At 44.8% G+C, this 141,226-nt stretch overlaps 5 protein-coding genes across 24 annotated transcripts; 4 read left to right on the forward strand and 1 right to left on the reverse strand.

Annotated features, from left to right (window-relative positions):
* Window positions 1-4,411: 4,411 nt before the first annotated feature.
* CDC25C (cell division cycle 25C) lies at window positions 4,412-35,043 on the reverse strand. 14 transcript variants are annotated; one of them, XM_045550896.1, is made up of 15 exons: window positions 34,675-35,043; window positions 28,267-28,858; window positions 27,458-27,552; window positions 26,699-26,744; window positions 25,492-25,525; window positions 25,287-25,376; window positions 24,185-24,283; window positions 19,562-19,717; window positions 10,711-10,863; window positions 9,363-9,464; window positions 8,419-8,502; window positions 6,429-6,527; window positions 5,751-5,884; window positions 5,265-5,376; window positions 4,412-5,070 (listed from the first exon to the last, which is right to left on the reverse strand). In XM_045550896.1, the coding sequence occupies exons 2-15, from the start codon at window positions 28,458-28,460 to the stop codon at window positions 4,921-4,923; spliced, it is 1,548 nt and encodes a 515-aa protein (XP_045406852.1). In that variant the 5' UTR covers window positions 28,461-28,858; window positions 34,675-35,043; the 3' UTR covers window positions 4,412-4,920. The 14 variants fall into 14 exon arrangements, with proteins under 14 accessions (XP_045406852.1, XP_045406845.1, XP_045406847.1 ...); XM_045550889.1 differs by having other exon boundaries at window positions 28,267-29,723; XM_045550891.1 differs by lacking the exon at window positions 34,675-35,043 and adding an exon at window positions 34,306-34,449 and having other exon boundaries at window positions 28,267-29,723.
* FAM53C (family with sequence similarity 53 member C) lies at window positions 34,249-45,562 on the forward strand. 4 transcript variants are annotated; one of them, XM_045550903.1, is made up of 5 exons: window positions 34,249-34,571; window positions 37,916-38,145; window positions 38,544-38,601; window positions 40,864-41,648; window positions 42,547-45,562. In XM_045550903.1, the coding sequence occupies exons 2-5, from the start codon at window positions 38,068-38,070 to the stop codon at window positions 42,802-42,804; spliced, it is 1,179 nt and encodes a 392-aa protein (XP_045406859.1). In that variant the 5' UTR covers window positions 34,249-34,571; window positions 37,916-38,067; the 3' UTR covers window positions 42,805-45,562. The 4 variants fall into 4 exon arrangements, with proteins under 4 accessions (XP_045406859.1, XP_045406858.1, XP_045406861.1 ...); XM_045550902.1 differs by lacking the exon at window positions 34,249-34,571 and adding an exon at window positions 34,629-35,025; XM_045550905.1 differs by lacking the exon at window positions 34,249-34,571 and adding an exon at window positions 34,629-35,025 and having other exon boundaries at window positions 40,867-41,648.
* A 2,881-nt stretch (window positions 45,563-48,443) lies between these two features.
* On the forward strand, window positions 48,444-111,320 carry KDM3B (lysine demethylase 3B). 2 transcript variants are annotated; one of them, XM_045550906.1, is made up of 24 exons: window positions 48,444-48,827; window positions 61,372-61,539; window positions 64,019-64,132; window positions 65,834-65,939; window positions 67,481-67,605; window positions 70,092-70,166; window positions 74,293-74,892; window positions 78,212-79,460; window positions 80,335-80,536; window positions 83,570-83,784; window positions 84,642-84,794; window positions 94,651-94,758; window positions 96,178-96,305; window positions 97,306-97,585; window positions 98,314-98,570; window positions 101,339-101,605; window positions 102,691-102,862; window positions 103,608-103,698; window positions 103,841-103,971; window positions 104,643-104,762; window positions 105,760-105,899; window positions 106,170-106,346; window positions 107,185-107,319; window positions 109,912-111,320. In XM_045550906.1, exons 1-24 carry the CDS (start codon window positions 48,633-48,635, stop codon window positions 109,990-109,992), a joined length of 5,289 nt encoding a protein of 1,762 aa, XP_045406862.1. In that variant the 5' UTR covers window positions 48,444-48,632; the 3' UTR covers window positions 109,993-111,320. The 2 variants fall into 2 exon arrangements, with proteins under 2 accessions (XP_045406862.1, XP_045406863.1); XM_045550907.1 differs by lacking the exon at window positions 94,651-94,758 and having other exon boundaries at window positions 48,538-48,827.
* A 1,777-nt stretch (window positions 111,321-113,097) lies between these two features.
* REEP2 (receptor accessory protein 2) lies at window positions 113,098-119,124 on the forward strand. Of its 3 annotated transcripts, none has more exons than XM_045550908.1 (8): window positions 113,098-113,326; window positions 115,111-115,183; window positions 115,410-115,486; window positions 116,611-116,731; window positions 116,967-117,080; window positions 117,412-117,559; window positions 117,652-117,779; window positions 117,862-119,124. In XM_045550908.1, exons 1-8 carry the CDS (start codon window positions 113,295-113,297, stop codon window positions 117,928-117,930), a joined length of 762 nt encoding a protein of 253 aa, XP_045406864.1. In that variant the 5' UTR covers window positions 113,098-113,294; the 3' UTR covers window positions 117,931-119,124. The 3 variants fall into 3 exon arrangements, with proteins under 3 accessions (XP_045406864.1, XP_045406865.1, XP_045406866.1); XM_045550909.1 differs by having other exon boundaries at window positions 113,146-113,326; window positions 117,418-117,559; XM_045550910.1 differs by lacking the exon at window positions 116,967-117,080 and having other exon boundaries at window positions 113,229-113,326.
* Window positions 119,125-131,849: 12,725 nt separating this feature from the next.
* On the forward strand, window positions 131,850-135,630 carry EGR1 (early growth response 1). The gene is made up of 2 exons (XM_045550912.1): window positions 131,850-132,419; window positions 133,103-135,630. Exons 1-2 carry the CDS (start codon window positions 132,125-132,127, stop codon window positions 134,401-134,403), a joined length of 1,596 nt encoding a protein of 531 aa, XP_045406868.1. The 5' UTR covers window positions 131,850-132,124; the 3' UTR covers window positions 134,404-135,630.
* Window positions 135,631-141,226: the final 5,596 nt, after the last annotated feature.

Genomic DNA, 141,226 nt, shown 5'->3' on the forward strand with positions numbered 1-141,226 from the left:
AAGGTATCATCTCTGCCCTCTCCCTCTTCCAGCAACCAAGCTAAATCAAGTCTGGAGTAAAAGGGGTGTTGGGAAAGGGCATTTGCTTAGAGCGCTTATTCACAGTGTCTGTGCAGTGCTCTCCCCATGGAATGGACCAAGAATGCAAGAACAGGCTCAAGCTGCTGGGCTGGGAGCAATGCCCAATTCCACCTGTAAGAGGCCAGCCTTTTTGTGAGAGAAAAATGAAGTGCCTGGAGCATATTTCTGTCTGGGCACTGGGCTGGAAAGCCTGACATCACTGGGCCTTTAATGAGGATTGGTAACCAAGGCTAGGGGAGGGTTGAGGAAGCCTCTGCAAATAAATATGACTCCAAGACTAATATTGACAGCCCTCTAGCACACCCTCTCCCCACCAACCATGTTCTCTGAGACTGCCAACACCTGCTAGATAAGCAGCATTGCCGTTGGGAACCTTGTGGATAATGACAAATGAGCCAGTCCTTTCTACAGAGATGATGTACTCAGCCATCATTCAATTCAATAATGTCTTTTGAGACTGATTATAGGCCCAGCTTTGCGCTAGGTGCAAAACGATTAAGACACAAACTCTGCCTTGTGGGGGGCCTTAACATCCACTAATTGGGGCACAAAGGTCCAAAGTCTCTGTACCTTACTCCACTTCCATTTGTAATCTTGATTTTTCCTCTTATGGTCAGGCTATATGGAATCTGCCTTCTCTCAAGTCCTCTCCCCCTGTTGAGCTTTAACTCCTGTTGCTCTCCTAATCCAGATGTTAGCAGTATAATGAATAGTTAAGACCACAAGCTACACAGACTGCTTGGGTACAGATGCCATTTCCAAGATTTGCTGGGTGACCTTGGGCAAGTCACTTAATTTTTCTGTGCTTCCATTTCTTCATCTGTAAAATTAAGGATAATAGTATCTACTTCATATAACAGTTGTGAGGATAAAGCAGGTATACATGGGGTAAAAGGTTTAACGTTATGCCTGGCACATAGCAAGCACTGAATAATATTACCCCCAGTGGCATACAGGTGTTATTCTGTGAACTTGGCCAGCCCTCCCCACCAACCTGCTGATTTGGGACTGGAAGCTGAGTATTTCTTCCTTTTGGTGGATATACTAGTAGGCCAGAGTGCTTGTAGGGATGGGAGCAAAGAGAACCATTTTCTGCCCTATCAGTTTCTTTTCTTTAGAAACACAGTCTTGCTCTGTTGCCCATGCTGGAGTACAGTGGTGTGATCATAGCTCGCTATAGCCTCGAACTCCTAAGCTCAAGGGATCCTCCCACCTCAGCCTCCTGAGTAGCTGCGACGACCAACATGCACCACCACGCCTGGCTGCTGTCAGTTTCTTGAAGGCAGGGATTGTGTCATATCTGAATACCTGTTGTACTTAGAATTAATAACTCCAGATGTATATGTCTAAAGGAATTCATGTTTCCTGAACATACGCCCACACTGAATGGGAGAGAATCCCCCATGCCTCCCACTTTATACTCCTGATAAGGAAAGGGAAATACTCCTCCCTTCTCTACAGCAGAGGTCAGCCAGGTCCTGGGCCAAGATTAACAACCAGAAGCAGTTTTTAGATCAAAGGATTCCCATTTGTTATTACTTGGTTTCAAGAGGAACAAAGCCAGTCAGTGCAAGGGCACCAGTGCAGAGTGAACCCCCTACCCAGCCTCACGGTGAGGACTCTGGGCTGGGATGTGTCTGCCTGTAGCCTCATCTCCCAAGCCCAAGCAACCCTCAAGGCCCCAAATTCTCAAGAACCTGCAATTGAGGCTCTTACAGATTTAATACCCAATACAGTGGCAACCCTAGAAAAGCACCCTGTTCTTTGATGATTTGGTGATCGCAAAATCCATCAAGAGAGTCTGGAGCCATACTGTCTTGGTTCAAATCCCAGTTCCACCATTTATTAGCTGTGTGATCTTAAACAAGTTACTTAATCCCTCTGTTCTTTATTTATCTGCATAAAGAAATGCACATAATAATGAGAGCTTGTCTCATAGGGTTGTTGCAAAAATTAAATTAGTTTACATAGATGAGTTTAGGAAAATGTTGTATGCATTAAGCACCTGAAAAGTGTTAGCTATTATTATTATTCCTGAAAATTTTATGAATTAAATCACACGGTCCCTATACAGTGGAGGATATTACAAGAAATCATATGGGAAACTGTTGCCTTTTGGGCAAATACAATTTTTCACAAAGTAGATAACTAATTAAGCCTAGTTTGTCCTGCAACTCAGAATTTCCACTTAATTAAGATTGCTGACGTGGACATAGGCACATCAGTCTCTTCTCAGGTTGGGGCTTGGTTCTACTTTTTTGGGGAAAACTATCAGGAAATGATCCATTAGGGTAGGCAGTGAGTCAGGGACCCCTCCTCACACTTGGGAAGAGGAGATGCTTCAAGCAGTTTCCTCCTCAGGTTACTAGGCATTCCTGGGTAGAGGGGGACAAGGAGGTTGGGGGCACATGTGTGGGTGGGACGGAGGAACAGCATCCTTCCCTCAGTCATCTCCACCTAATGTAGCAGCACCTTTTCTCTCCATATTCCCCCAAGCGCTTCTGAGCTCTGAGCTCAAGGACGTAGGGAGAAGGCCAGGGAGTTAGCGTCCCTCTAGACAGACAGGCAGGAACGGAGACAGACTAGGAACGGAGGCTGCAGGCTTCAGCTGGCTGGCTGGGAGAATACAGCAGTGCCCTCTGCTGTGAGGCACGCACGCGGCACTCCAGGGCAAGAGCACGTGCGAACCCTGCAGGAAAAAAAAATCCGTCCAGCCACTCAGGCACACGCGTGGGCTGCCCTATGGCTACAACCCTCCTCTCCCACTCGCTTTAAAAAAGCCTCCCTGCTCCAGAATCTGGGAAGATGTTATTTTTCTCTCTATTCTATCTCAGCCTAGGTTTCAGAGGACTTCGTCCTTTTCTAGTCCTGGGCCATCAGTAAGTACTACTCGGTTAATGCCAGAGAATGACAATATTCCGTCAATTCCACTGCCACCCAAGGCCAAGTAGGGCTGTACTCATCGCAGAAAAAAGCCTACTCATGTAAAAGAGCTCTAAGAAAGAAAAGCCTGGGATATTGCTAAAGAATGCAGTTTAAAAGGTCTTCCTGGGTGGGGTGGTGGCTCACACCTGTAATCCTAGCTCTCTGGGAAGTCAAGGAAGGAGGATAGCTTGAGGTCAGGACTTGGAGACTAGCCTGAGCAAGAGCGAGACCCCCATCTCTACTAAAACTAGAAAAAAAAAAAAATTACCTAGAAAAAATTAGCCAGGCTTGGTGGCATGCGCCTGTAGTCCCAGCTACTCAGGAGGCTGAGGCAGGAGGATCCCTTGAACTCAGGAGTTTGAGGTTGCTGTGAGCTAGGCTGACACTCTGACTCAAAAAATAAATAAATAAATACATAAAATAAAAGGTCTTCCTGAAGTCTATCAGATCTTGCTTTGTACTTTTTTCTTTTATTCCTATCTTCCTATATCACAAACCTCTACTTCCAACCATCCTGAATCCTGAACTTGCCTTTGTGAGATGTGAAATGGAGGGGAGAAAAGAGTTCGGGAAATGGAGACATCAAAACCCCACTGAGGCTATAGACAAGGAACATTTAGAGCCCAACTCAGATCTGCCACCTGCCTTAAAGAATGCCAATCATCTTGGTTTTCTTTTCTTTTCTTTTCTTTTTTTTTTTTTGAGACAGAGTCTTGCTTTACTGCCCTGGCTAGAGTGCCGTGGCTTCAGCCTAGCTCACAGCAACCTCAAACTCCTGGGCTTAAGTGATCCTACTGCCTCAGCCTCCCAAGTAGCTGAGATTACAGGCATGCACCACCATGCCCAGCTAATTTTTTTTCTCTCTCTATATATTTTAGTTGGCCAGATAATTTCTTTCTATTTTTAGTAGAGACAGGGTCTCACTCTTGCTCAGGCTACTCTCGAACTCCTGACCTCGAGCGATCCACCCGCTTCGGCCTCCCAGAGTGCTAGGATTACAGGCGTGAGCCACCGCGCCCGGCCCATCTTGGTTTTCTGAGCCTAGATACCACATGGTGCTGAGTCTGGGGTGTACTTATGGATAACTCATACCAGGGAATGGTCTAGAAGAGTAAAGCCTAGGATATTGCTGAAGAATACTGTTTGGAAGGTTTTCCTTAATTCTAGAGTAGTGGTTCTCAGCCCTAGCTAGCATGCATCAGAATCGACTGAAAACGTCTTTCAAAAACCCAGATTTCTGAGCCCTAACCTCAGAGGTTCTAATTTAGTAGGTCTGGTGTAGGGCCTGGAAATTTGCATTTCAAACAAGTTCAGATGATGCTGATGGTCCAGGGTCCAGACTTTGAGAACTACTGGTTTAGAGGAAAGCTCCTTGGCCTCAGCCATGAATAAAGACAGCTAGACCTTTATGTCTGAAGGAGTTTAATTTGGTGATCACCTGCTTATACAGATCTAGGAGCAGGTTGGGCTCACAATCACACCTCTCATTTTGCAGTGTTTATTTTCCCATTTTAAAAAAGGGAGAAGGAGAAGCAAAGGAAAATATAAAGCAAGAAGTGGGCAACTCTCTTGCATAGCCAGAAGCCCAGGGACAGAAGCAGCTGGCTGGCTTGTGAGAAGACGTGAGTAGTTGGGAAGAGGAACACAAGAGCTCCCTGAAGCAACACAAATCTCCATGCAAATCCAGGCTACAGCCTTACAAAGCCAGCTCCAGGACTCAGCCACCACCCAAGGTTCAGCTCTCCTGAAACCTAACCAATCCCCAGGAATGAGATTTCAATAGTTCGGTAGCCTGTTGTTTTACAGGTATCTTTTTAACAATCTTGGGTTTAGCCATCCAGTAGAGGGCCTGTTTCTGCTCAGAATTTCCGTAGTGTCTTTTGGTGACTCCTTAGCAGCCAGCGGCTGCTGTCATCACTGGCTCTCGTCCTTCACCAGGAGGGCAATTTGCTCCCGCAGCTGCCGCTCCCCTTCCCGCACTTTGTTCTGGCTTCGCCACCTCAGCAGCTCAGCCTTGTGGTCCTGGTGATGCATAGGGCAGTAACTCTGTGGTTCACATAGCACCTGAAAGGCAGGGGACAGAGTAAGGGATTCTCTAGACCTTGAACTCTGCCCAGTGAGTATAACAGAGACACTGCTGCTGGCAGTGGCTAAAAAGGAGCAGGGTTTCCTCTCGGAGCGTTCGCAGGCTCTGCGAGGTGCCCGCTAAGTTGGCTCCCCCACCACGAGTCTAGGCTCCCCCCGTCGCCCCCCTTTACCATATATTCTGGAAAGAAGTGTCTGTAGCCTCCTTTAAGGATATACAGCTCTGGGTAGTGCAGTGCAGGATACTTGTTCAGCGCCCTGTCCTCTTCTCGCAGAGAGCGGCACCTTTAGAGAAAACCCAGAGACCAGCGGGGTGGAACATGGAACAAAGAAAGCTGGGATCCCAGGGGCCATTCGCTGGGGAGGAGGAGGAAGAGACTATTGCTAACCCCAAACGAGACCTTCTGATCTCACTGTGTTTGCACAATAAGGTCCAAGTAGCACCACTTTTCCTCTTTTCCTCCACTGGGGCCTCATTCCCAATCCCTTTTCCTTTATTGCTCCAAACTTGTGAATTATAGAAACACCTTCCTTCAGCCTCCCCAACAATCTTCAGACTTAGTGGAGAGCACTCAGTCAGTCTCCGTCTGAACTGGTCTGGGGAGTCCAGCTCGAGATCCATTTCCATCACCCGCCCTACCCAGCCCTGGTAGACTCACATGCGGGGGCCCCTCTCTGAGGAGAATTCACAGTGGAACACGATGATTATTCTCTTCTGGGCGTCCGCAGGGACAATGGGCTTCTTCAGAAAGAAGTTATACAGTTCTTCCTGACCATACAGGTTTAAGGCTCCCTGCAGAAGAAGATTTTCAACAAACATTTCCTCAGAGCTTGTAGATAGTGCCAATACTTAGAAATGACTGGAATACCAACCTGGTACATTTGGGCCAGAAAAGCTAGACTATAAACACTTGTGGGCAGGGACCTAAGTTCATCTCTATATCTACCCCTAGGACCGGGTATAGAGCAAGGTGTGTAGTACTATTCTATGAACAATGAATGTTCATAGAACTGAACCACCAGAAGTATAGGGCTCGTTCATGAGCGGTAAGTGTTTCAAAGTGCTTTTAGTCTTTGGATTAATATTTTTATTTCTAGGTAGGAGCCCTTGGCTCCTACAGAAAAGAGGCAGATTGGTCTAGGAGGGAAAGGGGAAGTAAGCTGCTCAATGCACACAGAATTAAAACAGGAATGAGGACTTCAGCTTTGATGTGCTCCAAACGTATAATCTCTGCCTTGGTTCTAGCGTTCCTAGGACCCTTTGTTCATAGACTTTTCTAAATAAAAAGCTATCTCCAGCCCCTTCCCCTCTACGAATGTCTACAATGCAATCTCACCTGGATATGTCCACCCAGGTACTCATATGGATAGCGGCAATCGATGATATAAAACTTCTCAATCAGATCCTGGAACTTCCCCAACAGTAAGGCAGCCACCTGCACGGAAGCAATGATTGAACAGCTTGCGCACTGCCACTCTGAGAGAGAGAAGAGTCAATGATACAGTTCCTCATGTGCACATTCCCATTAGTCACCCCGGATTCTGCTCTGTGCCAGCCTCCAAAGTCATCCTATATTTGAAATGTGGCAATGGTTTAGCCCCACCCCACAAAAGAGGATGAAATAGGAAGTGGCCTTTTTAGAGAACAAAAATAGCTGGTATTGCTGGGACACCAAGGAAGACCATATTCAGGCTACACATCTCGGGGCAGGCATCGCTGGAATCAGCCTCTCAGGAGACATCCTAGGACTTCGGCAGTGGCAGAGATAGTAGCTAGAGATCTCAATTTTGTAGGAAGAGATGGGAAACAGTTCCCCACTTGCCATTATAAAGGAAGAAAGCAAGTTTTTCAGAAAAGGATATGGAAGGAAAAGGTTGGCCGGGCGTGGTGGCTCACACCTATAATCCTAGCACTCTGGGAGGCCGAGGCGGGAGGATTGCTTGAGGTCAGGAGTTCAAGACCAACCTGAGCAAGAGTGAGATCCCGTCTCTACTAAAAAAAATACAAAGAAATTAGCCGGACAACTAAAAAATATAGAGAAAAAATTAGCCGGGCATGGTGGTGCATGCCTGTAGTCCCAGCTACTCGGGAGGCTAAGGAAGAAGGATTGCTTAAGCCCAGGAGTTTGAGGTTGTTGTAAGCTAGGCTGACGCCATGGCACTCTAGCTTGGGCAACAGAGCAACACTGTCTCAAAAAAAAAAAAAAAAAAAAAAAGAAAAGAAAAGGTTGATACCTGAAAGGGGAAACTTAAACTAAGTGTAGGAGTGTAAGTTGGTTCAGTCTTTCTGGAGGGAACTTTGTATATACGCATAAAAACAAATGTAATTATACTTCGACTCAGCAATTTCTTTTCTAACATCTTAAGTAAACAGAAAAGTACACAAAGATGTAGGCACAATGCTATTCATCTTAGCATTGTTTTAGGTTATAAAAATATCAGAAGCTGGGTGCAGTGGCTCACACCTATAATTCTAGCACTTTGGGAGGCTGAGATGGGAGGATCACCTGAGGCCAGGAGTTCGAGAACAGCCTGAGCAAAGTGGCAAGAACCGTCTCTACAAAAAATAGAAAAATCAGCCAAGCTGGTGGCGTGTGCCTGTAGTCCCATCTACTCAGAAGGCTGCTTGAGCCCAGGAGTGTGAGGTTGCAGTGAGCTATGATGATGCCACTGCACTCTAGCCCAGGCAACAGAGTAAGACCCTGTCTCAAAAAAAAAAAAGAAATAATTTAAATATTCACTAATAGGGTTTGGGGAAATAAATTATACATGTCAGTAGAATAGAATATCATATAGCCAGTAAAATGATAATATAGATATCTAGATATCTTATTATTGGTATAAAAAGATGTTTATACTGTCTTACTAAGCTAATCACAACACTACATGTTCATCATGAACTCACATTTTTGAGACAGGGCATCACTCTATCATCTGGGCTAGAGTACAGTGGTGTCATCATAACTCACTGCAACCTCAAACTCCTGGGCTCAAGCGATCCTCCTGTCTCAGCATCCAGAGTAGCTGGGACTATAGGCGCATGCCACCATGCCCACTTAATTTTTCTGAGTTTTTGTAGAGATGGGGTCTTACTATGTTGCTCAGGCTGGACTTGAACTCCTTGGCTCAAGCAACCCTTCTGCCTTGGCCTCCCAAAGTGCTGGGATTATAGGCATGAGCCACCATGCCCAGCCGAAAGAGAGTCTTTTAATACAGCTTTAATTGAATAAGGAAACCTATGTGAGTGAACACAGTGAAAGAAATCCAAATGGAAGTGAGGATTTTAGGGACAGAACAGACCAGATGGCAGCTTATGTAACTAGTTACCATCTCCAGAAATCTGCTTACTGTTTCTGGGTTGACATACTTCAGATCTTGGTGTCTCCCTGACACGGTTGGCAGTGCACATACCTAGAAATACACAAAAGCTGAAATAGCAGGAAGTATTCCACACCCAAGTTTGAGATCAAGACTCATACATTGTCCTTCTTTCCAAATGACTCTTAAAGCCCCAGAAGCCTTCAAAAATCAATGGTCTCTATAATGTGCTTATGCAGCAATTCCATTTCTAAGAATCGATCCTAAGGAACTAATCAAGGACATGCATGAAGTTTTACATTTCCCTACAAGATGTTCATCTCAGTATTGTTCACAAGGAAAAACTGTAAAACTAAATATCCTATAAGAAGGGATTTACCTAGAAATTATGAGCAGCCCTGAAATGAAATAATGTACAGCTATTAAAAACAATGAAATGATGAAGTATAACTGCTTATTGACATTAAAAGATGCTCCTGATATAGTATTAAATTGGGGGAAAAACTCCAACAGATCACAAAATAGTATAAACATTTTTGTGGAAAAACAAAAAATGCACTTGTATGTGTATATGTGTTTGTGAACACACATAGAAAAAAGTCTTTAAGAATATATACCAAGCAATAATTATTTTCGTTGATAAGGTTTGGGATAAATTTCTTCATTTTCTACCTTTTTTGTAATGACCAAGTATTATTTATACAATTTAAAAAAATATTTTTAAAAGAAAAAAAGGTAAAATGTCTAATACTTTCCTCACTGTCTGGATTTTCCCACAATGAATGAAGAATACTTTCTCAATGGAAAGGCTTAGGGCCTCGAGCACTTTCAGGTTATCAAAGAGTACCTGGTAAGGATACATAATTATACCTAGTGTCCTCTGCAAACAGAGAAGAAAAGAATCAGATCCAAAATGACTCACTGAAATATAGGATGGTTATAACGAAACTCACCTTGGAGAAATCACCGGTCAGATCCCCCTGCTTAGAATCTTCCTCCAGCATCTGAGGGATATTAATGTCACAAACAGAGGCTGTCTTCCTTAGACCTAAACCCTGCAAACGACGAGATTCCTACCCATTCCCAGTTCTCATGTTAAAGGTTTAAAAACTGGGGGTTGGGGGTTCATTAACAATATACAGACCCTTTAATCTAATAATACCACTTGTTCCCCTAAGGAAATAAAGATATGCACAAAGATTTTTCTGTAAGGATGGATATCCCAGCATGTTTATAAGAGCATTATTACTAGTAAATGTTGGATAATAGGGTCTTAGTTAAACAAATCATATCTCACACATTATAGATTATTATTATACAACATAAAGTACATTGTTGATTAATTATACTGATATAGAAATAAGTTCATGATATCACTAAGTAGGTTAAAAAAGAACTTTGCAATACTACTTTAATAAAAGAAAAAATATATATTTGCATAGAAAAATGTCTGGAAGAATATGAATTGTTAATAGTAATTATTCAGTCCTGTGGGATTATGGGTGTTTTACATTGGCTTCTCTTTGCTTATTTGCATTTTCTATTCTTCTATAATATCGTACATTGATTTCATAAAATAGCCAAAGATATTTAGAATTTTTTTAAAGGAAGGGTACAGGATGAGAGCTAAGTTTTTCAGAAGTCACTTTCCATCAAACCAATCTGTTATAAGATGCTGTTTCTGTCAGACTGCATGGAAAACAGCACTAACTATCCATACCAATCCAAGTTCTTTTGTATTCTCTCAGATCTTTAAAAAGAGGATTGAAGCTGGGCATGGTGGCTCACTCCTGTAATCCTAGCACTCTGGGAGGCTGAGAAGGGAGGATTGCTTGAGGCCAGGAGTTCAAGACCAGCCTCAAGACCCCATCTCTACTAAAAATAGTAAAAATGAGCTGGGCGTGGTGGCGAATGCCTGTAGTGCCAGCTACTTGGGAGGCTGAGGCAGGAGGATTGCTTGAGCCTACGAGTTTGAGGTTGCTGTGAGTGAGGCTGACGCCACAGCACTCTAGCCCAGGTGACAAGAGTGAGACCCTGTTTCAAAAAAATAAAAAATAAAAAAAAAAGATTGTGAAGAGAGTATGATGACATTATTTCTGGAAGTATAACACAGATATTTATTGTTAAATATTTTCTATATTGATGCAGATACAGAAAAGACAAAAAAATGGAAAGAACAAAGAGATAAAAGTAAAAATAAAGAGGAAGAAGACAAAAAAGGCATACTAAAGCAATCCTCATACCAGAAAAGCAGAGAAGACATGAGATAGAAGATAAACACTCATCTTAAACATTTCTTACCTTCCTGAGCTCTCTGTGGCCAGAAGAATATTTCTTTTTTACTTTATCTGGTATTGGGTTGTCCTTGAATTTTACCACCTGTTTTAGTCTTGGCCTGTTCAAATTCTCTGGCATCGAAGGGGAGCGATAGAGGCAGCTTCCGTTCACCGATGCCTGTTTGGGAATATCAAACCTCTCATTTCTTACTCCCCAAAGTGTCTGCAAACCAGCAGCATCAACGTCGCCTGGGAGGCTTGTTTGAAACACAGAATTCCAGATATTAGGCCACACCTCAGACCTACTGTATTAAAATCTGCATTTTAACAAGATAGGTAATTTCTCAAGTTTGAGAAGACCTAGATAAGCAACCCATCCTCTGGTTCTCATTAACATCTTTCTACTTGGACTGGATGACATTCCATCTCCCTCAGCTATTTTAACTATAAAAGCCAAATTCTGCAGCGATTGTCTTAGGTGCAACTATTCTTGTGGAAGAAATCAAATACAAGTGCAGTTCCTCCAGTCATGTGATAAAAACCAAACCCAAGTCTAGTTTCTCTTTGGGATCTTATGACATTGACAATCAGGATTTAAGGACCCAAACAAACCTAAAGATGAAAAGCCAAAAAAGTTAGCCAGGTAAAAAAAATACCAAGCAGCATATATATGTGTCACTTTTTTGGTACCAGTTTCTTTGAGGGAAGGAGAAAAATATCATTCAGCCTTCTTATAAAAGAGTTATAGGCCGGGCACGGTGGCTCACTCCTGTAATCCTAGCACTCTGGGAGGCCGAGGCGGGTGGATTGCTCGAAGTCAGGAGTTTGAGACTAGCCTGAGCAAGAGCGAGACCCCATCTCTACTAAAAATAGAAAGAAATTATATGGCCAACTAAAAATCTATACAGAAAAACTTGGCCGGGCATAGTGGCTCATGCCTGTAGTCCCAGCTACTTGGGAGGCTGAGGCAGTAGGATCGCTTAAGCCCAGGAGTCTGAGGTTGCTGTGAGCTAGGCTGATGCCACAGCACTCACTCTAGCCTGGGCAACAAAGCGAGACTCTGTCTCAAAAAAAAAAAAAAAGAGTTATTAATGGGAAGGAAAAAGGCATGATTGGGGTGTTATATCCAGAGACAGGGGGATCTATTAAAAGACTTCTGATAACAACTTCCAGGTAATCCAAGAGTCTATCCTCTGTTCCCAGATACCTTGGGACTTCTACCTGTGGCCTAGATAATATGCAAGAGCTCCTTTTCTAAACACTCACCTCACTACCTGTTATGGATTGATTTAGGAGGGGGCTAGACAATAAGAGCTGTAACTGGAAGACAGGTTGCTGATAAATGGTCCCTGGGAGAAGAAAATAAGAACATTGATATTTTAAAATCTTTAAAATAACTATGTCTATTATGCTGTTACACCCATGGTCCTGTCTAAGGAAAACTCTCTTGCTCGTGATACCAGCTGATGGTATGGTCCATATTTTACATACCAGTATTCTCAACTTTTCCCCTTGGACTCCTGCCAACCATCCCTATGTCCCCCGTCATCCCCCCTACCCCCAGCCACTGATGACTGGAACATACTGCTGATTGAACACACCTATTTAAGTGGTCTAGAGTAAGGAAAATAATCTGGGCCAATCAGGTTCCCTCTCCTGGTAGACTAACTTGGAAAATGGAGAAATAATCAGGCAGCAGCAGGAGCCAAAGCTTAAAAGGAAGAAGTGAAGAGATATGGTCAAGGCCATGAGGCCAATGATGGATGGATGGAAAAACCAAAGGTAGAGCAGGAGAAAAGATGTGATGAGCTGGGGAGCAGGTGGCCCAGTCTCCCTGACAGAGTTGCCTTCACACTACTTCAATTTTTCCTTGAGAAGAAGGCAGGGGAAACCCAGATCAGAATTTCAAAAAGAGCCTCTCTAGAATACACCATAATTATTAAGCTAAGGATTCATTTTAATAAGAGTTTGGAATTAATTAGCTAATGAAATATATCTACTTTTTTTTAGCATTGTATCTAAGAAATCCTTGCCTAAACCAAGGTCACAAAATTTTTCTCCTGTTTTCTTCAGGTATTTTATAGTTTAGCTTAAAGTTTTAGGCCAGGTATGGTGGCTCATGCCTGTAATCCCAGCACTTTGGGAGGCTGAGGCAAGAGGATCTCTTGAGGTCAGGAGTTCGAGACCCGCCTGGGCAACATAGTGAGACTCCCCCATCTCTAAAAAATATTAAAAATTAGCCAAGCAAGGTGGTGCATGCCTGTGTTCCTAGCTACTTGGGAGGCTGAGGCAGGAGGATAGCTTGAGCCCAGGAGTTTGAAGTTATAGTGAGCTATGATCGGGCCACTGCACTCCAGCTTAGGCAACAGAGCAAGACCCTGTCTCTAAAAAATAAATAAATAAAGTTTTACATTTAGAGCTATGATCCTTTTGTGCTAACTTTTGTATATGATGTGAGGTAAGGGTTGAGGTATTTTAATTTTTTAACATATGGATTTCAAATTGCACTAGCACAATATGTTGAAGACTGTATGTCCTCCATTTAATTGCCTTTGTATCTTGGTTGAATTATCAATTGACCCTACGTGCATGGGTCTTTTTATCGAATCTCTTCTGTTGCACTGATGCTTTAGGTTCTTGGTAGCTATTATTATGGTGAAAATTAAGGTGATAAATATCTTTTTGGGTTTCATATAGTTCATGGACATGATGCCAAAAACAAATAATAGCAGAAAACTACTTTCATAAACAGAAACAGCTACTACTGTTCTGACAGAGTCTTTCCGATACAGTTCATATGAAAAGAAATGGAAACTTATTGCAAAGAATATAAGTGCTAAGTCATGGAAGGATGATGATGATGGTGCCTTAGCTTTATCTAGCTAGTTAGAAGTTTCCCAGCTCCCAGAAGCTGGTATGGGAAGATTCCAGGACCAGTTGGTTTAGTTTGCATTCAACATCTACCCATTAATAATTTTCTTTCTTTAAGAAATCACTGGATACTTTCTAAATCTGAGAGTTTTAAGCACTGAAAAAGCCAAAAAGAAGAGAGGGAAACTTAGTAAGCTGAATTCTATCTGCATATTTTATAAAAAGGCTTAATTGAAAAATAATTATTCTTTTAAGTGAGGTGGCATCACCATTTTCTCATGGCTTATATGCTCTTCAGCACACATAAGCCTGGCTTCTGTCTGCACCACTCTACTGCTCTTGTCAAGGTTATCAATCTTGATTTCTTCATGCTGCTGTATCTGACAGTCACTTCTCTAGCCATGTATCTTTTTGTTTCCACTGAGTTGGCTACTCCATCTCTGTTGGCTTCAATGGCGCTTCCTACTCTTTAAGTTCTTTAGTTCTAACATAGGCAACGCTTATACCAAAAGAACCATGATGTTGCTACCTCTCTGCTCCTTCTCAGTCTTCTTTGTGGAACCTTCTTACCTATCAAACCTATAAAAGATGTTGGGTTCATCGGGGCTAGGTCCTGGCCCTTTTCTCTTTTATCTCCTATCGATACATAGGTAATTTCTTTTAGCCATGAATTTGAATTTTCCTGTAGGCTGATGACTTACAAATTTCTGCTCTGACTTCCATATTCACATAGCTGCCCGATATTTTTTGAGTACCTAACTAGGTGATGTAGCAATGAATAAAAGAGTGGAAGAGACAAACAAATGAATAAATATACTCTGTACTTTCACATAGTGCTAAGTGCCATAAAGAAGGATAAAAAGGTAGAAAAAATATAGGGGTGGAAACCTTGTCAGGAAAGGTCCTTATAAGACATATGTGCAGAGATGAGACTGAAATAAGAGAGAAAATTGTCCATTGCCTAGGGGAAGAGTGTTTCAGGCTGAAGGAACAACAAATGCAAAGGCCCCATGTAAGAATAGCAAGATGGCCAGTAATGGTCACGTTTACTATGGTACCATTTTTAGAAAGCTCAGAAACTAATTTATTTATTTGTTTGTTTGTTTGTTTGTTTGTTTTTTGAGACAGAGTCTCGCTTTGTTGCCCAGGCTAGAATGACTGCCGTGGCGTCAGCCTAGCTCACAGCAACCTCAAACTCCTGGGCTTAAGCGATCCTACTGCCTCAGCCTCCCGAGTAGCTGGGACTACAGGCATGCGCCACTATGCCCGGCTAATTTTTTCTATATAGATTTTTAGTTGGCCAGATAATTTCTTTCTATTTTTAGTAGAGACGGGGTCTCACTCTTGCTCAGGCTGGTCTCGAACTCCTGAGCTCAAGCAATCCACCCGCCTCGGCCTCCCAGAGTGCTAGGATTACAGGCGTGAGCCATCGCGCCCGGCCTTCAGAAACTAATTTAAACAATACTATAAACCAACTACATCTAACAGGTATCTATAGAACACTCTACCCAATAACAGTAGAATACACATTCTTCTCAAGTATTCATGGCACATTCCCTAGGATAGAGCATATGCTTGCACATGAAACCAGCCTCAATAAACTTAAAAAGATTGAAATCACACAAAATATGTTCCCTAATTACAATGAAATAAAATTAGAAATCAATAACAAAAAAATCTGGAAAATTTACGAATATGTGAAAATTAAACAATACATTCCTGAATAACCAGTATGTCAAAGAAGAAATCACAAGGGAAGTTAGAATATACTTTGAGATGAATGAAAATGAAGACACAACATACCAAAACTTATGGGATGTAGCTAAAATAATGCTTAGAGAGAAATTTAGAGCTGCAAATGTCTAAAATAAAAAAAGATCTCAAATCAATTGCCTAACTTTCTACCCAAGAGGAAATTAAATCCAAAGCAAGCAAAAGGAAGGAAATAAAAAAGATTATAGCAGAACTTAATAAAGCAGAGAACAGAAAAACAATAGAGAAAAACAACAGAACCAAAAGCTGGTTCTTTGAAAAGATCAACAAAATTGACAAACCTTTAGTTAGCATGACCAAGAAAAAAAGAGAGAAGGCTCAAACTGCTAAAATCAGGAATGAAAAAGAGGACATTACTACCAAGCTTACAGAAATAAAAAAGACTAAAACAGAATACTATGAATAACGGTATGCCAACAAATGAGAACACTTTAGACAAAATGGACAAATTCCTAAAGAGACAAAAACTACTGAAACTGACTCAAGAAGAAATAGAAAATCTGACTAGACCTATAAAAGTAAAGAGATTGAACTAATAATTTAAAAACTTTTCACAAAGAACAGCCCAGGCCTAGAAGGCTTCTCTAATGAATTCTATCAAACATTGCAAGAATTAATATCAATTCTTCATAAATGCTTCCAAAAAATGGGAGGGAATACTTTCCAACTCATTTCACAAGAAAACTAAAGATCATTCTGTCCTAGATCTCTCTTTTCTGATTCTTGACTGATACTATTCCTGTGTGTCTCTACTTCATTAGCAGCCTCCTCAGTGGCTATCACTTTCTTTACAATCTCTTTTTGGTTTTTTTTTTTTTGAGACAGAGTCTCGCTTTGTTCCCTGGGCTAGAGTGCCATGGCGTCAGCCTAGCTCACAGCAACCTCAAACTCCTGGGCTCAAGCGATCCTCCTGCCTCAGCCTCCCAAGTAGCTGGGACTACAGGCATGCGCCACCATGCCCGGCTAATTTTTTCTATATATATTTTTAGATGGCCAGATAATTTCTTTCTAATTTTTAGTAGAGATGAGGTCTCGCTCTTACTCAGGCTGGTCTCGAACTCCTGACTTCGAGCAATCCACCCGCCTTGGCCTCCCAGAGTGCTAGGATTACAGGCGTGAGCCACCACACCCAGCCTCTTTTTGCTTTAAACCTAGTCATTAGCCTTCATTTTCTCCTCTATGCAGCTGGCCCTGAAATGTACATTTCTAGTCCTGATGGTTTAAAATCCTCATTTAGTATTTCCATTTAAATTTCCTGATCTCTAACTCAAATGTCCAAAAGAGAACATATCTATTCCCTTTGAATCCACTCTTCCTTTCAAATTCATTACAGTGTCACCATTTCTCCAGTTACTCAGGGTGAAACCAAAAGCAGCACCCTCCCAAACACCTACGTCCTTTTTTCACATCACCCTGTCATTCACAGCACTTTTGACAAAATGTCGCATCTTTTTATTTACTGGTTGAATTGCTTACTTTGTCAATCTTTTTGACTAGAAAAAAAACAGATAAAAATTCATGAAAATTAGGAATCTTAATAGTCTTAATAAGGCACATATTAGTAAATGTTATGATCACTTAGTTTTTATTAATAATAAAGTATGCGAAGTTGGGCATGGTGGCTCATGCCTGTAATGCTAGCACTTTGGGAGGCCGAAGCAGGAGGATTGTTTGAGACCAGGAGTTCCAGACCAGCCTGAGCAAGAGCGAGAACCCATCTCTACAAAAAAAGAAAACTTAGCCAGGCGCGGTGGCTCACACCTATAATCCTAGCACTCTGGGAGGCCAAGGTGGGTGGATCGCTCGAGGACAGGAGTTCAAGACCAGCCTGAGGAAGAGTGAGACCCTGTCTCTACTCAAAACTAGAAAGAAATGATCTGGACAGCTAAAAATATACAGAAAAAATTAGCCAGGCATGGTGGTGCATGCCTGTAGTCCCAGCTGCTCGGGAGGCTAAGGCAGGAGAATTGCTTAAGCCCAGGAGTTTGAGGTTGCTGTGAGCTAGGCTGACGCTACGGCACTCTACCCTGGGCAACAGAGCGAGACTCTGTCTCAAAAAAAAAAAAAAAAAAAAAACAGAAAACTTAGGCAGGTGTGGTGGCACTCGCCTATAGTCCTAGCTACTCCAGAGGCTGAGGCAGGAGGATCACTTGAGCTCAGGAGTTTGAGGTTGCTGTGAGCTATGATGATGCCACTGCACTCTGGCCAGGGCAACAGAGTGAGAAATTGTCTGAAATAAATAAATAAATAAATAAAAATAATAAAGCATGTGGAGTACAGTAGTCCCCACTTATCCATGGCTTCAATTTCCATGGTCTCAGTTAGCTGTGTTCAACGGTGGCCTGAAAATATTATAGTATTTTGAGAGAAAGACCACATTCACATAACTTTTATTACAGTGTATTGTTAGAATGGTTCTATTTTATTATTAGTTATTATTGTTAATCTCTTACTCTGCCTAATTAAAAACTAAACTTTATCACAAGTATGTATGTACAGGAAAACATAGCATTTATAGGGTTCAGTACTATCCACAGTTTCAAGCATCCACTGAGGGTCTTGGAACATATCTAACATGGATAAGGGGACAGTACTGTACTACAAACTGCTTTTTAAATAATAATTTTTTTAGGAGACAGAGTCTTGCTCTGTCACCCTGGCTAGATTGCAGTGGCGTCATCATAGCTCACTGCAACCTCAAACTCCTTGGCTCAAGTGATCCTCCTGCCTCAGCCTCCCAAGTAGCTGGGACTACAGGTGCACACCACCAAGCCCGGCTAATTTTCCTATTTTTTGTAGAGACAAGATCTGGCTCTTGCTCAGGCTGGTCTCTAACTCCTGACCTCAAGTGATCCTCCTACCTCGGCCTCCCAGAGTGCTAGGATTACAGGTATAAGCCACTGCACTCAGCCTAAAAAAATTTTTATTCCCCAAAAAACAAACAAAACGAGAAAGAAAAATTTTTTTTCCAGTTTTATTGAGGCATAACTGACAAAACCTATATATATTCAAGGTGTATGTGATGATTTATGTATACATTGTGTAATGGTTATCACAATCAAATAAATTAACACATCCTTCACCACATATAGTTACAATTTGTGTGTGTGTCTGTGTGTGTGTATGGTTTTTCATATTTACAATAATCCTATTGGAGGTTTTTAAAAAATTATTATGTTCTCTATTTTATAAATTAAAAACTGAGGCCTAAAGTGGTTAATTGTCTTACAAATGGTCATATCACTAGTAAATAAGACAATGAGGACTAGAATCTAGGTGGCCTAACTCCACTATACCATGTTTGCCTTGTAAAATGAATAAGTTAAAAAATAAACACATACCCACAATCCTAGTTGTTTTACAGAAATGAAGTTGATTCAGAAATGCTAAATGTCTCAGAAACTGTCTTTGGCATATCAGTATATAGCCTATAAGCCACAGGCTTCAGATATGGAGGATAAAAGGAAACAAAAGAATATATTATAAAATATCTGAGAAATCATCTTAGGTATATTCTAAACATTACTGTTATTCTGGAGGCATCACTTATACCAGATTACTTTGATGGTGATCTATTCAAACTACTCACTGGAACCTGCTCACCCAACAGTAAGAAGATTCCCACGGTGACCTGACAGCCTGTCAATCAGGTAGCTCTTAGAGTCTAAAGACCACACCTTCTTGATCTCTGCAGTCCTAGCTTTATGTACAGTGGCTGTAGCATATTAGACATACAATATAGTTTATTCAAGAATGAATTGTTAAATTAAACTAAATTTGTCCTGAGGATGCCTCTGTACTTGAGCCCTCACATAACAAATTGCAATCTAACTTAGTGCATAAACTAACTGAATGCCTAAGTTAAGAGTATACTTTTGTAACAAATAGCTGAGTCCCAGACAATAACAGCAGCTGAGCTTCAGTCAATTGCAAACGACCTACTGTTCAAACCAGGTTCACATGTGGCAAACAATGGACTGTATCCAACCATGCTGTCTATATACCTCACTTCCATTTTCTGTACTTCACTTCCGTTTTCAGTCCACGTGATGCTACCTGACCATGCGGTAGATTAGAGTTTCACGGAATCTGTTCTGGTTCTGAGGGATGCCCACTTCACTAATCATTCTTTGGTCAAATAAATTCTGCTAAATTTAATTCGTCTAAAGTTTTTCTTTTAACAGAATGAAGGAACATGAAGAATGCAAAGATAGCATCAGAGAATACTTTACCTTGGCCTCTTGATCTTCCAGGGACAACCTCATCAATTCATCTGAAATCTCTTCTGCCTGGTCTTCTCCTAGGTCTGGACTTTTATTCACTTTTGGGACAGTAGCAATGGGACTGCCCAGATATTTCATTTCACTTTCCACCAAGTTTCCATTGTCCTATCAAGTATATTGACAACGTTAAAAACTATTCAAAATATATCAAAGACCTAAATGTAAGAGCTAAAACTATAAAACTCTTAGAAGAAAACATAAGAGAAAAGCTTCATGACACTGGATTTGGATAATGATACCAAAAACATAGATAAAAGAAAAAAATGGATAAATTGGTCTTCACCAAAATGAAAACCTTTTATGTGTCATAAGATACTATTAAAAAAGTGAATAGGGGAGGCAGGACAATCACTTGAGGCCAGGAGTTCTAGACCAGCCTGGGCAACATAGTGAGACCCTGCCTCTACACACACACACACACACACACACACACACACACACACACACACACAAATTAGCTGGGCATGGTGGTGCATGCCTATAGTCCTAGCAAGAGAGTCGCTTGAGCCCAGGAGTTTGATGGCACCACTACACTCCAGCCTGGCAACACAGTGAGACTTTGTCTCTAAAAAGAAAAAAATGAAAGTGAAAAGGCAACCCACAGAAAAGGAGAAAATATTTGCAAATCATATATCTGACAAGGGCTTAATATCAGAATATATAAAGAACTCCTGGCCAGGCACAGTGGCTGATGCCTGTAATCCTAGCACTCTGGGAGGCTAAGGCAGGAGGATCACTTGAGTTCAGGAGCTCGCAACCAGCCTCAGCAAGAGCCCCTGTCTCTACTAAAAATAGAAAAAATTAGCCGGGCATGGTGGTGCTCACCTGGAGTGCCAGCTACTTGGGAGGCTGAGGCAAGAGGATTCCTTGAACCCAGGAGGTTGAGGTTGCTGTAAGCTAGGCTGACGCCATGGCACTCTAGCCCAGGCAACAGAGCAAGACGCTGTCTCAAAAAAAAAAAAAAAAAAAAGACCTCCTACAACTCAATAATAACAAAACAACAAAAACCAAACAAGTCTTGAACAGACATTTCTCCAAAGAAGATATGCAAACGGCCTATAAGCACATCAAAAGATACTCATCATAAGTAATCATTAGGAAATGCAAATCAAAATCACAATAAGATACCACTTTATACCCATTAGGATAGCTATTATAAAAACAAGAAGTACTTGTAGATTGCTAGTGGCAATGTAAAAGGGTGTACCCTCTATGGATTACAGTGTGATGGTTCTTCAAAAAATTAAACACAGAATTATCAAATGATCCAGCAATTCCACTTCTGGGTGTATATCCTGAAGAACTGAAAGCACGGATTCAAACAGGTATTTGTATACCTATATTCATAGCTGTGTTATTCACAATAGCCAAAAAACCAAAATATGATATACACCTACAATGGAGTATTATTCAGCCATATAAAGGAATGAAATTCTGACACATGCTACAACATGAACTTTGAAGATGTTATGCTAAATGAAATAAGCCAGACATAAAGGACAAAATATTGTATGATTCCACTTATATGAGGTACCTAGGGTTGCCAGATTCATACAGACAGAAAATAGAATGAGGTTATCAAGGGCTGAGCAGAGAGAAGGATGGGGAGTTATCATTCGATGGATATAGAGCTTCTGTTTTGAATAATGAAAAAATTCTGGAAATGGATTGTGGTGATGTCTCACAATATTATGAATGTACTTAATGTCACTAGATTGTACACTCAAAAATGGTTAAAATGGTAAAATATTATATATAACACAATTTAAAAAATCACATACACATATAAGACTATTTAGAAATTAACCATGCTCCAAGTCTTCCCTCTATCCCAGAAATAAAAAAATCTAAAACATCAACTTTATCTACTTTGGATAGGCCATACCAAAATGGCTTTCCCCTAGGGTTGAGATTAGCACCAAGAATCCAAATCTCTGGTGTCCACAGTATATGGAAAGCAAATGAGTGTCTGGGTAAGTTAAGAACCCACTAGCTAAATGGACAAGGGACACAATCATTCATTAGAGAAAATATACATGGGTAATAGCCACATCAAATCACTACTAATTATTTATAATATAAAATAACGTATTTCATCTAAATAGTAATTTTATAAAAAAATGATGACAAATCCTATGAAATAGAAATTGCTCATAGAAATGTAAATTCTTGGCCAGGTACAGTGGCTCATGCCTGTAATCCTAGCACTCTGGGAGGCCGAGGCTGGAGGATTTCCTGAGGTTGGGAGTTTGAGACCAGCCTCTACCAAAAACAGAAAAAATTAGCCAGGTATGGTGGCACTGCACTTGTAGTCCCAGCTATTTGGGAGGCTGAGGCAGGAAGATTGCTTGAGCCCAGGAGTCTGAGGTTGCAGTGAGCTATGATGACACCACTGCACTCTACCCAGGGCAACAGAGCAATACCCTGTCTCAAAAAAAAAAAAAAAAAAAAGAAGAAGAAGAAGAAAATGTAAATACCTTTGTATAGAAGAATCTGGAATATATATTAAAACCTTAAAAATATTTATATCTTTGAGCCAGTAATTATAATTCTTGGTACTAATCATAAAGGGAAAACTCTGAACTGTAGGCAAACATTTATGCTCAAGAACTTAAACCATAGCATTATCTGTAAAAAACAAAACTTGGATACCACTAAGCATCCAACAATAGGGAAGTATTTATATAAATTTGGATCCATTTATTAGAAAAAGCATCCAGCCGGGTGCAGTGGCTCATGCCTGTAACCCAAGCACTTTGGGAGGCCGAGGCAGGAGGATCGTTTGAGCCCAGGAGTTTGAGACCAGCCTGAGCAACATAGCGAGACTCCATCTCTACAAAAAACAGAAAGATTAGCCAGGTGTAGTGGTATGCACCCATAGTCTCAGCTACTCAGGAGGCTGAGGCAGGAAGATCGCTTGAGCCTAGGAAGTTGAGGTTGCAGTGAGCTATGATGACGCACTATACTCTAGACCCAGCAAGAGTGAGACCCTGTCTCAAAACAAAACAAAACAAAATGTCCAGAGATGGGCATGGTGGCATGTGTTTGTAGTCCCAGCTACTTGGGAGGCTGAGGCAGGAGGATTGCTTAAGCTCAAGAGTTCAAGGCTGTAGTGTGCAATGATCACATCTGTGAATACCCACTGCACTCCAGGCTGGGCAACACAGTGAGATCCTGTCTCTTAAAAAAAAAAAATAGTATCCAATATCCATTAAAAAATAATGCTTACTAAGAGCTTTAATATTAACTTAAATAAACCAGAATATAAAATTTTATATATGTATGTGTGTTCTGACCTCAACTTTGTAAAACTGCATACAGGGCCGGGCGCGGTGGCTCACGCCTGTAATCCTAGCTCTGGGAGGCCGAGGCGGGTGGATCGCTCGAGGTCAGGAGTTCGAGACCAGCCTGAGCAAGAGTGAGACCCCGTCTCTACTAAAAATAGAAAGAAATTATCTGGCCAACTAAAAATATATATACAAAAAAAAATTAGCCGGGCATGGTGGCTCATGCCTGTAGTCCCAGCTACTCGGGAGGCTGAGGCAGTAGGATCGCTTAAGCCCAGGAGTCTGAGGTTGCTGTGAGCTAGGCTGACGCCACGGCACTCACTCTAGCCCGGGCAACAAAGTGAGACTCTGTCTCAAAAATAAAAAAAAAATAAAAAAAAAAATAAAACTGCATACATAGTTAAAAGATTGAAAAGAAATGAGATAAAATGTTAACAGTGTTTTTTTCTCCAAGTGGTAGCAATCTTTTTTATACTTTCCTGTATTTTTTTAACCATTTTCACAATGGGCACATAATACTTTTAAAATCAGAGGGAAAGCCAGGAGCAGTGGCTCACACCTGTAATCCTAGCTTCTGGAAGGTCGAGGTGGGAGGATTGCTTGAGCTCAGGAGTTTGAGACCAGCCTGAGCAAGAATGAGACTCCATCTCTACTAAAAATAGAAAAGATTAGCTGGGCAACTAAAAATAGAAAAAAAATTAGCCAGGCATGGTGGCAGGAGTCCCAGCTACTGGGGAGGCTGAGGCAGGAGGATCACTTGAGCCCAGGAGTTTGAGGTTGCTGTGAGCTAGGCTGATGCCACGGCACTCTAGCCTGGGTGACAGAGCAAGACTCTGTCTCAACAACAACAAGAACAAAAAAATTAAAATCAGAGGGGAAAGAATAAGGAAGAAAAAGTATTCTTTAATTCGGGTGCAATGGTGTGCACCTTTAGTCCCAGCTGAGGCAGGAGGATCTCTTGAGCCCAGGAGCTTGAGTCTACCCTGGGCAACATAGAGAGACTCCATCTCTAAAAAAAAATAAAAAAAAAAAAATAAAGTATTCTTTATGCTTAAAGAGTAAAGCAGAAGGAAAAAAAAAGGCCTAAGAAAATTTTCTCCTTAAATTTAAACAAAAAGATCAGAGGATATATGGCTCTTCCCTTTCCCTGCTCAAACTTTCTTCTCCAACCCCTTTTCTCATCCAGTCCAGCTTAGAAAAATTCAAAGGGTCACAAATCCAGAGCTGATATCCTATAGCAGATACTACCTCAAATGGCCCCTGATGATGATGTTCAGTGACTCACCAGCAGAGAAATGGGAGACACATAAGGCCCCCCTGATCTCTTTTGAAACCTCAGGTTCATGGGTGTCTGCAACTTCAAGGGCTTCAAAGTGTTGTTTTCCTGCATAAGAAAATCTGCATTAGCTGAAGGAAGAGAATTGTTAGCTGGCTCAGCCAACAACATTTCATCTTATGAAGCCATGAATAACTTTCACAAAACACATTAAATGTAATGAAGGTTAACCCTATATTCTGAAGATGCAAATTACGGTTGAGATTTGATGTATGGCATGTAGATTTGCTTTGGAGGATAATAACTTTATGGTCACAAGTAAAAGGGATGGGGGTGGGGACGGAGTCTGCCTAGGAAGGGGATGGTGAGATCTGTAAAAGTGAATATAAAAGGAGATTAGAAGGATAGTATTAAATCAAGAAAAAGCTGATCAGAACAGCCAAAAACATAGGCATATCTTAGTCAATGTAAGTAAAGAACAGCAGCTATCTTTTATGCACACTGACCTGGGGAAAGGAATGGGAGGCAGGGAAGAAAGAAAGATGCCTAGAAAAGGGGATTAGTTGAAGAGGTTAGATAGAGAATTATCTTAAGTGATTAGGTACCTTTGGAGAGGCCAGTTTCAACGTGGAACAGAAGGATGGCCTAAGGCTTAGATAAAAAGAACTATGGCTTCCTCAGAATAGGGGCTAAAAAGCTAGACTAAGTGGGAAATAAGAAGAAACTAAGAAATCTACTCTTGAATGTTAAGCCATGAAAAGAATCTGTGAACAAGTTGTGCAAGTTATCCATATCTGTTAAAAATAAAAAAAGAACTCCTAAATTCCTTACTCTGTAGCAATACTAATTTTTGTCCTCAAACTGATCAACTGAACATAAGTAATAATTATGACCTGCTGTGCAGAACTTGGAAGTAGATTTCAGTCCTAGGGTCAAACCCTAATGAGAAAAAACAAAACAAAACAAAGACTTCTTTTCCCTACAGCAATGTAGTTTGCTTGTCCAGCATACTTCAGTATAAACAGCTCTAGATCTCATAATGATATCAATGAGTTGCTTCACTCAAACGAATAAAATCACTAATATATCTAGGTTTCCATTAAACACTCACATTTTCTTTATTTGCAGAGGATCTACACATTGCATCTTTCTTTCTGTGGCCATGGTCCAAACCATTTGGAGTGCTACAAAGAAGCTGTGCCTAAAAGAGAGTGTTTGTTGAGAATATCCAGCATCCTCAAGCCACAGGTGAGTTGGAAAACCTCTGCCTCCCACCTGAGAAACAAATACAAACCCAAACAAGAAGGGCTACTCACTGGGCTGCATTTCATAAGGTGTTGATGATGATTCCTACAGATTAAAACAAACTGCCAGTCAGATAAGCCCCAAATACTATTTTATTATTTTTCAGTGGGTTGGGGCATCCCAACTCTTCCTTTCTTTCATTCTAGGAGCCCTATTCCTAGTTGATATATCTCTTCCAATAACAATACATAGGGTATTCTCTGTGGTAAATATCAAGACTCGAGTGACATTCTGGAATAAAATACTCATCTCACTTGTATAACCGTATATGTAGATATACACCAAAGATGAATAAGTTCGTCCTACGTGTTAGTAGGCACAATTTACAATTTACTAACTTTCCAACATTGACTATTGGGGTCTAATTTTTTTTAAGAATTTCTATCCTCTCTCCCCGGATTTTACCAAATTGATATGGGTTAGAACATTTAAAGCAATTCAAAGAAAATACAAGCAATTCAAATGAAATGTTCACATGTATTGGTGAAAACAGTCATGGAAAGCCTTCCCTAGTGTGCTAAAGTAGCACCTAATTTACCTAAACATAAAAGGATAAAGTTCTAAAAAGATTAAAACAGTCAAGTAGAAAATTTGCAATAAGTTTAAGAAGGTTTGAATTAAAATTAGTTTTTATTCCTTATTTCCTGACTAAACGTTTGAGGATCTCCAACATAATAGTAATAATAACAAACATTATAAAATGTTTGGTATGTGCTAGATATACATTTTCATTTAATCCTTACAATAGCTATTTATGAAAAGTGGTATTATTTCCATATTATGAATAAAGAAACTGAGGTCCAATGAAGTTAAGAAACTTGTCAGAGTCACAGCTGGTAAAGTAGAAAGCTGCTGGAATCCAGAAACTCTGATTCCAGAGCCTGCACTCTGCACTTTTAATCACTAAGATATAGCACCTCTCACCTGCAAATTAAAGCCTACACACAACTGCAGTATACATTTTTCTTCATTTTTGAAGATACTTCTGATTGTGTGTGATGATTAAAATGAGTAGCCTTCATTTTCACAACACTTCATTTTCACAACACTATTTAGATCTGGGAAATTTAAAAGCTGTGCAAGGTAAGGATCTAGGCCTCAAAACCCACTTATACCCAAAGTGAAAGGTTTTATACTCTGCAGAGTCCGCATAGGATAAAATCCCCGTGACCAGTGCTGAAAGGCTTTAGCATGGGGTTCATTTAGCACACAACTTACATCTCAGCTAACTGTATTTCTTGAGATCCTGAAGAATCCAAGTGACCTGCAATCAGATATGAAGAATCAGTAGAGGAGTTGTTCTTGTCTATGCATCCTGTTTTTCCTTTAGATTTTCTTCATTACCAACAAGCTATATTAATTTCAAAGGCTGAGCTTTTGAACACAAAGCCCCTTGATTAGTACCCATTTTGTGGTATAAGGTATAAGGTACAATTTCATGGAGACTTAAGAATTTACATGTGTCACTGAAAGAAAAAATGATGGGAAACAGTGCACTATGCTAACTTACGGAGATTTTTTCATGAGTAGAAAAGAAAGCTTATCAATCAGGAAATTTGAAATTAGAATACTAGAATGGTTGAAAACAAGACATTCCTTTTGGGCACAGACCTATAAAAACACATAAGAATTAGTTGACAACATTTGTCTTTATGCTGGTTTCTTTGCCCCTGCTGAGATTAGACTAGGGCACAAAACATCTCATATCCTAACTACTGTACTTTCATTCCCACCATTAATCAGTCAACAAAATATATTCCTTCTTGTTTAACTTGTTCAAATGCAAATTGACTCCTATTAGTGTTACTATTTTTCCATTCCCATTGGTTTAATCATTTTTCTAGTTACCCACAAAATTCCATCTCTCTAGATAGGCCCTCTACCTACTTTCACCACCTTCCATCTGTATCCAACTACCCTGTCTTCTCCCTTAAAAGTTATTCTTCCCTTTCAGGCCTTTACCTCCCTTTTTCCTACCAGTTTCATCAGGGTCTGCAGAAGTGGTAAACTGAGTGGCAGAAGTCTCCGCACTGCTAAGATTCGAAAGATCAAGACAACGTTTTGGGGTTCCTCTGTTGAGACATAATAATACATCAAGATTCCCATTAGATTGTAATAGCCTTAAAAGGCAAAGATTATGTTATCCTCTTCATTTGAAACATCCCTCAATAACTATCAAATAATCTGAACAGTTCCAAATAAATCTAATTGTCTTTTGGAAATAGACTGGGCTGAGAAAACTCTCCGAGTACAATAATCTGTACCTTAGTTTCTCCTTACCAAGATTTTGAGACAGGATAATTTTTTTTTAAATGAGGTTCAGAGTTTATTGGCCAGTGGTAGTGGGGTGTCTTGACCCTACACCCTCTGCCCTGTGCACCATGAACACATGGATTTGATTTCTCCCTGAAGTCTCTAGTACTTCTCAGGTACTTCTCTGTGTTTGCTAGCTGAGGCATCAGGACATGGCATGACCAGAATTTAAAGTACAAGTACAATAACACTAATATTAATACTATTAGAGTGACCAACTCATATAATGCAATATAGTTTTCAAAGACTTTTCTCATACATCATATCCTTTGATTCTCACAAGATCCTAGTAAAATAGGAAAATATTATTTCTATGTCACAAAAAAGAAGCCAGAGACTCAAAAAGGTCACACAAAGTGAGAGCTGAAACTTAAATCCTGACCTTTGAGCCAAGATAATTTAAAAAACAAACAAAAACGCCCAACTGTTTAGAAAAGCAAAGGAGATAGGTGTAAAAATAAAAGTGGATTTACCCAGACAAAATGCTTAGGTTTGCAGAATCACCAAGGAGTTTGTCCACTGGAGTTCTAGGGAGATCTGGACAGACGGTAAAGGAAGTGTCTCTCTCCAGGAGCAGGTTTAACATCTTCCTGTGATTGGACCTAAAACTGAGCCCTGAGCCAGAGCTTTCCTCTTCTCTTGTGGATGAGATGAATTCTGTAGACATGGTCTCCTAGTTCTTACCCAGAAAAAACAAAAGCTAGCTAGGAGAAGGAGAACATCGTCTACACAGGTACATCATAGTTCATTCAGCTTTCCAAATTCCTTCACCCTTTCCAGCCAGGAGGATCCGTACTGGAGAAGGGGCATCCCTGAAGGGTGACTCACAACCTGGCCTGAAGGTTAAATCATAAATCACACTTGCTGGAAGCAGCTTGATCTTTTCTTTGGAACCTGAACTTACCGACGAGAGGCAACCTCAGGACTTGTAAAGGTGGAATGAAGAGAGGACTTTGACTTGTTCCGGGCCACACAGCTCGAGACTTCTCAAGGGAAGGTACCCAGGCCCCCTAACTTGCGATCATGCCCATTCGGCCCTTCCGTTTGCGGGCTCCCGACCGGACCCTAAGGGGGCAAAGGAGTCTCCGTGAAGGCGCGGGGAGACGGACAGCTGCGGGCTTACCTCAAGTTTGGCGTCTGAGACTTGCCTGCGGGAGAAAGGAAAGTGGACAGGGATCGACACAGGCGAAGACTCGAGCAGAATAAAAGGAAATCTAGGCAAAGGATTCAGTTACCCAGACTATAATTCTGCTTCTCGACTGCGTAGGTCAGAGTCTGGCTTAGCCGCTACACTGGACAGAAGGCCGCAGTAATGGCCTCTGTGCATGGATACCAACAGCCACGGGCGTTGACCGTTCAAACCTTCCGCCCTCTCAATGACCTATCCCCGCTCTCCTCTCAGCGCCGTCAGCCAATCTCCGCGCGCGCGCCCAGACCCCGGGCAGTGAGCTTGCTCAGGAAGGGGCAAGATTTGTCCCGCCCCGGAGCCAGAGCAGGACGACCATTGGTTCACCCGCGTTAGGCGGGCCGATGGGTAAGCTCCACCCCCCCATGGAGCCTGGCGCACCATTGGCTCTCCCTCTGGCCAATCGCCACACCCGTTCTGTGCTCTTCGTTTCCTCTTCCTCACGAACCCCGGGAGATTTAAATTGCGCCTCGCTGGCGGTGACCATTAGCTGGGACAGTAAGAAAAGAGATTATTTTGAGTGGAAGGATGTTTTAAGCATTTCATTTTCTTGCTTCTTTCGCGTGTCGTTACACAGACCTTTCCTTCTTAGTTTCTCTATCCTTCCGCTGGAGATGGAGCATTTGCCGCCCGTGTGGCAGGTGTTGGGGCGAGACAGGTGTGTGTTTATGCTGAGCGGGATCGGCCCCTTCCAAGAGCTTCCTTTGTTCGCTGTCCCTGTTAGTGCGCAGCGTCTGAGAGACACTAGGTTATGTGGGTAAACAGAAATTACTTTTCAGGGAAACTAGGGGAGGTGAATCATCTTTTGACATAATCCTTACAATGGCCCCAAAGATCTTAAACCTTGGTTGTTTATGGAAATTTGAACACCGACTACGTGACATTTACAAATTCTTAATGTTAGGCATTTGCTTTTAAATAATCCCGTGGGAGTGGGTATTAATGAGACAAAATTGTCCATGAGTGTTGGGTGATAGGGAACAGAGGGGTCCCTTATATTAAATATTTGTGGTTCTCAAAAGTTTAATGTGCATACTAAACACCTGGGGATCTTGTTAAAATGCAGATTATAATTCAGTAGGTCAGGTTGCAGCCCAAGATTCTGCACTTCTAACAACTTCGCAGTTGATGTAGATGGTCCTGGGACCATATTTTGAGTAGTAAGGCATTATGCTACACTGTACTTCAATGTATATTTGAAATTTTCCATGATAAAAAAGTGTTTAAAATAACCTCAGAAGCTCTTTAAAATGCAGGCTCCCAAAATGATGATTCAATAGGTCTGGAGTGGGGTCTAGAAATTATCAAGGTCCCCAGGTGCTACCTATGCAGATGGCTTGCAGACCACACTTTGAGAAACAAAAGTCAAAAATAAAAACGCAATCTTTGATAAACAAGTCAGAAATACAACTTTTGTCTGATGTCAGGATCTTAGTGGTGGTAGTGGCTAAGAGGCACGGTGTAATCAGCTGGTTTTTATCCTAATAAGAGGCACGGTGTAATCAGCTGGTTTTTATCCTAATACCCTTTTTATCTATAGAACCGACTTCCCCAGAAAGAAGCTGTGTGAAAAGTCATTGTCCTCTATGATAAAGACAGTGAGTGTGGGAGTCAGCACAGAGCCTTGCCATGCCAGGTGAGTTTGAAAATCAGGCTGGAGATTAAGGGAGTGAGGGATGAGTTGATCTCTGCTTTGATGACTATAGTATAATCACACTTTGTGTGACACTGTTACTTCCCTGCAGGTGGGAAATAGAGACAGATGAAGTTGTTCTGCAGCGGCAGCAAAAGCAGATAGATTATGGCAAGTGCACACCTGGTTACCAGTGTTTTCTGCAGCAGGTCCCCAAGTGAGTGCTGTTGTGGGTGGTCACAACAAGGGGGTCAACCAAGTGGCTTTGGCTCATTGTCAGGTGATGGAAAGATATTAGAATCCAAGTGCTCTGACAAAGTTGCAGCATTACTAAAACTAATCCAGCCCAAAAAAATAAGTTTCTGAGATTTTCTCAAATGGAACAAGCATTCAGTGGCACATGTCTGTAGTCCCAGCTACTCGGGAGACTACTTGAGACTATTGCTTGAGCCTAGGAGTTTGGGGCCAGCCTGGGCAACATAGCAAGACCCTGTCTCTGAAAAAAAAAAAAGACTTTTTAAAGCTCTCTCCATGTTTCCCAATGAGGCGGGTTTTCCTCCCATTTTTACCATCTGCTCATGACTCCAGCTGACTTAGCTAATTCCAACATACTTGACTAATTACATGCAAGTTTACATGCATATATACAAACTGATGTGTGAAAGGCTAGAATTATTTTGAAGTTAAGTAATTAAAATATTATATTTTATATCTTGATTTCTGAAGTACTTGGAATATATCTCATTTACCCTTCCCTCAAGAATAATATCAGGGAGTGGGTAGCTGAGTGTTGTGGCTCACACCTATAATCCTAGCACTCTGGGAGGCCAAGGCAGGAGGAGGATTGCTTGAGGCCAGGAGTTCAAGACCAACCTGAGCAAAAGTGAGACACTATCTCTACTAAAACTAGAAAAAGTTAGCCAGGTGTGGTGGCCTGTGCCTGTAGTCCCAGCTACCTGGGAGGCTGAGGCAGGAAGATCGCTTGAGCCCAGGAGTTTGAGGTTCCAATGAGCTACGATAATGCCACTGCATTCTAGCCAGGGCAGACAGAGTGAGACTCTGTCTCCAGAAAAAAGAAAACTTAGCCAGACATGGTGGTGTACACTTGTAGTTCCAGCTACTTGGGAGGCTGAGGTGGGAGGATCACTTGAGCTCAGGAGTTTGAGGTTGCAATGAGCTATGATGATGCCACTGCACTCTAGCCTAGGCAAAAAAGAGAGACCTTACCTCAAAAAAGAAAAAGAATATTAGTGAGTGGGAAGTCTGGTATTTAATCTGATTTGAAGATTTACTTTTTCTCTTAGATTGAGGAAATTGATCCTATGTCATTCTCGGAGAATCCCTACGTAGGCTCCTGATTCACTGTGATAAGCAGTGAGCTGTGTCCTTTCACCTTGACCTCAGTCTGAACTATATTTGTTGTTGCCAGGGCACAGGGACAGCCAGGGCTTCACCCTCAAACACAAAACAAGAACAGGAAATATAGCCGTTGCTCCTGAGATGCCCAGATCACGCAGTGGAAAAGAGCCCTACATTCCTGGGACCCTCCCCAGCCAGCCTCTGCAGGGCAGGGGCAAAAAGGTATGTTCTCTATTCCTGGTTCCTTTCATGAGTGGTGAGCTGAGCCCCACCTCTTCCCACTTTGCAAAAGTTTAGCTTTCACTGGGTGAAAAGGGAGGATCTGAATGAGTGCACATTCCTCTTACTCTGCTACCTTCCTGGGCAGGGAATGGAGAGTGTCTTAAAGCTAATGGATTCCATCCCTTTGGATGACCTCCTGGATGACTGGCTCCAAGCCCTAGATGCCTCAGAGAATATGAATGAAGACCAAAAGGGGGGCCAAGTAGTATCCTCTGCTGAAACCCATTGGAGCAGGACAAGAGATGGGGTTTGGCCCATGAGGGCACAATGAAGATGGGGTTCAAAGTAGTGGCCCAAGAACAAAAAGGGGCAGCAGAGAAACATAGCAGAAATGAGTAAAAAACCCCAAATTAAAAGTGGCATAATGCCTGGGCGCGGTGGCTCATGCCTGTAATCCTAGCACTCTGGGAGGCCGAGGCAGGAGGATTGCTCAAGGTCAGGAGTTCGAGACCAGCCTGAGCAAGAGCGAAACCCCTGTCTCTACTAAAAATAGAAAGAAACTATCTGGACAACTAAAAATATATAGAAAAAATTAGCCGGGCATGGTGGTGCATGCCTGTAGTCCCAGCTACTTGGGAGGCTGAGGCAGAAGGATTGCTTGAGCCTGGGAGTTTGAGGTTGCTGTGAGCTAGGCTGACACCACGGCACTCTAGCCTGGGCAACAGAGTGAGACTCTGTCTCAAAAAAAAAAAAAAAAAAGTGGCATAAGGAGATTTAATTATGGGCAGGAGTGTTGGGCTGCACTGGGGGGTGAGGGGGGAGCTATTTTATACTTGATGTAAGGGGATATACCCTTCCTTTGATATGAGGCCTGAAACTTGATTTGCAGGTTTGCTTTTTTTAAAGTGTCTCAGCTTTTCAATGTTTTGCAAATGAGCCAATGCTTACTTCTTTTACTCAACCTTTTAACTTTAGTAAGCACAGTTAATAATAAAAAGGGGAACAGCCTAATGTTGAAAAACAAGGGCTTTTAGAGTCTGAGACTGCTTTTTGATGCTGTTTGCCTACCACATGGGCAGTCACTTAACCTTTTGGGCTGTTTCATCTGTCAAATAAGATTTTGTTTCATTTTATTATAAACAAAAATGAGAATACATATTTACTTAAAGTATGTAGCATGGGGTCTGACACATAGTGCAATTATTGGACACCATGTCTCTTATACTTCATGGCCCTTGCCTCTGCTCCTTCTCTTTCGCCAAGGGGAAATGTGCAGTGCAAGGTAAATCTCTCAACCTCCACTTTCTCTTTTTTCCCTTTCTTTTTTTTTTTCATGTATATCACTCATCTAGTAGCCCCCGTTTTCATGATTAGTACTGTACTTCACTTTTCCTCTACTCTTCTTTTTCAGTTTGCAGACTTGGCAGTTCCTGCCTCCTCCCTTCCCTTGCTCAGTGAGGAAGATCCCCACCACTGGCTCTACTTTTTAGCTTATCACAGCTACTTACCTGTTCCAGTCTTGAGTAGGGCACAAAATATTTAGAGAAAGCAAATGTCTTTCAGAGGATTTGCTAAGTGTAATAGTGAAGATTATTTGCATTACTACTATTTTCCAGTCAATTAAAAAGGAAATCTAAAACCGTGCCCTACAAGGAGATCACAACAAAGGGATTGTTTAAAACCTCTTCTTTTCCCTTTTTTTTTTTTTTTTGCTTTTCTCTCTGAACCATCTTTGATGCTAGCTAAGACTCCAATTTATACAAGAGCCAGAAGCCATCTATCCTACCTCTTCAGCTACTATCATCTACATTCAATCTTTTTAAAAGGGACTTAAACTTTGGTTCAGGGGTGGGAGGTGGTGGTAGTGATGGAGACTTAATAAAAGGTGTTTCCTCTTCCTGAAGAGGAAATAGAGCGCCGTCTACATCTTTTCCCATCTGCCTGTTTCCTCCCTCCCTTTCTGTCTTAAGCAAAGTGGTCCAGCTGTAACGGCCGTACTTCTCCCTCCACCTCCCCTCCCCACGCAAGCAACTGAACCGCCTATGATGTCATCATCACAATCCCATTACCTCATCCTGCTGGGGGGGGAGGGAGGAGAGGGAGTGAACAGACCTGGGCCATCCTGCGCTTTACAAAGTGCTCTGCGTGAGGACAAATTACAGAACCAAGTGGAAACGGCGCGGCAACCAATATAAATCCTGCATTTTTGAGGTTCCAGGCGACCCGACAGCTGGAAGAGGGATCCCTGGGACCCAAGCAGGCCCTGATGGGCGCTCGGACCACACTTCCCGGCAGCCTTCGCGCCGCGGACGGGCCCTTGGCCGGGGGAAGGGGGCGCCGTCGGCGAGGCGGCCATCGCGGGCGGGGCCGGAGAGCAGGTGAGCGGCGCCGAGGCTCCTTCCCTTGCGCGGCCCGAGTCGGGCGGGCGGCTGCGTTTGGGCCGATGTAGGAATGGAGGGCCGGGCTGAGGGCTTTGTTTACCTGCTTCCGACATGGCCTCCCCCGCGGGCTTCCAGCTATGCCTCCAACTGGGCCCGTCCACTCTCGGCGATATTTTGGAGGGGGTGACTCCTTAGTGAGGAAACCACTCCCATTCCTAAATCAAAGCGCCGGGCTCGTTCCCGACTCCGCTATCGAAGAAAGACGTGGAGAGAGAAACGGCACGGGGCTCGGGCCCCCGCGGGCGGCTCCGGGGGACTCTGCCGGCCGGAGTATCCCCCCGCTCTCCTCAGGGACTCGTTGGTTCGCGCCAGCGCCTTTTAAGGGCACCGTGGGGCGAAAGGAGCGCTCAGAGCTGCTCCGGCCGCGGCCCTGGGAGCTGGAGGAGCCGCGGTAGGTGGCGGAGGGCAGGTGGCGCTGGGGCCTCGGGGCGGGCACCTCGACCGTCCCTCCCTCCTTCCCTTTTTCCCTTCCCCCAGTCCGGCCGCCCGCGCGGCCCGGCCTCGCAGGCCGCCTCCGCGGGGACAGCACGGGACCCAGTGGGGGAGGGGGTGGCGGAGTGCTAAGTCCCAGACCCTCCCCATCCCCTTGCGTCCTGAGTTCGCTTCTTACGGCCAGATGATGGAACCTGCGTGGGAAGGGGCAAGCGACAGCCCCCGTGAGCGAGCCCTGGCGCTACCCCCCCCCACCGGGACCAGCGGACGCCCCATGCCCCACCCCACGGGGACAGGCAGGGCAACAGAGGGAGAGGTTGAAGATTGGAGGGGCCTAGCCTTTTGCTTCTTCCTTGGGGTGGGGGGAGGGGTGCTTCCCACTTGTCACCCCATCCCCACCAGAACCATATGGGAGAGGAGCAGTTGGGTCTCCACTTACCTGTTCGTGCACCACCCTGCCTCCCTCATGTTTTCCTTCAGCCTCCCCCAGAGGTGTGGGGCTGGGATCTGGGGGGAGGGTCCCCAGGGGGTTTGTGACTCTCCTCCCCCTTGGCCTGACCTGATCCCAGGTTGTCCAGGATTCAGCACAATCTCGGCATCCCTGAAACACGAGTGTCAGGGGTTTCTGCCACCCAATAAAAGATGGGGTGGAGGTCTGGTCTTTATTTTAGGGGGCTGGTGGTGGAGGGAAATCTTGGACTGAGAGTTAGGCCTGGTGGGGTTGCTGGGAGGGCCTAGCGGCCTGCTGTTTAGAAGGGCTAAGCCCCGTGCCAGTTGTTAAGCTGAGAAGTTTTAACTTGTTTAGTGAACGTTCAGGGCTGTCTCAACCCCTCAGATATACAAAATGGAAGGGGAAGGAAGGCGGCTAGAGAGGGCTTCTTAGACTTTTTTCAATGCCTGCTTGAGAAAGAAGAGGCCCCTCGCGGAGCTGGTTTGCCTTCTTTTGTGTCCTCGTTTGATTCCTTATGGCTTCCGTTCTGTTCCCCCTCTCAGCCTGGCCTGTTTTAGGACACTCAGGCTGAGAGTATCAGTTGCCTGGTGGTAGTTGCATTGTTCCAATTACCGCTGTGTGTGGCCACATACCAACAATTAAAATGCAGAAAAACACAAAATCACTCTCTTCACTTGATCCTAGAGAGGACTGGGAGTTTGCTGTTTGTCCAACTGCCTCTTGAAAAGCTTGAAAGTTTGCTTCACTCCCTGCTCCTCATGGCTGATGAGCCTGAGGCCTGGGATCTCTACGTTAAAAGCCTGCAGTTAGGTTCCCTCTCTGGTTGATTTTTGAGGGCAAAGTTAAACCAAGAGCAGAACTGATATAAGCTTTAGCTTCTCCCACAAGAATATAGGGGAAGCAGCTGAAGGGGGCTCTCAGGAAGCTAGAACTTTGTTCAGGGTGGTAATAATTATGCATGAAAATGATAGTTAACTATAATGATCATTGACTTCTGCACCTTTTTTCCAAAGAACTCCAAGTACATCCAACTGTATTTCTTTGCTCTTCTTTGTGGCTGGCCTCCCTCTAAAGTAGTAATGGGGTAGAGATGAGTCCCTCTTTTTTGTAGAGAGTGATCTGCCCCCAAGGTCACAGAAGGAAGAGCCCTCTTGGGCTTCTTTTAATGTGCAGGTGAGGGAAGATGGCATTCAGCCAGTGAGAGAGAAACCCTATTGCCGCCTTTATCTTAATGATATCATTACTTTTGGCATTCTGAGGCTTTGAAGAGCCACAAACAGGAGGAATGAAAAATGGTAGTGGATGTGGACTCTTGCTTTTTATAGGCCAGATGGTGGTATGCTTTTGTACATTTTGATATTTCGGGTTATATTGTTCCTGTGACAGATTAAGATTATTCTGCCCACTTTACATATGAATAAACTGAAGCCAAGGAATGTTAAATGATTTGCTAAAACTATCACAACAACTCAGATTAAGATTAAATTTCTTGATCATTCTCTCAACTGCTAATGCTACGTACACTCTCTGGTGAGCTGTCTGCCTGCCGGTCATTTCTGGGAATAGGCAGAACAAAATCAAGACACTAGGTTAACCTCCCCTTTTCCCTTGAGCAGGGCACCTCGGGCAGTTGTGTGGGTTTGAAGCCTGTTCTCTGATAGAGTTAGTTTGCTTCTATTGGAAATTGACCATGAGAAAGAATCTTAATTAATTGTGTCCATGATCTTTGAGTCAGATCAGGCTAAAAACTTAGTTGCATGAAGTCATGGAGTTGTTGTTTATAACATCTGTAGAGTTGAAATTGGAATTACCCTGACCATTTCCTTATCCTCTTCCCATTTTATAAGCTAATATACAGGATATCTATTGGAAAACAATAATATATCAGCTGTTCAGGTTATGGGAAGACATGAAATCCTATTACTCTGGTCTGAAGTAGAAAGTCATGCCTATAACCACTGCTACTTATCCATTGTTCTCTATTACTATTTCTGTAGTTTAGGAGAGGGGTACCTCTCTTCGATTCTGACTGGACAATAAAATATTGGGATGATCTGGATGGAAATAACCATTCGGGCATCTCTTTCTCTCACTTGAGCTGTTTTCTAAGTGGTGCTGATATTCTAGTTAGAAACAACAGAGCCTAAACCAGCTTAGGAGTGGCAAATGAGTTTCAAGTTGATTCCGAACTCCAGTTTATTTTACTGGATATCTGGAACGCCAAGTTTGGAATGTTCCTGAGGTGGTATTTTGGCTTAGCAGGAAAGAGCTGTGATCAATTTATGATGTCTGCCAGAGCCCTGGCATAGGGGTGCTGTGGTATGTGTGCCATGCATTTTCCATCTCTGGACCAGATACATTTCTAATATCACCTGGGGCTGGTCCCTCTAATTGGCAGACTCAGCAGGCATGACTGGAGAGGGAAGTCCCAATGGTGCTAGAATGGTGCTGCAGTGGCAGAAGACGGCTCACGAGTGAGGTCTGGAAGAACAACAGGGAAGACATCCATCATTTGCTCCAAAGTGTGCAAGTCAAATCCTGGGGAGAATCATGATAACCCTGATCACTGAGCAGCTACAGAAGCAGACTCTGGATGAGCTGAAATGCACACGCTTCAGCATCAGTTTGGTAAAAGACTAGTCTTCCTGCTTCTCCACCACCCCCTCCCCCTTTTTTCTGAGGCTGTTTGTTGCTACTACTATACCCTTGTCCTGTGCTGTATGAATCATGGTACTTGTACTGGAAGAGCCCACTAAAGGCTCAAAACCCAGCCCAAAAGGAAGGGGGCAGGGATTTTTCCACTGATAGAGAAGGGACACCAAAACTTGGGTGGAGAAGGGTTTGAGATGTTAGAAGATACAGATTGTTTTACTCACTAACTTTGGGAAGACAAGAGGAAGAGAACACTTTGGAGTCTCTAACATCCCTATAACTCATGAATTGCAGGGTAGAACTGAAGAGGGCTTCCTAGAAATCTGTCAGTGTGTCCTGAACCCGAATCATGATGGATATTCTCTCTTTCTTAGCCTTTGCCAGATCATGCAGATATCTCCAACTGTGGGAACCCTTTCCAGCTTGTGTCTGGTAAGGCATTTTGTGTGTTTGTATATGTGTGTATGCCCATGCCTCTACCCACACATTTTTTTCTCTGGTTTCCAGTGACCACAACTAGTCTACTTCTAGAACTTTCTTGCCAGAGTCACCTTCTGAGATTGACACTTGTCTCCATTTTACTGCCCCAGCATGAAAGTTATTTAGTTTGCTCTTACTCTAGCCTTGTGGAGACATTTGTATTCTAATTTTTTGAATAGGTAATACATTTGCATGGTTCAAAAATTTTAAAATAACAAAAAGGTTTTACTGAGAAAAGTCTCCCTTACTCTCCTGTCCCCTATCCACCCAGCTCCTACCACCTCCCTAAAAGTAACTCCTGTTACTAGTTTTCTTGTACATTATATCTGACTGGAATTTCTTTATACAAATAGAAGCAAATATACATGTATGTATTTATTCCCACCTTTTTTAACACAAAAGGTTGCATACTGTATATTATTCTGTACCTTTTTTTAACTTAACTATAATATAGCTAGGATATCTTTCCCTATTAGTATTCTGAGCATTTTCTTGTTTTATATAGCTGCATATTATCACATTATATGGATGTACCATAATTTATTTAACTAATCTCCTATTGTACATTTAGATTATTTCCAATCTTTTGTTATGACACTTAAAACTGTAGTGAATAACTTTATACATATGTTATTTTTCGCATGTGCAAATGTATCTGGGGGATAAATTCCTAGATTATGAATTAATCAGAGGGCCTGTCGTTATTTAAATGGAGGGATCACTAAACAACCAGAACTATTCTGCCTCTGATTTTCTATTCTGGGATACCTGGCAAGGGAAATAAGTTGGCATAAGCATATTCATTCAGTCTTTCCCTCCTATTTATTAAATACTTGCTGAGAGCCAGGTATTGTGCCATAAGTACAGAATAGGACCCATGGTCCCTGCCTTCATGGAGGTTAGTAGGGGGAAAAACTGTTGAACAAATAGAGTCAGATGTGAGTTTTGCCGTCATCATCTGATTTCATATACTTGTCATTTACTGCAAATATCTAGCCTCTGCAGAATTCTAGTCAGCTAGCCAGAGGAGTTTGGAGTTGGCCCTTTGTCCCTTAGTTATCTCCAAAAAGTCACAATTTTTGTTGGAGTACAGTGAGTCAGGATCATTCCTTTTAGTCCATTTCTACTTCTTCCCCTTGGTCCTTCCACCTGTTTGGATTTAAGAAAGGCCTAGGGTAAGGGAATTGGAGTATGTGGGTGGCCAGACACAGGAACATGAGTAGCCCAAAGTCTTAGGGTTTCCCAAACACAGGTTCCACCGTCAGAGGCCTTCCCCACCCTGTTTGCCCTCCCTAGGAATAACAGTGATCTCTTATCTGCTTGATTACCTCTTCTCAGTAGCCCTAACTCTTGTCTTGGTGCTGTTGACATCTGAGAAGAGGAAAGGCCAAGGAAGGAGAGGATAGGCCTGCTTTTCAGCACCTGGGGTGGGGGCAGGGGAAGGGGAGGTGTTTGGCAAAGTAAGGCTAGGTGGGGTAGAGTGAGGAATGAGCAGGGCACACACATAGACATGTTTGTTTCTCTTGATTTGTTTTACCTTTGAGAGGGAGTGGCAGGTAGTATATGAAATATGTTACTGATTCTAGGTAGTTTCTCACAGTGGAGGCAGTATAGCATAGTGTTTAAGAAACCTAGGCCGGGTGCGGTGGCTCACGCCTGTAATCCTAGCCCTCTGGGAGGCCGAGGCGGGTGGATTGCTCGAGGTCAGGAGTTCGAGACCAGCCTGAGCGAGACCCCGTCTCTACCAAAAATAGAAATAAATTATCTGGACAACTAAAAAAAATATATATATATAGAAAAAATTAGCCGGGCATGGTGGCACATGCCTGTAGTCCCAGCTACTCGGGAGGCTGAGGCAGGAGGATCGCTTAAGCCCAGGAGTTTGAGGTTGCTGTGAGCTAGGCTGATGCCACGGCACTCACTCTAGCCCGGGCAACAGAGTGAGACTCTGTCTCAAAAAAAAAAAAGAAAGAAAGAAACCTAGCCTTGGCATCAACAGACCTGGGTTTGAATCCTGTTTTGGTCATTTGATTGCTATGTGATTTGGGGAGCTTACTGGACCCTCATCTGTCAAATGGGGACAGTAATAGTACTGACCTCATGAGGTTTTTGGGAAATCTCACATAAAGTGGTCAATATATTTGTAGCATGTGGTAAGCTCTTAAAAAAATGTTAGCTATCGTTAATATTATTTTTGTTATAAATGCCTTCCAGAAGGTGCTTCCTGGAGGGGCCTGCCCCACTGTTCCTGTGCTGAGTTCCAGGACAGCCTCAACTTCAGCTACCATCCCTCAGGCTTGAGCCTGCACCTCAGACCACCCAGTCGGGGAAGCTCCCCGCAGGAGCAGCCCCTCTCCCAAGTCCTAAGCCCTGAGCCCCCAGACCCAGAGAAGCTTCCTGTGCCCCCTGCTCCTCCATCCAAGAGGCACTGCCGCTCACTCTCAGTGCCCGTGGACCTGTCTCGCTGGCAGCCGGTGTGGCGGCCCGCCCCCTCCAAGCTGTGGACTCCCATCAAGCACCGGGGCAGTGGTGGAGGGGGTGGGCCGCAGGTGCCTCACCAGAGCCCCCCAAAGCGGGTCTCCAGCCTCAGGTTCCTCCAAGCTCCCAGTGCCTCTTCTCAATGTGCCCCAGCCCACAGACCCTACAGCCCTCCATTCTTCAGCCTGGCCCTGGCCCAAGATTCCTCTCGACCCTGTGCTGCCTCCCCTCAAAGTGGCTCCTGGGAGAGTGATGCTGAGTCCCTGTCACCTTGCCCACCTCAGCGCCGCTTCTCCCTGTCACCCAGCCTGGGCCCACAGGCAAGCCGCTTCTTGCCCTCTGCCCGGAGCTCCCCTGCATCCTCCCCAGAGCTGCCCTGGCGACCTCGAGGTCTCCGCAGCCTTCCCCGAAGCCGTTCACAGCCTTGTGATCTGGATGCCCGCAAAACTGGGGTCAAGCGGCGCCATGAGGAGGACTCCCGGCATCTGCGGCCTTCCTTAGACTTTGACAAGATGAATCAGGTGGGACTGGCAAGACTAGGGAAGCTTGGTTGGGAGTGGGGGTACTCTGTTCCCACTTTTGAGCTATCCCTTAGCTTCATGCCCTCTTGATAGGGCCTCCCTGTCTGAACTTTTGCTAGGGTGACTTATCATCCCTGTTTGCATGGGACTGTCTTGGTTTTAGCACTGAAAGTCCCCCGTCCTAGGAAACTTCTCAGGCCTGGGAATTTCACAGAAACTGGGTGAGACGCATGTTAAACCTTCTAGCAGGGATCCCAGATTGTCCTGCTAGAATCACTTTCCCTCCTCTCTAAGAATGCATAAGCCACAAAGTCCCATTATCAGTGCCCCACTCTTTCTTGTGCTCAAGGCTGGTTTTGCCACTTCCCTTCACTGCTTAAGCCCTGTGAGGCCTTAAGCAAGATGGGCTGCTACAGCATTCATCTGTTCAACAAATGCGTTTTGATTTCTTAGCATGAGTGTAGTTATTGTATGCACTTACACTGTTTTCAAATTCTTTTTAGAGCACTAGGTCACAAACCTCCTTGAGAATTTATTATTCATGCAGTCATCCAACCAGTCAGCAAACATTTATGGAATATCTACCATGTACTTGACTCTGACTGGGCGCTGGCAGTACAGAATAGTGAGATAAGCAGATGATGTTCCTGCCTGCATGGAGTTTATAAATGAGCTTCTATTCTTGAATCTGTTGGAAACTATGGGCTCTTTCCTCAGAGAAATGTGCATGTACACTAAATTTGCCAAATTTTGTCAGAGAGTCTACAAACTTCACCCTAAAGCCTAGGATTCTTGCCATCAAGTGTAACTAAGAGGTACCCTTTGAAATACATCTTAGGATGCTCTAGGAAGTTAAGTATCATTTCTTGTCTTCTTAACTTTGTTGTTTATTTGACAGAAACCATACTCAGGAGGTCTCTGTCTCCAAGAAACAGCCCGGGAAGGCAGCAGCATCTCTCCACCGTGGTTCATGGCCTGTAGCCCTCCACCCCTCTCTGCTTCCTGCAGCCCCGTTGGGGGTTCCTCCCAGGTGCTGAGTGAAAGCGAAGAGGAGGAGGAGGGGGCTGTGCGGTGGGGGCGGCAGGCGCTGAGCAAGCGGACACTGTGCCAGCAGGACTTTGGGGACCTGGACTTGAATCTGATTGAGGAGAACTAAAACTGGGAGGCTACTTCCTGGGGCCACACAGAATGACTCTCTTATGGCTACTAACAAGTGTCGAGGCCCCAAGGCTGGGGGCCCAGCCTGGGAATGGGGGTGAGTGGAGGGCTCCGACTCAGGGCAGCCGGAAATCATCTCACTCCAGCAAGCTCGACCATGCCGAGAGACTGGCCGGGACAAGATAAATGGAGCTGGTGGCGGGAGGGACAGCCCCAGAGCAGACCCTTACCATGGCGGCCCTGAGTGTGAGTATCCCTGCCATGGAGAGAGCAATGGGCAGGGAAGGAAGGGGTCTGCTGACCCCAGCTCGGGGAATTTCACTAGCCCCTTTGCTTCAAAGGGCACTTGTGTCTTAGAATTTGGCCAGGGTGGGGGGTTCAGTCAGCCTCCTCAGAGAAACTGTGTGAGAGTGTGTGTGTGCATGGGAGTGTACTTGAGGAAAGGTGTGTTTGTGTAGCCTTAGGGAAGGAAGGCAATTGCTCCTTAATAGCAGAGCATCATGATACCCCCAGGATCTTGAGTTTTTACAGGACAGAAGGCTTGTTCAAGGAGTCATGAGGGGGCACAAAGTTTTCCTTTTTTCTAAATAGCTCTGGAACCAGGCTTATAATCCATAGCATCACTGGCTCTGCAAAGGATTTTGTTTGGGGGTACAGCAAGGTCTTTTAAATGCTGTGACCTCAGCTAATGGTTATTTCCTCAGCCCCACCCACTCCTTACTAGATGTATCTGGTGTTGCGTGGGGTGGGGGGGCTCTCGCCACATTTATTCTGAGCTGGCCTTTTTTTCTCATCAGATTGTCTAGGCTCTGTAACACCTGCCTCTTTCACTCTCTTTAGTAGATGCAAGCACACCTGGGCAACTGAGGCAGAGTTGAAAGGTTCCATGTCTTTCTTTTCTTTGCTACTGGGGGCACCCTTTTCCCCTCACTCTCTGTCCTTAAGGTCAGAGACAAGGTAGGAAGGGCTTGTACAGGTCCCTAGCATCTATTGAGGCACACCTGGAGCAGGAGAAGTGGCATTCAGTCCCCAGCAGACATGGGTGAGCTCACCCCAGCACTGCCCTTTGGAAGCAGACTGTAGGAAACCTTTTCTTACAAGATCTAGGCCCTGCCTCTTTTCTGACCTGCTTAAGAAAGAGGAAGGGGTTTTAGCATTTAATAGTTTGCTTGTCTTCCAGTCCTGCCAGGAAATGTTTATTTGTGTCTAATTGGCCCTGAGGGACCATAGGGAGATTGGGGCTCACTGAGGGATTGTCTGAGGATGTGTAAAGCAAGCCTGTGAGAAGCAGTTAGGAGTTTGTTGTTGTTGAATTAAATTTACTTTTTTGTTTCTCACTTACAACTTGAGCCAGGGCAGCAGTTCCCGGTAGCCACAGTGATGGGTTTAAGTACCTTGATAGGGCTGGCGCCAGTGGAAATGCATACTGAAGCTGCTGCCACAATAGCTTGTGGGTCTTTGTCCAGCTTTGAACAAATGACCAAATTGGACCTGCCCTTGTTTATTACAAGAAGGGCATTTTTCTCTTCAATTTCCAGGGTGTCTTAGGACCCAATTCCTCATGTTAGGGAAGCCCATGTCTTCTTGTGAAATTGAACCTGATATTTTCTAGGTCTCCCATGTGTCAGATAGGAGCATCAGTGAGGCTTCAGCCTCCTTATCTCCACTCCACAGGAGGTGGCCATGTCTTCATAAGCCTCTGGCCCACAGAGGCTCTTCCCTTCCAGGGCTCCTCCCCATCTCCTGGCCAGTTACCACTGGTCTTCCAGGTCTCTGTGGGGCCTGAGAGGCTCTCTGGAGAATCCGGGGAAACTGTGGGCCCAGGAGTTGCCCATCCTTGGTTTCATCCCTTCCCTGGCTTTCTCCCTCTTTAGGCCATAATTTCCCTGGTGCCAGCATCTTTTCCTCTTGGGGCATCCTCATCCTGGTCTCTCTGCTGCAGATTGGCTGTGCCAGCTTCCAAAAGGCTACTGGCAATGCCAATGGAGTCTCTGCAGGCTCTAAACTGAAGAAGTGAGGGCAGTAATTCTGCCTCCGTCCTGGCTTCCCCAAAGCCCTAGGGCACCATCCTTAGGGGAGAAAGTCTATAGTTATTATTTTAATTACATTACTTTAAGTCTGGAAAGTTAAACTATCAGAACTATCATCTTGCTTCCCAATCTAAGAATCCATGGCCCTGGAACAAGCCTTTTCAAGAAGTGGTTCATTTTGCTTTACACAGTAGATCTGTTCCAACATTTCTGTGTAAACCAAATGCTATTTTTTGATGCATTTGGACTGCTAACCATTTAAAAGCAGCCTATGATTGCTTCTTTTGTAAAGCAGGCAACTTCCCTCTACTTTAGCTGTTTTGACTATGTGGATTTTCACATATTGGGCTTACCCAGAGTGGAGCACACCTCCAGGGCTTGTGGCTGATGCTGGGTCGATGTCTGCATCTGTGCTGTGTGTGTGGTGTGGCTGGCCAGTAGGTGAGTATTCCTGCGTGTGTGAGTGACGCCCACTCCCAGGCTGGTGCTCTCCTCCTGTGCCCGGTGACTGCCCACTGGCAGCCCCAGCTGCCCTTCACTCCCACCTGCTGCCAAAGTCCCTGTGCTAATGGGATTACAAGTACAAAAAGTGGAAAAAAAATTTCGTAAACTTTGTTTTATATTAAAAAAATCCATAAGTCTGTGTGTGTTAAACATGAGGTTCTGCCTCTGTGGCTGTGTTTGAAAAAATAAAGTTTTATTAGAATAATCCATTTTCCCAAGCAACCTTGTGTACTACAGTGTCTTCTTCCCTTCCCCACAAAGAAAGGCAAGGAGAAAACAAGGAGAAGGCCACCTAACTTTTCCAGCCCCTTTCTCTAAGAAATGGGTAGGCCTTTCAAAAAGGGCAATATCTAGTCCCTAGGCCCTTTCCTGGCCACAGCAGGTCATACAGGCCTCTGTTAAGTCCTTGGTTATTTATGGCAGTCTGGTTTGGTCTTTGTTTCCCTGGCACTTAACCTGTCTCCTCTTCCCTGCTGTCACTCTCACTTCCAGCAGGCTGAAGTCAAGTATTAATGCATTCTATCTCCCTGAGAAATGCTTGATGGTGCAGTCAGGAACTTGTCTAGATTGGTTTGTAGGCTTTGAGAGATGAGGAGAAGGCAGTGGGGAAGATGGCCAGGAATCTCTTAAGAGTTTTCACGTGTTATGTCCTGGAAAAATGGAGATTTAGTCATCAGAATTCAGATTCCAGAGACCTAGGCAGTTTCCCCATCCTAAAAATACTGCTTTTGGAAAATTATACTAGCAGCAAAGCATCTCTTTTGTCCTAGAAGAGGGTATTTTCCTTAATGCTTCGATTTGGAGTGTTCATTTGCTGAAAGAAGCTGTGTGGCTCACTCTCTATAGAGCTTTCCATTCCACCCTTTCTTCCCCCTGTGTTAACATTCTTCCAATGTGTGTGGGTGAAGTGTAGTTGCTTAGAGATCCAGGCAAGAGCCTCTGTCCCTAAGGCTTAGCCTTTCTTTACCAGTTGTGATGCTAACTTGCCAGGCGGCAAGAAGAGTCAAGTTGCTTAGCCTACGTCCCAGTTTTCTGCTTCAAATTGGTGGCACTCATTGTTGAATACCAATGAAGTGTGCAGGAGGACAGGATTGGCTTGACTACCTGGAACAGGAACCTTTGTTGGGGTGCAAATACACCCTAGAAACAGTGGGAGTTGTCACCTGCCCTGGAAACAAAGGGAGGGGCTTTGGGAGGTGGGATAGTGCAGTGGCATGTGGTTAAAGAAGCTTAGGATTACAGTTTTTTCTTCCTTTAAAATTGTTGTTTCATTTCACCTACTTTTTGAGCAGGGGTAAAGTTTAAAAGTCTGAAATGACTTTGTCCCCCTTTTTCCTTTCTTTTGAATTTTTCTGTTGAGTTTTTCTATTGTGTATTTTCTTTGAGGCTAAGTGTGATTTCAGTTTTCACTCCAGAAGGCTCATTAGTATAGGAAAGAATGTAAACTCCACAAGGGCAAGGATTTTATTTTATTCAGTGTGTGTGCCCAACACTTTGGAAAGTTCCTGGCACATGAAACGTGCCTGCCATATTTGTTGAATGCATTTCCCCTTTGCCCTTCCCATCCCTGACCTTAGGTACATTTCTGTCTCTGGTGCTGTGAGAAACCAGCCTTAGACACTGGGATAATGATTAAAACTCTATATGAGGGAAAATCCCAGCAGTAAATTTTGATAGAAAAGCTGCAAGACAGATAGGTCCTGTATGGATTCACCCTTGTTCCCTCCTACTAACTACAGCTCATGGGCCATGTGCTTTAAGAGGTGGCTCTCAGCCCAGAAAAACATTGAGTCAGGCCTCAGGTTGGCTGTGGGAGATGGAAGTTACAAGGAATAGGGAGGACATGTTTCCTTGGTGCTCCACAGAATTTGTTCTAGAATGACTTCCCTAGGTGTTTTGTACTTTTACTAAAGTCAATAGTTGGTATCCATCCCCTCCCAGCCTTTGCTACAAGAAAAATAGGTCAAGGGTGTAGACAAGGTTATGGACAGGAGATAACTAGGTAGTAGGCACAGAAGACTTGGAGAAAGAACCAGCTACTGCCTCTTTCCTATCTGGAGGGCAGATCAATGCAAAAAATAGCCACTTTTAGAGCAACAATCATTGGTTATTACTAGACTCTCTTTCTGGTTTGTATTTGGTTTGTATATACTCAGTCTCTGTATCCATGAGACCATAGAACATGCTAGTCTCTGACATTACCGATGTTAAATGATAGAGATTTCCTGCTGTCTACTATGAATAATAATCTAGCCAAAAAAATCAGCATCTTCCCTTCTCTACAGCCTCCTTTTGTAATCGGGAGCTATTGGTCTCTCACACGTGTACTAAATGCATTCAGATAGGAGTTAGGGAATTTTCTTTGCCCCCAGCCCCACTACTTCCATGGTAAGATTCAGTATGTGCTACTGAATCAGGGAAGAGAATCCCTTTACTGCTGGTCTCTTTCCAATTCCCCTAAACATTGTGGAGAAACACCTAGACTTAATAACATTGGCAGATTAGGAAGGGGAAGAATTTCCTTGGGTTTAAGGCAAAACACCAAGATGTTGGAGGCACACTGGCCTTCAGCCGATGGAAAGAGTGGCATTATCACATCCAGTGGATGGAATACATTGGCCAATTGGAAAGGAACCTATGAACTACTTGCAGTATAGAATGGGATACTATGTTATGGGCCAATGAGAAGGAAGATTGTCTCATGGACCAATGGGAAGAACATTTCCTAAAAGATGACAGGAAGGGTAGCCCATACTTTCAGGATAGGAAATCAATAGGGTATTGGAGACACTAACTTCCTAGCTCAAAACGTCTACTTTCTAAGATACCTTGCCCCTCAGTCCCCCCGCCCTGTAAAAGTCTTTGGCGTTCAAGGAGAGTAGGCTAAAACCCTCTCAGATTCGGGACTCCCTGAAGGAAGATTGGGACCAGGGATGGTGCCACGGGGGACTGAAGGACCCGCCCACTTCCCCAACCCCGGCCGAACCTGTAATTCCCCTCCCGGCCACAGGGGGCACTGCAGGCCCCGGGGAGGTTGGGGCGGAGCGCTGCGAGGGGCCCGGAGCTGCCGCCCCGCTCCAGAGCGCGGGGGGCGCTGTGCGGGGCCCCGGCTGCGGCTCCGCTCCCGGCCACGGGGGGCGCTGCGCGGTGCCGGTGGTTGGTGGTGGCTGTTGGGGGGGGTGGGGGGGAGCGGCGGCCGCGGGTGGTGCGGAGGGAGGCCTTGCGGGCGGATCGGGCGCTTGGCGGTGGAGGGAGGCGGCGGGCGGGAGTGCGGGTCGGGCCGGCCCTGGCGATGGCGGACGCGGCGGCCTCCCCGGTGGGCAAGCGGCTGCTGCTTCTGTTCGCGGACACTGCGGCCTCGGCCTCGGCGTCGGCCCCCGCGGTGGCGGCGGCGGCGAGCGGAGATCCTGGGCCTTCGCTGCGCACTCGAGCCTGGCGGGCCGGCACGGTGCGGGCCATGAGCGGGGCGGTGCCCCAGGACCTGGCGGTAAGTGGCGGCCGAGGCGGGCACTCGAGGCCGGGGCTGCGGGGCCTGCGGGCGGCCTCCCCGGGGGCCTTTGTGAGGGGGCGGTGGGGTGGGGGTGACCCAGTTCCGCACCCCCGAGTCTCCTTAGCGCCCCCCGCCGGCACCTCGGCACCCCGAGCTCTGGCCGGCATGGCTTCCGCGTCGGGGTGTGCGCCCCGGTTTCCCCCGGGGGGCGGCCAGGGCGCCCGGAGCGGCCGCTTCCAGCCCGGAGGCCCCGCCTCCTGAGCGACCCTTTTCTCGGCGTCCCCCCCGAAACACGCCTTCCGAGCAGGCTCTCGAACCCCGGCCTCCCGGGCCCCTCAGAGTTCGGCCCGTGCTGCCGCTGCCCCTTCGAAGACGTGGACCTGTGGTCCCCAGTCTCTCCCGGGAGACCTGCGCCCTGATCTCTTGCTCCCAGAGCCCCGAGTGGGGCGAGAACGTGGGCAGTTGTGGGAGGCACGGAGGCTGCAGTTGAAGCTGCTCGGGGCTTTTTTATCTGGCAGTTACTTCCTCCTTGTCTGAGCCGGGCTCGGCCTGGCAGTCTCCAAAAAGGCCAGCTCTCGGGACTCCCTCAGGCTCCCCTCTCTTTGCGCTTCTGGGTGACAGGAGCTGCAGTTGTGGCTGTTTTTGATAAGTTTGAGATCTGTCTTAGTAGCCGAATGGAGCTGCTGGCTGGTGATTTTTTGATCCCAGTTTGGCTATTCCCCCAACCTTGGGGAGGGGTTTTGTTTTGAAACTTTGTGACGGGGCTTGGCTGCTTTTGAATGTGTTTTGGTGTGTTTTGTGATTAAAGTTGTACAGTAATAGAACTTAACTAGTATTTCGGATCGTGATGTGTTATTTTTGTTAATGTGGCGGCAAGATAATGTCTGAGTTTTGGCAAGCCTCTTTAGTTCCTCATTCTGATAGCGGCCCTACCTTCTCTGGTGAGATAAATCTATGAAAAATGAGGGGAGGAGGATGTAATTCTTTTGGAATGTAATAGATTAGCAGGCAGAGGTAAGTTTTCGTGATGAACTTACTTCTGTTACTTCTGCAGATATTCATTATAAATGGGAACGCATTTTGTGAGATTTGGAGGTAATGTGGGTTTCTGATGTTCATTTTTCTACCAATTGATCAACAGTGTTAGGATTTCTTTTTTTCCTGATATGCGAGCTTTATAGGTTGTTTGGCTTGTGGCTGGCTTAGGCTTTACTTCTGCTACTTGAGCGCACTTGCTTTGATCTTTCTTCATGCTCTGTAAGAAAGGCTGCTGGGACATTTATGAGGCTTCAGTGGGGTGAATTTGTAAAGAGATACCAGGAATCTAAGGGAGCGGAGATGGTGATTAAGACGGGAATTTGGATCTAAATTTCTCTGCGCTTTCTTCAGAAGATGGCTGGGATGGGGGAAAAGGTGTCCCTCTCAGTACCAGAAATTCATTCTGCCCCTTGGAGGCAAAATGTACTTAAAATCAACCATTCTGTGCATACTTTGACCTCAGATCTAATCTGCCCTCGCTATTATTGTTGAGGTTTTATTTTCTGGTTCTTCCAATGGTTGTTTCCTCCCTCAGATGAATTGCTAATGAGCTCTGCACCTGAAATGCCTAGCCATTCATTTTATTGTTTGCTGGGCTCCCTGAGGGCAGAAGTTTTTGAAGCTCACTGCCATGCTGGACACTTAACTAAGCTAAATACTGAATAATTTTACTACTGGACAGTTGGAACTGGGTTCTCAAACCAAGTAAAAAGTTGCGGTGATTCTTGGAAATTAAAGCAAGGTATACATTACAGCTGTGTTGAGGTCTTGCATGGGGCTTTGTGAATATAGAAGCAGAAGCAGGTTTTGGTTTTAAGAGTACATTTATGCTTGTCTTGTGTATATATCGATGGATGTAGATGAGAAAACAGCCACAACAAAATTCAGAGCCTTTAGATTTTTTCATCAGCTTGCAAAATTGCTCAAGAACTGCTGTTAGGTTGAAGTTCTATTTAATGGCAATGACTAGTGTAGGATCAGAACTGGACGTTTTGTTTTCTTTTTTCATTGAAGAGATTTCCTTTGGACCCTTGGCATGTGGACCTTTCCAATTTACACCACACACTGTAGTAAACACAACTGTCTTCCAATCAAAAGTGTTCTTCCTGTACTCAAGGGTGGAGTTTGTAAGCAGCTGGCCTGTGATTGGGCAGATTTTCATTCAGTTATGTTTAAGATGTTTTCAGGCATGCTTGGTTTTGAGTAATGCATAGCAGGGCGCCCCCTGTTAAGGATGAGTAATTGAGGGTTGGATGAATGAGTTTCTGAAGTGATTGAAAACACACTTCTCAATTTTAGGCTCCGTTAATATCCTCTCTCTAAATACTTTTTGATCCAGAAATCCTTCAGAATATAGTACTGATCCATTTAATGAAACCTGTTTTGTAAAACAATACCAAAGCCATGTGCTACCTTAAGATGAGATGTGAAAAGACGGAAGTCAGGATCCTATTAATTGGGAGTTTTGTTGATAAGGGTCTGATAAGTAGGCATCTTCACCAGCAAAACTATGCTGCCAAATAACTACTGAGATTTTTAGCCAAAGTAGGAAAAGAGCTCCCCCCCCTTCTCATGGAATAGTAGCTTTATTTGTGTTTCAAATAGGCCTTTTATGTAAAAAAGAAAAAAAGATTAGTTTGATGGATTTTTATTTATTTCTTTCTAGCTCTCCTTTGCTAACCTGGTGTCCTCTTTGTGTTCCTAAATCATTGGTCCATGTAAGTTGCAGAGAACTAGGGACCTTCACATATGCAGTATGTAGATAAAACAAACACATAGACCAAAAAGGAATATGTTATAAAAGGAAAGAAAACCTGTAATTGCAAAATGTCAAACAAAGGTATATACAGAAAAAGTGCTTAATCTCCATCCTCCTCCAGCTCCCATTTACCAAAGAAGGGTGAGTTATCTTTGCTCATCATTCTTAATACTAGTATAAAAAATATGAAAACATTCTATCATATCCAAAGGATTGCTTTTTTTAAGCAAATGGTGACATGCTGCACAATATCTGCAGCCTGCTTTTTTTCCTTTCATTTAACAGTATAACATGGACATCAATACCTATAGATCTTATTCATCATTTCTGATAACTACCTTATAATCCATACGATGGATATACCATAATTTATTCAATCATTCTTCCTGTTGATGGACATTCAAGTTATTTAAAGGTTTTTTAACAGTAAAGACAGTGCTGTCATTAATATACTTGTACATATATTTTCATGTAATCTAGGTTTAATTTCTGTAATTTAGCCATCCAGGGATCAGGTTAAGGAGTATGTGTGTATTTTTATCTTACTAGGTAATGGCAGGTTATTTTCCAGTAAGATTATAGCATTTCATACTACCACCAACTACTTAACAGTACTTATTTCTCTTTACCCTTGCCATCACTGGTGTCATCAGTCTTTTTTTCATTTTTGCTAATCTGATGGATTAAAAATAGTATCTAGCATTTTCATGACTACTAGTCTTTTTTTTTTCCCCTCCGAGACAGGGTCTCGCTCTGTTGCCCTGGCTAAAGTACAATAGTGTCATCATAGTTCACTGAAACCTCAAACTCCTGAGCTGAATCAATCCTCCTGCCTCAGCCTCCTGAGGAGCTGGGAGTACAGGCTGTGCCACCACACCCAGCTAATTTTTCTATTTTTTGTAGAGATGGGATCTTGCTCTTGCTCGGGATGGTCTCCAACTCCTGGCCTCAAGCTGTCCTCGTGCCTTGGCCTCCCAAACTGCTAGGATTACAGGTGTGAGCTAAACTTTTCCAGCCTAAACTTTTCTTAATAGTTTCTAGGTTTACTTGGCTGGAAAGAGATCCTCCATCTTGAGCTGACATAAATATTCTTCAAATTTTGTTTCTAACATTTTCATTTATTTATACCTTTTATATAAATTTATTTTTATAACATTTATTTATTTATACCTTTAGATCTTTGGTCCATCTGGAATATTTTTGTAATTGGCATGTGAGATGGGGGAATCTTAACTTTTTTCCTACTGAGTAACCAATTGTGGCAGAACCAATTTTATTAAGAAAACCTATCTCTGCAAAAAACTATTTTTTAAAAATTAGCCAGGCATGGTGGCATGAGCTTGTAGTTCTAGCTACTTAGGGGCCTCTAGCAGGAAGATTGTTTGAGCTGAGGAGTTCGAGTCTGCAGTGAGCTATAATCAGACCACTGTACTCCGTCCTGGGCCACAGAGCGAGACTCCATCTCAAAAAAAAAAAAAAAGTAGACCATCCTCTTCATGCTGTATGGTAGAATGAAGTGATGCTGTAATGTAGGATCAGTTTGTTTCAAATGTGTATCATAGCTCTCTCAGCTATCCAGAACCTGCAAGAGGAGTAAAAGCACATCTGACTTATTTTTTTATCCCTTAATCTTTCATCTCTGGGAAAGATGGACTCTAAAATACTCCTTTCCTTTGATTTGAGATAATGTAATAATTGTATCAGTGTCCAGGCTAATACCATGTTTTTTCTATGTGGGAGTCTTCCAAGAGGAATGAAAGTGTACCTGCCTTTTTTTTTTAACACCCTCCCCCGAACCTTTCCTCTTTGTCTCAGGATAGGGTAGGTGGACTCTAAAATACATCTCTCCTTTGTTTCTAGATAATGTAATAATTATAGTCAGGTCCAGGATAGTGCCATCTTTCCTATGTATGATCCATTATTATTTATTCTCTACATGTGTTCAAACAGAATTTCAGCCCTAATTGAAATGGGAGTTTGTGGCTTTTAAAACGTTTATCCTTAAGTGTCTTTTTCTTATAATTCCAAAGTTAAATAAAACTCTGAGTGATATCTTGTTATCTTATGCTGCCTTTATTAAAGTAAATAGAATATGTTTTTGTGAATCAGTGTATGGTTTAGATAACTTTAAAAATGAGATTGTACTTTTTGACATTAAGAATCTATGCTGTTTAATTGTGAGCTCTTCTAAGCACACTTATCATTGTAACACTCCCCTTACAGTGGCAGCTCTGTTTTTGAAACACTGAGCCATGGTTGAGTTTTCCAGGCACTCAAGTACTTTGTATACTTTATTTTTTAAAAAAGTTTGTCTTATTTTGTGTGTGTGTGATTTTTTTTTTCTTTTTTTGCCACACATTCTGTGGATGGTGATTGTGTGTGATTTTTAATAGCTCTATCTTTGTCTCTGCATTTTATTTATTTCAGGGCTATACTTTATGTCCACCAGTTATCACATTATACACCGTTCATTTTATCCAGCATCCTCTTCTTTACTACACAATCAGATCTTTCCTCTTTTTTATTTTTTGAGACAGGGCCTCACTCTGTCACCCAAATTGACTGCAGTGCAACGGCATGATCACAGCTCACTGTAACTTCCAACTCCTGGGCTGCAGTGATCCTCCTGTCCCAGCCTCCCAAGTAGCTGGGACTATAGGCGTGCACCACCATGCCTGGCTTATTTTATTAAAAAATTTTTGTAGAGACAGGCTCTCACTATATTGCCCAGGCTGATCTCAAACTCCTGGCTTCAAGGGATCCTCCTGCCTTGGCCACCCAAAATGCTGGGATTACAGGTGTGAGCCGTCAGCCTGGCCCAGATCTTTCATCTTAATTACCCATTTGTTTCTAAGGGACTTGCTTCACTAATTCCCCACCTGCCAAGGGCTCATTTCCTCCTTTAGTACTCACTTGCCTGGATCTCATCTCCAGCTGTTCCTGGTTGATTTGGTTCCCCCTCCACCAACAGACTCAAAATGGTGGGTAAGAAACATGGCATTTTCTGTTGTTGGTGATTTTCTCAACAGCTGGAGTGGGTTCCTGTAGGCTTTCCTTCCACAAGGCCTGGGGGACACAACACCTGTTGTTCCTTCTCAGTTTTCCACTGCCTTTGACAGGATGGTGGTTTTTAAGCCCTCTCTACCTGGCTATCCCTACTGCTAAAGTGTCTTTTACACTTGTTCTGTAGGTGTATAAAACCTGCCTGATTGTTGAGTAGTGACTCAAATAGTGTGACCTCTCTCAGTTTTGCAAGGGCAGTAACTCCATTTTTTTTTTTTTTTTTTTTTAGTGACTTCAGGGATAATCAGGCTCTAGGGGACTGATTCTCACTAACCAAACTATCTGGAGACTGATTTGTAAATCTACATGTAAGGTTATTAATTTACAGTGGGTGATACACTTATCCAGAGATCTGTGTAGAGCCCCCTTCTGGCCTACTCAAGAGACCAAATTACAAATAAGAAGGATCTTTGGTGTGCAAAGAATCAGACAAGGAAAATTGGGTATTGCCAAAAGAATATTTGCTTTATTTTATTTTATTTTTTTAAACCAGAACCAAAGCTTATAACCAAAAGAATATTTAAAGAAAGCAGCCCTGACTTTGGTGATCCTCCACTTTCCTTGTGTTTACTGGCTTCCGTTGCTTTTCAGTAAATTTGTGCAGTTTTTCCCCTGTTAGTTTGCCTACTGTCAGTTTATTTCATAGACTCAATCATTGAACCCACAGAGGGTGGAAGGAAAATCTTCTCTACACATGCTTATTTCCTCTATTAGATTGTAAGTTCATGGAGGACAGGGAACGCATACATTTTGCTATTACTGTTTTTAAAAAGCCTCTGACCACCCTGTCTAAAAAGTAGAATATTTAGAAGCCCATATTAGGTTAATGTTCCTTTCTGATTTATTATGGAGTTTCTACTCTATGGCCCGCTGTTAATAAGATATTTATAATTGATCTTTAAGTTTTTTCTTTTGTATATTTTTATTGTTGTGGACTCACTACCAATTTTTTTTCCCCAAATTCCTGAACATAAGCAGAAGACTACTAATTTTTTTGTCTTGATGTTATTGGAATCATATTTGGGACTCAATCCAAGGTTCACTGTCCCCTGGTTATTTACGTCTGGGTTGTTTTCTTAGATGAGAAGCATTTGATGTTTTCTGATTTTGAAGTAATGCATGCCTTTTATACAAATTGTAGAAATTATTTTAATAATATATGTATATATATTTGAGACAGAGTCTTGCTCTGTCACCTGGGCTAGCATGCCTAGGTGTCAGTCTAGCTCACAGCAACCTCAAACCCCTGGGCTTAAGCAATCCTACCTCAGCTTCCTAAGTAGCTGGGATACAGGTGTGTGCCACCATGCCTGGCTAATTTTTGCTATTTTTAGTAGAGACGGGGTCTCACTCTTGTTCAGCCTGGTCTTGAACTCCTGAGCTCAAGTGATCCTGATCCTCCCACTGCCTCGGCCTCCCAGATTGCTAGGATTACAGGCGTGAGCCACCTCACCCAGCCATATTTTAATAATATTAAGAAGAGAAAAGGTTAGACCCTGTAGTCTTACAACCCATTAGAAACTACAGATTTAGGATTTTAAAAAGCATAATTGAATTCATACTGTGTTTTCAATTTTGAGTTTTGTTTTTTCCTTTAACGTGGAAATTATTTTTCTTTAGTACTAAAAACTCTTCATTTTAGGGTTATTTTAATTTTCTTGGTACTTTTCTGTATTTTCCCCAGGTAACGTGTATTGCTTTCATAACTGAAAGGAAAACAATACATACTCTGCAAGAATATTTTATGAATATAATTTTTTTGGCTGAGTAATTTAACTGTTCCCCTTTTCGTGGGATATTGAAGTTGTTTCAGATTTTAGACTTTATCAATAAGGCCATAATGAGCATTTCTGTGAATAAACCCTTTTCTGTGTAGAGGGTTATTTCCTAGGATTATTGTCAGGAGTGGTATCATAGAACAGAGTATGCACATGTTGAAGAATCTTGATATATAGTGAATTTCTTTCTCTTTTTTTTTTAAGTCATAACAATTTATACCTTGACTAGCAGTGTGAGCTTGCTTAAGGAAGGAGTGTCAGGAGCCCATGCCCTGCTAGGCATTTTAAGTCTTTATTTCACGTAATCCTACTGGCAATCCTTTGAGGTAATTATTATTCCTATTTATAGGCAAAGGAAGTGAAGCTCAAAGAGGCTAAAGTAACTTGCTCCAGGCTACATAGTTAAGAAATGGGAACGTTGGGATGTAAATCTAGATCTTTGTGATTCCACAGCCCCTGAAAGCACTATGTATGCTTGAGTTTTTATTCAGGTTATCCCTATTGTACTCGAGTACTTCACTTTAAATTTTTTCCGGATGTCAGAAAGTAGAAAAAAGGAGGGGGGTGCGGATAATTGATAGAAAGCTATCTCTCGAAAATCAAAGGAACTATAAAGAGAAAATTATTTTTTATTTGAGAACCACAGTATTCTAGACGTGCATCATTCCCCCACCTTGTCTGTCAGGGTATCCCGCGGTTTTGTGAAATCGTTTGTAATAGGGTTCACATTTTGTTTAGAGTGTAGGTAGGAAAATTGGAAAAGAAAAGTTTGGAACCTTGAAAATCTTTGATTTCCTTTACTCTATCACAATCATCACCATAGTTTTATCTCTAATTTCTCAAATATATATTCCATTCATATAGTCTTTTTATTGGATTAGGCCTTTTTATCTTTTAGTTGAGCTATTATTGCTTTGTAATTGATCTCCTTGCCTCCAGTTTCTTCCCTCCATAATTTATCTTCCTTTTTTTTTAAAAAAAATGTTCATTGTATAAAAAATATAGGTATACATTCTTTAAAGAAAAGAAAAAGAAACATCTGATGAGACAAAAATACTATTAACCTTCCCGTCCAATCCTCCTCCCCCCAAATAATTTGCAACTTGCTTTTTCCCCCTGCACATAATATATCACAAAGATCTTTCCACATTAGTCTTGATAGACCTCATTTTAAAAAACTCCTCTCTATTATTTATTCCATAGTATAAATTGTGTTTGTTTAATTGTAAGTATAAAATGCTTTATAGTTTCTATTTTGATTTCTGATTTCAGCTGAGTGTTGAGAAGTTTTTTCTCCCAGGCATTTTCTTTCTAAAACGTATTTTGCCATGTCCCCCACCCAGCCACCCACCCACCATCCCTTTAAATTATCAGTGGTTCCTCCAAGTTTTATAACAGGCAACATAAACTTAGATGGGTCCAGGGACTAGACTTGTGAGAAATAGCTGGGTGATAGACCAAAGGGTGTAGTAGGGATTGGTAGCTCCTGGAGAGTGCAGATGCTGCCTAAAGATGTTTAATGCACGTTAAAAACAAGCAAACAAAAACACACTCCTGGCCAAACAAGATAACTTTTGCCAACAGGTTTCAATTTATCATCCATTAACATGCCAGGCAGAGAGCCCTTTATAGCTTACATAGCCACCTCCTCCTCCAAGAAAACTCGATCTGCTTTTATTTTTCTCTGCCTTTGCACCTGCTGGAAAGTCTGTCAGAAGAATGCAGCTTGTCCTGTAAGATTCGGCTTGAATGCTACTACCTCCTCTGTGAAACCATTCTAGTTTCCCAGGGCAGGTGGCTTGTGTAACCTACATAGCATATTCAAATCTGTATTATTACCCTTATTACATAGCTCTGTAATAATCTCTGTACCACTCTGTTGGCTCCTCTAGGGTGTGAGTCCCTCCTGCCAAGTGCTACCTTATTTACCTTGATATTCTTGGCCCTGCCAAGTGCTACACGTATAAGAGGCATTTTATTTTTGTTGAATGAATGAATAAATGGATAATTTTATTAATTATAGAAAGAGTGGCCTTGGGGAGAGCCAGAATCCAAAGCGATGATTATATGATTACATGACAAACATGAAGCCCTATATTACTCAGATTGCTACCATCTGATTTAGTCAAGCATAAGGTCATTTATTTGATTTTTTAAAGAACTTATTTGGTTTTAATGCCACTAAAATGAATGTAAATAACATGTAGATCATAAAGAGAATTTTGAGATGAAAGCAAGTTTTAACACTAATTCTCCTTAATTAATGAAATACTTTACATCTAATCCTTGGGTTCTAACTATAGTATGTATTGTACTATTAGCTACTTTAGTAGTAGAAATTTAGTCAGCCTTTTAAGAAATCATGTCAGATGGTTTTTGTCCTGTCCTATTGAGATTATCAACCCTCCCCTGGTCATTTCTGGCTCAATCCAACCACTGCCATTGATTTTTGTTAGTTTATATCCCTTCTTCCTTTCCTGTGGCCTGGTCACTACCATTTTAAGAGTATGCATTCTGGCCAGGCACAGTGGCTCATGCCTGTAATCCTAGCACTCTAGGAGGCCAAGGTGGAAGGATCGTTTGAGCTCAGGAGTTTGAGAGCAGCCTGAGCAAGAGCGAGACCCCGTCTCTACTAAAAATAGAAAGAAATTATATGGACAACTAAAAGTATATATAGAAAAAATTAGCTGGGCATGGTGGCGCATGCCTGTAGTCCCAGCTACTCGGGAGGCTGAAGCAGGAGGATTGCTTGAGCCCAGGAGTCTGAGGTTGCTGTGAGCTAGGCTGACGCCACGGCACTCACTCTAGCCCGGGCAACAGAGCGAAACTCTGTCTCAAAAAAAAAAAAAAAGAGTATGCATTCTGTGTACATTGATTTTAAATGCTTTTTTACCTTGTATGTTCTAACTCCCTTCATTTCTCTAGCTGGGAAGTACAATGCTAGGGCCAGAAATAAGCTTTACTGTTGGGAGGACGTGTGTACATATATCCACATTCCATATTGCTCTCATAACTAATTCATGTCATTAGCCTGGAGCTGTTGCTTGATCCCACAATGTATAGTGTGGGAATGTTGTCAAGTTTAACACTTTATTCCGTATCTCTTGTCCAGGCCGGTGAAGAGATAATTGCCCTTAAATTAGGTGAAATCTGCCTCCTAAATACTTCAGCTTTTCCTCGTGTTTTTAGATATGGGATGATAGGATTCTTGAGTGTTAACTTTTTAAATGTTCAACTTCCGATGTACAAAGAATAAAAATCATTACAGCTTTAGCACAGTGATTGATTTTAGTTTTGTTCTTGTGTTTATGTGTTGGTGTGACCTAGAATATTAAGACTCCTATGTTGATTTTTAAAGTGGTTGGCATATAAGAACTACAGCATGGCACCTAGCCATTAGTCACCGTGGAGCCAGCCTCGGCCTCTGGTTTTCTGAGTGATGCTTGGTGTAAAGTACTGTGTCACTCGGGGTCAGATACAGCCTGGGCATTGAACACTCCATACAGCTTTTCATGATTTGCAAGGTCTTGTCTGTACTCCAGACATTGTCTCTTCCTAACATTAGTTTGCCCTTCCCAATAACTCCCCAGTTGCCAGTTGGGAGTCACATCTGTGGGGATTCTGATATTGTCCTACATCACTCAGTGTTGCCTTAGGAAGATTCATGTGAGAAATTTACAGAACCAAGTGGTTGGAAAAGCTTTGCTTTCCTTGAGTAATTGCTGCATGCTTTACTTGTGGACAGTGAGAACTATGCAGCTGACTTTGTCTCCATTTTTACACTGGCATTTGGGAAGCTCAGACACAAAAGTGTCATTCAATTATAGCAGCTGTATAGATTCTTATTGCCTGCCTAAGTTTTCCCTTTTTTCACTTTGCTAGTGACTTCTTGTTGTAGTTTGCTTGGCTCTCATTTTAATTTATATTTTATTGTTTTATTGCATGTGTTTCCCAAAAGCCAGCTAAAATTCTTTGAAGATGAAATGGGATATAAATAAATACCCTAGCCCTGCTTTTCTGACTAGCTATATGTTAAATACTGGACATACACCTATTCTAAGCAGTGATACCTGTATGCATATGTCTTGCTCTTTATGTTGTGTTGAATCGTGTTCAGAAGTCCGAATTTACATAGAAAGCCAAATCTAAGCATAACATTTATTAGAAAAATATAGTTTCATTTAATATGAATGGCTTTCAAAAACTCTTTATGTACGGTATCTACTTAAGGGTATCAAGAAGTGGAGTACCTCTTCAGGGAGGAAGCAAAGCATTGTTGTGGCTACAGCATGCTTCAGCTAGCAGATGTGAGATCATTGCTGGCAGTGGCACTTAAATAATCCACATGCAGGAATAGGAGGGCAACTATATTTTTTCATTGTTTACCCTTTTGAATTTTGTACCATGCACATTTGTTATCTATTCAGAAAAATTAATAAAAGAAGTTCACAGTCATTTTCAGTAAAAGTATAAAAAATTTCCTAATAGACTGTGAGCTCTTTGAGACCAAAAAGTGTGCCAGATTCTTCTCTGTATTCCTGATCCTAGCATACTTCCTTGTATACAGCAAGGCCCCAGCTAGTATGTGTAGGTATGAATTGGAAACTGGGTTGCAAATTTCAGTAGGGACATGACTAAGAATTACAGAATGACTGTGGATAACTCATGCCCCCTTAACTCTCTTTCCTCTTTCCAGAGTGGGGCTGAGACCAGCTTCCTGGTTCTGAAGTAAGATCAGTTTTTATTGACATCCATTTAAAGAACTTAAAAACAAGTTACTAGAATTATTCCTAGTTAGTGAATATAAACAAACATGAAATAGGGGGTTCATGTTTGTTTATATGTTGTAGTGTAGGATTGTTCCAAATGTGACTTCCAAACTGCTTTTTATCACTTTTTCCAGATCTTTGTGGAATTTGATGGCTGTAACTGGAAGCAACACTCCTGGGTTAAAGTTCATGCTGAAGAAGTTATTGTGCTTCTGCTGGAAGGGTCACTCGTATGGGCACCCCGGAAAGATCCAGTCCTTATTCAAGGCACTCGAGTCTCAATTGCACAGTGGCCAGCCCTGGTGAGTAGTTTTTATTCGGTAGGAACATATTTGAGCTTTACTCCTATGTTGTAACTATTACTATTTACCCAAAAGCTGAACTCTTTAGAATTCCCCAAAACCATATGCTTTGTCCTTAACACACTTTTATTCTGAAGTTACCAAAGTAAAAATTAGAAGAGATCTTTTCTCCTATGTCCTTCAAAACTTTTTATATTAGATAATATTTGATACTAAAGAATATTTTTACCTTTAATTTTTTCTCATAGCAAGATTTTGAAACAATGTGTGTAATCCTTAGTTTTCTTGAGTATCAAGTTTTGTTTAAGTATCAAGTTTTGTTTTATGGGCGGGCGGTGGCTCACGCCTGTAATCCTAGCACTCTGGGAGGCTGAGGCAGGAGGATCACTTGAGGAATTCGAGACCAGCCTGAGTAAGAGACCCTGTCTCTACTAAAAATAGAAAAAAATTAGCCGGGCATGGTGGTGCATGCCTGTAGTTCCAGCCACCTGGGAGGCTGAGGCAGGAGGATTGCTTGAGCCCAGGAGTTTGAGGTTGCTGTGAGCTAGGCTGACGCCATGGCGCTCTAGCCTGGACAACAGAGTGAGACTCTCTCAAAAGAAAAAAAGTTTTGTTTTATGAGTGAGACAAAATAGTGTTACAAGATTTAGTTATGAAAGTATCCATTTGTTTCTATCCTATTAGCAAAGTATAGACATAAATGGTAACATTTTTTTTTTTGCCCTATGATCAGTTGATGGAGGAATAAATGGTAACTTTTAAAAAAAAAGTCTTAATTCTCTAACCAAATTAAATAAATAATATTCAAAACAAATATTTTTTACCTATTGGTTGTACATATTATCACTTACTAAACTGTCTTTCATTTTTGTTGTTGTTGTTGTTGTTGTTTGTTTGTTTGTTTGTTTGAGACAGAGTCTTGCTCTGTTGCCTGGGCTAGAGTGCCATGGCGTCAGCCTAGCTCACAGCAACCTCAAACTCCTGGGCTCAAGCAATCCTCCTGCCTCAGCCTCCCGAGTAGCTGGGACTACAGGCATGTGCCACCATGCCCAGCTAATTTTTTCTATATATTTTTAGCTGTCCAGATCATTTCTTTCTATTTTTAGTAGAGATGGGGTCTCGCTCTTGCTCAGGCTGGTCTCGAACTCCTGACCTCGAGCGATCCTCCCACCTTGGCCTCCCAGAGTGCTAGGATTACAGGCATGAGCCACCACTCCTGGCCTTTCATTTGTTTTTATTTTTGTTTTTTAAGACAGAGTCTTATTCTGTCACCAGGTTATAGTGCTGTGGCATCAGACTAGCTCACAGCAACCTCAAACTCCTGGGCTCAAGCGATCCTCCTGCCTCAGCCTCCCAAGCAGCCTGGACTACAGGCGCGCACTACCATCCCTGGCTAATTTTTCTATTTTTTGTAGAGACGAGGTCTCACTCTTGCTCAGGCTGGTCTCCAATTCCTGAGCTCAAGTGATCCTCCCGCCTAGGTCTCCCAGAGTGCTAGGATTACAGGTGTGAGCCACAGCACCCAGCCCTCGTTTTTTGTTGTTGTTGTTTTTTGTTGGATGTTTTTGTTTCTTTTTTGTGTTGTGTTTTGTTTTGTTTTGGAGATGGGCTCGCTCTGTCTGCCATGGGTAGAGTGCAGTGACATCATTACAGCTCACTGCAACCTCAAACTCCTGGGCTCAAATGATCCTCCTGCCTCAGCCTCCCAGGTAGCTGGGACTACAGGCGCGTGCCACCATGCCCAGCTCATTTTTAAAATTTTTTTGTAGAGATGGGGTCCTGCTATGTTGCCCAGGGTGGTCTTGAACTCCTGCCATCAAAGCAGTCCTCCCACTCTGGCCTCCGACAGTGCTAGGATTGCAGGTGGAGCCACTGCGCCCTGGCCATCTTTGTTTTTGTTTTGTTTTTTCCACTTAGTACAGTGTCTGGTATATAGAATGCTTTGTTTTTAAGGCCACTTAGAGTTGAACTTTTAGGAGAGGCTCTCTTATAGATGGATATGAGGTCTCTGTGTGACTTTTATAGGCCATTTATTTATGAAATAGTAATGTGAATTTATCCATGCGTATTTATGCCAGTGATTATTTTATAAAGTTCACAAAGATTTCAGAAGTTCTAGAGATGGTAACATTGTAACTCTTTATTCTGGGAATTTACTATAATTTAGCCCCCTTAAAGCCTGACAGAAAGATTAGTCAGATCCCTAGAGAGAATGAGGAGAATTTCTTATTCCTATTGTCCTTTTCAGCCTATAAGAATATTGTGCTGACTTTTTGCTTTAGCTTACTTTCTATAATTATTTGAAGGGCAGATGCTGGGTTGGGAGTGTTTCTAAGGACTTATGCTTTAGCCTATCTGTATTTACTGGATGAAAGAAATAATAGTAATGGATACTTTCTTTGAAGTTAAAGATTTAATTGGATTATTATTTATTTTCATTTCTGAGCTCTAATCAATTTCTTGTCATTGTGCTTCACAGACTTTCACTCCCCTAGTAGATAAACTGGGTTTGGGTTCTGTGGTTCCAGTGGAATATCTTCTGGATCGGGAGCTTCGGTTCTTGTCAGATGCTAATGGGTTGCATCTGTTCCAGGTACTTAACACTTGCTCTAGTTCTAAGCCTATTGTTTCTTTCCTTGCTAATTTCTTTATTGATATAAATGTGAATGTTTCCCTTTTTCTTTTAGCATTTCTTTTATTACTTCCTCCAATAAATCCCCCATGCCTTTTAAAATTTCCTTTCTCCCTTGAAAAGTGCATTTGATGGCTGAAGCTTCTTTCCTTTCCTTCACACCCTCACCGCACCCTAAAACTGCCCAAGACTTAAAACCACAGTTCTAAGGGTCTCTTTACCAGAGGTGGCTTCTTTGAGGTAGCTGCTGTAAAACTTGAGTCTGAGGGCCTATTCTTGTGTTAGTGGCAGGTACGCTGGGCAGTGTTTGGGCTGGTTTTGAGCAGCATGAAGTATTGAAGAACTTAGATACATCTTTAGTTACAAAGAAAAGGGATAAGTTAGTAGTGTAAACAAACTAGCATCTGAATTGTAGTTTCAGAATTTAAGAAAGGTACAATTTATTTTTCCCACGTAAGGGTTGCTGTCTGAAGGTTAAAAATTAGGATATTTCTAAGAGTTTTGCTGTCTTATTGAGACCACTAAGCACAGTATGTCCTAAACTGTGTTTTGTGAGATATTAATGATGATTTCAACTGGGTGTGGTGGCTCATACATGTAATGCTAGCATTTTGGGAGGCTGAGGGGGGAGGATCACTTGAGGTCAGGAGTTCAAGACCAGCCTGGGTAACATGGTGAGACCTTGTCTCTACAAAAAATAGAAAAATTAGCCAGGTGCAGTTGTGCATGCCTATAGTCCCAGCTACTTGGGAGGCTGAGGCAGGAAGATAGCTTGAACCCAGGAGTGTGAGGTTGCATCGAGCTATGATGCCACCACTGCACTCTAGCCCAGGCCACAGAGCAAGAACCTATCTCAAAAATAAACAAATAATAATAATATTGATTTCTTTGTTGATATGTCTTCTTCCATCATTAGGCCTTACTCCCTCTCAGCAACCTTATTCATCTTTTTAATCCTAGTGCTCATACGAGATGACACTTAGTAAATGTTAGATAAATACCAAAATAAGCAAAAAGGTTTACATGGAATACGATGTTTTATAGTCAAATAAGTATGCTCACACCTGTAATCCTAGCACTTGAGAGGCTGAGGCAGGTGGATCGTTTGAGCTCAGGAGTTTAGACCAGCCTGAGCAAGAGCGAGACCCCATCTCTACTAAAAATAGAAAGAAATTATATGGACAACTAAAAATATATAGAAAAAGTTAGCCGGGCATCGTGGCACATGCCTGTAGTCCTAGCTACTCGGGAGGCTGAGGCAGGAGGATTGCTTGAGCCCAGGAGTTTGAGGTTGCTGTGAGCTAGGCTGACGCCACAGCATTCTAGCCCAGGCAACATAGCAAGACTCTCTCTCAAAAAAAAAAAAGTCAAATAAGTATGGGAAAGACTGGCCTAAATGGGTTTCTTTCCTATATGACTTTTCAGAACCTTTAATATGCTATTGTATGTAGAAAGCTGTAGTATATAATATTTCCATTTCCTAAGCCTAGTTCATTCTAGCATCCTTAATTTTTTCAGAGCATCTCATGAGGCTAGAGTTCAATAGATATTCTTTGGCAAATCTTGATATAGAGCTCCTTGGGGTATGATTTTTCTAATATGGTTAGATATTATTGCTATTCATTTTAATATGCAGTTGTTTTCTTCTTTTATCTCTACCAGATGGGAACAGATAGCCAAAACCAGATTCTTTTGGAACACACCGCACTGAGAGAAACAGTTAATGCTTTGATCAGCGACCAAAAACTACAAGAGATATTTAGCCGAGGTAAGAACAGGTAGTCTTCTGTCTCTGAACTTTGAATAAGGTGAATGATCAATGTTGAGTGAGAGAATGGGACACCATGCAACTTTAAACATTTGTGCTTATCGTCTTTTTGTGGATAGAGTCAAGATTGTCTTCAGTTAGCTGGATCTCTAGAATAGACTGCAAAAATAAGATCTCACTCAGACCATTGTTCGTCTTCATTCTACATTTTATAATACATAGTTTTATTGTGAGTTGTTTTTAAATTTCTTAAGTATTTATTAAGAACTTACCATGTACTAGAAATAATGTTAAGGCACTGGGGATATAGCAATGAACTAGAAAATCTTTGCTTTTGTTGAACTTACTATCTGCAAGTATCTCAAGAACTAAAGACTTAACACCAACAAATAACAACTCAAAATGAAAATTATGTTCATAAAACAAGTTCACAGACTCATTCACATTAACTGCATTTTATTTTAAGAATGAAAAAAAATTATTAGCTTTCAAGTTCAGATACAAGTTTTGCCCAGGATTGTACCCAAAGGGTAGACGACTACTTCATTTATCCTTCCCTTCATGTCATTTATCTATTCCCCTTCCTTCTGGGCCTCATGGTAATCATTACTTTTAGTGAAATAGTGTCCTTGGTTCTCTTTTGCCAAAATAAATCCAAAGGTAGGAAAACTGACCTATTGGGGAAAGAGGATGTCAGAATAAGTGATGTTTAATAATAATGAAGGGAAGATATGGCAGAGAAAGGATGTGAAGAAAAATTGCTAGCAGAGAAGAAAATTGAATGGACAGAAGGAGAGATAGAAATGTAAATGAGTGTGTATAGAAAAATTAAGCTTAATTATAGCTCTGAGAAGCGAATATTCTAAAATTGGTAATGATTTAGCTATATAGTCTTAAATGAACAACAATATGTGTGAGAGAGAAACTGTCCTTGAAGGGCCAGCTGAATTGCAGTATAACGTTACCTGCTGATAAAGTAATATCTTTGAAACTCTGTGTTCCTAGGAAGACAGGTGCTATATTTGTTCAAGCTATTATTAGTGCAGAGGCTGGAAACCTCATAAATTGAACTCTCTACCCACTGTTATTGAAATCAAATAGCAGAATGTAAATGGTCACATATCATGCCCATAGTCAGTTAACATAATAGCACATTCAACTTAGTGACCTTCCACTTTTTTCATGTATATGTTAGGTATCTGACCATATCTACCTATAGTTTTTGCTGTGTCAGTTTCCTCTCCTTTACTATATTAGTTTCAGAATTAGAAGATTGAGAAAAGGTGGGCTTAAGGGACTGGGAAATTCTAAGGAATCTCCAAGTAAATGAAGAATTTACAACGATCACTGGGAAAAACCATTTATATTTTATTTTAAATTGCTATATATGGTAAATCTGGAATTGCTCATTTATTCAATTCTGTACAAGGACTAAAAGTGCCAGATATTTACATTATATAATTTTTCTTCTGCTTTTAGAAACAATTATGAAATATAGATTAGCCAGAAATATTCAATACTGACTGATGTCTCTCCTTCAGGTCCTTATAGTGTTCAAGGTCACAGGGTCAAAGTATACCAGCCAGAGGGGGAAGAAGGGTGGCTCTGTGGTGTTGTAAGCCATCAAGACTCTATCACCCGTCTTATGGAAGTGTCTGTAACTGAGGTAAGGCTCTGGGTTATTCTTTCTAAGGTCCATCTGTCCCCTTACAGAAGATCGTGTATACAAAGTGAGCCCTTTATTGTGTGTAAGGAGATGGGATCCATCCTTGCTCTATCACTAAATGATTGCATGAGCCTGAGAAAGGCTGTTCAACTTTCTTGACCTCACTGTTCTCATCTGTAAATTAGAGGTAATTATGTAAACCCCCACTAATCTCACAGCACTGTTTTGGGTACTGAGATAATGTATTTGAAAGTGCTTTGAAATCTGTAAAACAATATACAAATGTGACAGGGTGTTATTATTTTATCATATCCATAAAGGTTAGTAGTTAAAAGACTAGTCAATTAGCATTTGCTTCTGTAGTACTTCTGCCACTTTACACTCTAGATGCTGAAAAAAATTGTTTTAAATGAAATAAACAGAAAAAACATAGCATCTAGAGGTACCTGGAGAATTGTTTAGGAAAAACAGTAGATAAGTGTTTTGAGGCAAACAAATACGTATTTATGACATCTTTGAATTGGTTTTAGACTTGCCCTTAGCAGTGATATATAAGTGCTTTTATTTTGTCTTTATTAAATTTTTAAAAAATTAATATTCATTTAAAATTTTCAAACAGTATACATATCTATAAAATAGGTATTGAAACCTACCCCTTCTAGGCAAATATCACTCCAGTGGTAACTATCATTAATATTAATTGTTTGATATATATTCCATATTCTTCCAAATATTTTGAGTGTGTATATATGTATAAGAATATTTATATATTATGTAGTTATACATAATTATGTAAATCAAACTTTAGTAACAGATTGGACCATGTAATACATAGTTATATAATTTACCTTTCTTAATTGTTTATAATGAACATCTTTATATATAAATATGAAGATCTACCTGATCCTTTTAAAATAGATGCACACTATTCCACTAAATGGATGTATCATAACTAATATAATCTAAAATTGATGGACATTTAAATCACTGTCAGTTATACAAATAATGCTACAGTGAACATCCTTGAACATCCTTTTAATTTATTGGAATAAATTTCTGTATGTGTAATTGCTAGGTCAAAGGATATGCACAAGTTGGGCATGGTGGCCACGCCTGTGATCCTCGCACTTTAAGAGGCTGAGGTGGGAGGATCGCTTGAGGCCAGGAATTTAAGACCAGCCTGAGCAACATGGCGAGACCCATCTCTACCAAAATTAGAAAAATTAGCTGAGAGTGGTGGTGTGCACCTGTAGTCCAAGCTAGTTGGTAGGCTTAGGCAGGAGGATCGCTTGAGCCCCAGAGTTTGAGGTTGCAATGAGCTATGATGAGGCCACGGTACTCTAGCCTAGGTGGACAGAACAAGACCTCATCTCAAAAAAAAAAAAAGGCACAATAAATTTGACACACTTTATCAAGTTACCCTTCTCCCCAACTCGTGCAATTTTTATTCTTTAATTGTAGAATGATTCTTTTAATGATTGTTGGTTCTGATGTTTTTTTTTTTTTTTGAGACAGAGTCTCGCTGTGTTGCCTGGGCTAGAGTGAGTGCCGTGGCGTCAGCCTAGCTCACAGCAACCTCAAACTCCTGGGCTTACGTGATCCTACTGCCTCAGCCTCCTGAGTAGCTGGGACTACAGGCATGCGCCACCATGCTTGGCTAATTTTTTCCATATATATTTTTAGTTGTCCAGATAATTTATTTCTATTTTTAGTAGAGACGGGGTCTCGCTCAGGCTGGTCTCGAACTCCTGACCTCCAGCAATCCACCCGCCTTGGCCTCCCAGAATGCTAGGATTACAGGCGTGAGCCACCGTGCCCGACCAGTTTTTGTTTTCATAATATACAAAATAGGAAGGTTTTAGAGATAGGAAATTTGGGCCAGGCACGGTGGCTCATGCCTGTAATCCCAGCACTTTTGGAGGCCAAGGTGAGAGGATTGCTTGAGGCCAGGAGTTCGAGACTCATTTCTCTACAAAAAAGAAAAAATTAGCTGGGTGTGGTGCACACCTGTAGTTGTAGCTACTCAGGAGACTGAGGCAGGAGGATCACTTAAGCCCAGGAGTTTGAGGTTGCAGTGAGCTATGATTGTGCCACTGCACTCTAGCCTGGGTGATGATTGAGACCGCATCTCTAAAAAAAATTTTTTTTTTAAATTTTAAAACTGAAGGAAAAAGAGATACAGAATTTGAAATTAACATTTCTAAAAGATACACTTGGGCATTGAACTCAATTCTTTCATTCATTCACTTAACAAATATTTGAATGCTTACCATATTCTAGGTCTTGTTTGAGATATTATTATTATAGCATTAATGAGACAGAAGAGATCCCTGCTTTCCTGGAGCTTTTATTTTAGTAGATGAGTAGAAAACAATAAAGAGATGATTATATAGATTGGGAATAACATAATTATGTCTTGATGGGCAAGGTGTTAAATATCTTTTTCCCCATTTTTCATATTTTCTGCTATCCTGCTCCTGCTGTAGAGTGGTGAGATCAAGTCGGTAGATCCCAGACTAATCCATGTGATGCTGATGGATAACGCAGCACCTCAGAGCGAGGTATCGTAATGGACCGAGTCTCTGAGCAGACTCATGAGCTTGCATTATATTGTTATGTAGATTCTTTATATGTTTGTTTCCTATGGATGCCCTTTGAGTTGTTCAGCTCTGGCCATTGTACATTTTTTGCTGTCTTCAGTCTGTCTAATTAAGGGTGGATAGTCTCAAGAAAGAGACCTAGTTTGAGCAAACCGTTTTAATCATGGCTATGTTCTCTGGTTGTTTTAGAATCCAAGGCCTAACTCTTTCTTCTTATATTCTCTCAGGGCTGGTATATTTGAAAGATATAATAAACAGTTAGAAGTACAATAAGTGCAGAGGCTCATGCCTGTAATCCCACTGACTGACACCTGTAATCCCAGCGACTGGGGAGTCTGAGGCAAGAAGATCGATTCAGGCTAGGAGTCTTAGCCCAGCCTGGGCAACAAAGCGAGACCCCATCTCTAAGAAAAATTGAAAAAATTATCTGGGTGTGGTGGTGCATGCCTATAGTTCTAGCTACTCTGGAGACTCAGGCAGGAGAATTGCTTGAGCCTAGAAATTTGAAGTTACAGTTGAGCTATGATTATGCCACTGCACTCCAGCCTGGGCAACAAAATGAGACCCCCCCACCATCTCTTTAAAAAAAAAAAAGTGCAGGAAGTAGTAATATTCATGACCTACCCATTAACAAAATATAGTGGAGGCCGGGCGTGGTGGCGCACGCCTGTAATCCTAGCACTCTGGGAAGCCAAGGTGCGTGGATTGCTCAAGGTCAGGAGTTCAAGACCAGCCTCAGCAAGAGCAAGACCCCATCTCTACTAAAAACAGAAAGAAATTATCTAGCCAACTAAAATATATATACAGAAAAATTTAGCCGGGCATGGTGGTGCATGCCTGTAGTCCCAGGTATTTGGGAGGCTGAGGCAGTAGGGTCGCTTAAGCCCAGGAGTTTGAGGTTGCTGTGAGCTAGGCTGACGCCATGGCACTCACTCTAGCCCGGGCAACACAGCGAGACTCTGTCTCAAAAAACAAAACAAAACAAAACAAAAACAAAATTTAGTGGGGAAAAAAGTGTGGTATTAATATTTATATTTATTTACTAGCAGTATTAGTAAATACAAATCATATTAAGACCACTTATTAAAATTTATATTATATTTTTCAAATATACCTCCCCTGAGAGAAATGGAGAAGCTACATCCTCTTTTTTTTCCCATTAGATGGCAGTGAGCTCCAAGGGAGTATGAAATTCTGCATTTTCAAAGTAGAATCAAATCAAACAGGTGCCCAGTTCAGTGCTCAGCACACAGTGGATTACTCCATAATTGTTATGAACCAGGCCAACTCTTAGTTCATTCAGAATTATTATAGCCCAAAGAAAGATACATTACAAATCTCTGCCTAAACCAATCAAGGAATTCCATGAATTTCCTTCAGTTGGCCAACTGTCCACATATTCCTCGTGGTATCTTAGCAACTCTATAGTAATGCTGTCTTGGCCACTCCTGCTTAGTATACAGTACTTCCTCATCATCTTTATCTAGTCATTCTTTATAAAGACCAGAGCAGGAAAAGAAGAATCAGGGTTAAATTTAAGGTGGGGTGTGGTGGCTCACTCCTGTAATCCTAGCATTCTGGGAGGCCAAGGCAGGAGGATTGCTTGAGCTCAGCAGTTTGAGACCAGACTGAGCAATGTATTGAGACCCCATCTCTACTAAAAATAGAAAAATTAGCCAGGTGTCATGCTGCATGTCTGTTGTGTCAGCTACTTGGGAGGCTGAGGCAAGAGGATCACTTGAGCCTAAGAGTTTGAGGTTGCAGTGAGTTATGATGATGCCACTGCACTCTACCTGGGGCAAGAGAGCAAGACTCACTCTTAAAAAAAAAAGAAGAAGAAGAAGGAAAATCAGGGTTAAATTTAATAGCTTTTTACTACATATTATGTTACCATGAATTTTAAGTCTTTTGACTATGTATGTGTGGCTGAAAACAGCTTGTTACTTTGGTGGTGTATTGGGCCCCCTTTTTTATTCCTTTCCTTATTTTATTCCTTCATTAAGCACTATTGTATGCCAGGTACTGTTCAGCTGGACAGATATAACTGGGGAGTGCTGGTCTCAGTGTCCTAGGCTGTTTACTCCTATGTGAGTAGCTCACTGTAAGTAGGACATACATAGAAGTTGTGTAGGGAATGGTAGGAGGTTGCTGTGAGCCAGTCTCTTCAAGTTACCTGGGTTAGTTAGAGGTGGGATCTGTGGGCCAGGCGTGGTGGCTCACGCCTGTAATCCTGGCACCCTGGGAGGCCAAGGCGGGTGGATCGTTTGAGCTCAGGAGTTCGAGATCAGCCTGAGCAAGAGCGAGACTCCTTCTCTACTAAAAAAATAGAAAGAAATTATATGGACAACTACAAATATATAGAAAAAATTAGCCGGGCATGGTGGCGCATGTAGTCCCAGCTACTCGGGAGGCTGAGGCAGGAGGATCCCTTGAGCCCAGGAGTTTGAGGTTGCTGTGAGATAGGCTGACACCATGGCACTCTAGCCTGGGCAACAGAGTGAGACTCTGTCTCAAAAAAAAAAAAAAAGAGGTGGGATCTGTGGTCTTCAGCAATAGATGTTGGTGCTTCCCTTTTTGGCATTGCCATGTTGTGACTATCTCCTTGACTAGCAAAGTACAATTAGTTTTCACAGTTCTGCCAAGGCTTTAGTAACCGTTTTTAGAGGTCCTCGACCACCTTGTCTCCTTTAAGTGTGAGCGTAAGTGAATAAGCAAGAGAGAAAAGGACAGATTTCACTGATTGTACTTCCATAGTTCACAACACTAAAAACTGGGTGTTGATAGAGATTGAAGAAAGGATAAAAGAGTTTTAAAAGCAGATCAAAATAAAATAATACTTAGCAATCAGAAACAGTTCTTGAATGAAAAATTTGGAAACTTAGATAATATTACCAGAAGTATGGGAAAAATCGAAGTAAATCTTGAGCTTTATTTAAGAGTTGTAGAGTGAAATTAAAGGAGAAAGAATGGAAATGAAGGCAGCAAAAGAAAAAATACAGAAACTAGACCTGACGAGAAGAAACATAAAATTTGAAAAAGTTTCCATTTTAACAGCTATAATAATGATTACAGTAAAGATGTAGATCTGTAAAGAATCTACAAGTCTTCAAGGGCAGTAGAAGTAGATTAATTAAATTGGTAAATATTCATGGTTAGATCATTGTGTCACTTGTTACCACCCCAACACACATTTCTGAATAAAGCTATCTGAAAGTTATCTGAATAAAGCTAAAACGAATACCTGCTTCATAGTGGAATACCGATCTAGAAAATGTTCCAGTTGTAACTGTGTCTTTGCTGCCCAAAGATTGCTTGAGAGAATGTTAGCTGTGTCCCATACCCCACTCCCTTCATTCTTCTCAGGGGAGGCGTTTAGTCAGAGATACGAATTGCCCCTTTTCATCCTGCAGCGTCTGTGTGGCCTCTCACATAAGGCACAAGCAAGGTTTCATGAGATAGTCTGAAATTACTAGAAGAAATCAGAGATTTGGCTCTTTGGCCTGTGGCAGCCTGCTTTTTTCCCCTTTTCTCTGTCTAATGCTTTGAGATAAAGTCTGAAGATTATTTTTATAGTGTCTGTATGAGCAATCCAAGCCCATCTCTGTCAAGTTCACTTTTTCTTTGGCCACAGACTCACAAATGTTGGTTTTAGTTACCTATGGATTGAAGAGAATTTATATTTCAATACTTGAAATGCAAGGTTCTGTGAAACAAGGAGATAAATACGTAATAAAACGAGTTATTTCTTCAACGGGCAAATGAGCTCCCAGCCTAGCTCTAGCAGTCTATTTTATAAAAGAAATTTCACAAATTGTTCATATCCTCAAAAAAGTCCATTTGAGGAAGTAGTGTGTTTTATTGAAGAGAAGGTTTGCCAAGTGAGTTAACCTCCAGTGACTGTTGTCTTAAATGTATGTATATAAAGATTGGAGCTTTTTGACAAAGTGGATGACTTAGAGTTGGCATTGGAATTTGGCAATCTGTGCCTGCTTTGTCTGCTTCTAGAGATGGGAAAGAGCTAATGGTTTATGGTTTTCACAGGATGAAAGGTCCTTGTAATAAATCTTTTTTGAATTTTGTTTTGTAGGGGGGTACGTTAAAAGCAGTAAAATCTTCCAAAGGAAAGAAGAAGAGAGAGAGCATAGAGGGGAAAGATGGCCGGAGGAGAAAAAGTGCTTCGGACTCTGGGTGTGACCCTGCATCAAAGAAATTAAAAGGAGACAGGGGTGAAGTAGACAGTAATGGGAGCGATGGAGGTGAGGCAAGCCGAGGGCCCTGGAAAGGAGGGAATGCCAGTGGAGAGCCAGGTCTGGATCAGAGAGCCAAGCAGCCACCGTCTACATTTGTCCCCCAGATTAACCGCAACATTCGCTTTGCCACTTACACCAAAGAAAACGGCAGGACTCTGGTGGTGCAGGATGAGCCTGTAGGTGGGGACACACCTGTACCTTTCACTCCATATTCTGCAGCCACAGGTCAGACACCTTTGGCCCCAGAGGTGGGTGGAGCCGAAAATAAAGAGGCAGGAAAAACACTGGAACAAGTTGGCCAGGGCATGGTGGCTTCAGCAGCTGTGGTCACTACCACCAACTCCACCCCAACCACGGTGAGGATCTCAGACACTGGTCTTGCAGCAGGGACTGGGCCGGAAAAACAGAAAGGCAGCTGGTCGCAGGCCTCAGGAGAGGTGAGTTGCTTGAGGGGCAGATTTGCAAGATTTGGGTTCACTGTTTCACCCTCCTTTATTGTTAACACATTGAAAAGCATCTCGAATGCCCCAGGGAAGGAATATTTCTGAGATGTGCTTAAATTGTACTCTGTGGATAGGCCTTTAATGCTCATTGGGCAAATATGTATATTTTAATAACTTACTCTGCTCTTAAAAGTCACCTGAACAATTGGGCTAATCAAAAACTGATTATACAAACCAATTTACTGAGATATTAAAATAGATCTGGTGGGGAATTTTTTAGATTCAATTATCTATTTAGTTCACGGAGTGGTTGAGCCTCCACCAGGCCTATGAGAGGCAAGGTTAATGAATCACAGTGTTGTTAATAGTGAACACTATAATTAAGGCTATGTATGCAAGCTACCATTACCCTGGTTTCAGTTCATCATTTCTTTGATATTTTCCCTTGAGGCTGGGTTACTACTTTTCATCATTTGATAGGGCCATAAAACATAAAAGTTTTTTTTCTCCGCAAGTTCATCTTTTGACCTTATCTGGAAAATTTGATGGATTTAATCATAGTGGTATCCAATTTACTATGTCCTTTATTTGATATGCATATATTGTTGCTAAAATGGAACTTTTGTTAAATGTAAGTTAACATAAAGTTGACTCCTCAATTCAAATTTGAAACAGTATCAAAATCAGTTACATAGTCTTTTTGACAAATTTTGGTCACCAAAATATGATATATATGGTGCTAGTCATATATTTTTTTCAAGTGGGCTGTTAATTAATTCAAGCTAGAATATCAAATACAAAGAAGAAATGCTTAATGACTTTTCAAAATTATACATAGAAAAACTACTGTGTGCTAAGCACTGTATATTATGTATAAGGAATTGAGTATTTGAAGGGGCTCACATCTTAAAATGGAATCATTTCAGGTATAACAATGCCAGATAAAACATGGCATATACATTTCATTGGACATCTTCCCGTCCCTCAGCAAATGCAAATTGTTAAGCCCTAGTGTGCAGGGATGGGAAGAGAGATAAAATATTCACATATCAAAGAAGGCCTGTAAATGCAAATTTCACAGTGTTCATGGATTGTCCTCTGTTACTTGACCGACATTCCCAAGAAAACCAGGTGACGATCTTATGTGGATTTCCAGTGTAAGTCATCATAGTATATGAGTTATCAACTCCATGTCAAAGACCCTGTGAACGGAAATGGGGCTTACAAAATAGACCAAATGTTACATACTATTAAGAGATCCACCAAATGCTGCTATTCTTGGAGTAGTAAAGCTGAATAGGTGAAATTTGAAATTAAAGGGTATTTTCTTTCAAACAGGTTGAAGAAATTTCTGTGACTATATCAGTCATTTTGCTAATGTTTCAGCCTGGGTCTTCTCCTAGCATATGATTTAAAAGTACAGAAATGAATGCTTTCAAATGAATGCTGCCTAATCTAAAATAGGGGCACAACCAACAGAAAACTTCTTACACTAAAAACTGGGTTGCAATCAGTTTGTCATCACTTTCTTATAAGAAAAGGATCTGGAATGTAATCATTTGAAGGAAAATGAAAGACCATCCAAATTATTTTTCATTCATGTGTATATATTTTTTTATTTTATTTATTTTTCTTTAAATATCTACCCAATCATTAAGTGTGTATTTATTTTTAAAGGGAAACTTTAGGAGTGAAACATGAGCTACCCATGCTGGTTCCTTGCAGTCATGCAGATGTCAAGGCTTCTGGCCAAATCCTGCTAGTGAAACAACGGCAAAACCTCAGGGCTGTGTCTATTCTCTTTTTCTCTGTTGTGGGAAAGGGGTTTAAGACAACGCTTGTTGGTTAGTGTGAAGAAGAATAAGAAAGTGAACTGTAATGTTTTAACTCTAAAATGGCCCAGAGTAGTCTCAGTAGCAGGTATCAATTAGAGGCAAGCCATAGGTGGCCTGCCTTGTTCTGATGCCTCTAATGCTGCCCTCGAGGAAAGCCTGAATGTTGAAAGAATAGCCCTTTTGTTTATCTGGAATAGTTTGTCTTTTTTTTTTAATTATGGTAAAATACACATAACATAAAATTTATCATTTTAACCATTTTAAAATGTACAAATCTGTAGCATTTAGTACATTCACACCATGACCACTTTTTAGTTCCAGAAATTTCATCATCCTAATAGGAAACCCTATATCCGTTAAATAGTCATGGAATAATGTTTATTTCTCATGTTTTTATGTATTTATTTATTTATTTATTGACAATGGAAGTGAACAGCACCAATATTTCTCATGTTTTAAAGTGAATGTTGAGGGATATCATCCTCTGTTACTCGAAAATTAACATTTTTAGTATGTGATTTGCAAGTCAAATGTTAGGATCTGGATTTTATTAAATTAACAAATTTTAAGTGAGGGCTCATAGTGTCTCTCTATATGCACATGGGTGCAAATATGTAGGAAAATGCCCCCATCCTTCTTTATACATGCAGTCATTCACATGCAGAAATTAACATTTTCAAGGTAAAAGAAGGAAAGGAGAGTGTTTTATCATTTCACTCTTTAGTTTTTGTTTGGTGGATATTCTCCGGTATATACTTTATTTCTATTTGGAGCCTTGTTAGATCCTAATTGTAATAAAAGGTCTCAGTAAATAGTTTGCTCTCTTTAATTTAGCATCTTGAGGTCTTATGTATATTCAGCTTTTAGGTTGACTTGCCATAAATATTAATAGATGGCTAAATTCCAAAAGGGTCCTTCTCATGGAGTTTCAGATTAATAAAGAATACTTTTCTTTAATGTACAATGGGCTTGTCAGGGAGGGAAGTCACTTTTTGTAAGATGGGCAATTTGCAATGGCTTAAGTAAATCAAAACTTTAACAATAGCTACTAAAGTCATTGAAATATTTTACTATTATAGGAGTCACTAGGTATATTTCAAAGTAAAAGCTGATGTCTATTCAGGAACCCTTTTCCCCCATTCCCTCATGAAGTCTCTGTCCACTTCACATAGATACTAAGAAGCTTACACGGACTCCTAACACTATGGCAACCAACTGGATAACAACCAAGGGAGTGGCAGGATGAATGACATTCTGCTATCTCTGGCTCACCTTGCTAAAGATTCCCTTGATGTGGTCTGCGGCAGGTTTCTTCCCCACTGCTGGTGAAATCCAGTTACAAGAGCAGATCCATGGAATTAGAGAAAAATTGATTGACCCACAGTAAATGTTGATCTAGTGATAGGTAGGTCCAAGAAAGAGATCTTTAGATTGTCACGAGAATCCTGCATCACTAACTTAGGCTATCTTCCTTTCAGAATTCAAGAAATTCTGTTCTGGCCTCTTCTGGATTTGGAGCACCTCTCCCAAGTTCATTGCAACCTTTGACTTTTGGAAGTGGAAGGAGCCAGGCCAATGGGGTTCTAGCCACAGAGAACAAACCTTTGGGCTTCTCTTTTGGCTGTAGCTCTGCACCAGAGTCTCAGAAAGACTCTGATCTCTCCAAAAACTTGTTTTTTCAATGCATGTCCCAAACTTTACCCACCAGTAACTACTTCACTACCGTTTCAGAGAGTTTGGCTGATGATTCCTCAAGTCGGGACTCATTCAAACAAAGCCTTGAGAGCCTGAGCTCAGGCCTGTGTAAAGGCAGATCTACTCTTGGAACAGACACTAAGCCAGGCTCTAAGGCTGGCAGCTCTGTGGACCGGAAAGTGCCTGCAGAGTCCATGCCCACTCTCACTCCAGCCTTCCCACGGAGCCTCCTCAATACCCGCACCCCAGAAAGTCATGAAAATCTATTTTTACAGCCCCCCAAACTATCCCGAGAAGAGCCTTCTAACCCTTTCCTGGCATTTGTGGAGAAAGTTGAACATAGCCCTTTCAGCAGCTTTGCATCTCAGGCATCAGGTAGCTCTTCCTCTGCTACCACTGTCACCTCGAAGGCAGCATCTAGCTGGCCCGAGTCTCACTCCTCTGCAGATTCAGCATCTTTAGCAAAGAAGAAAACTCTCTTCATTACAACTGACCCCTCCAAGCTGGTGTCTGGTGTTCTGGGCTCAGCTCTTACCACTGGGTGCCCAAGCCTCTCTGCCATGGGGAATGGCCGCTCCAGCTCACCCACCAACAGCCTCACTCAGCCCATTGAGATGCCTACTCTCTCCTCCAGCCCCACAGAGGAGAGGCCAACTGTGGGGCCTGGGCAACAGGACAATCCCCTCCTCAAAACCTTTAGTAACGTCTTTGGCAGGCACTCAGGCAGCTTTCTGTCCTCCCCGGCAGAATTTTCACAGGAGAACAAAGCTCCTTTTGAAGCTGTGAAAAGGTTCTCACTGGATGAGCGAAGCTTGGCTTGCAGACAGGACTCGGACTCCAGCACCAACAGTGACCTGTCAGATATGAGCGACTCTGAGGAGCAGCTGCAGGCCAAGACTGGCCTGAAGGGGATTCCGGAGCACCTGATGGGGAAGCTGGGCCCCAATGGGGAGCGCAGTGCTGAGCTGTTGCTGGGCAAAGGCAAAGGGAAGCAGGCCCCCAAGGGCCGACCTCGGACCGCCCCCCTGAAAGGTGATCCTGCTGGGGCTATACATGGGCTTTGCTCTGGCAATAGGCTCGAATGCCTGCTGTGCTCTTGTGCAGCGTAGACCCTAACTTTGATGGAAAGTTCTATAATCTCATAGAATTACGAAGCCAAAAGGACCTGGCAGAAGCCCCTCATCAAATCTAGTTCAGGGCACAATTGCATCTAAACCAGCACTGTGAGAGGGGTATCTGTCCCATATAATGATAATCCCACAAAGGAGGACTCCTAATCATCCTTGGTAGTCTGTTATTTTTGGTCAGGAACTATTTCTTTGTGTTCGTCTCATCCCTTTCTACTTCACTTTGGCCCATCCTCTTTAATTTACTTGAAGGGAGTTACTGAGAACTGGTCTCCATTCCTACACAGCAGCCCTTTGTAGACTTGATGGAGCAAAGAGAATTTCCCCTCTGCTTCTATTAACTTCTGTGGTGTGAGGTTACGGTCCAGAAGTATGTAAGAGAAAGAAAGTCTGGTGGTAAAAGTAGCTGTTTTCATTGTGAATTGGTATCCTGTGGGAGCTCACGTGGTCCTGATTAACAGAATAGCCACATCCTGAGGAACTAGAGGCAAGTGATGGCTACGTTCTGCTGCCTTGGGTTTTTCAAAGCCATACTCAGAATTATTTTGCTATAGTAGGGCACTTGCCACAAGTTCTCCATGGTTCTTAGCTCCCTCATGAAGCCTCTTTGCTCCCTGCTTTCCCATTCTGTGAAGGGTGGACATAATGGGCACATTGCCCAAGCAGTGTAAGAAGGACTAGCCCAGGTCAGGACAAATGCTTGCCCCCAAGAGGATCATGTTATTGGGCCCTAATTATACCTCTCATGACCGCCTTTTCTCCTCCTCTCTTTGCCACAGTTGGCCAATCAGTGCTGAAAGATGTCAGCAAAGTGAAGAAGCTGAAGCAGTCTGGAGAGCCCTTCCTGCAGGATGGGTCGTGCATCAATGTGGCACCTCACCTGCACAAGTGTCGTGAGTGCCGCCTGGAGCGGTATCGGAAGTTTAAGGAACAGGAGCAAGATGATTCAACTGTAGCCTGCCGCTTCTTTCATTTTCGGAGGTACCCGAACTCTCTTCCTCCTTTCCCAGTTTTCCTCAGTGACACATAACTTCCACTCTTTCTCTGAATCTGTAAACATGCCTATCTCTCGCCTTGCTTTCCTCACCTCCTTTAAATCTGAGTCTGTGCCAAGGCTCTGGAATAGTAGTCACTTAGTTATTTGCACCATAAAATGACACCTGGCTTTGTCTTTGGCGAATTGAAGTTGAGCAGTCTTAGCTGCATCGCTCTACTATTTCCTGAGTTATTCCTTACTAAGGTTGGTTCTATTTGAAACCAGTAGGATAAGCAAAAGGACTCCATTTTATATTATGGATCTTCCTGACCACTTACTCCTCTTCAGTGCTAGAATACCTTGAGTCATGTTAGAGAAACGGAGAAGTAAGATTAAGAGACAGTGTGACGCAGCTTTGAAATAGAGGTAACAGATAAGTCCTGGGCATAGCCCTTACTGTTACCAAACAACAGCCATGTAGTCACTTTTCCTGTGCTTGATGAACTTAGGAGTTTATTCTCAATGATCTTTCAAGAATCTTTAATTTTTAAAATAAATTCACATGGTTTATCAATTTGGTGTGGATTCACTTATTCAGCAATTATTTATCAGGCACTTAATGTGTGCCAGCTATTGTTTTGGGGCATTGAGGATTCAGCAGTGAACCAAAACATCAAATCCAGCCCTCAGAAGGTTTGGAAATGCAAACAGTAAATAACAACCACGAAAAACAAAACTTAAATAAATGGTATTTCAGCTGATAATAAATATGAGAAAAATAAAGGAAAGAGGATTAAAGTGTCAGGAGGCTAGAGAGGCTACAGTTTTAAATAGGATGATCTGAGAAAATGAGATTAAGGAACGACCTGCAGTAAGTGAAGGAGTAATCTACACAGTTATCTGGGAGACAAGTATTCCAGACAGATGCAACTGCCCTGAAGCTGGAATATTCTACATGTGTCCTTAGAACTAGGATGGCTAAAGTAGAGTAAGCGGAGGGGAGTTGAAGTGAAAGAATTTATGATGCGTCCAGATTTTAAAGGGCTATTCCAAGGGCCTTGGCTTTGACTCTGAATAAGAAATCATTGGCGATCTTGAGCTGATGAGTGACACTGAGCAATGTTTTAAAAGACCAGCTTACTACCTTCTTGAGAGTAGGTTATACAAATTTCGATGTCACTAGGTATTTAAAACTGTGAGTCAAATTGACATCACCTTAGAAGTCAGAGCATAGATGAAAAAAGCAGTTCAAGGACTGAGTTCTGGCACTCTCCAGCTTTTAGAGGTGGAAAAGATAAGAAGGAACTAGTAATGAGACTGAGAAAGAATAGCCAGTGAGATAGTAGGAAAACTGGGCAGTGAGGTATCCTGGAAGACAACTAAAGAAAGTATTTCCAGGAAGGAATAATGAACTGTATCAAATGTTGCTGATAGGTCATGTGAGATAAGGACTAGAAGTGACCTTTAGCAAGGTGGAATGACCTTGTCAAAATAGTTTTGGTAGATTAGTAGGGGGATGTCTGATTGTAGTAGATTAAGGGAAAATAGAAGGGAAAAGAACTAGTGATAATGAGTGTGGACAACTCTTTCAAGGAACTTTGCTCTAACAAGCAGATTAGTGAAGGGGGGTATGGGATTGAGAGGACTTTTGTGATGGAAATTGGAGCAAGTTTAAATGCTGACAAGAATGATACAATAGAGATGAAAATAGCTGATGTAAAAAAGAGAATTAGTGGAGGAATGTCTTTGGGTTGGGGAAAGGGATAGAATGTAGCTGGAAGGCAGGGCATGGTGGCTCACGGCTATAATTCTAACACTCTGGGAGGCCAAGGTTGGAGGATTGCTTGAGATCAGGAGTTAGAGACCAGCCTGAACAAGAGCAAGACCCCGTCTCTACAAAAAAATAGAAAAATTAGCCAGGCCCCAAGGTGTGTGCCTGTAGTCCCAGCTACTTGGGGGGCTGAGGCAAGAGGATTGCTTGAGCCCAGGAGTTTGAGGTTGCAGTGAGCTATGATCACACTACTACACTCTACCCAGGGAGACAGAGCAAGAACCTATTTCCAAAACAAAAAATGTAGCTGGAAAGATTGGCTTTGCTGAGTCCTAGTTCAGAGTAGGAGGAGATCAAACGGAGTACAGTGGCTCAGCTGCAGGAAAGTATGGTAGTGGGAGCTTATAGAAGTTCTCTTCTGGCTCCTGTTTCCTCAGTGAAATAGAAAGCAGGGTCCTCATGAGAAGTAATATTGGCAGTTTGAAAAGAAAGAAGGTATGAAACAGGCATCAAGGAGAGGAAGCGAATCAGGAAACTATTGTGACTGTCAGGCAACCTTAAGGGCTCAGCTCAGGTAGGTGGACATGAATCTGAAGTGTTGAAATGAGGATGACTGTGTTTTTCTCAGTCATGTTCAGTGGCACAGGTGCAGGTGTAGAACAGGTGGATGGAAAAACTGACAGCAACTCTGAAGACAGCTTTTTAAAGAATCTAGACCTACTAAGTGTTATATTAACAAGCCTCCTATTAGCCAAAATTGCATACTGTGTTGGTTAACTGTGGTGAAAGTTCTTGGCCTGATTCCTGCTAAGTATTTTTTTTTTTTTTTTTTTTTTTTCTGAAACAGAGTCTTGCTCTGTTGCCCGGGCTAGAGGGCTAGAGTGCCTTGGCATCAGCCTAGCTCACAGCAACCTTAAACTCCTGGGCTCAAGCAATCCTTCTGCCTCAGCCTCCCAAGTAGGTGGGACTGCAGGCATGTACCACCATGCCCAGCTAATTTTTTTCTATGTATATTTTTAGCTGTCCAGATCATTTCTTTCTATTTTTAGTAGAGACAGGGTCTCGCTCTTGCTCAGGCTGGTCTCAAACTCCTGACCTGGATTGATCCTCCCGCCTCGGCCTCCCAGAGTGTTAGGATTACAGGCGTGAGCCACCACGCCTGGCCTCCTGCTAAGTCTTATTTGATTTCTTTTTAGGTTCTAGGATTTTAGGTATGTGTTAGTTTGCATTGCTACTGCTATTTACCATGTATTTGATCCTGTCTTAGGTTGATCTTCACTCGAAAGGGGGTACTCCGTGTGGAGGGATTTCTAAGCCCTCAGCAAAGTGACCCTGATGCCATGAACCTGTGGATTCCCTCTTCCTCCCTAGCAGAAGGGATAGACCTAGAGACCTCAAAGTACATCCTGGCCAATGTTGGGGACCAGTTTTGCCAGCTTGTAATGTCTGAGAAGGAGGCCATGATGATGGTGGAGCCACACCGTAAGGCACCCTCTCTCTTGCTTGTCCTCCAGGCCCTTCTAGTTGGAAACATTTTCTTTTGCTTAAAGGGAGGATTGCGGGGAGTGGCAGGTGGCATTTTCTGTGGATGAGTCAAAACTGATAAGACTTCTTTGTAGCAACCTGTAGTTGAGGTCTTAACTGTATCCAACAGACCTCATTCTTTTAGTCTTTGACAATTAGTCTTTTAGTCTTTTGACAAATCTCCAGAAACTCCTTCCCTGCTTGTCTTTCATTTGTGTAGCACAGCTGCCATAGCCTGGATTTGAATCCCTGTTTGAGTCTGGTTCACCCTGAATATTTTCAGTTTGCTTTGAATCAGTTCATATTAATGAGTTATACTCTATGGTTTGTGAATAGATCAAGTGCTACTAGATGCCATGTTTCATACCTAGAACCCAGATTATTCAGACGTTTACAGTATTTCCATGTCTGTGAGTTACTGTACCCTATTTCTAGACTCAGGAAAATTATACTATGAAATTATGCTCTTAAATTCAAGAGAAGAATCCTCTTACTTCAAGCTCCCCCCAACTGGAAATTTTATAGTAACTTAAGTGACAACATATGGCATTAATTCGTTATTGAAACTAGGTTATATATCCTGGTGTTACCATAAGCCCTTGAAATATCATATTATAATTAAGTTGTATAGTTCATAAATACTAGAAATTCTTTGTATTTTGTTTCTCTTACAATTGTAGAAACACAACTTGATGAATCTTTGAGTTGGGTTGCTGGACAAAATGGCTTGAGTGTAGGGATCAGTGGATCTGGGTCTTTTGCTATTTATTGGTCAGGATGGTCAATGCCAACAGTCCTCCTCTTCTTTCCACCAGAGAAAGTGGCATGGAAGCGAGCTGTGCGTGGTGTACGGGAGATGTGTGATGTCTGTGAAACAACCCTCTTCAACATCCACTGGGTTTGTCGCAAATGTGGATTTGGGGTCTGCCTTGACTGTTACCGGCTCAGGAAAAGCCGTCCACGCAGTGGTAAGCAAATGTTTCCCATGCAGTTATAAAGGTAGCCTGTAGGTGTGTCAGTGGAGTTACGGAACTTGAAAATTGAGGCAAGAATGAGCTTGTGCCTGTCTTTAGCTGCCTGGCTTCATTCGTCTTTGTTGTATTGTAAGACCTTAAAGTTGCCAATACCCAACCTAATTGAGAAGGCTAAAACAAGCCAAGAAGGATTATTCTTAATCTTCCTTTGTTTTGTTTTTTAATAGCATCTTTATTGAGATATAATTCACATGCCATAAACTCACCCTTTAAAGTGTACAGTTCAAGGCTGGGCACGGTGGTTCATGCCTGTAATCCTAGAACTCCGGGAGGCCGAGGCGGGCAGATCGTTTGAGCTCAGGAGTTCGAGACCAGCCTGAGCAAGAGCGAGACCCCGTCTCTACTAAAAATAGAAAGAAATTAGCTGGACAACTAAAAATATATAGAAAAAATTAGCCGGTCATGGTGGTGCATGCCTGTAGTCCCAGCTACTCAGGAGGCTGAGGCAGGAGGATCGCTTGAGCCCAGGAGTTTGAGGTTGCTGTGAGCTAGGCTGACGCCACGGCACTCTAGCCTGGGCAACAGAGTGAGACTCTGTCTCAAAAAATAAATAAATAAATAAATAAAAATAAAGTGTACAGTTCAGTTCTTTCATTCACAAGGTTGTACAACCAACACCACGATCTAATTCCATTTTTTTTTTTTTTTTTTTTTTGAGACAGAGTCTCACTCTGTTGCCGGGGCTAGAGTGCCGTGGCGTCAGCCCAGCTCACAGCAACCTCAAACTCCTGGGCTCAAGCAATCCTTCTGCCTCAGCCTCCTGAGTAGCTGGGACTACAGGCATGCGCCACCATGCCCGGCTAATTTTTTTTTTTCTATATATATTTTTAGCTGTCTAAATCATTTCTTTCTATATATATTTTTTTTTTTTAGTAGAGACAGGGTCTCGCTCTTGCTCAGGCTGGTCTCGAACTCCTGACCTTGAGCAATCCGCTCGCCTCGGCCTCCCAGAGTTCTAAGATTACAGGTGTGAGCCACCGCACCTGGCCTAATTCCATTTTTATTACCCACCACCATGAAAAAAGCCTTGTACCCATTAGCAGTCACTCTATTCCTCCCTCCCCCTAGGAACCATTAATGTATTTTTTGTCTCTAGCTCTCCCTATCCTGGACATGTCATATAAATGGAATCATATAATATTTGGCCTTCTGTGACTGGTATTTTTTACTTACCATAATGTTTTAAAGTCTTATCCATGTTATAGTACATATCAATAATTTATTCCTTTATATTGCCAAGTAATATTCTATCATAAGGTTATAATAACGTTTATCCATTCACCAGTTGATGGACATTTGGGTTGTCTCCATTTTGTCTATTACTAATAGTGCCAGGCTGGGTGCAGTGGCTCACGCCTGTAATCCTAGCACTCTGGGAGGCCGAGGCGGGAGGATCCTTTGAGCTCAGGAGTTCAAGACCAGCCTGAGCAAGAGTGAGACCCTGTCTCTACTAAAAATGGAAAGAAATTACATGGACAGCTAAAAATATATATAGAAAAATTAGGCCGGGCGCGGTGGCTCACGCCTGTAATCCTAGCCCTCTGGGAGGCCGAGGCAGGTGGATCGCTCGAGGTCAGGAGTTGGAGACCAGCCTGAGCGAGACACCGTCTCTACTAAAAATAGAAACAAATGATCTGGACAGCTAAAAATATATATAGAAAAAAAAATTAGCCGGGCATGGTGGCGCATGCCTGTAGTCCCAGCTACTGGGGAGGCTGAGGCAGTAGGATCGCTTGAGCCCAGGAGTTTGAGGTTGCTGTGAGCTAGGCTGACGCCACGGCACTCACTCTAGCCTGGGCAACACAGCAAGACTCTGTCTCAAAAAAAAAAAAAGAAAAGAAAAATTAGCCGGGTATGGTGGTGCATGCCTGATGCCTGTAGTCTCAGCTGCTCAGGAGGCTGAGGCAGTAGGATTGCTTCAGCCCAGGAGTTTGAGGTTGGTGTGAGCTTGGCTGATGCCACGGCACTCTAGCCAGGATAACAGAGCAGGACTCTGCCTCAAAAAAAAAAAAAAAAAAAAAATAGTGCCACTGTGAACATTTGTATACAGGTTTTTGTGTGGACATACGTTTGCAGTTCTCTTGGGTATATACCTGAGAGTGGGATTGTTGGGTCATATGATGGTTCTATGTTTAACCTTTTGGAACTGCCAAACTGTATTTTATTTTATTTTATTTTTTTGAGACAGAGCCTCACTCTGTCACTGGGCTAGAGTTCCATGGCGTCAGCCTCCCGAGTAGCTGGAACTATAGGCGTGCATCACCACACCTGGCTAATTTTTACTATTTTTAGTAGAGACGGGGACTCATTCTTGTTCAGGCTGGTCTCGAACTCCTGAGCTCAAGCGATCCTCCCACTTTGGCCTCCCAGAGTGCTAGGATTATAGGCATGAGCCACCATGCCCAGCCAAACTGTATTTTGAAGTAATTGTAGCATTTTACAGTCCCAGCAGCAATGTATGAGGGAATTTTCCACATTCTTGCCAACACTTGTTATTCTATTTTTGTTATAGCCATCATAGTGGATGTGAAGTAGTATCTCATTGTATGGTTTTGATTTGCATTTCCCTGATGACTAATGATGTTGAGTATTATTTCATTTGCTTATTGGTCATTTGTTTTCTGTTGAGAAATGTCTATTAAATTCCTTGCTTCCTTGGGTTCTTGCTTTATCTTATTACATGCCAGGAATCCTCATTGCCCCTTGACTTCCTCATTCTTTCCTCTTCAGAGATACAGTGTAACCATTATAATAGTGGATTGGAGTTTAAGCTACTCAGATACCTACTTCCACATTTTATTATACCAACTGTGATATCTTGGGCTAGTTACTTAATCCTTCAGAGCTTCAGTTTCCTTGTCTATAAAACAGTGATATCAGTGGCCAGGCGTGGTGGCTCACACCTGTAATCTTAGCACTTTGGGAGGCCAAGGAAAGAGAATCGCCTGAGCTCAGGAGTTTGAAGTTGCAGTGAGCTATGATGAAGCCACTGCACTATAGCCTGGGTGACAGAGTGAGACCCTGTCTCCAAAAAAAAAATTATGTCAGTACTTGTTGCTTCGTGATGTTATGGTTATTAAATGAGATGTTGTATGTTAAATGATTATAATAGGACCTGACACTCACTAGGTACTCCATGAATGTTAGATGTTAGAGTCTTCTACTTCTGCCCATGAAAGATTGACTACTACAGGAATTGCCCTCAGCCATCAACAATGAGAAAACTGGATAAAATGTATGAAACCACAGTTTTAGATATTGGATAACAGGCAACATTTCACTATGATCCCTGAGAGAAGGGGAAAAACAAGGTGATCCATATAATTCCCCTGGCGTACTGCCTCTGGGCAATTTCTAGGCAATAGCACAAAGAAAGGGAACTAAAGTAGAAATTGGCAACCCCACTGAGTAGAGGCAGAGATCAAAGTCTGAGAAAGTGAGGCAAAGTGCTAAAGAGGTAGAAACTATAGAGAGAGAGAATATCAGAGATTTGCAGAGAAATCCCCTCAATGTTTTGCCTATATGGTGATCTGCACATGTATAAAATGAAACTTGTCAAGGTCCAAGAAAGAACCATGAGAAAGCAATTGACTGAATAATTCACAGAACTCACAATTTGTATTCCCACCTGCCAACATGAAGAGACAAAAGAGTCCAGAAGGGTCAAACTGTTCTGGAGCTGCTATAACAAAGTGTAAAGCAAACCTCAAAAGAATCAAACTGATCTGCAAGTTACTTACCAGTGCACCAAACTAAAACCAAATACTCTTTAAAGGATTACAACAAAGGCCAGCATTCAGAAACATAAAAGTCACAAAGTGCTGCGTTCAGTCAATAATTATCAAGTATGGGCCAAGCACAGTGACTCATGCCTGTATTCCCAACACTTCGGGAGGCTAAGGCAGGAGGATTATTAAGGCTAGGAGTTAAAGACCAGCCTGGGCAAGATAGCAAGACCCCATCTCTAAAAAAAATTTTTTTTTAATTATCCAGGTGTGGTGGTGTGTGCCTGTAGTCCTAGCTACTCTGAAGGCTGAGGTGGGAGGATCACTTGAGACCAGGAATTCAAGGTTACAGTAATATGATCGGGCCACTGCATTCCAGCCTGGGCGACAGAGCGAGACCCTATCTCTTAAAAAAAAAAAAAAAATTATCAGGTATGCAAAAAAGCAGGAGAATATTACCAATAAGCTGGGGGAGGGAATCAATAGAAACAAACCCCAAAATGGCAATAATAATGGAATTAGCAGAAAAGAACCTTAAAGTTTAGCTATTATAAATCTTATAAATATGCTTGAGGGCATAAAGGAAAATATGAACATGAGAAAAATAGAAGATATATAAAAGGCCCAAATGAAACTTCTAGAAATGAAAAGTATCTCAAATATTTATTATTATACTGCATGAGATTAACAGCAGATTAGACACCCCAGAAGAAAAAAAAACAGTGAATTTGGGGACATAGCAATAAAAGTGATCTAAAACAAAGCATAGGAAAAAAAAGACATAATTTATAAACTGAAGAGTGCCTTATAGAGCTGCAGGAAATTTCAGGTAGTCTATCAAACATATCATTGGAGTTTTAGAAAGAGAAAGGGTGTGAGGGTAGAGACAGAAAAAATATTTAAACAAATCCAAAAATTTTCCAAATTTGACGAAAACTATATAACCACAAAACCACCCCCAAACAGAAGAAACATTAAGAAAACCACACCAAAGCACATTTTGTGCAGAGTAACAAAGATAAGAATGACAACCAACTAGTCAGAAACCTTATATGCCAGAAGACAATAGAAATGACCTCTTAAAGTGCTAAAAACAAATCTATTAAACTAAAATTTATACCCAATGAAAATATCTTTCAAAAGTAAGAGTGAAATAGTTTTCCAGATTAAGAAAATCTGATAGAATTCATAACCAGCAGATCTACACTATAATAAAGTTAAAAGCAGAAGAAAAATATATGATATGGAAATTTTAATTTACACAAAAGAATGAAGAACATCCTACATGGTAAATATATGAGTAAATATAAAAAATATTTTCTCATTTTTTAATCTCTTTAAGAGAATTGTTTAAAGCAAAAATAGTAATAGTACATTGTAAGATTTATAATATGTATAAAATAAAAATCTATAGTAACAGTAGCACAAAGGAAAGGAGGAAGAAATGGAAGTATAGTTTTGGAAGGGTCTTACAATGTATGTAAAGTGGTATGATATGTGAAAATAGGCTGTGATAAGTTAAAGATTAATGCTGCAAACCCTATCACAACCACTAAAAAATAGAGATACAGCTAATAAGCCAAAAGTGGAGACAAAATCAAATCATGAAAAATATTCAAGTAATTCAAAAAAAAGAAGGAGAAATGAAAGCAAAAAGAAATGGGAAAAATAGAAAACAACTCTAATGCTATCTATAAGAAACCTTCCTCCCTTTCTTCCTTCCTTTCTCCCTCCCTTACTTCCTCTTTCCCTCTTTCCCTTGGGGTCTTGCTATTATATGTTGCCCAGGCTGGACTCAAACTCCTGTGCTCAAGTGATCCTCCTGCCTCAGCCTTCTGAGTAGCTGGGACTACAGACACATGCCACCATGCCTGGCTTAAGAAACCTATGGTTTTTTTTTCCTTTTTTTTTTTTTTTTTTGTGTGTGTGTGTGAGAGAGAGAGAGAGAGAGAGAGAGAGAGAGAGAGAGAGAGAGAGACAGAGAGACAGAGTCTTGCTCTGTTGCCCAGACTAGAGTGCAGTGGTGTCGTCATAGCTCACTGCAAACTCAAATTGCTGAGCTCATGGGATCCTCCTGCCTTAGCCTCCTGAATAGCTGGGACTCCAGGCACACCCCACCACACTAACTTTCTATTTTTTTTGTAGCAGTTGTGTCTCACTATGTTGCTCAGGCTGCTCTCCAACTCCTGGCCTCAAGCGATCCTCCCACCTCCATCTCCCAAAGTGCTAGGATTAGAGGTATGATACACCACACCTGGCCAAGAAACCTACTTTAAATATGAAGACACAGATCAGTTAAAAGTAAAAAGATGTAAAATGATATACCATGGCTAACACTATTCCAAAGAAGGCTGGAGGAACTATATTAATATCAGATAAGGCAGATTTCAGAGGAAAGAATGTTAATAGAAGGTAGAGTGGTAGACTATTTCATAATAATGGAAGCATTTCCTCAGTAGTGTATAACAACCCTAAATATTTGTGCACATAATAACAGAGCTTTAAAGCATATGAAGCAAAACTATTAAGATTGAAAGGACAAAAAGAAACATCCACAACTATAATTGGAAGTTTTAACACTTTATCTCAATAAAAGAATAAGTAGACAGAAAAATAGTAAGGATGTAGAAGACTTAACACCATCTATCAGCTTGACCTAATTGACATTTATAGAACATTCCATCCAACTGCAGGAGAATATACATTTTTGTGTATGCACATGGAATGTTTACATCTGGACTATATTCTGAGTCATAAAGTAAATCTCAATAAATTTAAGGTGGTTGAAATCATATAGGGTATGTTCTCTGACCACAAAATAATTAAATTGGAAATCATTAACAGAAAGATATCTGGAAAATTCCAGATACTTGGAAATTAAACAGCACACTTCGAAATATCCATAGATCAAAGAAGAAATAACAAGAGAAAAAGTTTTGAAATGAATGGAAACAAAAACACAATGTAACATTTGTAGTATACAGCTAAAGCAGTGCTTAGAGGGTAATTTATAGCGCTAAACACTTATGTTAGGAAAGAAGAAATGTCTCAAAACAGCTAAGCTTCTGCGTAAAGAAACCAGAAAATAATGAGAATGTGTAGTTTACCAATATTAAGAATGAGAAAGCTGGGCATGGTGGCATGCATCTATAGTACCAGCCACCACTAGAGAAGCTGAGGCAAGAGGATCACTTGAGCCAGGAGTTCTAGTCCAGTCTGGGCAACATAGTGAGACCCCATCTCTTTAAGAAAACAAACAAAAAAATTATGAGAGGACCCCACTACAGATCATTCAGATGTTGAAAGGATAAGTAAAATTATAAACATTACACCAATAAATTTGACAGGTTAAATGTAATGAACAAATTGCATGAAAGATACAAACCATCAAAGTTCCCTCATGAAGAAATAGATAATTTCAGTAATTTTATATTTAGAAATTGAATTTGTAGTTTAAAAAACCTTCCAGAAAGGAAACTTAAGGCATTACAGCAGTACACTTATACAAGTATCAAAACCAAATGAAGAGATGATAACAAAGAAAATTACAGCCCCCAAATCCCTCATTAACGTAGATTTAAAAACATTTTATAAAATGTAAGCAAATTTAAGTCGAGATAAATAAAAAGAATAATACATTATGGTAAAATGGGGTTTATTCCATTAATGAAAGTTTGGTTTAACACTTGAAAATCAGCCAAAGTATTCTACCATATTAATAGACTAAAAACTAACAACATGATTAACCCTAAAAATAGCAGAAAAAATCACTTGTCTAAATTCTCAACAGACTAGGTTATGCATACTCAACGGGGGTGAAAATTGGTTCTTGCTGGCAAGGGAAAGTCTTAAACATTAAAATGGTTTGTGCCTTTTTGGAGGGTCACTGTACATAAACAGATATATATTATATTATATCTGGTTTTAAAATTCCTTGGGTGCTGGGCATGGTGACTCACCTGTAATCCTAGCACTTCGGGGGGCCAGCCAAGGCAGGAGGATTGCTTCAGGCCAGGATTTCAAGACCAGCCTGAGTGAGACCCTGTCTCTACCAAAAAATAGAAAAATTAACCAAAATGTGGTGGTGTGTACCTGTAGTCCCAGATGCTTGGGAGGCTGAAGCAGGAGTATAGCTTGAGTCCAGGAGTTTGAGGTTGCAGTGAGCTATGACAGCACCACTGCACTACAGCCTAGGTGAACCTGTTTCGAAAAAAAAAAATTTCCTTGAGATGGGGAGCACAGTTACCACCAAAAGAAAGAAATCCTAAGGCTCTTTGCAAGGGTGATAATGAACTAAAGTTTGAAAAACACTGAGCTAGGAACTCAATGAGATGGGAACATCAAATGTAATATGAAAGACTGAATTGTTCCCCCTAAGATCAGGAACAAAACAAGAATGTCTACTTTCACAACTTCTATTCAATATTGTATTGGAGTTGCTAGTCAGTACAAAGAAATAAAAGGTAACAAAAAAGAAGACCAAAAAAAAAGACATACAGATTGGAGAGAAGTTTTTATTCTCAGATGACATGATCATCTATGTAAAAAATCCTAAGAAATCTCCAAAAATCTATAAGAACTAATTCATGAGATTAGCAAGATTACAGGATACAAAGTTGACATATAAAAATCCATTCTATTTCTGTATGATGGCAATGAACAATTAGAAATTGAAATTTAAAAGCAGTATTATTTATATAGTAGCATGATAAAAGCATGAAGTGCTTAGGGATAAACTTAGCACATGAAAAAAATAATCCCTGGGCCCAGCGCAGTTCATGCCTGTAACCCCAGGCATGGGAGGCTAAGGCAGGAGGATTACTTGAGGCCAGGAATTTGAGACCAGCCTGAGCAATATATTAATGACAAGACCCTGTATCTACTGAAAAATATACAAATATTATCATTATTCATTAGGAAATGCAAATTAAAACCATAATGAGAAACCATTATGTTGACTAGAATGGCTAAAATTTTTAAAAACTGACAATACCAAGTGTTTGGTAGGAATATAGATTAGTACCATCACTTTGGAAAACACTAAGGTCATTTCTTTTTTTTTTTTTTTCCTGAGACAGAGTCTCACTCTGTTGCCCAGGCTAGAGTGAGTGCCGTGGCGTCAGCCTAGCTCACAGCAACCTCAAACTCCTGGGCTCAAGCGATCCTACTGCCTCAGCCTCCCGAGTAGCTGGGACTACAGGCATGCGCCACCATGCCCAGCTAATTTTTTCTATATATTTTTAGTTGTCCAGCTAATTTCTTTCTATTTTTAGTAGAGACGGGGTCTCGCTCTTGCTCAGGCTGGTCTCGAACTCCTGAGCTCAAACAATCCACCCGCCTCAGCCTCCCAGAGGGCTAGGATTACAGGCGTGAGCCACCGCGCCCAGCCAAGGTCATTTCTTATAAAGTTAAAATTTACTGTATGACCTGGCATTCCACTCCTAGGTATTTAGAGAAATGAAAACATGTCCACTCAAAGACTTGTACATGAATGTTTATAGCAGTTTTATTCATAATAGTGAAAAATTAGAAACAGTTCAAATGGCCATCAGCTGATGAATAAACTAATTTTGTGTACCTCTATAACCATGGAATACTGCTACTCATCTATAAAAAAGGAATGAATTACTGATATCTCAAAAGCATTCTGCTAAGTGAAAGAAACCCATCACAGATGACTACATTCTATTTCCTTACATTTATATGAAATTCTAAAAAAGCAAAATTTTAACACTAAAAAGTGGATCACTAGTGGCCAGGGGTTGAGGGAAGGGTATTGACCCAAGAAAACTTTTGGAAGATCAGATGGACATGTTCTATATAATGATTGTGATAGTGTTCATATAATTGAATACCTTTGTCTAAACTCATTGTGGTGAACACTTGAAACTGTTAAATTACTATACGTAAATTATACCTCAGTAAAGCAGATTTTTAAAAAGTTAGCTATTTTCTTGTTTGGCCATGAGAAAATTGGCCTTCGGGTTTCTGAAACTTCAGCTCACTGAGAGGGATCCACCTTGTGACCCTTGTAAAATAAGGAAAATCATTCATTTCTGTTTCAGAGACAGAGGAAATGGGTGATGAAGAGGTTTTCTCCTGGTTGAAGTGTGCAAAGGGACAGTCCCATGAACCAGAGAATCTCATGCCCACACAGATCATCCCTGGCACAGGTAAAGAAATTCCTTTTTTAGAGTTGATGGGAAAAATGTTTTTAGTTGAGATATTCACATATAATAAAATTTTTTTTACAGCCTGGCAACATAACGAGACCTTGTCTCTACAAAAAAAAAAAAATTTAAAAATTAGCCAGGTGGTGTGGTGCTCACCTGTAGTCCCAGCTACTCAAGAGGCTGAGGCAGAAGGATCCCTTGAGCCCAGGGTTTCGAGGCTACAGTGAGCTATGATTGTGGCACAGGACTGCAGGCAGGGCGACAGAGCAAGACCCTGTCTCTTTTTTTAAAAAAAAATTGAAATGGTTTATCTTATCCTGATATTTTTCTTTTAAGCCTCACCAGATTTCTCTGAAAATTTGGATCTTTACATGCATGTTAGAGTGCACGTGGCCACTGCACACTCCTGCCCCGCCTTTCTGGTCAGAGTAGCTGGTCGTGTTTCAAGATATCATTTCACATTCCTATGGTTGGCTGGACCAGAATGGAAAAGCCAGTCTCTAGTCTTCCAGAAAGATCTCTGGTTTTAGGCTTGTAAAAATCCAGCTGAAGGTAAATCCAACCTCTTGAATCCATGATGAAGGCAGCTAGCTTAACAATAGGAACAAATGGTCATGTTTGTATCAGAATCCCAGCTTACTTCACTGATTCCTCCAGAAGTTTCTGTATGCCTAGCCTCTGTACTTTGATTAACATGCATGCATTAAAGATGGTGAATCTGCAAAACTACTGTCTATATTCTCTTCCACTTAACAAAGCTTTGGGACCTGTCTCCACAAGTAAAAAATAAAAAAATTAGCCAGGCATGGTGGCATGCACCTCTACTCCTAGCTACTCAGGAGGCTGAGGCAGGGTGCTCACCTGAGCCCAGGAATTCCAGGTTTCAGTGAGCTGTGATTGCACCACACCACTCCAGAGGGCTTCCTGAGTGCAGTGGTGGGATGCCTGCTCCCTGCTGGTCGAAGTGTAGTTAAATGTTTGCTCATGTAAAGTTTACATTGATCTATTTTTTTTTTTTTTTTTACTTTTTTTTGGTATAACTTATAGTGTAAAGTATATGATTCAAAATGTGAACATTTGAACATTAAGGAATCTACCCCTAGAGTTTCTCCTGATGGATACCATGTTGTTTGCTAGAGAAGGGAGAAAATACAGCTCAGTGGTTAAGAGTGCACAGAACTTTAGGGCCCAGCCATACCTGGTTAAAGTCAGTCCTGTCATTACCAACTTTATGTACTTGAGCAAATCACCTAACTTGTCCAAGTCTCAGTGTGTTCATCAAAAATTGAGGATAAAAGCAGCTACCTCATTGAAATGTGGTCAGGACTGAGGGAGATAATGTGAAGAAGGTTCTTAGCACATCGTGTGCCATACATAAGTGCTCTGATGCTGACTGTTACCATTGTCGGTTTTTCCTAGCTCTTTACAATATTGGAGACATGGTACATGCTGCCCGGGGCAAGTGGGGAATTAAAGCAAACTGCCCTTGTATTAGTCGACAGAATAAATCTGTGTTGAGACCTGCTGTCACCAATGGGATGTCACAGGTAAAATGGTGTGTGTGGGTATAACTGAGTGAAGCTTAAATTCTTGCTACCAGGAAATGCCCCATTTTCAACTCTGTTGTCCCCAGCTACTATAGGATTCCTGGGGAATTAAGGGAGGGGAAGCCTTTTAGAGAGAGCCCAGAAAAACTTACTCAAGGAATTTTAATTTTTCCTGACTGGTATGGTTTCTCTCCCTTCACCTTTAAACCAATTTAGGCTTGGTTGGTAAATAGCACAAAGAGATTCTTTGCATCTTGTCAAGTTGTATACGTCAGAGTTGACAGAAACATGAAGATTGGCCTGCTAAGTTGGGTTCAGAGGCAGTGGTTTCCTCACTGCTCTGTCAGGGGCAGAGGTCATTCTAATTTTATAGTGACTATTTTGAATAATCAGTTGTTTTTTTTGCTTTTGTTTTTAAAGCCCAAAACCAACTGCTTACATTTCAAGGCCCTTCTAGGAATACTGCTAACACGTGGTTGATGATAAGAGGCACAAGGGTTACTGTTGAGGGATCTGGAGACAATATTTTCAGTAGCTGACATATAAAGTATGAAACCACTCTAGATCGAGCAAATCATTTGGAAAAATCAGTAATGAAATAATAAACATTTATTGAGCACTTATGTGTGCCAGAACTATGCTAAGCCCTTTGCATACACTATTTTATTTAATTTTCAAACCTCTTGACCTCTATGAGGTCAAATTTTAATCACCAATTTGTCGTTGCAGAAATTGTATCAAGCATGCTAAATCTTTATTTTAAATTATAAACTTCAAGTTTTGCTCACTGCTCTTTCCATAGAACCAAGCATGGTTTCTGGCATGTCGTAGGATTCAATAAATATATGTTGAATTAAATAATGGATAAAATAGCAATTTACAGGACAGTTTCAGATTATTCTTCCCAGACCTATTTAGTGTCTGAAGCCATTAGTAGTTGTGGTTTTTTTCCCCCTACCCAAGGACAGCACCCTAACCATGTTGGCCTTCTGTGTTTTAGCTTCCTAGCATAAACCCTAGTGCCTCTTCTGGAAACGAAACTACCTTCTCAGGTGGAGGAGGAACTGCATCGGTAACAACTCCAGAGCCTGACCATGTTCCCAAAGCTGACAGCACTGACATCAGATCTGAAGAGCCTCTGAAAGCAGACAGTTCAGCATCAAATAGCAATAGTGAGCAAAAAGCCATTAGACCTCCTTGCCCTGACACGGCCCAACCCTCCTCTGCCCTGCACTGGTTGGCCGATTTAGCAACTCAGAAGGCTAAAGAAGAAACAAAAGGTGAGATGAACACAAGCCTACCTGTGCTGGAACTCATGAGTTATTCTGGGATTCTTTGAACTCACACATTACCATCCACATTTACGAAACATGCCACTTGCTTTCTCTGGCTGATCACATAAAATGAGGAAATCTCTTTCAACTTCTTTCTAGAAGTGGAGCTTTTTTAAAAAGCACATGCCTGGGCCCTGACCTAGACCTCCTTAGTCAGAATCAATACAAAGTTTTCAACAAGCTTCTCAGATGGTTCTGTTACGTGGCCAGGGTTGAGAGCTGGACTTGGTGCAGTAGTTTTCAATGGGCACAGGAACCCTCTGGGGAATTGTTAAAAATGCAGATTTGTATACCCCACCCAGAACTATTAAATCAGAATCTCTTGGGGTGAAACCAGCAATCTCCATTTTTAACAAGCACTTCAGGTGATTCAGTACAAGCGCTCTGGAGGCCCACTTGAAGCACTGTCTTAGAAAGTGAGGGAGACAAAAGATGGATGGGAATAAAAGGGTGTTTGAAATCCAGATCTGGAAAAGAAAGGAAAAAGTAGGAGAGCTTCTCCTTGGCCTGTATTCATAGCTTGTGAGGCTTCACCCAGACAAACCGTACACAGTTTGGGGGGCAGGGGAAAGGAGAGAGTCTTTCCTCCTTCCCACTTGGCTGATTTTAGGAGTCAGTTGTCTGCGGGGTATTCCTTATCGTGCCTAATGCTATTCCCGGTTATGTTCTTACAGAAGCAGGGTCCCTGAGGTCGGTGCTCAGTAAAGAGTCTCATTCACCCTTTGGGCTGGACTCGTTCAACTCCACTGCAAAGGTCTCTCCGTTGACTCCAAAGCTTTTTAACAGTCTGTTACTGGGTCCCACTGCCTCCAACAACAAAACCGAAGGCTCTAGCCTTCGAGACCTCCTTCACTCCGGGCCCGGAAAGCTTCCTCAAACCCCCTTGGACACAGGCATACCCTTCCCCCCGGTCTTCTCTACATCCTCAGCAGTAAGTGTCCTCTCTACAACTCTAGCCTTTGCTGCTTTTCCACGAAAGAACCATCAGACACCTGATAACTGTGTTAGAGGGTATATGGTGATTTGTGTTCTCTACATTGTCTGTCAAGCCGACAAGATCTCTCTTTACATTAAGTTTTGGGAATGTTTGAGATCCTTTTAAGTACTGAACCTTTTTTACCATGTTAGGAAGTCATTAAAAATTGAGACATTGAAATTTTTCAGTCATCAGCAGAAAAGTTACTACCTTGATCACTTGCTTTTCTTGGTAATAACAGACATAAAAAAATTTTTTTTGCCTAGTCAATACATTTGAATTGTACTCTCTTGGATATATAACAGACGTCTAAAACCTTTAACACATCTGAGACTGAACTGATCTTCTGCCCATTAGCCTGCGCCTCCGTAGTTTTCCTCTCTTGGTCAGTGGCATCTCCGTCCTTCCAGTTGCTCATGTCAGAAATCTTGGAATCATTTGGAACACCCCTGTCTTACATTTCATATCTAATTTGTCAGCAAATCCTTTCAATTTGATCTTCAAAATGTGTCCAGTATTCACCCATTTCTCATCAGCTCTACTGCTTCCTCTCTGGTCTGAGCCAACATCCTCTCTCGTCTAAATTTTTGCAGTAAATTATTTACAGGTCCCCTTGTTTCTTCCCTTTACACTCTGTAGTCTACCTTCAACACAGTAGCTAGAGTGAGCCTTTTGACATATTAGTCAAATCATGTCACTTCTGCCTAAAATTCTCCAAGGCTTCCTCTTTCTCTCATAACCTAAGCAGAGTCCTTACAGATGAGCAGAGTCCACAGCCTGGACTAGGAGGCTCTAGCCTTGTCTATTCCTCTTCCCCTCACCTCTGTGACTTCAGCTGCCACTCTCCCTCTTATTCAGTCTGCTGCAGCCACACCCTCCTCGTTGCTACTCCTTGAGCATGGCCAGGCATGCTCCCTCCTCAAGGCCTCTGCACTTGTTATTTCCTCCACCTAGAATTTCTTTCCCATTCAACCATGTGGCTTACTTCGTCATCGGCTTCCTCTCCTCCCTCCTGAAATGTCACCCTCAGTAAGCCTGTCTTTGTACATCACCCTTTTAAAAAGTCCGTCACACTCCCATCCTCCACACTGTTTTCCCTGCTTTATTTTTTTTATAGCACTTAACTACTATCTGACCTACTATGTTTTATTTTCTGTCTTTTGCTCCTTCTAAAGGCATTTTTACTGTTTTATTCACCCATATATTCCTAGTGCCACAGTGTTGGATCCATAGTCATGTTTAGTAAGCATTTATTGAATGAATGAATTCGCAAGGTATAAAATTTAAAAAATACGAAAGGGTTTATAGTGAAAAGTCTCCTTCCCACCCTTATCTCCCAGCCATTTGTTTCCCATTCTGGAGGTCACCGTTGTTTCTTGAGTGGTAATTCAGCGACATTATCATGTGTATATAGTTTTTTCCCCTCCTCTTTTTACACAAATGTTCTACACCTTGCTTTTCTATTTTTTATATTGTGCAAACAAGGAAATAAATACATTTCTCATTCTATATTATGATTAATGGCTGAAATTTGATGAACTATGGGTGGTTGAGCCCTGTACAATTTGAGTTATTTGTTTCTCTTTTGGATAAGTAACTTTAAAAAAAGCAAACAAGGCTAGATGCTGTGGCTCACACCTATAATCCCAGTGCTTTGGGAGGCCAAGGTGGGAGGATTACTTTGAGGCCAGGAGTTCAAGACCTGCCTGGGCAACATAGCAGGACCCCATCTCTACAAAAAATTTTAAAAATTACCTGGGCGTGGTGGCATGTGCCTGTAGTCCCAGCTACTTGGGAGGCTGAGGTAGGAGGATCACTTAATCCCATGGGTTTGAAGTTGTAGTGAGCTATGATCATGCCACTCTACTCCTGTACTCTTGCACTCTAGCCTGGGTGACAGAGCTAGACCCTGTCTCCAAAAAAAAAAAAAGCAAACAAAACAATTAGTTTGGGCTCTATTTTTTTTGTACTTGCTCATACTCCCAGTTCTTTAATTTTCCCAAGATGTTATATGATTATACACTTGATGGCAATAGTGATTAGTGATACTCTAGGCATAAAATTATTAAGTTTACAAAAGCTCCCCGCCTTTCAGTTCTGTGACATTAGGTATGTCACTTTCATCTCTAGGCCTGAGCTTTCCCATCAGCTGAAACAGATGAGAGGTTCTCAGTGGGACGGTAGAGAGGGAAGCACTGGAGAGTAGGAGACTGCTTCCAGAACACACTGGTTCCTCTTGGACACTCTGGCACACCCTTTACTGGTGTACTCCCTGGTAGAAAACCACTGCCTTGATAAGTCATTTCAGTTACTTAATTGAAGTATTATATCCCTTGGACATGCTGGCTAGAAAAAATTTAGAACTCCCAAGCTAAATGATCTTTTTACTCAGTTACAGCATTTTGTGGTTTCTGCAGTCTGTGTGCATATGCTTAGTACAGGGCTGAGTGCCAAAGGTATTTCTTAGGTCTCAAATCTCTTAAAGCAGAAAGAATCTTTCTGTACTTTTCTTTGATAAATGTAAAGCAAAAATATGAAGAATAGAAGAATTTAAGATCCTGACTTATTAGCCGCCCCCCCTCCAGTTATAAAAGATATTCCAATAACTTTTATGAGATTAATCAGATAGGTCAGAACTCCTTGTGAATAAGCTGAGACAGTTTTGAGAATGTTCTTCTCATGGTGCCTCAGTCAAGCTTACCTGATGGGTTTGTGTCTGGCAGGGAGTGAAGAACAAGACCAGCCTCCCCAACTTTCTTGACCACATCATTGCCTCAGTGGTGGAAAATAAGAAAACCTCAGATACTTCAAAGCGGGCCTGCAACTTAACTGATACCCAGAAGGAAGTGAAGGAGATGGTGATGGGGTTAAATGTGCTAGACCCCCACACTTCTCACTCCTGGCTCTGTGATGGGAGGCTCCTGTGTCTCCATGACCCCAGCAACAAAAACAACTGGAAGATCTTCCGGGAGTGTTGGAAGCAAGGTCAGGTAAGCAAAAATAAGTAGTTCCCAGAGCCAGCTGCCTGCCTGCCTGCCATAGCTACCAGGATAATTCCAGGCGTCTCTGGGAGATCTTTTGCCAGGGATATTTAGACATACTAGGTTTGTTGTAATAGCCTTTCTACTTTGAGTTGCCTTGGGTTTTTAAAATCAAGGAGATTCCTAAAAATACATTGTGCGTCTTTTATTTCTAAGCTGTATAGTTCTGTGTTCTTAACAGGGCAGTTGAAATTCCTGTTAGGTGTTTTCTGGCATTGATGGCACCTTTCGTGGAAAATCCTTAAGTATGATATGGGGTGAGGTGAGGGCGTGGGTGGAAGGAGGTGGTACTTTTCTAGGTAAATGTTTTAAGGCAGCAGGGTGCAGTGGCTCACGCCTGTAATCCTAGCTCTCTGGGAGGCCGAGGTCAGAGGATCACTTGAGCTCGGGAGTTCGAGACCAGCCTGAGCAAGAGCGAGACCCCATCTCTACTAAAAATAAAAAAATTATCCAGGCATTATGGTGTGCACCTGTAGTCCCAGCAACTTCGGAGGCTGAGGTAAGAAGATTGCTTGAGTCCAGGAGTTTGGGGTCGCAGTGAGCTACGATGTAACCCCTGTACTCTACCCAGGGTGACAGAGCAAGACTGTCTGAAAAAAAAAATTTTTTTTAATGCCACAGAAGTTTATGTGATAGTATGACCATACTGCCTGGTTTTTATACTTTAGCAGGTGCTTGAGGAAGGAGAGCTTATGGACTTGTCTAGTTTTATAGTTTTCATTGTGAGGAAATGCTGTCAAAGTTGCATTTGTCAGTTTTTGTCCTCTCACCTCAGAATAGTGGTAGATACCGGTGCAACAGATGATTTCTGTGGCATGCCCCCCAGGGTGAGGATCAAATATAATGTAGTAGAAGTAGCTTCCGTTCACTTTAGCTGACAGATTGAAATCCACAGGTTATAAAACTAGGAAGGAACAATAGAGCTTCATGGAGAAGAAGAGGCCCTTCCCAGGAAACCCTCCTATTCTGTCTATTAGCCCTGGAGCTAAAAGTATTCCTAGTTGGCTCTGATTGGGATATTTTTGTTTCCACAGCCAGTGCTGGTTTCAGGGGTACATAAAAAGCTCAAGTCTGAACTCTGGAAGCCAGAAGCCTTTAGCCAGGAATTTGGAGACCAGGATGTGGATTTGGTGAACTGCAGGAACTGTGCTATAATTTCTGATGTGAAAGTTCGGGATTTTTGGGATGGTTTCGAGATTATATGCAGTAAGTAGCTTTGATATCTAGTTTGGTAATGGCAGACTGAGAAATAAGCATCTGTACGCCCAGCCCTGCCCCTGGAATAACACATTATATCATCTTAGTGAAAGGAACATTCTGTCCTGGTGCTTACCAGGTAGCTTGCTTGGCAATCACATGGCTCCCAGCGCACACCTAGGCTTAAATGTGATACCATGGGGTGTGTGGAGCACTTTCACTCGGAGGAAGGGGGATAGAATCCCTGTGAGATGGGAAAATCTGGCATGTACAAAGGCAACCTAGTTCATTATGGGGGTTTACAGTCTGAAATAAGAGGTTAGTATCCTGCCCAGGCGTGGTGGCTCACACCTGTAATCCTAGCACTCTGGGAGGCCGAGGCGGGAGGATCGCTTGAGGTCAGGAGTTTGAGACCAGCCTCAGCAAGAGCGAGACCCCATCTCTACTAAAAATAGAAAGAAATTATCTGGCCAACTAAAAAATATATATAGAAAAAATTAGCCAGGCATGGTGGCGCATGCCTGTAGTCCCAGCTACTCGGGAGGCTGAGGCAGTAGGGTTGCTTAAGCCCAGGAGTGTGAGGTTGCTGTGAGCTGGGCTGACGCCACGGCACTCACTTTAGCCTGGGCAACACAGCGAGACTCTGTCTCAAAAAAAAAAAAAGAGGTTAGTATCCTAAAACTTTTAGTCACTGCTGAAAAGTGGACAGCAGCCAACCCGGCAGATGTTTGTGGGAGTGCCACCTCTCTTCCAGAGCGACTGAGGTCAGAAGATGGGCAGCCAATGGTGCTCAAACTCAAGGACTGGCCTCCTGGAGAAGACTTTCGAGACATGATGCCAACGAGGTTAGTGACCTACAGTAGTATATAATCTTCAGAGACTTGTGCTTGACTGAAGCCATCACAAAGTAATTATAGAAAAGTGAACTTTGTCTCTTTGCTTTCTTTGTCTATAACAAGCTAAGTCATTTTTCCTGCCTTATTGTAGGTTTGAAGATCTGATGGAGAACCTTCCTCTGCCAGAATATACCAAACGAGATGGCAGGCTCAATCTGGCTTCTAGGCTCCCCAGCTACTTTGTAAGGCCCGATCTGGGCCCCAAGATGTACAACGCCTATGGTATGAGGGAGGGGGGCCAGAATTGCCTTTTGGGGAACTGTTGTTATTTCACCTATAGAGGGAAATAACCCTGTGGTCAGGGGCGTGTGTAGAGATGATTGGGGACAGGAGGCAGGTGCTGAAGAAGTGAATAGTATCCAGGATGGTTTGGAATATGTTTGCTTTTGTCATATTGATTTGTGTAATACCCATGTGAGCCCAGTCCATAAATTTGTATGTCTCCAGTAGTGAGAAAGTTTCCTCTCAAAAACCCTACTCAAGGAGACATATTTTCAGTTCTAAGAGACTTGATAAAATAATAGTGAAGACGGCTGCGTACCATACTACCCAGCCAGCACTTTGTGAAGGCCAATAATGACCTAAGTCACTGTGAAAGCTCAGCTTTATTGGAATTTGCCTAGTGACCATATCTGTTTTGCCTTTCATGGAGAGGTCATTTTTGAAAGTGGATCGGTTCCATGACCAAAGCTAATAGATATTGTCAACCAAGCGAGAAATTGGTCTTAAACACTATAAAAGAGATGAGAGTGATTTCTTGATAAGCAGATATACTTTACTCTCCCATTGTTACTGATGTAAGAACATCTTTGAGCATGTTCTCAGTTGTAGGGTCTCTGTGGAATCTTCAGAATGTTGCCCCTTCACTTTGTATGTTTTCCTTTCACCGTTAGGCTTGATAACAGCAGAAGACAGAAGAGTTGGCACAACAAATCTTCACTTAGATGTGTCTGACGCTGTTAATGTGATGGTGTACGTTGGGATCCCCATCGGGGAGGGTGCTCATGATGAAGGTATGATTTCTAGAACCTGCTGCTTCAGGATGGTGAGGTTTGACCTCAGTAGAATTGGGTGTTTTCCTCCTCGCTCAGGGCCAGTGGCTTTTTCTTACGTTTCTACCAGGCCTGATGCATAGTGGGTGCACGGGGGATGTTGCTGACAAAGGGAGCTTCTAACAGAAAAGAGTGCTGCTTGGGTATCTTTATCAGAGCCATTCTCTTTCTGGGAATGCTGCCTTTTCCACTGAGTGTGTAGCATCACAACGAGGAATGAAGAAGGGCAAACTGGTCTAACTTGGCCTATCAGCCAAGTTAGCTGTGGGGTGACAGATGATAAAGCACAGAAGTAAAGTGGAAAAGTAATATTTTGCTGTATTTGTACTCCCTGCCATCTCAGTGTTAAAATTAATATGTATTCATTATGGAAGTTTCAGAAAAAAGGAATTTTTTGAAAATGAAAACAAGTAACTCAAAATCTCAAAATTCAGGGATAACCTTGGTAATAATATTAAATATATTTTCTGTTATACATTTCCTTTTGATGCTACACACCTATGGACCCTTCCGTTAAGTTGTCTTTCAGGGGATTACAATAGACAGGCATAAGCTGCCAACCCTTTTAACTTGCCAGAGAAGCACTGTGGGCTTAAATCCTAGAATTTGAAGAGGTCTTGAGAAAATAGATAGTCTCTATCTACTTTCAGCAAGAAATAACCTGCAAGGTAAACATAAGATATGGCTACACAGTTTGAGTAAGAAATTTGTTTTAAAGGAAAACTGTACCAACAAATTGCTGAATCTCTGCTAAGTACGGAAAGTTTAGTGTTGCTCTTTCTGTGTGTAGGGAGCTTAGACCCAATATGAATTTTGATTCTTTGATTCTGCATTATATTATTCCAGAGAGATGGAGATGGATGGAGACTATATTTGTTTAAACTGGACATTTTGCTTTACTCAGAAGTACTGAAATTGCTGACTGACTACATTGAAAGTGTCATTCTGCTCTTTTCAGAGGTACTCAAGACAATTGACGAGGGAGATGCTGACGAGGTGACGAAGCAGAGGATTCATGATGGAAAAGAGAAGCCAGGTGCTCTGTGGCACATCTATGCAGCCAAGGACGCAGAGAAGATCCGGGAGCTGCTCCGGAAGGTATGCACATGGTGGGCTGTGCTCCCAGGTCACAGATCAAGGGTCTGGAGGCCAAGACAGCCTGCCTAGGGTTTCTCTCGTGGAATGCCTTGTCATTAAAGACCTGTTGGCCATGTAGAAAAGCCCAGAAGGCCTGAATCTACACCTAGAGGATGTTGAATAGAATAAAGCAGAAACTTTGGCCCACCAGGGATATTGCTGCAGCAAGTCGGATTTATGCTGTTAATAATTTTTAAATTTTCCGTCTTTGGATTTTGATGATGGCTTCAGGTTGGAGAAGAGCAAGGCCAAGAGAATCCCCCAGATCATGACCCAATTCATGACCAAAGTTGGTACCTGGACCAGACCCTCCGCAAGCGACTCTACGAGGAGTATGGCGTGCAAGGCTGGGCCATTGTGCAGTTCCTAGGTGATGCCGTCTTCATACCTGCAGGAGCCCCACACCAGGTGGGTTCCGCCTGGGGGCTGGGTTCAGCAGCTCCGTGGGCTTCCTTATTTCTGCTTTTCTTGCTAATCTGGCAAGAGATATAAATGGTTGGATTATAAACTGCAACCCATTTTTTGCTTTATAATTTTCTTCCTTGTAATTTTAATGCTCATTTTAAAATTTTTAAAGAATGCAGACTATTAAAGTGACAAGTCTCCTTTCAGCTACCTGTGCCGTACCACACCCTTCTTCACAATCTTGTTATCCCACCTTCCCAATCTAGTTTCCTACCTACTTATTTAAAAATTGATGTATATTTTTCCAGATCATTTTCTGTGCAGATATTTATGTTTTTTGTATTGTTTTAAGAGGTTTTTTGTTTTGGGGGGGTTCTTTGAGACAGGGTCTCGCTGTGTCACCCAGGCTGGAAATGAAGTTTTATGATCATAGCTCACTGTAACCTCAAATTCCTGGGCTCAAACAATCCTCCTGCCTCAGCCTCCAGGGTAACTGGGACTACAGGTGCACACTACCATGTCTGGATAATTTTTCTAATTTTTGTAGAGATGTGGTCTCACTATGTTGCCCAGGCTGGTCCTGACCCCCTGGCCTCAAGTGATACTCCTCCCTTGACCTTCCAAAGTGCTGGGATTATAGGCATGAGCTACCATGCCCAGCCAAATACTAATGTTTTTATTTATAAATTTGCACTTAAAAGTTTTTCTGTGTTGTTATTATATAAATGGAATACTATAAGTATTTCTGAAGTGTTTTTTTTAAATTATATTATGGACATTTTCCATGTGTTATTGAATCTTGATTATCTGATATTTCCCTTCTGTACTTTTTGCTTCCCAGGTTCACAATCTGTACAGCTGCATAAAAGTAGCAGAAGACTTTGTATCTCCAGAACACGTAAAGCACTGTTTCCGCCTGACTCAGGAATTCAGGCATCTCTCTAACACTCACACAAATCATGAGGATAAACTGCAGGTAAATAACTCCTTCACCCCACTGTGTTCTTCTTGTGTACTCACATGCACACAGAAAGCGCTTTCTCCTTTCTGAGGGTATTTTCTGCAGGTTCTAACTGAGAAGGAGAAACGACTCAGGAAACTTTATCGGGGGATATGGAGTCCGTTTCAGGAAGCCTTTAATCAGTCCTCGTCAGATTTGTTTAGAGAATACTCATCTTTTAACCTAACTATTTCCAGTGTGACAATCCTCTGTTTCTCCATCCTTGGGAGATAGAGTGTTTCTAGTGTTAGTAACTGACCCCCTGGGCAGGTGGGACGGCTCTATGGCATTGTGTTCTGGGCGTGTTTCAGAGAAGAGGTTTTGCCCTGAAGCTGCTTCTTATAGCAAATTTCTGTGCGGACTCAATTTTTTTCTTTTTTTTTTTTGAGACAGAGTCTCACTCTGTTGCCTGGGCTAGAATGCCATGGCGTCAGCCTAGCTCACAGCAACCTCAAACTCCTGGGCTCAAGCAGTCCTCCTGCCTCAGCCTCCCAAGTAGCTGGGACTACAGGCATGCGCCACCATGCCTGGCTAATTTTTTCTCTATATATTTTTAGTTGTCCATATAATTTCTTTCTATATTTTTAGTAGAGACGGGGTCTCACTTTTGCTCAGGCTGGTCTCGAACTCCCAAGCTCAAACGATCCACCCGCCTCAGCCTCCCAGAGTGTTAGGATTACAGGCGTGAGCCACCGCGCCCGGCCCAGGCTCAATTTCTTAAAGCTCTACTAGGGATTGTAGTCCATGACCCTCAGAACTATATTCATAGAGCTGAGGATTGTTTTCCCCTTGAAGAGCAGAGTTGGACATCAGATTAGGTTTCTTCTGGTCTTGAAATGGATTGGAATTTTAAGGGCAGAATTTCATTATTAATACACTGGGGTACTTCAGTTGAATTAAAAAGAACAAAGAATAAGGAAGCAAGATTGTCCAGGCAGAGCTTCAGCAATTTAAATACACACATAGCTTTCCACTGTGGCTTTTCCTCTGGCATGCCTGTGGCTCAGGTGGACCTGTGGTTGGTGATCCATCAGGTTGAAGAGGCTTTTCTTAATTGCTGGCAGATTCAGTCGTCTTTAACTCTGAGTCTGATCTGCCTTTTCTTTTTCAAAAGTAAGGAACATTTCAACCGTAAGTTTTTATACAAAGTATAATTACACTGGTATTGTAGATATAATATAGATATTCAGGTGTACCTATTTCAGACTTGAGCTCCTTCAGATCTACTAGCACATGTCACCTTACCCAGAAGACCTTTCCTGACTAACAGCATCAGCTCCTGCAGCAGGACTCCCAAACCCTTTTCACTGCTTTATTTTTTCTGTAGTATTTTTCATCATCTGAAATACTATTTATTTTATCTATTTGTTACTACCCCTACTAGAATATAAGCTATTTAAGCTCTGTAAAGGCAGGAATTTTACTATTTCATTCACTGATTTTACCTAGCACAATGCTGGACACACACAGAAGGTACTCATAAATATTTGTTGAAGTAATGCCAAAAAATGAATAGAGAATATCATAAGGGTGACTTGTGTGCCCATCACTCACCTTAAGAAATATACATGCATGGGACACGCCAGTAATCCTAGCACTCTGGGAGGCCGAGGTGGGAAGATCACTTGAGACCAGGAGTTCAAGACCAGTTTAAGCAAGATCGAGACCCCCATCTGTACAGAAAAATAGGAAAATTAGCCAGGCATTGGTGGTGCACACCTGTAGTCCCAGTTGCTTGGGAGGCTGAAGCAGGAGGATCGCTTGAGCCCAGGAGTTTGAGGTTGCAGAGAGCTATGGTAACACCACCATATTCTAGCCCAAAACAAGCAAACAAACAAAACACACACACATACACACACACACACACGCACACACACACACGCACGCACATACACACGCACACATGTATACGACATACACAGCAACTATATTGTTGAAGTCCCCACATGCCCTTCCCCTTTCCGTTTCCCCATTTTCCCTCCCCAGAAATAAGCACAATTTTCATGTCAGCCCTTTTTTAAAACTATCTTCAGCCTGTTCACTTTATTTTAATAAGTCTCTTCACTCTATTTCAATAACTTTTTTTGTATTTTCCAACTACACACATAATGTTTGTTCTTTTTAGACAAATTAGAAAATACATATAAGCACAAAGGGAAAAAAATATCCCGTAGTCCTGCCTTCCACTGTTGTTTTAGTGTATCCTTATTAGCTGTAGGACCTTAGGCAAGGTTCTTAACCGTGGAACCTTGGTTTTCCTCAGTTTCTTATCTGTAAAATGGGGATAATGATATGGCAAGGATTAAATGAAAGTCCACATAAAGAGCTTAGATAAAGGGCATGTAGATGATGGTGATTATGTAGCCTTTCAAATGATTGCATCGTTCTTTTTTGACTACAAACCTCTGTGACTTGTGGATCATCATGGGGGTTTATCTGGGAAGCACACAGTCATTGCTGGGGGTTTCCTGAACCAGCAGTCTTACAGTCGAGGTAGAACATACATCTGCATTTGCAGACTACAGCCGGGGGCTGCCGGGAACTGACTGTGCTGATCACTCTCTCCAGGTGAAGAACATCATTTACCATGCAGTGAAAGATGCTGTCGGCACCCTCAAGGCTCATGAATCCAAACTGGCAAGGTCTTAGGCATGGAGAGATTCCAGACTCCCCTGTGAAGCAGGCCTCTCACTCACAACACTTACAGGGAACGGCAGGGATCTCTGCCGGAGCAGAGGTCCTTCCTGGAGCCGGTGTGGTCAGTATCACAAACTCTCCAGCCGCTCTTTCTGTGCTGCCTCAACACCGAAGGTTGACACAGGAACGTTGCACTGCTCACACACAGTTTCAGACCCCAAGCCGAGGGTGCCACATCCCCATCCCGTGGCCTTTTGGGAATCCGAATTGCCTGAACATCGCTGGGCTTTCCTGCGCATTCTCCTGAGTTGAGATTTTGTGGAAACCAGGAATGTGGGCACACCTTTCTTTTCTTTTCCTCTTGTGCCTAGCTAAGTGGGAATGTGTTTGAAGGTAGAGGGAATCACATAACTGGTACAGGTAGAGGGAATTGCTTAAACATGCCTGGTGGAAGCCTCACAGTGTCTCTGCACGTGACCTCTGACAAGGCCCACCCCGGGAGACGGGGTGAAGCCATTCCCCACACTCTCTCCCGTGAACACTGGAGTCTTATAGGACCCAGGGAGAACCCACTGCTTTTCCCAGGAGGCTCCAGGATTAGGAAATGTGTGTATTTAGTGAAAAATAGGTTTGTAGTGAAATAGTTACTATTTCATGAAAGTAGATATTTTTAGAATTTTTGAAATACCACAGTTGTTTTCCTGGATTATGAGGAAAGGCACATTACATTTAGTCTTCCTTTCGATAAAATTCTTTGAAGAAATATGATTTTTAGAAATCAGCTGCCCATTATAGCACAAAATCAGCCAAAGCAGAATTTAAAAGAATTGGCTTTTTAGGATTCTTTAGTTTCTCCCCCTCCCATCTCAGTCTTATCTTGAGGGAACAGTCATCTGAGAAAGAATCTGTCACGTCTGAGCTGTGGTGTGTTCCCCGCGTGCACACACTGGTGACTCCAGGAACCATTTTCAACTATTACCAGCGTTCCCTGGGGACTCCTCTCATGTTTCCAAATGGGAAGGACAGTTTGATTTCCAACATGAAGTTTTTTGTTTTTTGTCCAGAAATGTTTTCAGCAAAACTTTCCAACTCAGTGGAGTTTTAAGAATTTATTTGAAAATGATGGAATTCATTGGCCCATGGGTACATTGGGAAATGTATCTCTTTCCGGCTGTACTGTAGTGCCCTGCAGGCTTGTTTATATGTTCACAGTTACTTTTTTTTTTTTTTTAATAAAATTCATTTACTGTAGAATACTTTTAATTTCACTTTCTGTATTTTAATTTTGTTGAAGGGCTGATTGGGATTTCCATGTTCTTATTAAAAATCTAACAAATCTGTTTGGAGTGGACTAAATTCTTGCTGTGCCAACCCTTCTAAAATCAAGGTTGAATTGAGGGCTAGGTTGCAGGTGGGGGGTTCATTTCCAAGTCTTCATTACTGTCCTGCACCCAATTACTCTTCTTTGCTTCCTGAACTTGTGCCCAACTGGGAGAAAGGAAAGTACCAGGGTGAGGTCAGTATGGTTTGGGGACTTGGGGATAAGAAGAAAGGGCCACATAAATTAGAGGATGGGAGGAGAGACAGGTTTCTTCACAGTTTATGCTCTGTGAATGGAGTAGGAAAGGCAGAGTCCTACCTTTCTAGGGCAGAGTCTTGGGGGAAAGAGCCGTGGTGCGTGGCCTGAGCAAGGTTTTGGGCAGTCTTTGGTGGGATTCCTCAAAGCAGGAGGTCTGGCTGCCCACATATGAAACATGTGGTCCTAGATCCACCTTGGAGATGGTGGGAGAGGGCCCACATGGGATTTATTTTTGTTTATCAAGCAGCAATTAAAGTGTCTTGAGGGGTGAGAACAGATTGCATTCCAATTAGAAGAGGCCTTTTGGAGAGGAAGTTGTAAAGAATAGCCAGAGGGGTCATCAGAGGCTGCTTCTCTTGAAACTTTTGGAAAACATCTTCCAAAGTGTTTGAGCCTGGAAATATAATTACTAGGTTGGAAATAGACCATTGTGTGGTTGAAGGATATTGAGTTTGAATAAGACCATAACTCTTTGAAATACAGAGCTCTGAATGTGTCCTTTCAGCCTGGATGGGCACAGGTTGATGCTATGGTCACCAAAAGGATTACACCCCAACATAAAGGGTAGAGGAATGCAGAAGCTTTAAAATGGGACAGGAAAGGAGAGCAATGGGGGGGGGCAGGTACTGGAGCTTGGTTGCTTTGGTGAAAATCAGGAGGCGGGCTAGCCTACATTCTGGATATAAATGTCTTCAGAATTAGGACATCCACTGCCACCAGTGTTTGTTGATGGGGGTGGAATTGCTGCCCCTGGGCCCATCTCTGACCTGAGTCCCAAGTCCCTCTCCCAGCCCCTCTGAAAAGAAGGCCTGATGCCTTAGGGGAGTATCCACCTTGAGATCACCAAGCTCTATTCCCCTGCAAAGCTTAGAAACTGACAACATAAAAAAGCAGATCATAGGGCCAGAGGAGGTCCTCTTTCAACTGGGGGTGATTGGAGAATGTCAAGGAGGGGGGTGAACGGGTGCAGCTGTACCTTTGACGTGAGCTCCGGTGGATGTCTTTACGAGGCCTGTGATAGGGGAGAAGAGTTTGCTAGTCAGCAGCTGGAGGATGTAGCCTGTTTAGATAGACTTCTTGGGTTTGTATTTTAGCAGCATGACTTAGTAGTTTTGTGACCCTCAACAAATTATTGAAACTTCCTAAGCTTCCCATTTGCTTATCTTCAAAATGAGGGTAATTACAACCTCTGCCTTACAGGGTGGTCAAGAGGATTCACTGAAATAATGCATGTGAAGCTCTTAGCACAGGGCCTGGCACACAATAAGCACTCAAGAAATCATAGCGATTATTCCTCCTGGGATATTTAAGCCTTTCGGCATGATGTGGGCAGCGCAGGAGGCGGGCTGGGGCTGTTTTCGGGATGGAATCGACGGCCTCCGGGACCTCAGCCCAGGGCTGGAAACCCAAGCGAGGTGAAAACGCCAGGAGAGGAAGGCAGGGCACTGCGAGTTGGAGGCGCGTGCCCGGCCGCAGCAGGTGCCGGGGTGGGGGCGCGCCGCCGCCGCGGCCTCCCCTTTAAGAGCCGCCGCCGCCCACGGCCCGCCGCTGCGGCACGGACCTCCCCTTTAACGGCGGCGGCTCGGCGCTCCGCTGCCCCCGCGGCGGCTGCTGCTGCTGCTCCTGCGGCTCCCGCGGCTCCTGCTGCCGCCGCCGCCGCCGCCGCCGCTCGGCCTCGGGCAGCTGCATCCTCGGGCCGGGCCGGTCCCCGCCCCGCGCCGCGCCCGGCCCCGCCATGGTGTCCTGGATCATCTCTCGCCTGGTGGTGTGAGTGCGGCGGGGCGGGGGGCGATGCGGGCTGGTGATGGAGGGAGGCCGGCGTGGACCGCTGGGGCTGCGCACGGCAGGGTAACCTAAAGGCACAGCGTCCCTCTTGGGGTCCCCAGAGACATGGAGATGTGGGACCCAGGACAAGAGGGGAATCCTAGGGCAGCATGGCAGGCCTGGCTTCCCAGGGACCTCACCCACATTATTTTAAAAACCGCTTTTATTTTTGATTTCCCTGTTCGTGCGCCCATCCTAGGGGCCGAGGGGACGGTTTGATTTATAAGGGGAGCCAGGCGCGTCCCCTCCCCCACCTGGCAGGTCCGGCTGGAGGAGCTCCTCAGACCTGGGCCCTCGTCCCCCCCGGGGAAGAGGGGCAATAGAAAGGAGTGGGGAGCAAGGCAGGGCCATGGCCCGCACCCCCGGCCTCCCCAAAGGGCCCAGGCCCTCCTGAGCCTTCCACTAACTGTCAAGAGACTGAGGATGAGGACACCTGCCCCTAAGGCCCCCAAGGGAGGAAGTCTGGGTATCAAAGCTGAGATGCTTGGAGGACAAAGTGTGGGAGGTAACTGGAGAGGAGGATGTGTATGCTCAGCCTGGGATTGTGAAAGCCACGGGGGTGGGGGGGGGACGTTGGGTGGCCTTCATTCCAGGCTGCCAGCCACACTGTGGAGCTATGTCCCTGGCCCCTCCTTGGGCTCTAGGAGAGAACATACCCCACCCCCCCACCTCCTACCCCCTGCCCCCTACTGCCACCCAGACTTTGTCCTTGAGGACCCTGCCCTGCATTCCGTCTTCACCTGCCAGTTTGGAAGCATCCTGACTGGTCAGGCGGCAGCCACACAATTGTCGAGGGGCTGGGCCTGACTGCTGCGCTAGCTCAGGACCCTGCCCCTGCGCCTCTACCATGGGGGCTGACACCCCACAGCCACGCCCTGCTGCCTTCTTCCCATTCAGTGCTGTCACATGCTTGTGTCCTGGTTTCATCTAGACACACTGGAGTCCTCTCCTTTCTCTCCTCCCATCCCACCCCAGAGGAAATCTAGGCCTCATACTTCCATGTGGCCATCAGGGTGGCTGCTTCTCTCCCGCCTGGGCAAGCTCCTTAAAGGGCGCTGGGCCTCTTCCTCCCCTTCCTTCCCTCCTGTCTGTGCTCTATCATAGGATCACCAGCCAGGACCCTCCCCCGAGCCTGGGCCTGGGGTATTTACATGAGGATTAAATCTCTTGCCCTTCCCAGGACCTCCTGCCCCTGTGCCCTCTGTTCCCCAGGTCCCCAGGGCCACAGTAGTGCCTCTGACTGCCAGGTAGAACACGCTTTTAGGTGGTGTCGAGTTCCCTTGCAGGGAGGCCCCTACCCAGCCTGGCTCTGAGACAGGGGGGTGGAGGCTAAGGGCAGATGCATTTGAATGGGCGTGAGGTCGAGAAGGAACACACCCCTGTGGCAGTGACAAGACCCCCACTCCCCTTGACTCCCCAAGGATCATAGCTAAAGGGACCACACTGGACCCTCTGGCCTCTGGGTCTCTCCTTGCCTCAGGGACTAGAGAAGAACTGAACAATGGAGGGGGGAGGGGCATCACCCTAGCTGGCTGGGGCCTGACTGTGTCACCTGAATCTTGACTGCTTTGACCTTAGCCCCGGACCTAAGTTTATCAGTCCAGCTGACATGGCACTCGGGAATCCTGTCCCTTTTCCCCTTACTTACCCAGGGGCTGATGCAGAGCTGGGAGGGAGAGGCCACTGCCCTTGGCCGACGGGCCCTGTAACCATGCCTGCCTCCCTAGGCTCATCTTTGGCACCCTGTACCCAGCCTATTCTTCCTACAAGGCCGTGAAGACAAAAAACGTGAAGGAGTATGTGAGTGGACGACCCTTCACCCCCTCCCCAGCCCACATGGCAGAGACAGGGGAGGACAGTGGGTCACATTCCTTTGTACCAACGCCATCAGCCACTAACAGGACTCAGCAAAGGAGGGTCCTGGCTGTCCCATCCCCTGGCATGACCAGCAGGCAGGGTTGGGGGTCCTGCGTGTTCCTGGCCCCTCGGCCCCAGGCCCCAGCAACGCTGCCCTCTGTGCCCTCAGGTGAAATGGATGATGTACTGGATCGTCTTTGCCTTCTTCACCACGGCCGAGACGCTCACGGATATCGTGCTCTCCTGGTGAGGCCCAGAAACCGCCCCCACCTCATCCCAGGGCCCAGGGCCACTGCCTCTCCCTATCCAGCCAGCCAAACAAAAGATGACACCAGGCTGGAGTCCCTGACTCCCAGCCGTCCTGGTCAGCACAATGCGAACAGACATCACCCCAGCGTCCCTTTCTGGTGCTGGCCAAAGCACGGCAATAGAATTCAGGAAACCTGCTTCCGCCATGCTGCCAGCGACGCTGGGCAGGTCACAACGCTCTAGGCCTCCGTTTGCCTGTTTAGAATAGGCATGTGATTGAATCCTGGAAACACTGGGTGGTTGCATTTCCGAGGCGTTTTCTAGGCCCTGCTAGATTATGTCTGAGCACTTTGAGAACAGGGAATATGTCTTAGTCATGTGCACATTCACGACAGGGGCTCAGAGGCGTTTCCTGCATGAGCACATGCCTCTTAGGAGCGAAGACTGACAACTCTAACAACACTGGCCTTCGAGAGGACAGAGTTCTACCAAGGGGTAGAGGACAAGAGTTCATTGCATTTGTAGACAGGGCCCTTGTATTCAAGAAAAATAGTTTCAGTAGAGGAAAGAGATGGGTTAGAAAGGGAGGGTAGTGAGTGTAGATGCCTCTTGACACAGCGAAGGAAAGAGCTTTGATGAGGGCGCTGTGCGCACAGAGACCTGAAGGAGTTTGTGGCCTGAGGAGAAGGAGCTGTGGGGAATGCAGAGCAATCCTTAAGGGCGAGGGCGTGTGGTGGCAGTAAGGGACAGAGCACAGCTGGGCTCTCTATGGGAGGGAGCGGGAAGGGACGGAGGGAGCTGGAAGGGAAGGGGTGACGACCCAGGCACGCAGGGGCCTGCAAGGTTAGGGAGCTCTCCTGGGCGACCCCAGGGCAGAGGAATGGGGTCTTCTCTAGGAGTGAGAGGCGGGGCGAGGAGAGCCGCTGCTGGGGGAAGTTCCTTCTGGGGTCATTTCTCACCGTCCCATCTGGAGTCCATTGCGGCTGGAAACGACCAGTCCCATGAGATCTGTGGGGACCCCAGCGCACTGAGGGGAGAGGGACTTCCGGCATGTGTGGGGCCAGCGCTGAGCCCGTGCACCTCCTGCCCTCTACTCCGTGCTTACCTCTGTCCCCCAACAGGTTCCCTTTCTACTTTGAGCTCAAGATCGCTTTTGTAATATGGCTGCTGTCCCCTTACACCAAGGGCTCCAGCGTGCTCTACCGCAAGTTCGTGCACCCGACGCTGTCCAACAAGGAGAAGGTTTGCCCCCCATTCTCAGCTTGCTTCCCAGCCCGTCCCCAGCACAGGCAGCCCAGCGCCTGCAGCCGCGCACATTCCTGGCTCTCCCTGTGGGTGCCCAGAGCCTGAAGTGACCTGGCAGGGCCATGGCCTTCTGAGCGGGCAGTGCCTTTGCCCAGGTGTGCACAAGAGCAGGGCAAGCCTCAAGGGCAGCACCCGCCTCTCACCCCTTCCTCCTTCTCCTCCCACTCCTCAGGAGATAGATGAGTACATCACGCAGGCCCGAGACAAGAGCTATGAGACCATGATGAGGGTGGGCAAGAGGGGCCTCAACCTGGCCGCCAATGCCGCAGTCACCGCTGCTGCCAAGGTGAGATAGGGACAGGCCCAGACTCCTAGGACCCTCACCTGTTCATCTTGTGCCCCTTGGCCAGGCCCCTTGGTGCCCACCCTGTCCCTGGGGCTGTGGAGGCTTTGGGGTTCCAGTCCTGGCTGGACCCCTCTCCAGCTGAGTCACTTCCACCGTCTGGCCACAGTTTCCTCGTCTGCCCAGCACGGCCCCAGCGCCTCGGTGCTGTGTAGGACTGGGGGAGGGCAGTGTAGGCAAAGCGCTGAGCCCAGGGCTGCTGCCAGCGCCATAGTGACCTCTATCTCCACCCCGCCCCTTCCCCCGGCTCTCCGGTGCGTGGTGGTGACCCTAGGGCCAGGGGGTGCTGTCAGAGAAGCTCCGAAGCTTCAGCATGCAGGACCTGACCCTGATCCGGGATGAGGATGCGCTGCCCCTTCAGGGGCCTGACGGCCGCCTCCGACCCAGCCCTGGTGGCCTTCTGGACACCATCGAGGACACAGGTGACAGCAGGCCCAGGGTGGGGGCAGGGGGCCACCAGGGCAAGGAGGCCGGGTGAGAAAGAGCCCTGGTTTCCTTTTCTCCCTGCAACCAGATGACCCTGCCCTGAGTTTAAGATCTAGCACAAACCAGGCAGATCCCCGGACAGAGGCCTCTGAGGATGACATGGGAGACAAGGCTCCCAAGAGGGCCAAATCCATCAAAAAAATGCCCAAAGCTGAGGTGAGAGCACAGGCAGAGCCTGGGGACATGGGGAGGGCGTGCGGTGCCCGGCTGAGCCCTGTCTTCCCCCTCCTTGCCACAGCCCCTGACTTCCAAGACACTGAAGACCCGGCCCAAGAAGAAGAGCCCTGTTGGGGGCGACTCAGCCTGAGGTCTTCGGCCCGCCGCTGCAGAACAAGGAGGAAGCCTCAGGAAGGGCTCGGCCCCAGCCTCTGCTCCTCACTGTGCCAGTAGCCAGGTGTCTCAGGCCCCTGCGGCCCCCTCAGCCATTTCCGGTGCCTACCCAGTGGCCACTTCTCTGGAAGGGGCTTGGAAAAGAGGAGGGGGGCCCAGCTATGGGGGCTGAGGGTAGAGGCTGGACCAGGGGCTGGGGACTGAGCTGCCCAAGGAGGTGGGGACTGCTCAACCTGCTCCGCTGCTCTCCCTGCTCCAGCCCTGCCCCACCCGCCCAGTGCCTTGCTGAAGACCATGGCCACCCCCTTCTGAGGTCCTAACACGCCCCGCCCCTGCTCTTGGGGGTGAGGGACAGTCACAGCCCAGGTGGACCGAGGACGGGCCTGAAAGCACCTGCAGAAAGGGAGCAAAGAGGGAAGGCCTCGAGGGACTCGGGCAGCGACCGCCGGCCACAGCTGCAGATGGAGGCGGCGTGTCAGTGTGTGCTCAGTGACCAGGGTGGCCAGGCCAGAGTTGCAGCAAGGGGCCCTTTTCCTAGGCATTGGGCAGGGCTGTGTGCTACATGTCCCCACAGAAAGAGGTGGGGGTTCCAGGGTATGTGTGAATGAGTGTGCGTGTGTCTTTCTGGGTCTAGGGCTGGCGGGTTTGGGTAAAGAACTCTCCCTGCAGCTGGCCCCTCCTCCCACCCTTAGCCCCAGAGCCAGCTGGCCCACCCCCTGCCCCTCCCTCCTAGTCTCTGAGCCTCAGGGGAACCCACCCATGAGAGAATGGGGTCCAAGGGGCCTCTCACGTCCTCCCCTGCTCTCGATCCCTTTTATGTCACCCACTTCCCACTCTGCCCCTGGCTGGACCCCCTCTACTCCTCAGGGCCCACTGTACAGGCCCCTGCAGAGCTGTCTCCTTTCCTTGTCCCTGGGGGCTTATCCCCCCTTGCCCCAGGGTCCCCTTCCTGTGCTAAGCAGACTGAGCCCTGTATGAGCAGAACCTTGTCGGAGCCCAGCCTCATCCCACACCCTGGCCTAGCTTCTGCCATGGCGTCAATCAGGGCCAAGGGGGGACGTGTGAAGAAGACAGAAGTGTGGGGGCTGCAGGGCCCCCGGCTCCATGGAGAGAGGGTGCCCGTTGGACCTTTGGCACTGGATGAGCCAATAAACCACACTCTGGCACCTCACTTATTTTGGCCTCTGTGCTTTGTTCTTGCCCCACCCAGTTGGTCACAAGTGGGAAGGACCTCAGGTGAGAAGCAGGGCCCAGCTGTGGGGGTGGGAGGGGGAAAGGCCAGACTGAACGGTGGAGCGCTGATCCCCAGGGGAGACATGGGCTTGGGTTGATTCCATCTGGGAAAATGGTTTCGAGGGGCCAGGACTTAAGGCCCAGGAGCCCCCAACCCCCAAGAATTGTCCCTCAGGATGCCATCTGAAACCCCAGTGGACCTTCTGGCCCACAGAAAGTGCCAGGTGTACATTGTGGGGACAAAGACCCCAGTGAGGCCTCCAGGGGAGAGAAGATGGGCTGTGGGACTGCCATGCAGGTGGCGGGGCCAGCGCGGTGGCTCACGTCTATAATCCTAGCACTTGGGAGGCCGAGGCGGGCAGATCATTTGAGTTCAGGAGTCCGAGACCAGCCTGAGCAAGAGCTAGACCCTGTCTCTACTAAAAAACAGAAAGAAATTAGCTGGACAACCAAAAATATACAAAAAATTAGCCGGGCATGGTGGCGCATGCCTGTAGTCCCAGCTACTCAGGAGGCTGAGGCAGGAGAATCGCTTGAGCCCAGGAGTTTGAGGTTGCTGTGAGCTATGACAATGCCACGGCACTCTAGCCCGGGCAACAGAGCGAGACTCTGTCTCAAAAAAAGAAAGATCCCCAGAGAGTAAGATGCTGCAGTCCCAGGCTAACAGCTACCATATGGCCAGGCAGCCAGGCTAGGCACTCTGTAACCCGAATCTCACTTGCTGTGTATCAGACACACCACACACGCTTGCTCATACTCAGGCACATGCTCGTACCCACGGTGACTGGGGGCTAAGCAGGGCACTGTCCGGTTCTACAGTGCCAGACTCTCCATGCACATCTGTGCTTCCTTATATTGACAGGGACATGCTCAGATTTCCACACGCATTGATCTGTTGCCATGGAAACATTCAGGCTTCTAGAACTCTGGGCACAAGGCCTGGCCCCTGTGGTGCATAGGAGAGGAGAGATGAAGGTGATAAAAAGAATGGGTGGAAAGGCTCCTGGGCAGAGGCTGGTTGGTGGGACATGTCTGGGCTTAGGTGACCCCTGCTGTCTCCTCATTCCCCTCATTCCACCTCCCTCTCCCCTTGGCCTCCGTACACCTGTCCAGGCCAGGGGCCGGGAAAGAGATAGGAGTTATGAGGCGGGTGCTAGGTCACCGCCGGGGTCCTCAGGGGGCTTTGAGAGGTATCAGCTTCGGGTTGGGGGCTTGGGCTGCAATCTAGCACTGTGTGTCACGCCCAGGCCTCCTTGGGAACACTGGGCAGTCCCCCAGGCCTGAGGTCCCCGGCTATAGTGGCCTCCGGCCTCGAGCTACTTCAGCTCTTTCTCCTCCCCTTCTTGTCAGTCTTTCATACCCAGAGAACTGGCTTTAAATGGGATTTCCAGGCCTGACGTCAGAGGAGCGCGAGCCAGCGGCGCTTCCAGCCGGTGCCGGCTCCCCGTGACGGGCAGAGCTCAGCCCGGCCTCGCTCAGCCTGGAAGGAGGCAGGGCCCGGGAGCGAGGGGCCTTGGGGGGTGTGGGCCACGGTCCCCAATCTGTGGCGTCCAGGATGATGGGGAGAGGCTGCTTCCAGACCAAAAGCGCGGCTGGCTTCCCCGCTACCTTACATTTCAGCCCGTACGTGATCCTCTCCCTCCCAGACGGCCCCAGTTTTTCCCTCTCTGGGCGGGACCGGGTCTGCCTGGAGGAGGAGGACGCCTCACGTGCTTAGGGCGGTCCTGCCTGAGCGCCGTCCGGGTGGAGGCCGCAGGCAGCCCGGGCGGGAGGGAGGCCTGCAGGCTGGAAAAGGCCCACGAGGTGGCGCAGCTGCCTCCCGGCATGGAGGGACCCCCGCCCGCGGGGACAGTCCTCTCCCGCAGCCCATCTGCTCCAGGCGTGGCGAGCAGAGCGCGTCGCACTCCGCTCGCTGAGCTGAGGTCCAGGAGGAGAGCACCCTTGAGCGGGACAGCACAGCGCGGACCCTGCAGGAGTCTCGTCCTCAGCCCCCGCCCCTCCCACAGGAGACGGTCAGGCGCAGAAGGCGCCCCCCGGGTGAGGATCGGGCACCCTGGCGGAGCAGGGAGGTTGCCGGGCTGGCCCGGGGAGGGCCCTGCCGCCCAAGGCGACCCGACCTGGGAGAGAGGCTGCTGGGGCTGATTTCAGGGTCAGGAGGGGAGCAGGGGGTAGGGAACTGGGGAGGAGGAGGCTGGGTCTAGAGGAAGGGAAGCTCGCACAGCCACCGTATTGCCTGGACATGGTCTCCCTGATGGCCTCAGTGGCAGTCCCAGACCTGATCCAGGTGTCCCTGCCTCCTGCCCCTTCCCTTATTTTTGTCTAGGGTACTGTGGTTGAAAGAGGAACCCCAAACACTGGAAGCCCAGTATTTTTTTTTTTTTTTGGAAGCCCAGTATTCTTACAGGGGCAGGGGGTGGTGCTCCTCAATGACCCACCTTTCCCTGATCTCTTTCCCAAGCTGACCCCACCAGCCCTGCATCCCCCATGAACTACCCTCTTCTTTTGTCCCAGCCAGATGAGTGATCAATAAATAATGCTGCTTGAAATATTGATGGTGAGTTTTACACCAGCATCCCTTAGCCGTGCCTGTCCTGTCCCTGACAGAGAAATGCATGGTCCCCAGACAGTGTTTCCTGTCTTGGCCAACAGAGGGTCTCTCTGCCAGAATCATGATTCAGTTCCATCAGCTAAGAAGAGGAAAGGTCTCCCGGAGATCAGCTTAGCCAGCCCCCCAGGAAGGATGGAATAAGCTAAACCAAGCAGAGACCCTTCCTGATACCTTTGTATCCCGTGATGCAATTGAGATCCCATTTCCTCTGCTCCACGTGCACCCTGGGCCCCTCAGGTAGGTCCAGCTTTCTGAGTGCCAGCTCAGAAGGAGACTGCAGCCTACTTGCCCCTACCTGGACTGTTTGCAGCCTGAGCAAAGACTCACAAGCTCCCAGACTCCTCGGGCCCAGATCACTCTCACCTGGTTCTGTTCTCCTGGAAGAAGGGGAGGAGAGGGAAGGAGGAGGAGGAGGTGGAGAGCAAGAGGCAGTAGGAGCTCTTGAGCCCAACTCAGCCAGTACCAGCTCCCTGCCTTGCAGAAACTATGCCCACTCCAATTTTCGCATGCGCAACTCCTTCTGCCCAAGGCACCCTTGTTCTCCCGCTTTACCAGGTCAGCTCCTGCATGTGCTTCAAGTCTCAGCTCAGACACCCCCAAGCTATCAGATGTCCCCTCCAGGCCTCTGCCACACTTCCCCTTTCCCCAACAGCAAGCATCACCCTGTTGGGTCGTGGCCTGTTTCCAAGTCTATTTCCCCACCAGACTGAAGGTCAGGCATAGGCCTGGGTCCCCCTGGTTCACCACTGTTTGCCCAGCATCCAGCATGGGGCCTGGAACACAGTAAGCACCTGCCACGTCTATGGAATGTTTGAACAATGCCCCTGCAGCATCCTCCTTCCACTCCTGAGAAAACAACTACCTTCAAACCTCTGTCTTTCTCCGGAGCTGTCTGCCTGCACCTGAGGATGGAGTCTGAGCTAAACAGGAGCTGCCCGGATCAGCTGCCCTCGCCCTGCTTGCCCCAGCCTGTGCCCACGCTCACTTGCTCTGCTTTTCCCTCTCACACACAGATGGGAGTCAGCTTTCCAGCCACATTCAGTTCTCACTTTAATTCAAATGCTAAATTGGGAAGAAGAGCAGCTTCACACTCCCAATTTAGCCTGGGAGAGAAAAAATGAGACAGCCTGGATGTTGCCAGGGAAAGGAGAAAGAGAAAGTTGGGTCTGGGGTTGGAGGGTGGTGGCAGACCCAAAGCCCAAGGGAAGACAAAGAAACCACCACCACCCAGCTCCTAAAAATAAACCACCTAGACCTCTGACCCCAGGGTGACCCCTAAAGCCTCTTTTCTATGCCAGGGCAGCCACTCCAGGCTCAGTCTGGGGTGGGGGTGTGATGAGGGGGAGCAGAGTTGTCTCTGGCTATTAAAACTTTCCAGAGGGGGAGCTGCTGCTCCGGTCACTGGTAGCAGGAGACCATGCGGTTCTTCTTAAATCTGACTTTAACCCTCCTTGCAGTAGCTATAGGTTACTGCCTCGGGGTGAGGAATTGGAACACTGAGTCCACAAACACTTGCACACCAATGTTCAAAGCATTATCACAATAGCCAAGAAGTGGAAACAACTCTTTGTCCATCAACAGATGAATGGCTAAACAAAATGTGATATATACATACAAATGGAAATTATTCAGCCTCAAAAAAAGAATGAGAGTCTTACCCATGCTACAACAGGAAGGAACCTCGAAGACATTATGCTAAGTGATGTAAGTCAGACACAAAAGGACAAATATTGTATGATTATATGAGGTACCTAGGGTAGTCAAATTCATAGAGTAAGGAACCAGAATAGAGGTTAGCAGGGGTTGGGGGGGAGGAGGGAACAGGGAATTAGCATTTAAGGGGTACAGAGTTTCTGCTTGGAATGATTAAAAAGTTCTGAAAATGGATAGCAGTGATAGTTGTACGACAGGGTGAATATACTTAATGCCACTGAATTGTACACTTAAAAATGGTTAAAATAGTAAATTTTATGTATATTTACCATAATAAAAATAAATATTAATTATTTTTAAAAATTCTGAGTCCAATGCCAGCTTCAAGACACTGTCATCCGCTATGGTGGCCCTGTCTGCAACTGGCCCAAAGGGAAACTGGGTCCCCTAAGTTCCAAAGACCCCTCCCTTTGCCTGCTGATGGGAACAGAAGTGCTGCCTCTGCCTAGAGTAAAGCAAAGACCCTCCTGGGGATGTTCCTAGGGCCCAGAGGGGCCCACTCTCCCTCCCTCTCATCTCTGTCTGTCAGTGTGATCATCTGGATGCAAACTCTTCCTCCTGGGGCTGGGTGCCAGCCTCCTCTTCACTCACTCATTTCGACTTTGCCTTAAAACAGGGTTCCATATGGAGGGAGTGGAAAGGAGGATGGTTGCAGGAAGAAAACAGAAAGAGCCCTTCCATCCAGCCTCCCAACCACTGTTTGCCTTATTGCCACTGTACCAAGGGATATGGACGCTCCGCTGGGCTGAGCTGCCGGTCAGCAAATGTGGGTGTCAGTTTTTCCTGCTGTCTTTCTCTGACTGGGAGGCCCCCGAGGGAGCCGCTGTGATAAGCTGGTGCTGATGCACTCAGACTCACCCTCCGTCCTGGACCACGGCCTGCTTGCCCGCTAGTCTTCCCACCTACCCTTCCCCCTGCCCCCACCCTCAGCCTCCTGAAATTATTTTTAAAATGGCAAGTCTTGGCTCTCTGGCTGCCTGGGAAGCACTTCCATGGGTGGGAGCTGGATTGGGGGCTCCCACATCCACTGTGCTTCCCCAATGAGAGCACATGTCACACGGCTGTAAGTGCTTTACTGTCTACCTCACTAGGCTGCGAGCTGCAAAAGAGGGGGACCCTCCTTGCTTCTTTTTGTATCTTTAATGCCTAGAGCAGAGATGATGTTTGATAATTGTTGAGTGACTGAGTTGAAATAATCTGTTCACATGTCTGACTCCCCTACCTGACTTGACTCAAGAACCCCTGCAGAGTGAAAGCTTTGTCTGATTGATTCTGGGACCCCAGGGAACAGTGCTCGGTATGAGCTGGGGTTCCACCAGAGGGTTCTGAAGCCAGACTGTCTGGATGGGAATCCTGGCTCCACCACTACCCAGCTCTGTGACCTTGTGCCAATCGCCTGCCCTCTCTGAGCATGTTTCCTCATCCACGAAATGGGGGTGAGAATGGTCCCTACCTCATAAGGCACTGTGAGGACAAATGCCTGTCAAGTGTTTAGCACAGAGCCTGTCACATAGTAAATGTGTGTCGGGGCAGGGTTGAGGGCGGGGGTGGAGAATGTATCCAGAGATTAAGGAAAATCAGAGGAAACAAGCACCACGGATATCATTATTGTTGTTTTTCCTGCATCCTGGTGTTTGTTGGAGTGGGGGGTTGGGGGAGAGGCCAGTGCCAGAGTGGGGTAACCCCAGGGGGTGCCCGCCCCCTCCCTCCCTCCCCCTCCCAGCAGGTCTGCAGAGTCCAAGCTCACCCACCAAGAAGCTGAGCAGCCCCGGCGCTGGGCGGTGGTGAGGGGCCAGAAATAACCGCGTTGCTATTCCTGCCTTTCTGGGCTGGGTGGAAACGCTGCCTTTCTAATCTAAAGGCTGCTCTCCACTTCCTGCACATCAGTGGGCTCTTATGTAATGCTCCCCTCCCTCTCCTGCCCAACGAGCTTCCAGAGATTTCTGCAGCCTGGCTGGCTTTGCTGCACACTCAGCTGGGGGCAGGGGGAGCAAAGAAGCCAGAGGACAATCGGGCTGGATTGTCTCTGAGCCTAGGGTCCTGCCAGCCCCAGACCTGGGAGAGGGGCTGCCCAGCACAGGGCAGAGGGACAATAGCCTCCTCCTGCACCTGCAGGGCACCCTGGGGCAGAGAGAACCCAGGCAGCCCTGCCTAACGGTTCACCTCCCTCTTCCCTCTCCAGGGCCCCTCGAGGACAGACTGTGCCACCTCCCCAGTGATTATGCCTCAGTGTCTTCCATTTTAGGCCTTACCTAACTCTGTCTGGCACATCACTCCTCAGGCAGACCCTAAGGACAGCAGCCTAGACCCCAACTCTCCTATGTAGACCCCCCACCGGGGGCCAAATCCTCCATAGTCTCTCCCTGCCGCCCTGGACTCCTCTGGGCGTGCCAGGTGCCCTCCTCAGCACCCTCTTCAGACCCCGAGTGCTGCAGGCCATCACTCTGCATGGCCCTTCTCCACCTAGGACTCAGGGCTGTCCCCTGGCACCTGTAATTGGAGTAAATGAGATGGCTTCACACTGCACGCTCTGGCACGACTGTCACTGCCATCTCCCATCTTTCCCCGTGTCTCCCTTTTGCCCACCCTCTCAGTGCACCTTCTGTCCCTCCCCATGCCTGGCCTCTTCAGGCTTCTTCTCACCCCGCAAGGCCCCACTGGGGTGGGAGCAGAGCTGCCCCCGACCCATGCAAGGCCAATACCTCCATGTTTCCGGTGGAGCCCATCAGTCCTCGGAAAGTGTGACAGGCACCCCAGACAGAACCCAAGAGAGAGTCACTTCCTGAGCCCTAGGCCGGCCACAGCCGTGGCAAACCACAGCCTGAGTAGCGCGTGTGGGTGCTGACGTAGTCCAGGCTGGGGAGGAGGAAGCGGCAATGGAAAAAGGGGCTTGTTTTCCTCTGAGAGTTGCAGCCCGCTCAGCCCTGGGTTGGGTGTCAGAGATGTGACGGTTCCACTGGCCTTCTCCTGGAGCCTCAGCTGCCTTGGGCAGGCTCAGCTCTTTCATGTCTGCCTCCTCCTCTCCCATTTGCAGGAAAGTCTGAGTGTGGACAGCAGCAGCTCTGACCTGCAGGTCCTCTGAGGTCGCCTTTCCCCGGGGTTCTGACACCAGTCACCTGGCCAGCAAGGTCTGAGAGCCCCAGGTCATCACTAAGCGCATCTTGAGGGCCAGCAGGCTCCCAGGCTGGGGTGTAGGAGTGGCTCAGAGCCTTCCTTACCTCCAACCTCTTTCCTGTACGCCCCAGGCCAGTCGTTTCCTCTGGGTTGTTGGTCACAGATGGGGTGTTCATTGGCCAGGCACCCTGGCTCACACCTGTAATCCTAGCACTCTGGGAGGCCAAGGCGGGAGGATTGCTTGAGCTCAGGAGTTTAAGACCAGCCTGAGCAAGAGTGAGACCCCGTCTCTACTAAAAATAGAAAAAATTAGCCATGCACGGTGGTGCGTGCCTATAGCCACTCGGGAGGCTGAGGCAGTAGGATCGCTTTAGCCCAGGAGTTTGAGGTTGCTGTGAGCTAGGCTGACGCCACAGCACTCTAGTCAGGGCAACGGAGTGAGACCCTGTCTCAAAAAAAAAAAAAAAAAAGAAAGAAGAAAGAAAAAAGAAAGAAAGAAAGAAAGAAAGGAAAGAAAGAAAGAAAGGAAGAAAGAAAGAAAAGAAAGAAAGAAAAAAAGAAAGAAAGAAAGAAAGAAAGAAAGAAAGAAAAGAAAGAAAGAAACAAAAGAAACGAAAGAAAGAAAGAAAGAAAAGAAAGAAAGAAACAAAAGAAAAGAAAGAAAGAAAAAGAAAGAAAGAAAGAAAGAAAGAAAGAAAGAAAGAAAGAAAGAAAGAAAGAAAGAAAGAAAGAAGAAAGAAAGAAAGAAAGAAAGAAAAACAACAAAAAACCCAAAAAACAAATGGGATGTTCACAAGCCCAAATTGAGATTTGGCTCCTTGGGAGGACAAATTCTTTTCACCATGTCTCCTCCCCTTCCTGTCCCCCCCAATCACAGCAAACAGAAGTGTGCCATTGGCCAAAGGTCAGATCAGAGGAGACTAGGGATGACCCAGATGCCCCCAGCCCTGCTGCTGTCAGGTCAGTGGCATAACCCCATCTGGGGAGGTGACTTTCAGGCCTTTCTGTGATGGCTACGGTCCGGGCAGCATGTAGTGGCTTTGAGCTTAGCTCTTCTCACTGCTCCTGGGTGGAAGCTGCCTTCCAGGGGCTCAGCCCATGCAGGCTGGGCAGGGCTGAGAAGGCGACATGCTCGTATGTATGAGCTGTGAGGACAGAACAAGGGAGAGTGACAGTGGAAGGGTACAGTTTAGCTCTCAACATTCTTGCCTCCCACACCTTAGCCTGAGGCCCTAAATTGACCATGGCCAGGACTCTCCCTCCTGAGGCCTTTGCCAGGCTGCCCTTCAGCCTGGAATGCTCTCCCCACCACACTCCTCTAGGCAGTAAGTTTCCTCTCCGCTTTTATATCTCTGCATAAATGTCACCTCCTCCAAGATGCCTTCCTTCACCTTCCTAGTATGTAAGCTACACTTACCATAATCTGAAGTTATCCTTTTTATTTGCATAACTGTTTATTTCTGTCCATCCCACTGAGTGGTATTTTCCATAAGAGCAAACCCTCACTGTGGAATCCCTAAGAATCAGCACTGTGCCTCATACAAGCAGCGGCCAATAAACCATCTTTAAAAGATGAGTGCTTTATTTAACCTTCCCTTCTGCTACTTCCCAGCAGCACCTCTCTCTACTCTAGCCCACTCCCCCACTTTCCAGCCTCATTTCCCTCAGACAGGACCACATGGGTGCTCCTGGCCACCATACCCCCAACCTTGGCCGGAAACAGCTTCTCACCTCCCCATCAGTTTGGTCCTTCTCATGTTCTTTCTCCTCCAGAATCTCTTCATTGTCCCCGCCCTTCTCTCAGCCCCCTGGAATCTTTTCCTCCTCTTATTCCCTGTCCCTTAGTGTCACTGGCTTTTGGTGGCTAACAGAGTGGCTTCCTTCCTATTCTTTAGTCTCTTATAGAATCTAGGCTCCCTTCTATCCAACGGTAAGCCCCTAAGAGCCACAGGCCGGCACCATAGGCCTTATTCCTAGACCCTACCCATAGTAAATCCTCAGAAAAGTTTTTTGTTGTTGTTGATAATAAGTACTGATCAGAACCTGTTGGGTTGTGAGTAATAGGAACTGAACTGAGGCTGTTTTATTGTATTAATAAAAAAGTAATTCACTGGCCTGCATAACTAAAAAGCCCAGGCTGAATCCAGGGACTTCCTCTGCATCTGCTGCATTCTGAGGCAGGCCCTCCGATCCTGTGGGCAAGATGGTCTGCAGGCTTACGTTCTGTTGGCTTAGTACCATCAGGGAACAAGAATTCCCCTTTGCCAAGAGTTCCAGAAAAAGTCCCAGAAGTGATTCTCATTGGCCTGTTTTAGGTCATGTGCCCATTCTGACTCAATCACTGTGGCCAGGGACATGGAATGCTCCTAGGCTGTAGCATCCTGCACGGATGGCCAGGCCTGCATTACATACCTACTCCTAGCCCTAGGGTGGGGTTATCTGCCCCCAACCACATGGATTGGGGTGGTTCCTCAAAGGAAATTGCTAGCTGGGGAATAGTTATGAAGAGAACAGGGAATTGATGTTGGGCATGCAAAACAAAAGATGTAGACTGTAAGGATTTCTGGTGCCCAGTTTCAGAAAGGACCTGAAAATACCTTAGGTCAGCTGACACATTAGAATCAGAGGCCAACAAGTTTGCCCTGGCTGGGAGAGGAGGATGTTCTTTCCCAAAGTCTGGGTGGTTCCCCAGGGACAGCACAAGAATCCCAAGCTGAGGTACTTGCTCAGTTCTGGCACTCACACGTTCAGGAAGATTATGATTTAGTTGGTCTAGGGTAAAACCTTTCTTTTTCAGAGCTCCACAGGTGATTTTGCTGCACAGTCAAGGCTGAAAAATTCTGCTCTATGAAACGATGTTCTACTGCAGCAAGAAGATTCAGATCAACTCTTAGAGACAATGTCCCCTGTGTTAGGATTGGAATGTTCTTCCCTCTCTGCACAACTTTTCAGAAAACGGTCACTGGGGTTTTCTTGAAGTCTGAGGATGGGTGGGTGAACTGTGGGTGACCCTATGGGTCTAAAGCCCCTGAAAACAACAACAGCCACTGTTTACTGAATGCCAGCTGCAAGGCAGGCACTGAGCTTTAGGACTTCACAGATGGAAGCCCGTGTACATTTTAGTCTTCACAACAATCCTTCCATGTGGACATTATGAACATTAGCCCCATTTTACGGTTGAAGAAAGTGAAATACAAAAAGCTTGGCCAAGGCACCCACCAGGGAGTAGCAAAATCGGTCTTCAGACCATCTGACCCTGCAGGAGGCCTGAGGGGGGCGCATCACTTCTGCCCCTAACGGACAACTCGGTAGACGGGACTGCTCCCGCACCTCGCCCATGCACTTGGAATGGGCGCTCAGAGACAAGGGAGTCCTGGTTTATTGCCGAATTCCTTAAGTAGATTATTAAAAAATGTCTTGGGTGGGGGACAGCTACGGAGGGATGAAGCCCAAGAGAGTTACACCCCTCCCCCATTTAACCCCCGGACCCCGACCTCCTGAGGCTGTTTGAGCAGAGACTCTGACCCGACCCCTTCCCTCCAGGTGGTGTCAGCACCCTCCTTCCACACGCGCACTTGCTTTCTTTTTAAATTCAGAAAAACAGCACCTCCCCTGGTTTCAGGGCGAGAGCCGGAGACTTCCCTTCTCGGAATCCCTGTTCCCTTTGGGGCGCGCATGTGACCGCATCGTGGGGGCGGGGAGGGCTTCCCTGTTAGCCTCCGGCTCTCGGGAGACCCGCGGGAATCGCTCCCCCGACCCCCATACCACCCCCGCCTCGGGCTGGCTCTGAGAGGGGAGCGTTACCCCGGAGTCTGGGCGCCTCGGTAGTGGCGGGTCCCCGGAGACTGCGGGGCGAGCCCGGGCCGCGGCGCCTGCTCAGTGCGCGCGCACTGCGTCTGCGGCTCCCCCGCCTGGCGCCGCGCCCGGCTCGGCATCCGGGGGGCGGGGCGAGGAGGCGGCGGAAGGGCCCGCTCGGCCTGGGGCCCGCGCGCGCGGCCGGAGCGGGGGCCTCCAGGGGGCAGCACCGAGCCGCTGAGCAGGTCCTCTCTCCGCTCCAAGCCTGGGGTCCCCAGACAGCCCACAGGGAAGCCCCCACTTCAGAATCCGCAGTGTCCGCCAGGCCCTCACCAGGATGGATAAGGGTGGGGAAGTGCCCCGCCACCACGAGAACCATCAGCTCCTGGTGGGAACAGGAGTCAGGCTTCTCCTCGGGCAATCGGCTCCCCCATCCGTCCCTCAGAAGGGGCTCTTCACCGGCTGGGGCTAGGGAACAGCTTTTCGGTTCTGGGTGGCGCACAGGGGACCCGGGGCACCGACAGCCCCATCCATCCCACAGATGGGGGGCGGAAACGAGGCGTCTCACTACTACGCAGTGTCCCAAGAACCACTTGGCCCTGATTCCTTGCCTCAGTTTCCCCGAGACACCGGGAAAGTCACCGTGCCATTGGTCGAGGCCTGAGGTCAAGGCCCCGCCTCTCCTGGGCGGCCTGTGCCCCAGCCGGCCCAGCTGCTCCTCCCTCCGCTCCCGGATCGCTCCCACGGTCCCTGAGGTGGGCGGGCGGGCCCTCGATGACAGTGGCAGAACCTCAGCCCGAATCGCCCTCGCCCCCGCTCTGGGTCCGGGCTTCCCCAGCACAGTTGACGCCCGGGAGCCGCCTGTGTAGCCGAGGGCCCCGCGCCACGCGCCCCGCGCCCTCCCTGTCTGGGCGTCCCCGGCTCCTGCGCACGCTCGGGCTCCGGGCTTGGAACCAGGGAGGAGGGGGGAGCGAGGGAGCAACGAGCAACGGCCCGGAAATGCCATATAAGGAGCAGGAAGGATCCCCCGCCGGAACAACCCTTATTTGGGCAGCGCCTTATTTGGAGTGGCCAGATATGGCCCGGCCGCTTCCGGCTCCGGGAGGAGGGCCGCGGGCGGAGGGAAGGGGCGGAGGCAACGCTGGGAACTCCGGGGCAGCCTGGTTCGGGAGGCCCCAGCTGCGGCTGCAGCACTAGGCTTCCTCGAAGCCTGGGCTCCCGGGATTCGGGAGCAGGCGCGGGACCCGGGGTGCGGGGTGGAGGTGCCCGCCGCTGTCGGAGAGGGGGCTTCACGTCACTCTGGGTCCTCCTGGCCGGTCCTGCCATATTAGGGCTTCCTGCTTCCCATATATGGCCATGTACGTCACGACGGAGGCGGGCCGGTGAGGTTTCAGACCCTTCAAATAGAGGCGGATCCGGGGAGTCGCGAGAGATCCCAGCGCGCAGAACTTGGGGAGCCGCCGCCGCCATCCGCCACCGCCGCCAGCTTCCGCCGCCGCAGGACTGGCCCCTGCCCCAGCCTCCGCAGCAGTGCCTAGTCCACACCGCCCGCGGCGAGGGCGAGCCTGGGGACCCCACTGCGCTCTCCCCAGTGTGCCCCGCGCCCCGCATGTAACCCGGCCAGGCTCCCGCGAGTGTGTCCCCCGCAGCTCCAGCCCGGGCTGCGCCCACCCGCCCCAACACCAGCTCTCCCGCCGGCTCGTCCAGGATGGCCGCGGCCAAGGCCGAGATGCAGCTGATGTCTCCGCTGCAGATCTCCGACCCCTTCGGCTCCTTTCCGCACTCGCCCACCATGGACAACTACCCCAAGCTGGAGGAGATGATGCTGCTGAGCAATGGGGCTCCCCAGTTCCTCGGTGCGGCCGGCGCCCCAGAGGGCAGCGGCGGTAACAGCAGCAGCAGCAGCGGGGGCGGAGGGGGCGGCAGCAGCAGCAGCAGCAGCAGCAGCGCCTACAACCCTCAGGGGGAGACGGGCGAGCAGCCCTATGAACACCTGACAGCAGGTAAGCAATGGCCTACACCGCGGAGGGGGAGCCCTTTCGCCACCATGCTGGCGTCCAGACCTTCGCCGCAGGAGTGCTCCTGGACCTTAGGGATGCGACCGGGGTTTCCCTTCTATTCCTCGCATCCCCAGGGTCATGTGTTAGAGGGATGCCTGGGGACACCCCCCAGCCCCCGCCCTTGTCCCTAGAGGTGCGCAGAGGACCGAGCTTTTGTTTGGATGTAGAGCTCTGGAGCTGCGTGGGTGGGCAGAGAGGGGGAGGACTTGTTTTGATGAGCAGGGCTGCGCCCCCACCTCGAGAAAGGCTTGTCTTGCTTGCCGCCTGTCCCCAAGGAAGGGCCATGATTCTTGCCTATTGGTGTCCCGGCAGCCCGGGGTAGGGGGCGCGCACTAGCCGCGGCCGGCCGTGGGGGAGCTGGCGGGAATCCCTCGCCGGCGCAGCCGCTGCGGAGCGCTGGGAGCTGCAGTGGAGGGGATTCTCCTTATTTGCGTCAGCTGTTGTTGAAACGGGCTCTGCCACTGGAGCGGGTCCAGGAACATTGCAATCTGCTGCTATCAATTATTAACCACCTTGGGAGTCAATGGTAGCCAGCCTGACCTCTTGCCTGGCAGCTCGGGTCCTCCTCGTCCTCCAGTGATTGCTCTCCAGTAACCAGGCCTTCCCTTCTCTCTCTCTCCTGCCAGAGTCTTTCCCTGACATCTCTCTGAACAACGAAAAGGTGCTGGTGGAGACAAGTTACCCCAGCCAGACCACTCGGCTGCCCCCCATCACCTACACTGGCCGCTTCTCTCTGGAGCCTGCGCCCAACAGCGGCAACACCTTGTGGCCTGAGCCCCTCTTCAGCCTGGTCAGTGGCCTCGTGAGCATGACCAACCCACCGGCCTCCTCATCCTCAGCATCGTCGCCAGCAGCATCCTCCTCCTCGTCCGCCTCCCAGAGCCCACCCTTAAGCTGCGCAGTGCCGTCCAGCGACAGCAGTCCCATTTACTCCGCGGCACCCACCTTCCCCACGCCCAACACTGACATTTTCCCTGAGCCACAGAGCCAGGCCTTTTCCGGCTCTGCAGGCACCGCGCTCCAGTACCCGCCTCCTGCCTACCCTGCTGCCAAGGGTGGCTTCCAGGTTCCCATGATTCCCGACTACCTGTTTCCGCAGCAGCAGGGGGACCTGGGCCTGGGCACCCCAGACCAGAAGCCCTTCCAGGGCCTGGAGGGCCGTACCCAGCAGCCTTCGCTCACCCCACTCTCTACGATCAAGGCCTTTGCCACTCAGTCGGGATCCCAGGACCTGAAGGCCCTCAATACCACCTACCAGTCCCAGCTCATCAAACCCAGCCGCATGCGCAAGTACCCCAACCGGCCCAGCAAGACACCCCCCCACGAACGCCCGTACGCCTGCCCGGTGGAGTCCTGCGATCGCCGTTTCTCTCGCTCCGACGAGCTCACCCGCCACATCCGCATCCACACAGGCCAGAAGCCCTTCCAGTGTCGCATCTGCATGCGCAACTTCAGCCGCAGTGACCACCTGACCACCCACATCCGCACCCACACAGGCGAGAAGCCCTTCGCCTGCGACATCTGCGGGAGAAAGTTTGCCAGGAGCGACGAACGCAAGAGGCATACCAAGATCCACTTGCGGCAGAAGGACAAGAAAGCAGACAAAAATGTGGCCTCTTCAGCCACCTCCTCTCTCTCTTCCTACCCGTCCCCAGTTGCTACCTCTTATCCATCCCCTGCCACCACCTCATACCCCTCGCCCGTGCCCACCTCCTTCTCCTCTCCCGGGTCCTCGACCTACCCCTCCCCCGTGCACAGCGGCTTCCCCTCGCCCTCGGTGGCCACCACGTACTCATCCGTCCCACCTGCGTTCCCAGCCCAGGTCAGCAGCTTCCCTTCCTCGGCCGTCACCAACTCCTTCAGCGCCTCCACAGGGCTTTCGGACATGACGGCAACCTTTTCTCCCAGGACAATTGAAATTTGCTAAAGGGAAAGGGGCAACCAAGGGAAAAGGGAGAAAAAGAAACACAAGAGACTTAAAGGACAGGAGGAGGAGATGGCCGTAGGAGGATGTTCCTCCTAGGTCACACGGAGGTTCTCAGAGCCAAGTCCTCCCTCTCTACTCCGAGTGGAAGGTCCGGCGGCCAACAATCCTTTCTGCCCACTTCCCCTTCCCTAATTCCTCTTCCCTTTGACTTCAGCTGCCTGAAACAGCCATGTCCAAGTTCTTCACCTCTATCCAAAGAACTTGATTTGCATGGATTTTGGATAAATCATTTCAGTATCATCTCCGTCATATGCCTGACCCCTTGCTCCCTTCAATGCTAGAAAATCAAGTTGGCAAAAGGGGTTTGGGCCCCTCAGAGCCCTGCACTGCACCCTTGTACAGTGTCTGTGCCATGGATTTCGTTTTTCTTGGGGTACTCTTGATGTGAAGATAATTTGCATATTCTATTGTATTATTTGGAGTTAGGTCCTCACTTTGGGGGGGGGAAAAAAAAAGAAAAGCCAAGCAAACCAGTGGTGATCCTCTATTTTGTGATGATGCTGTGACAATAAGTTTGAAGCTTCTTTTGAAACAGCAGTCCTAGGTATTAATCAGCATGTGTCAGAGTGTTGTTCCGTTAACCTTTCTGTAAATATTGCTCGACTGTACTCTCACATGTGGCAAAATATGGTTTGGTTTTTCTTTTTTTTTTTTGAAAGTGTTTTTTTTTTTTTTTTTTTTTTTGTCCTTTTGGTTTAAAGAGTTTCACGTCTTGGTGCCTTTTGTGTGATGCGCCTCGCTGATGGCTTGACATGTGCAATTGTGAGGGACATGCTCACCTCTAGCCTTAAGGGGGGCAGGGAGTGATGATTTGGGGGAGGCTTTGGGAGCAAAATAAGGAAGAGGGCTGAGCTAAGCCTCGGTTCTCCAGAATGTAAGAAAAAAATCTAAAACAAAATCTGAACTCTCAGAAGTCTATTTTTTTAACTGAAAATGTAAATTTATAAATATATTCAGGAGTTGGAATGTTGTAGTTACCTACTGAGTAGGCGGCGATTTTTGTATGTTATGAACATGCAGTTCATTATTTTGTGGTTTTATTTTACTTTGTACTTGTGTTTGCTTAAACAAAGTGACTGTTTGGCTTATAAACACATTGAATGCGCTTTATTGCCCATGGGATATGTGGTGTATATCCTTCAGAAAAATTAAAAGGAAAATAAAGTAGCTGTGATTGGGTATGTGTTTCCTGGGCTAGGGGAAAGACTCTACAGGAGCCATATGGGGGGGTTAGAGGTTTTCTGAAGGCTCTGGAGCCTTCACAGATGCAAGGATACTCACACCAGCGTCCTTCCCACTGCGTGTCACTGGAGAGGATTCTTTATGAGGACCGAGCATGGGTCTCCTCTTCTTGACACCAGGCTTGTTCCTCTTCATGCTGGTGGGGTGCAGATTTACCTTGGTTAGTTAGAGCCAAAGAAGGCCAGAGTTAGGGGGAGACACGTGTGGCCAGAGGCAGTGCTACTCTCTGGGCATCAAATGTTTGCCCCCCCACCCTTCCACTTCTAGCCACGGTTGGAAAAAATCTCTGTTCTGGGGAATCCCTGCTTGTGCAGGTGGGGGAGATAAGAGGTAGGCACAGTAACAAGGCTGGGGCTGATGCAGCCTCTCCCTCCCATCCCCCATGTCCCCAGCAACTTGAGGGCATTGAAGGCTGGAAGAGGCAAAGCCCAGTTCTTAAGCCAAGAATCCTTCCAGGAAGAAAATCTCATCACTTGCCAGCTGGAACTGCCATCCTTGGCAGCTTCCTGGGACAGAGGGCAGAGTGGGCAGGAAGCTGGCCTGGTATCTAAAGTTCCCATCCCAGCCAAGTCTGTCCCCATTGCGTAAGAGGTATGAGGTGCTAGGTTCTTGTTGCCCTATTCCCTTGAGGGACCACTGTCACTGCTGGAGCAATCCATGTGGGTGTGTGCACATCGGTCTCCTCTGAGAGGCCTTGACCTGGCCACGACAGACATGGAGGGAACAGTTCCTGTTCCAGGAATGCAGATTGGTGGTTGGGGAGACAGATATAAGCCAAAAATTACAACATGGTGTTATGTTATACAATATGGGGAGGGATGGAGCTCTTTGGGAGCACAGAGAAGGACACCTAACCACCCCCCCACCCCAGGGGAGCTTAGGAAAGATGGAAAATTGAGTTGGGAAGCGTAAGTAGGAGTCAACCCAATTGATTTGGTTTGTGTGTGAGGTAGGGAGGGTGCTGGCAAAGTCTGTACCCAGGAGTGTGGATGGAATGGATTACTGAATGGGAGCCCTATGTCCAACCCTGATATCTTTGTGAAATGGCCAGACACTACCATCCACTGGGCAGATAGGTGCAATAGACTTGGTGTTCTGGAATTCCCAAGCCTTGGCTTCCCTCCCAACTTCTGACTCCTAAAATCAGAGGGACAATGAAGGATCCCCTCTACCTGGCATGGTTATCAGGCCCACAGTGAAGTCAAAATCTAATCTCCTCCACCCCTTCTCCTTCCTCTAAGCATCTCCCAGGTCCTGTTTGTTTGTTTGTTTGTTTGTTTACCTGATGCTTCCACAGCCTTACATCTCCCAGTTTCCAAACCCACACTTCCTGGAGCCAGGGGGATTCCAATAACCCCTTGGCATGGGCCCAATTATTTCTCTTACATTCTAGCCCTCCCCCATGAGTACTATTGACCTCTGCCCTTTCCCATGACACCAGACTTCTCAGCCTGGAGCAGGGGAACCAGGCATCTTCTCTACCAAAGGGCGAATCCCTGTGAGCCTCCTGGCAAAATTGCCAGGTCCTGATGGGACAATATTTGTGTTGGCACGCCTCATCCCAGTCCCACCTACTCCTCCCCATCTCATCTGGGTCCAGGAATGCAAGTCTATGCCTGTTACACGTTTGTAAGAGTTTCTCATCCCAGACTCCCAAGAAACAAAACATAACAAGAATATATATGAAAGAAGGAGAAAAGAGACTCTGTTCCTTTGAAACAGAAGGTCTCCTATGTTACAATGCATCAGAATGAGATTTCCAGGCCCATTCACAGAGCATCTGATTGACACCTTACATCTGAGATGGAGTCCTGGAACTGGCCTTGATAACAAGGCCATTCTGATGCAGGTAGCTTGTTGCTGGCTTTTTTTTTTTTTTTTGGTAGAGACAGGGACCTCACTATATTGCCCAGGCTGGTCTCAAACTCCTAGCCTCAAGTGATCTGCGGCCTTGGCCTCCCAAAATGCTGGAATTACAGGCATGGGCCAACATACCCAGCCAGCTACCTAATTTTTATTAGTCCTGTCACCAGGGTTTCTTTAGATTCAGACAGTCCAAACTCCCAAGTTCCTTGGCATGGTTGAAATAGGGCACCACTCAAAAACTTGCCCCATTTTACAGTCCGATAGTGTAATGAATGTGTTGGCTGATATAAGAATAACGAAAGTGTTGATGCTAACTCCTGTTCCTGCAAGGGAAGTCTGAAACCAAGGACACAGGGCAGCACTGATAAAAGCTCTCATCATCATAAAGGTTGAGGTTTGGGAAGGGCCCCAGAGAATGCTGAAGGATTGTTTGCTACCTAGAGACATTGTCTAGGGCTTCAGGAATGTGGGGAAGGACAGGGAGAAGTTGGGTGGAAGGGAGGTGGGGGTGGGGGAATTTGGTCAGCTAAGGACAAATTTAGATTCTGAAGTAAAACAAAGAACCAGGTCCTAAGGACCTTTGACCCATTCTCCTACTACCTGAGAGGTAATCTTTGTGCTTGAACTTCAAGAACGTTCAGCATGATACGTTTTGAGGGATTCCAAGCACTCAGGAAGGCAACACTTGGCTTGGCTGTCATGCCAGGTTTGCAGCATGCTTCCTTCTACCTCCCCCCAGGCAGAACTCCCCGGGGTATGGAAGTGGAGCCAAGTGTAGGTACTATAGGGTCAGAGGTATTCCCTGCCGTGTCCCAGTCCCCTGATCCTGGCTGTTTTCACTGCTTCATGCCGCACTTCAGTGCAGTTTGAGAGGGGAAGACATTGGGCAGAATGAGATCCCGGAGTCCTAAGGGCAATGAGGCCAAGTCTAAAAGAATCAGATGTCAAGCAAACAAGATTTCAACATTTTACCCAGAAACCTTTGGATGCTAATGAGCTTTTTGCACCCAAATAGCAAATTTAGCCTTCTACTTCAGTAATTTTTCTTCCCCAATCACCCTTTCCCCATTACTAGAACCTATGAGAGCCTTTTGGGGCTAAGCTTCCTTGAGATAATCTCTTAGGTCAAGTTGGTGGCTCAGCCCCTCAGATCTAAGTAAATTTATCTTTTCAGGGAGTTCTCTCCACGAAGCTCATTTTCCTCAGTACTTAGGGTTTTAAAAATTATTATTACAACTTCATTGAGGTACAATTGATGTACAGTAAACTGTAAAACTTGAGTCTTGACATGTGTGGACACAGGACAAGCCATCACCACAACTAAGACAGTGAACTTATCCATCACTTCCAAAAGCTTCCTCGTGCTCTTTGGTAATATTTCCCTCCCTCCACCCTTGTCCCCGCCAATCACTGATCTGCTCTCTGTCACTATAGATCAGTTTGCATTTTCTAGGGTTTCTTATAAAGGGAATCATTCGGGATATACTCATTCTGTTTTGGCTTCTCTCACTTGGCAGCACTAGTTTGAGACTGATTCATGTTGTGTGTACTGTAAATAGTTCACCCCTTGTTCTTGCTGAGTACTATATTCCACTTATGGCTGTACCACAATTTGTTCATCCCTTCACCTGTGGGTGGACATTTGGGTGGGTTCCCTTTGGGGCCAGTTCCAAATACAGCTGCTGCAAACACGTGCGTACAAGTCTTTGTGTGGACGTGCCCCATTTACTCCAAAGGTTCCCCCCACCCTCTGCCCCCTTCTGCTTGAAACAATAATCACATTTCTCCCTCCCCCCACTTCCCACTCACAGATAGAGTCGGGGCCCAGCCTCCTAAAAGATTTGCTTCTTTGAATCTTTCCTCCAGTAAACAGAGCCAGCGCCTTTCCCATTGTTACCGCTCTACTCCAGACTCTCTCCTGTTTGTATCTTCCTGGTAATGAGATGTCTGGGCTAAGCAAGGTATATTGTCATTATCTCATCAGCTCAGCAGATGTACAGAAGTCCTTGGTGATACTTTTCTAAGGACAGTGGTATGGCAGAGTGTGAGCCAGGGATTGATAAACCATTCCTATCTCAAAAAGAGGAAGCGACTGAGGATCAGATGATGCAGGAAGCTGCCCTGGGAGACTAGTTCTGAGAGGTTATCTGTGCACTTTGCCTTGATCACTATCTCCTGTGGGCTGTTCCTTGTGGGTTTTCTGGAAAACTGGCCTCACTCTCCCACTGGTTGTCACAGATTCTAATCTACCACATCTCCCGCTTTTCAGTTCATGGATAGTGTTGTAACTAAAACTTTCCTCTCCTCTTTGGGCACAGGGAGTCTGGGGCTGTGGAGCTGCCCTAGGGTGAAAGGGGCAGCTGAGGCTGGAGGGGAGGGCCGGGTCTGTGTTCCCAACTCCGATAAACTGGCACTTGCTGATGGCGTGGCCTGTGTTGAGGTTGAAGTGGAAGGAAGGGTGGCTTCATTTATGGGAAAAAATTATCCTTAACAATTGATCTTTTCCAGACAGACAAGAACAAGTGTTGGAGAGGATGTGAAAAAACTGGAACATTCACACGTTGCTGGTGGGGATGTAAAAAGGTGCAGCCACTTTGGAAAATAGTTTAGTCGTTTCTACAACGTTAAACATGCAGTTACCACATGACCCAGCAATTCCACTCCCGGGTATCGACCTGGGAGAAATGGAAACATTCACACAAAGACCTGGGTGCAAATGTTCACAGCAGCATTATCTGTAATAGCCGAAGAATGGAAACCATCCAAATGGTGAATGGATAAACAAAATGTGGTATACTCAAACAATGAAATACTGTTCAGCAATAAAAAGGAACAAAATACAGGTATGTGCGATGACATGGATAAACCTTAAAACATTCCAGTAAAGAAGTTAGGTGCAAAAGACTATGTATTGTATGACTGCATTTATATGAAATGTCCAGAAAAGGCAAATGTCTATAGAGACAGAGAGCAGATTAGTAGTTGTCAGGGTCTGGGGGTAAAAGAGATATCAATTGCCTATAAGCTTGTTATTTTTGGGACCATGGAAATACTCTAAATCTGTACTTCAAGTCAGTGACAAGTCTAAATATAAATAAATAAAATAAAACTGGATTTTGATCTCTGAACAACTGTATACATTACTAAAAGTCATTGAATTACACACTTAAAATGGATGAAATTTATGGTATGTAAATTATATCTCATAAACATATTTTAGGCCGGGCGAGGTGGCTCACGCTTGTAATCCTAGCACTCTGAGAGGCCGAGGCGGGAGGATCGTTGGAGCTCAGGAGTTCGAGACCAGCCTGAGCAAGAGCGAGACCCCGTCTCTACTAAAAATAGAAAGAAATTAGCTGGACAACTAAAAATATATATAGAAAAAATTAGCCGGGCATGGTGGCGCATGCCTGTAGTCCCAGCTACTCGGGAGGCTGAGGCAGGAGGATCGCTTGAGCCCAGGAGTTTGAGGTTGCTGTGAGCTGGGCTGACACCACGGCACTGTAGTCCAGGAGACAGAGACACCGTGTTTCAAACAAAACAGAAAAAAAAAAAAGAAAGAAAAGAAAAGAAAAGAAAAGAAAGAAAAGAAAAGAAAAGAAAAAGGAAAGAAAGCAAGAAAGAAAAGAAATCTGGGCCGGCGCCGTGGCTCACG

Source organism: Lemur catta, chromosome 5 (assembly GCF_020740605.2).
Source record: "Lemur catta isolate mLemCat1 chromosome 5, mLemCat1.pri, whole genome shotgun sequence".
NCBI lineage: Eukaryota > Metazoa > Chordata > Mammalia > Primates > Lemuridae > Lemur > Lemur catta.

Coding starts and splice junctions, on each gene's coding strand:
- CDC25C (XM_045550896.1), bottom strand. CDS start 28,460: ATGTCTACAGAATTCATCTCATCCACAAGAGAAGAGGAAAGCTCTGGC. Junction 5,377..5,750: donor TCAGAGAGGGGCCCCCGCAT/GTGAGTCTACCA, acceptor TTTTCTCTAAAG/GTGCCGCTCTCTGCGAGAAG. Junction 5,071..5,264: donor ACTTCTTTCCAGAATATATG/GTAAAGGGGGGC, acceptor CCTGCCTTTCAG/GTGCTATGTGAACCACAGAG.
- EGR1 (XM_045550912.1), top strand. CDS start 132,125: ATGGCCGCGGCCAAGGCCGAGATGCAGCTGATGTCTCCGCTGCAGATC. Junction 132,420..133,102: donor CTATGAACACCTGACAGCAG/GTAAGCAATGGC, acceptor CTCTCCTGCCAG/AGTCTTTCCCTGACATCTCT.
- FAM53C (XM_045550903.1), top strand. CDS start 38,068: ATGATAACCCTGATCACTGAGCAGCTACAGAAGCAGACTCTGGATGAG. Junction 38,602..40,863: donor CCCTTTCCAGCTTGTGTCTG/GTAAGGCATTTT, acceptor AATGCCTTCCAG/AAGGTGCTTCCTGGAGGGGC. Junction 41,649..42,546: donor ACTTTGACAAGATGAATCAG/GTGGGACTGGCA, acceptor TTTATTTGACAG/AAACCATACTCAGGAGGTCT.
- REEP2 (XM_045550908.1), top strand. CDS start 113,295: ATGGTGTCCTGGATCATCTCTCGCCTGGTGGT. Junction 115,184..115,409: donor CAAAAAACGTGAAGGAGTAT/GTGAGTGGACGA, acceptor CTGTGCCCTCAG/GTGAAATGGATGATGTACTG. Junction 115,487..116,610: donor ACGGATATCGTGCTCTCCTG/GTGAGGCCCAGA, acceptor GTCCCCCAACAG/GTTCCCTTTCTACTTTGAGC.
- KDM3B (XM_045550906.1), top strand. CDS start 48,633: ATGGCGGACGCGGCGGCCTCCCCGGTGGGCAAGCGGCTGCTGCTTCTG. Junction 106,347..107,184: donor CTGCAGGAGCCCCACACCAG/GTGGGTTCCGCC, acceptor TTTGCTTCCCAG/GTTCACAATCTGTACAGCTG. Junction 107,320..109,911: donor ATCATGAGGATAAACTGCAG/GTAAATAACTCC, acceptor CACTCTCTCCAG/GTGAAGAACATCATTTACCA.